The sequence below is a fragment of the Vulpes lagopus genome, chromosome 4, assembly GCF_018345385.1.
Source record: "Vulpes lagopus strain Blue_001 chromosome 4, ASM1834538v1, whole genome shotgun sequence".
NCBI classification, from domain to species: Eukaryota; Metazoa; Chordata; class Mammalia; order Carnivora; family Canidae; genus Vulpes; species Vulpes lagopus.
Genome location: NC_054827.1, coordinates 124,365,833 through 124,510,011, shown reverse-complemented (window position 1 = coordinate 124,510,011; position 144,179 = coordinate 124,365,833). Strand labels below are relative to the sequence as shown.

General features: G+C 42.4%; 1 protein-coding gene across 2 annotated transcripts; it reads right to left on the bottom strand.

Annotated features, from left to right (window-relative positions):
- Positions 1 to 41,054: 41,054 nt before the first annotated feature.
- Positions 41,055 to 106,215, bottom strand: TAPT1 (transmembrane anterior posterior transformation 1). Of its 2 annotated transcripts, XM_041752237.1 has the most exons (14): positions 105,926 to 106,215; positions 94,100 to 94,230; positions 80,088 to 80,206; positions 69,431 to 69,593; positions 66,878 to 67,013; positions 65,515 to 65,612; positions 65,268 to 65,337; positions 63,956 to 64,036; positions 55,366 to 55,475; positions 52,582 to 52,641; positions 52,123 to 52,191; positions 49,188 to 49,264; positions 45,658 to 45,818; positions 41,055 to 43,133 (listed from the first exon to the last, which is right to left on the bottom strand). In XM_041752237.1, the coding sequence occupies exons 1-14, from the start codon at positions 106,113 to 106,115 to the stop codon at positions 42,916 to 42,918; spliced, it is 1,683 nt and encodes a 560-aa protein (XP_041608171.1). In that variant the 5' UTR covers positions 106,116 to 106,215; the 3' UTR covers positions 41,055 to 42,915. The 2 variants fall into 2 exon arrangements, with proteins under 2 accessions (XP_041608171.1, XP_041608172.1); XM_041752238.1 differs by lacking the exon at positions 94,100 to 94,230 and having other exon boundaries at positions 105,926 to 106,201.
- Between the last annotated feature and the right edge of the window lie 37,964 nt (positions 106,216 to 144,179).

The following is a 144,179-nucleotide window of genomic DNA, read 5'->3' as shown; positions in this document are numbered from 1 at the left end:
AGGAACCCGTTGTCTCACAAGGAGGACAGAGACCTGCTGTGTCCTAATTACTCCAGACTGTGAACACTGCTTTAATTGCAATATAAAGAGCGAGCTCTGGGTACAAAGGGAAAGGAATACTCATTCATGCTACCTGGTGTGATTTTACAACAAGCTCCGAGAGCCTTGAGCTAGTTCTTGAAGGGTGAACAGTTCTGGCCTGAAGGAGGAACCAGGTTTTGGAAAGCAGAGAACCGGGAAAGACCATGGTGAGTCACCAAAGCAGGAGCAAAGGCAGGGCTGGGGAAACGTGTGTGGTGTGGAGGGGGGCGCCCTGCGAGGCTGGGTCTCCTCAGGGCAGATGGTCAGGGATTGGGCAGACAGGGGTGGACCCCATGGCAAACAGCCTCGGTGGAAAGGACGGCGTTATCAGAATTGCTTCTGCCATGTTCCCGCCCCTTGAAGTGGCCCCATACTCCCTAAAACCAAGTCTTGGAACTCTAGTAGAATCTCAGCAGACATTTATCGCTTTTAGTCATTGACTCAGCAAGGATATATTGAGTATTGACTATGTGCCAAGCCCTGCCTGAGGCCCTTGGGAGTCAATGGGGAGCAAATACACAGTTCTTGCCTTCGGGGGGTTTCCATTCTATCAGGGCAAAGGGGCAGTAATCAGATAAACCAATACACGCCTTGTAGAATATGATTTTAGGCATGTAGTGCTGTGAAGTAAGAGAAGGTGTAGGGAGAGACAGGAGTTGCTGTTTTCCATGGGGTGGTCGGGAACGTGTCTCTGAGGTGATATGTGAGCAGAGACCCAAGTGAGGATCTGTGGGAAGAGGGTTTCTGGGAGAAGTTATAGCACGTTCAAAGGCCCGGATGTGGAGCTCCTTCATGTGCTAATGGAACAGTAAGGAGCTTGGGTGAGTCCAGTGCAGTGCTAGAAAATGGGGCCAGAGATCCCTGGGTGGCGCAGCAGTTTAGCGCCTGCCTTTGGCCCAGGGCGCGGTCCTAGAGACCCGGGATCGAATCCCACGTCGGGCTCCCAGTGCATGGAGCCTGCTTCTCCCTCTGCCTGTCTCTCTGCCTCTCTCTCTCTTGTCTCTGCCTCTCTCTCTCTCTCTGTCTATCATAAATAAATAAATCTTAAAAAAAAAAAAAAAAGAAAAGAAAATGGGGCCAGAGAGGCTTGAAGACATGGACGAAGGTTTCTAAGCGCAGACTCTAACTCACCCCGGATCTGCTCTGACCCTCTGAGCTTGGTCCTCCTGGAATTTGAAGCCTTGAATTTGAAGTTCTCTCGGCCCCTGCTGGCTCCCTCCGCCCTACCAGGAACCCCGGATCGACCCAGACGTGGCCATTGCACATAGCCCTGGACACCCATCTTGGGAAGGGAAATCCATGGAAAAGGGTGCCTCCCCCACCGGGGTCCTCATCAAATTCTCACCTTGGTTATCTGGGGTTGGCAGCAGGGGAGAGGTTGTCCACCACGGGAGGGCCATGTTAGTCTCGCCTCTGAGACTCGCCTCTCCTTCCAGGGTCTCCCTGCTGTCATCATACCCCTGATGTCCAAGGCCCGGCCCATTCTCCATGCTCTCTTACCAGCCCCAAACACAGAATTTACCTTCACTTTGTCCCGCCGCAGCTGAGACTGGGCTGGACTCTTTAGCAAGATTTTATGAGGAGTCTTGGGAGTACCCAAGAGACATGAACAGAATAACTGACAATGGCCACCAACGTGGCTGCTTCCAGAACCCTCAAGGCCACCCACGCTGTCCCCTGCCTGGCTCGGCCCCTTCCTGGGCAACCGCCGCCACCCTCCAGCACAGGCACCTCTCCTTCCTACCCCCAGGGTCCAAGTCCCCACAGAGGGCCCCCCAGAGAAGAAGGTGGCAGCTCCTCACCAGTTTAAGGCCCGCCTTCCAAGCTACTTCCTATCCCAGCATCCCTCTCTTCCCACCTGACTGACAACGAGAATGTCCACTCTCACCTGGGAGACCCTGCCCGCCACCTCCAGGACCTTGCAGCCCCCCAGCTTAGCCACATTGGAGCACTGTCCCTTCAGTGTCATTCAAGGTCTCAGAAACTCCTGCAGGAGGGTTCCTCACAGCCCTACCTGGCACACCTGGACTCTGTCCATCCCTGAGCTGCTTGGGGCAGGAAGTCCCACCTGGTCATCTCTGCCCACCAGCCCAGCATGGGGGGAGCCAGGGAGCCTGGCAGGGCTACCTCCTTTCCCCACACTCCACCTGTGAGGCTCAGCCCTCCATGAGCAGAATCTGGGTCTTTGGCCCAAGGGTTGTGGCGTGTTCCCTGGGAAGGTCCTGAAGACCTGTTAGTCTCAGGGTGGGGACATGGCTCCTTTCACCTATGTTCCATGGTAGGAAACTACCCAGTAAGAGTCCTACAAGATTTCTACTGCTCAAGCAAGATGAGGACAATAGACATGTCCCTGAGAGTAAGGTGCCCCCTGCCTCCATAGAGGAAGCAGTCCTCATTCCCGATAACCTGTCATCTCATCATCATGGCCACCCTGTTACAGGCTGAACTGTGTCTCCCCTAAAACCCATGGTGCCCTTGCCTGTAGTACCTCACACTGTGACCTTATGTGGAGATGAGCTCCTTGCAGAGGCGCTCTTAGTTGAGATGGGGTCTTTAGAATGATCCTAATCCAGCATGACTTGTGCTCTTACAGATCTTTCGAGGACATTTGGACACACAGACAGACAGGCACCAAGGGAAGACCGCATGAAGAGCCATAGAGAGAAGGCAGCCATGTCCAAGTCAAGGAGAGAAGCCTGGGACGATGCCTTTCCTCATCGCCCTCAGGCAAAACCAACCCTGACAATTACCTCGATTTTGAACTTCTAGCCTCTGGAACTATGAAGCAATAAATTTCTGTTGTCTGAGCCACGCAGTCTGTACACTTTGTCACAGCAGCTCCAGAAAACGAATCCACATCCCCACAAGGGCAGTTATCATCTCTTTTTTATGGAATGGGAGCATGAGGCTCAGAGAGGTGGCACGTCCCCCTCGAGGGGCCTCCCATCCAGTAAGAGGCAGAGATTTCGGCTGCCAAGCCTTTCCCATGGCACCGAGCTGCTTTCCTCGGGGTGGGGAGTGCAGGAGCTCTGGGGTTTCCCCACACCCAGAACAAGCTGCACCCTCATGCTGTGCGCACAGAAGGCTCTGTCTGTAATTACGATCACTCGCTGCCCTTCCGCGGTTAGGTAAGCAATGGTGACAGTGATCTCCCTGGGTGCCCAGGTGGGAGGGGCAGTTCTCATTCTCTCTCTCTCTCTGAAGCAATCTGATTCCTGGCAGCCAAAAGGAAGAAAGGCCCAGCAGCACATTTCCTTGTTTTAAACCAGGGAGCTTAGCCTTGGGAAAGTAAATAAGGTGGATGCAGGAAATTTTTGAAAGTGAAAATGTGTGGCTCTGGGCGGCCACCCCTTGCCCACACTGGCATCATCACATTGAGGCTCTGAGTTAACTGAGCCCCTCCATGGGATCTCCTGGCCTACAACCATTCACCCATCCTAGCCTGTCCACACCCGGGGAGGCACAGAATGCTCTTAAGGACATCAAGGCTCCAGGGAGCAGAGGCAGAGCCCAAAGCCACCAGCTAGTAAGTGACGGAGCTGAGAGTCAAGCTTGTGCTGTCTCTCCACAGAATTCATCAGGAGACCATAACCGGGCACTTAACTCTTTGTACGAGGGAAGAAGGGAAGAATGGAAACACAGCCAGCCCTTCTAGACTGTCTGGAGTTGGCTCCTCTGAGCCCTCTCTCTGTAGGGGCCGCCTCAGTAACTCAGTTTCCCAGTTGTTGCCAAAATCAGGAATCAGGATGGTCTGGCCACTGAGGCCCCAAGACCACAAAGCAAGCTCAGAGTGACCACCACGCCTGGCCGGTTTTCATGGAACCATCTCCTGAGAGGAAGCTGAGCAGAGAGAAAAGTCTAGATTGCTTGGGGGCCACTAATTTCTCCTACCCCATTTCTATCTTGTTAGTCCTGTGAAACGGACTTTCCAGTTTTGTGCTTGGGGAGACTCAGGGGGTCAGAGTCATAGGACAGAGGGTGCTTATGGGGGAAAGGGATTTACCTCGAATGACGACATCACAGGTAAAGAACAAGGATTAGGTCCAGAACAGGGGCCACCATTCAATCAGCCAGCACACTCCCCTACACCGCTGGGCCACGGGCGGCCGCACAGGACCAGCACGGAGGATCCTGTGGGAAGGAGAAGGTTGTCATCTCGAGAAGACCCTCAAGGCTCCAGGGGGCCTGACAAATGCCTCCTTCTTAACAGAGGGCAGAGGGACCCACAACGGGGGGTGGGGCCGGCCTTTCCCCAAGGGATCCTGAAAAGCTTCAGGAAGAGGACTTCTCTCTGTTTTTTTTTTTTTTTTTTAAAGATTTTTATTTTATTTATTCATGAGAGACACACAGAGAGAGTCAGAGACAGAAGCAGAGGGAGAAGCAGGCTCCCTGTGGGGAGCCTGATGTGGGACTTGATCCCAGGACCCCGGGATCATGCCCTGAGCCAAAGGCAGACACTCATCCACTGAGCCACCCGGGGGTCCCAGGAAAAGGAATTTTTAAAAAATTTTTATTTATTTATGATAGTCACAGAGAGAGAGAGAGGCAGAGACATAGGCAGAGGGAGAAGCAGGCTCTATGCACCAGGAGCCCGACGTGGGATTCGATCCTGGGTCTCCAGGATCGCGCCCTGGGCCAAAGGCAGGCACTAAACCGCTGCGCCACCCAGGGATCCCCAGGAAAAGGAATTTTTAATGGAATGTCCTGCCTTGAGGGGGAGAGGAAGGAGGATCATTCTAGCAGATCCAACTACTGGACAGGAATGAGCTACCTACAGGTACGATCCCACTCTCCTTTTCTTTACTTTTTTTAATTAAGGCTAAATTCACATAGCATAAAATCAACCATTTTCAAGTGTACCATTCACTGGCATTTAGTACACCCACAGTGCTGTGCAGGTACCAGGCCTATCTGGTTCCAAAACATCCTCAGCACCCTCAAAACAGAGCACGGTTCTCCCAAAGCAGTAGTCGCCCATCCCCACCTCCCAGCCCCTGGCAACCAGCAGTCTGCATCTGTCTCTGTGCATCAACCTATCCTGGATCCTTCCTATACGTGGGGTTGCACAAGTGCCTGCAGAGCATCAGGTTGAGACGGATTGAACTGTGGTTTTCGTTTTGATGTATTTTAACCCTCGTTGAGACTTCTGTGTATGTGATAAAGTCGCGATTTCATGGTGGAAAATGGACAAAAGCCCAGCACAGAAACTTAAAATCTCTCCTTGTTGCATCCCTCACAGTCACTGCACTAACATCTCTGAGAAAAACCTTCTATTTTGCCCCCAGGCAAATGTGAACAAGCGGCTAGGCCACTTCCCCAGTTGTGCGCCTTGCACTGGACTCTTAACCTGTCTCATTTCCTCGCTGGCAAAATGCAGATGTGACAGCACCCACTCCACGGGTTTGTCAAGAGGAGAAATGAGTGAATAATGCACGTGAAGCAGTGAAAACAGGGAGAGCCACGGAATGAATGCTCATCTACGCATTATGATTTCCCCAACTTAGCGGTGTGGTGTTACCATATCTGTGAAGAAGAAACCGAGGGTCAGGGAGCCCAAGTAACTTGCCAAAAGGACAGCGAAGGGATGCCTGGGTGGCTCAATGGTTGAGCGTCTGCTTTCGGCTCAGCTCATGATCCCCGGGTCCTGGGATCGAGCTCTGCATTGGGCTCCTTGCTCAGCAGAGAGCCTGGTTCTCCCTCTGTCCCTCATCCTACTTGTGCTCTCTCTCACTCTCTCTCTGTCAAATCAATCAATCAATCAATCAATCAATCAATCTTAGAAGAACAATAGGACAGAGAAAGTAAATTTCTTTTCGAGAGCCAACAGGTGCTAGTCATTATCATTACTTCATGTCACAGAGAAGGAAACTGAGGCCCTGAGGGGCTAAGGTCACACAAGGTCACACAGCTAGTGAGGAACAGGCCTCATTTCCGGCTTTGTGTGTTGCTCCAGCGGCCCAGGGCCTCCTCCCCTGTACCCCAGGCCCCTACTCTGGGGTTTAGAATCACGTGATGGGGCCACTCACCTCCGGGTGGTTCCAAGCATCTAATTCTGCCTTCCTGGCTCCCCAGGGCCGCGGTTTGCTTCCCGCCTGGCTGGTCGCCCTGCTCATCTGGGGGTGACCGGAGACACCCATGCTGTTTCTGAAGAGCAGGGTGGCGGGAGCAGACTTTCAGTCCCGGGCTTCGGTCGCCAGAGCCGCTCAGGTCCTGCTGGGAGATGGCACCGGGCCCTCGGGTGATGCCTTGCTGGGAAACGCTACCTGCCACCAGCTCAGTGCCGGGCACCCGGCCTGCCCTGACACGCACCAGTGCATGGAAGGTTCCTGACTTCCCCTGGAGAAGGGGAATCCCTCCCACAGAAGAGGAAAACCTCAGGCCTGATAAAGCAAGGAAGAGGTCTCAGGCTTGTCCAGCAACAGCACCAGCTCACAGGGGCAGGTCCTTGATCTTGTTACCAAAGCAATCAGAGGGGCCATGGAGCTTTCTCTGAGATTCCACAGGAGGATGGCAAGGCTGCAGCCTTTTCCCAGGATGCTAATTAAAAATACAAGCCGACCAATACAGCATCGTCAATAATTCAACTTGGCGGAGCACAGGGACCAAGGTTCACACCGCTGCTCAAATCCCTCCAGGGCGCACTTGCTCCTGTGGTTCTCACTTGTCATGTACTGGTCCCGGCAGCCCATGGCACAGGGGCACAGCCACAGACTGAGCTCCACTTTGGGGTGCTGCCCGGGAAACCTGGAGCTTGCCAAATGGGAATGGAGCGCGGGAGCAGGATGCCCTTCCCTCCATGACATTCCCAAGCATCCTCCAGTTTGGGGCCTTCTGGTGTCTGAGTCCCCAGAGTGTCTACAGTTGAACCCTTATGACACCGGCCACCCGACGTCACTACCTCTTCCTAGTAGAGTTCCAGGAGCCTGGCTGGCATTGCAGGAGGGCTGCAGGCCCCGCTCCCCACCTCAGCTGTACCTGATTGGCTGCCATCACCTTGCCCTGGGATCCTAGGAGGTCAGGGAGGGAGGTGCCACAGCACCACGTTGGTTCTGGTCTGCGTTCTCCACTGCCACTATTCCGGGCCAAGTGTTCCCCTGAGCACCTCATAAGTGACACAACATGTCGCTCTCTCTAAGTGACATGCTGTGTCACTCTCCCCTGCACTCGCAAGGTGAACAATCTCATGCTCCTCACCTCACAGACCAACCGCGGTTCACAGAGGCTACATGAGCTGCCCAAGGTCAACAGGGTTGGTGGTTGGGGGGCCAGAGCCCATCACACTTGATTCACATGCTCAGCACACCCCTTCCTGCCTCTTCCTCATCTGGACCAGACAAAGACCCAATCCTTGTGTCTTGGCATTCAATGGTAAGTGTGTTAGCTCGCCATTTTTTCTAAGAACTGAATTGTGCATGGTGATGAGAGACATCAGCCTCCCATTCAAAATAGTTTGATGTCACACTGGACAAATGGCATGACTCTGGGCAGTCCCGGTGGCTCAGCGGTTTGGCGCCCGCCTTCAGCCCAGGGTGGGATCCTGGAGACCTGGGATCGAGTCCCACGTCAGGCTCCCTGCATGGAGCCTGTTTCTCCCTCTGTCTTTGCTTCTGCCTCTCTCTGTGTCTCTAATAAATAAATAAAATCTTTAAAAAAAATGGCATGACTCCTTCCTCCTCAGACGTGTGTCTGATTCTCCTTTCTTTCTTCTGCTTACTATGCATCTCCCCTTGCTTTCAAACCGTATATTTGAATCTCTATTTTGATGTATATTTTACCTTGTTCACTAGTATTCCTCATCTTCAAAATATACACTCACGGCGCTTTGTCAAGTGTGAGTGATCTGTTTATTGACTTGTAAGTACAAGGCTAAATGCAGCACAACAAGAAGCTTTCTGGAAAGGTGTGGGGTAGGGGGCATGGTAGGTAGACTCTTGAGTTCTGCGCATGTGAAAAACAGAATCTATAAAACTGGGAAATAGTCCCTCGGCCTTGGCTGCTGGATAAAGCCTTCATTTCTTCCTGTATGCAGAATTTTTATGACGTCACTAAAGTTTTATTTTAAAACCTTCTGTGTTCACAATCTTATTTCTGCAACTCTGTGTGCAGAAGGAATCATTGACTACTGAGTGAGTCAACCTGCCCGCCCAGCATCCACATCTTAGTTTACGTGTTCACTCTTCATCACATCTGTTGTCATATCACGTGAGATATACTTGGTGCATTTTGTGGATGAATTTACATGCTCCACTGGCATTCCTGAATTTAGAAATTCCAAATGCCTTGGACCCTATCCCTTGAGAATGTTGGGCACCCACTAGGTGATGAGATGGCTGGACGTATGGAACTCCTATGGCGTGCTGCCCTGATAAGCAAACACTGTGGGTGTAATGGGTATGGCCTAGACACTGGCGAAGGCTTGGGATGTCCACACCAGACAGACATAGGGGGCATATGATGCTTCTGGCAGCCTCTGTCCACCTAACCTCTTCCAATGGCCTTTCAGAGCTAATGATTCAGTTGACACACCTTGAAAAGTCTTCATCATTCTTGACCCATAGGTGAGGCCCCCAAGACATGGAGAAGCTTCCAGAACTTTGACTTTACTTTGATTGAAAGATCAGAGTGACAAAGCAACACAATTTCTCCATGCTTCAGACTTCATTCCCTATTATTCATGTGGCACACCCTCCTGGTTATATTCCACAACTGTCCCTGCAAGCTTCCATTGCTGACGAAGCTCTGACCAGGTCTGTTATTCACTCTCCTATGTGCTCAGAGGAGCTGGTCCCTCTGGGGCCACAGGTAATGAAGGTAGTCAAGTGTAAGCTGGTGCGGTCATTCCATTCCCCATGACCATGATCACTTAGGTACTGGCATGGGATGCAGCCCTAGTTTCTGATGTGAAAAGAGAGGTCTTTTGGGGATTTGGGAAAAGGGTTTACTCCCTGATGAAAAGGGTATGTGAGGAAAAATCACCCTTCCTGTTCTTGGACATGATTCTATTAATATATGCTATTGGAGGCTCAGATCACCATCTTATGGCCAGTGAAGCAAGCTTCAGTGTAGGAAGCACCCAGGCCCTTGACCAAGCAAAATTAAACAACCTGTTTAAGATTTCCAAACTTTAGGGTGCACTCAAGGAGTTCGTTATAATATAGGAATTCTGGTTCAATGGGGCTAGAGTGAGACCCATGATTTTGCATTTCTAACTCCCAGTGACGCTGATGCTGGTCCAGGAACCACACTTTAAGTCATCCTGGCTCAAGCTGATTTTAACTGCTTGCTCGACTTCTTGAGCATCCTATCTGATAAGTGCTTTGAGAAGGCACATGACAATGGCTATTTTGCTTCATAACTTACAAACCCATGAGGCAGTAGTAGTTCCTTCAATCTTCACTACACGCCTAGAGGCAGCTGATTTTACAGAAGAGGAAACTGAAGTTTAGAAACCTAGCATTTGCCAGAACCTCTGTATTTGCGAGTGAGAGAAAGCTGGCTCCAATGGAGTTTCAGCACAAAGGGAAAGTTGTTGACTCAAGGATGTAGACAGAATAGGGGAAAACCCAGGCACCACTGAATCTACTGGCTCCAGTTATGTTGAGGGCTTCTTTCATTTTATTCCTGACTGCTGGCCAGCTTCCTTCAGGTAGCAGAAAATCCGAGCAGTCGTTACCCAGGGCTCCTATCGCATGACACTGGATTAGGACTCCAGAGCAGAGTGTTTCTTTCTCCTAGTGGCCATGTATAACCCCCTGAACCACTTGAAGAGGGTAAGAAGGGAAACCACTAGGACCACTGGGGAGAGGCAATCCCAGCTGGGCTTAAGATGATGTGGCTCCCATCAGGTGGGAGGAGTAGAGTTTGTAAAAAGCAGTCGGATGTGTTTAGATTCAGATACCATTGTAAAATGTCCACTTAAACATGTTTAAAAATCAGAAAAATTTGCTTTATTAGAATACTTGTAGATTTGGTCCTAAAAATGTGATCCCTGTAATTATAGCTCTTATTTGACTCTACAGATCATGAATGCTAATTATTACCTCCTCCATTAGATTATATAGACCCTAATGGCCAGAAACATTTCATTCATTTATTTCCTCAATAAATGTTCCTTAGCCCTGCTGTATGGCTCAGAGAATGTCACTGATAATGTTGAGTCTGCTCTAGTTTGGAGATGGCATCTGGACACATTGGCTCCCTGTGGATTGGGCATCCTGGGGTGGGGGGAGGGGGAGCTTCATGGCAGAAAGATCCATTTCATCACACTCTCCAGAAATAGAAATTTGTTTGATCACAATTTTGCTAAACACACACACACACACACACACACACACACACACACACACACACACACCAGTTAAGATTGAGCTTGACTACGTTTACCAGAAAACCCAACATAGGGTTTAAACAAATAGTAAGAAGAAGGAGGGCAGGCGAGAGAGGATGCTGAGAAGGCCACCAGCAGCACCTACCATAATCTATATTTGTAATAAGATGCTCTGAGATTGTACTTAGTATTTTTGAAACTTCAATACATAGAAGTAGGGACAAACCACGATTTTTACCGAAAGTTGAAGTCTTCTCATTGTTCTAGGGCAGACTTTATCTTTTGACAAAGACTGCACATTGATTTTGCAAAGGCCCCATAATAAATCTCCTGTCATCCAACAGAAAAGTCCAGAACCTTCTGAAGTGAAGAAATTCTGTGCATGTTGAGGCAGACCACTGGTTGCAAAGTGACATAGGTAGATGTGTCCATTGAAAGCAGAGTTGTAATTTTTTTTTTTTTGAGATTACATTTGATTCTTCCCTTTGGGCTTAAGACTGAAAATCCCTGGATCTAACAGGGAGAAATGGCAAAGGCTGTCATCTTGTTTCAGAGACCAAGTTGGCAAGAGGTCGGATACCTCAAGGGGCTTGGCTTCTGGATCTAGGGAGCCATATTTTGTATCCTGTTTAACTGTTTCCTTTCTGATTTATTACTCTTCCAGAATGTTACCTATAGAAATAATTTATTACCTAACCAAACCTGGTCTTAGCTGTCTTCTAGAGATTAGGGAGGAAGTGGCCATGCCCCGGAAAGCAACAGTTATATAGTGATAAGAGGATATCTCCAGGGAAGGAGTAAGATGTGGAGAGCTTGTTGTTGAAGTGACAAGTAGCATATAGGATAGATTTGGAAACATGCTTTCTCTCTCTGGGACCCCTGGGAGGGAACCTATTAAAATCCTGTACTTCCTTCGAAGTGGATGATTTGGGGAATGACTCTACCCTGGCTATTTAAGGGAAGAGTTTCTTCTCATAGGTTGAACAGCTTGGGAATTCCTGGCTAAATATCAAGGGTTTATAAAAGTTTGACTTTGGTCTCAGTGTTTATGAGACATAATTATATATGCTTGTTCACATATATTATTAGATTTGGCCCTGCCATTTGGGAGGCTAAACAGCCAAGTGTCTACCTCTGTCATATCTGGCGTCTCTGAGCTGATTTAAAGATTTATTTTATCCTTCTATGCCAAGAAAAGGCTGAGATTTGTTTGCATGCAGTGAAAATGGAGATGTGCCGGATACTCAGGTGTGATTTTATTCTCTTGAAAGCAAATTATATTGGTCCATTACCATATTTCTAGATCCAAAATCTGAGAACAAATTTTTTCTCAAAGGATAAAGTAAGGCAGTAAGTACACCCTGAAATGTAGGAAATAAAAAATGCAAGAAAGGGTAATAACCTTAAGAGAACTTCTGCAAATATTCATGAAGCATCTTCTTTCTTTGGTTCTAATGTGTATGCCTTTATTTAGTTTCTTTTCTTATCATATTGCACTAGGTGGAACTTCTGGTATGATGTTGAATAGGGTTGGTGAGGAAAGACTTCTTTGTCTTGTTTCCAGTCTTCTAGTCTTAGCCTTGTTTCCAGTTACTTCCAGTCTCAGTATCTCACCATCAAGTATGATATTAGGGTTTTTGTTTTTGTTTTTTGGTTTTTTTTTTTTTTGATATTTCCCTATTGCATTAAAGAAGTTCCCTTCTATTCCCAGATTTTTAAGAGTTCTTATCATGACATTTATGGTTTTTTTCATTCTGTTAAAAATTACATTGATTGATTTATGAATGTTAAATCAGACTTGCATTCCTGATTCCTGAATTATACTGGGTTGTAATGTATTATCCTTTTTATATATTGTTGGGTTCTATTTGCCATTATCTGGTTAAGGATTTTTGCATCCATATTGGTGAAACATAATTGGTCAACAGTTTTATTTATTGTGTTTTATCTGCTGTTGGTACTAGAGTATCTTATTCTCTTAAAATGAGTAGAAAAGTGTTCTCTCTGCTATTTCCTGAAAAAAAAAAAAAGGTACAGAACTAGTATTATTTTTTCTACAAATGTTTGACAGAACTCACCAGTGAAAGTCTAGTGTTTCCTTTTTCTGTAAGAGCTTTATTTATTTATTTATTTTTGTAAGAGCTTTAAATATCAGTTCGATTTTTAAAATAGATATAAGGCTATGAAGTTTATCTGTTTCCTGATGTGAGTTTTGATATCTGTCTTTCAAGGAATTGGTCTATTTCATCTAAGTTATCAAATTTGTGAGGAAGTATCATCTTTGAGTGGCCAAAGCTTTAGTTTGTGAGATTGCTTCTGTGAAATTACATAAGTATCATAAACCAAATTCTCAAGTCAAGTAGGTGAAGAGATGATAAATCTTTATCTTAATTGCTACTCTCCGAGTTTGATAATAATTTGCAACATCACCAACAGCCTTACTTATCCTGATAGAGCTGACTTAATATATCTTCCTATCTCAATAGTGCAAAGTGAGCATCTACTTGGTATAAGTAGTGTTCAGGATAGTGATTTAGGAACTAAATAGCAGCTGGGGATCATAATACATAGTTTCTACATTACCATTTCAAGCTTTAAAACTGGCTACTAAGTTGTTTTAATAACAAAAATGTAAAATTAATATATTTTGGATAAAATACCAGATTTTTTTTTATTGCCTGACTTTATTCTACTATTATTGTAATATTTAGCTTTTGTCTTAACGTTAACCAAAGGCTGATTTTACCACTGGCCAATATAGAATTTGGCCAAATGGATAATCAATGTGCCTCCAAAATGTACACACTCGAACACACATACACACACATACACACATAACCTTCTTTATCCTTTCATTATCTCACCAGGCTGTAGTTATGATCCCAGTGACAATAATCTCTATGGTTTACAAATAGTTCTTTTATTTACATGTACGTTCTGGGCCTTTCCCATCTCAAAGTGTATATTAACTGGGTCAGAATGAATCTCAGATATTAGCTTCCAAACTATTTTCAGATCCCCAGTATTCCTTTCTGTACCCTAAGTCTTGAATCTGACCCTTTTTGGCAAAATCCCACTTCTCTTTTTAATTACAAGAATCCCCCAGCACTTTTGACAGCTGTGTAAACTCATCCACGGAAAGACAAGGAAATCACAACTGGAGTTTGCCTGCAATATCCAGGCCTTATTCACATCTGTATCATTTAGGCCTTAGGATTCAGCTTTCTCACATATGACTAAACCATTAATTGACAGTGGTTTAAACAAGATAGATATTTATCTCTTTCTTATGTAAATAGAATCTAGAGGGGGACTTCTCAGAGGACAGAACTACCAGGGACAACAGAAGAGGCAGAGGGTATACTCTCTTCCTTGCAATGAATCTTCTTGAAAGTTCCACATAAGATTTTTATTTGTATTACTGCTATAGAGATGCTTGTTGTCCACAAACATTAACTTCCTTAGAAATAGAACATCCCCATCTTTAGCTGGGTTCACAACTATATGAAATAAAAACTGCCTCTTGCAGTTCAGACATCTAGTCAATGGAAAGGAGACAGAACGTCATGTTTAGCATCTAGAAAGTATCCTTAAAGATGGGGGCAGGGGCATGCCCTTCTTCCCCTCTCCCTCTCCTGCCAACTGGAATGCAGTGATGTTTGCTTGAGCTCAGATGACATTTTGGACCTAGAGGTAGAAGCTATATTTCAGATGTGGAACAAGACAGAGGAGCCTAGGTCCTTGACCATCATGGAATGGCTCTACCAGACTTGTTTTGTATCCATGCAGACTGTTTTCTTCTGAAAGAGCCATAAGCTTCTATCTTGATTTAGTCACTGTTGTTTTGACTATTATTACAGCAGCTGGACAAATATCACAACATACACAGATGGCTATCAGGTCCTGGACAGTGCATCGAAACTGGAAGATTGGCAGGTTGGAATTGGAGAGCCATGCCCTATTTGGGGCACTTAGCAGGAGCACTTTGTATCACTCAGGAGCTTTCGCTAACTTAGCATATCTTTCCACCCCACCCAGCTACCCAGAGGTTCTGATACACCCTCCCATCCTATTGGAACTCTGTCACTGATGGACACACTTAGATATGATAACAATGTGGAGGCAGGAAAGAATGTGAGACCAGCTGGGCTGGAAGGCTGATGGTGATACGGGCAGAATCAGGAGGATGAGGGGGGCAGGTGGATGTGGTCTGAGCTGACGACATCCACGTGGTGAGGCCCACAGCCAGCAGAGCAGAGTCTTGGAGAACTCTGCAGGGAGTTCTGTTTGAAGGCATGAGAGGAAACTGGTCGATCTAGAGTGGAGGGCAGACTCAAGGGAGAACTCAGCCTGGAATAATCCAGGGTTGAAGGACTGAGAGGAAGTAAAGCAGACATAGTCAATGGAAGAGACAAAGACGCAGCAGCCTGAGAAAAGGCAAACCAGGGCCATGTAGGATGACCAAGGTCCAGGCAGGAGCATGTCTGGAGGGAAGGAGAAATGGAGTCGAAGTACCGAGAACTCAGGCAGGTGGGACTGGCAGCAGCAGGGAAGGGAGTAGGTCTGCTGTTTAAAAGGCTCTTGGTGCCCACAGAGGGTGTTGCTCAGGGGTTATTACAAGTGGAACAGGTGGTGGTTTCACTAAGTATAAGTCAAAACAAATACTAAAAAAAAAAAAAAAAAAAATAAGAGGCAGCTGTGAAAATAACTTTGATGGATTGGACCATTTGCTAGTAAAACAAAGGTTATCACCAGCCCTTACATTTGCATGATGCTCTGCGCATTCTGGGCAGGACAGGCTACACAATTTGCAGGGCCTGCTGCAAAATCAAAATGCAGGGCCCTGTTTGAAAATGATTAAGAATTTCGAGCTGGTGACAGCAGAGCACGGAAACAAGTGCGAGGCGCTGTGCTGCAGCACAGATTGCACACCCATGAAGTCGGCCAGCTTCCAAGCAGTTTTCTTCTCTAATTTCAGAGAATTTTCGAGATGCTCTGACCCATCCAAGTCATTTCGAGTGGATGGCTTTTTTGGCTGCTCAACATTAGACTCTCCATCCTATCTAAGGGATTCCTCATTATAAGGGTCCAGCTGGGAGGCATGGCCCCTCCACCCTGAAAACCCTCTTCCGACCCCCGGGACACCAGGGAACAAGCCTGTGATCCAGGCTCAGCTAATCAAATGCTTCCTCCCAGGATTTCAAGGTTTTTTGTTTTGTTTTGTTTTGTATCACTCATAAGCATGCAGGTTCCTTAGAAACACTTCCCTGTGGTGGTCAGAATCAGGAGGTTGGAGCAGAGGTGAGGGTCCAGAAGGAGTAGCAGTGAGTGTCCCATCCCATCATTCCTTGGGAGCTGCTCTTGCATTCTCTATCATTGACCCCTCCTTCATGTTGTTCCTTCTCCAATGTGTAAGTTCTGGAGGGTCTCCAAGACCACCCTCAAGTTCAGCAAAGCTGTCATACTCACCTTTATGCTTTTCTACTGTGAAAGCTCACAGGTTAAAGTCAGAGGAGCAGAGAGAAGGTTCCAGGAGAATTCCAGGAGCAAGCTTCCTGTTGTCATCTCCCAGTGGAGTTATGAGCAGCCCTTACCTCTCCAGCAACCACGTGTGACAATACTGCGCTCTGAGTATTGACAACCAAGGACACTCACCCAAGCCTTGGCATCCAGAGTTTTTATGGTTGTTGGCCATGTAGACGCAGCTGACAGCCCTGCCCACAAGACTGACTTTCATATCCGGCCCCTCTGGAGGATGAGCTGATACTGTATGGCCCAAGGCCCCACCAGGGTTCAAGCGGTTGGTTACTGTAGACTATCTGGTGCGGCTCACGAGCCCTCGGGTAAATAAAGAGCCTGTGATCAAAGCAGAACATTCCAAGGGCTTAGTGGTTATCTCCCAGAAGCTAGAGGCAAAGGCTACACCTTTCTCTGGGCAAAGGTTAATTACCGCACACCAAGCCTCCCTGAGCTTTCCCATCCATTTCTCTGGGTGCCCCCAAGCCCTCTCTTGGGAATCCCTGAAGTGTCCAGCTGCCTGGGTCCTTTTGATGCCTCCTGAGGTAAGCATAGCCGATGCTGTCATCTCTATTTCCCAAGTGAGTCAGACCAGGCCCAGACTGATCAAGGAACATCCCCAAGGTCACACAGGTCATTCCAAGGCACCCATGGTCATCCCATGACCTAGCCCCGCATCCTTGTGGCTTCACCCAGTGGCCAGGGGCAGGAATAACTGCAATGGGAAGCAGCTTCCAGGAAGAATCAGTCATTGGAAAGGCCAGGAGATGAAGGCCCCTGAAATTCAGCACAAATATTTGAGGTTGTAGATTTTTTAAAACCCAGATGAGCCTGCTGAAATGAACCAAGTCTTGGCCAGCCATCGGTGTTCTCAGGAGAGTACAGAGGCAGTGTGTGGATACATTTCTGTAGATCTTTACAAGTTTCCAAAAAATAGTCTCCTTTTTTTCTCTGTTGGGGAAGTTCGCCAGTCATCCTAGGAGACATGGCAATACCAGGGGGCATCCTGCCTATATCCACCGAAGTGGCTTCCCTAAATCACTCGTCCACGACCCTGACCTAGAGGCACAAGTCCTTTGTGAAGCACAAGATTTGTCTCCTATCCAGGGGACAATTCGCCCCCAGCCCTACCGCCAGCTGGTTCCATCTGCAGCTGGGGAGCCCTGGGAGAGAGATGATCACTAAGGTAACCGTAAGGCCCCGAGGGTGGGCAGATGCAGATACACAGCAGCTGCTACTACTGGGCACACTGCCTGTGCCCTGCTCTGGAGGGATTCCCGTGGGCCCCCTGCCAGCTGAGGCCTCAGACCCAGGGCCTGCCAGGTTGCCTGGAGAGAGCTGCTTGCAGGGCATCTTCATGGTGTCTGCAGTGCGCCTGTTGGATCATAGAAAACCCAGGGACCTCGGAGACCATCTCTTCCAACTGGGGAGACTGTGGCCACGACAGGGAACTGACATTTAGCAGCAGAGCTGAGACTCACATTCAGTGCTCCAGACGCCTACCCCTTCTTTAGAGGTGACCACTCGAGGCAGTGGGCTCTCCAGGATCTCAAAGAAAGGGACGGGATACTCTTGCAGTGGATGGAGATGCATGCATGCATTTACTTCCCCAGCAAACATTTACTGAATGTCCACTGTGTTAGTTTCCCAGGGCTACCATCACAAATTACCACAAACTCGGTGTCTTAAAGTAATGGAAATTTATTCTTGTATAGTTCTGGAGGCAAGAAGTCCAAAATCAAGGTGGTGAGAGGGCTGTGCTCCTTCTCAAGAATTTTAGGGGAGAATCCTTCCCTGCCTCTTGCAGGTTCTGCTGGCGCCAGGTGTCCTTGGCTTGTGGTTTCATGTCTCTGAACTGCCTCCGTCCTGATGAGGCCTTCTCCTCCTGCGTCTCCTCCCCTTCTTTTGTAAGCCGCTTGCCATGGTTCCCAAGCCCATCCTAATAGGCCAGGATCATCTCATCCTGAGATTCTTTGCTTAATTATACCTGCAAAGACTTTTTCCCCAAATAAAGTCACACACATAGGTTTTGGAGGACATATCTTTGTGTGTGTGTGTGAAGGGATTGGGGGCTGGGGGTGTGCACGATTCAACCCACTATACCTACCACGTGACAGACTCTGGTCTAAACCCTGGAGGCAAAAAGAAGGGCACTTGATGGGATGAACACTGGGTGTTATACTATAGGTTGGAATTGAATTTAAATAAAAATAAATGCTGGATGCCCCGGGAAGAGTGGCAGGCAGGGCCCAGCTTCACGAAGTTTGTGAAGGGGAGAGGGGGAGAGGTAAACAAACTACGATTTCATGTAATTTCGGGTGGAGAGCAGCTCTGAAGTGCACTTGGGAAGGCCAAGGGGGCAGAGATTATCCGGGTTGGGGTGTGTTCTCTTCGGAGTAAAGCGGTCGGAGGTGCCCAGTGGTGGGAGGCACCCGCAGGAGAGGGGCTGGTGGGCGCACGTCACTGGCACGTGCACAGATCCCCCCACGTGTCCAAGTCCAGGGACCTGGGAGGATAGGCACGTGGACAGAGTGAAACCGTGGCTGCTTGTCTTTTGCAGAGCGAGCACCGGGGGAGTGCAACTGTTCTGGAAGCCTCGTGGCTGCAAATGTCTGCACAGTAGCAAGGAAAGAAAAGAGCCTTAGGACGATTGGTGCGGGAATCTGGGCTTTGAAGATGGCCAGTTACTGGGCACTGGGAACCAGGCACCGCAGCCGCCTTCAGAGATGCTAACTGAGACCTACCTGAGCACCCCGGCCCCCGGCCCCTGGGAAGCAGGGGGTTCGCGCAGGTTCCGCCAGGAGGTGGCAGCCGCAGCCCCACAGGATTGCCCACATCTGCAAAAACCCGGTAGCCTGGTTCTCCTCGCTCCTCCTGGGGAGCAGCTCAGAGACTGACCAAGGGCGATCTTAGAAAGCAAATTCACAGATGTGGGGAATGTTGTGATGTTTCTCCTCCTCCCAGAGGGCAGAGGCAGACAGGGGAGCGCCTCGCCCCCAAGGGGAAGGGGAGCAGAGGAGAAATCCTGGCAAAGTAAGGGGTGCAGGCAGCCAGGCTGGCATCTTGGGAGGTGGCCCGAGTGTCTCCGGAGCTGCTGGAGGGCAGGCGGGGCGGGGGCACCGCAGGAGCAGAGCGCAGTGCGTGGCCAGCGACAAGCGGCACAGCCTTTCCGGAGCTGTCCCACTATACCCACTATACCCACTATACCCACCACGTGACAGGCTCTGGTCTCGACGCAGGAGCACGAGGGAGGGCAGCCATGGGAGCATCTTGCATCCCCAGGGGCTGGTGAGGCCAGGATCGTGGGAGTCTTCTTGTGGCCAAGGGGATGCCAAGGAAGGAACCAGACCGGAGCCACCCTGGAGAAAACCCTGCCGGAGAGGGCAGCTTGCTGAGCCGGGGGACCTCCACGGTGAGCCCTCGGGCAGGAGGTAAAGAGATGACAAGGAGTTATGAGGAGTCAGACAGGGAATATATCTCCCTTGCCAGGGGGCCCAGGTGGTGGCAGGTTGGGGGGGCAGTGAGCGGGTGGGATATCTCTGAAGCCACAAAAGCACTCCCTAAAAAGGAGAAGAGAAAGAGGGCCATTATGGGTTGAACTGTGTCCTTCCAGTAGAGAGGTTGAAGTCCTAACCCCCCAGGACTGGTGAATGTGAACTTATTGGGAAATGAGGTTGTGGCTAATGTAATAAGGTGAGATCATACTAGGATAGGGTGGGCTCTTAGTCCACTGTGACTGCTGTCCTTACAGGAAGAGGGAGATCTGGGCATAGGCACAGGGAGGAGCAGGGCATATGAATACAGAGGCAGGGACTGGAGCGATGTGGCCACAAGCCAAGGGATGCTGGAGCCACCAGAAGCTGGAAGAAGCAAGGGGAACCTAGAGATTTTAGAGGGGGTGTGGCTTTGCCCTAACCTTGATTTTGGAGCTTTACCCTCCAGAACTGTGAGGAAAATACATTTCTGTTGATTCAAGCCACCTAGATTGTGGTAATTTGCTGTGGAGATCTAGGGAATTAACATAAGGACCTACCATTGGGCATCCTCCCCCACAGGTGCCAGTGGCCAGATATTCTAACAGGAGTCCAACCGGACTGGCTTGTCTCCACAGCTCCTGCTCCCCTGCCCACCCTTCTCTCCCTAGTTCCAGAGAAGCTTAAGAGCAAGGCATTGGGGAAGAGGAAAGGAAAAGATGAGCTGAGGGACACCCCAGGCCCCATTCCTGCTGCTCTTCTGCCTGAGTGGAGGGAAGAGGTGGCTGCTTTGAATGGGTTGTGAGATGAAAAAAAGAGAAAGAAAGTTCTGGTTTAGGTTGGACTGGAATCTTTTTACTACTTGAAAATGACCAGAACGAGTTGTAGGATCCACATTTAATGTACAAAGTTGCTTCAAGGAGCTAAGACTGAGAGAGAATCCACGGAAAACACACATGTAAAAGAAATATCTGACAGGGGCACCTGGGGGCTCAGTGGTTGAGAGTCTGCCTTGGGCTCAGGTCATGATCCTGGGGTCCTGGGATTGAACCCCTTGTCGGGCTTCCCGTTCATCAGGGAGTCTACTTCTCCCTCTGCCCCTCCCCACGCTCATGCACTCTCTCTCTCAAGTGCATAAATAAAATCTTTCTAAAAAAGAACAAAAGAAATATCTCACAGGCCCTAAGCCTGGTGGGAGCTAGAGCACCGTTCTAGGAGACAGGGGTGGGATGCAGGGTGGGTGGCAGCCAGAAGTCACCTTGGATTCCCAGCATTCCTTGGGTTTTTCTGTAAATGGAAGGAACCCTCAGTTCAGCTTCACAGAAGTCTCAGATTCCTCTTCTCCAAGGATTGAAACCTAACCTGGAGCCCAGGTCACTGCAGGGAAATGGTCCAGACTTGAAGGGACAGCCAGACTCTTGCTCCAGCCACAGCTTCCCCTGGAGGCTGGCCAACCAAGGTCACATACTGGCCAGGGCCACATTGGAGGGGAGCGCTTTCAGCGGGGAGAGCTCTGGGGCGGTAGGTACCTCCTGACACAAACGCCACAGTAAACAGAGCAAGCCTTCCTGCGAGGGCTTGGGTGTTGGGGGCAGATGGTGTGCGGCTTTCTTCCTGGCCAGCTGCGCAGTCTGGGGTACGTGGCTTTACCGTGAGGATTAACTGCAGGAAGCAAAAACCCCCTAGTGGTTTCTAGGCAAAAAAAGAGACAGTACAGGGAAGTAGGTGCTTACAAAATCACCCAAACTTTGTTGAGGAATGAGGGGCTCTAGACCGAGTCTCCAGACTATTTAAAGAATAGCTGGGATTCACTTCAATCAGGTATGGCCAGACATACAGGCATGGAAGGGACTATCACAAAGAAAGGAATGTGCTGTCGTCACGGAGCCCTAGAAACAGGAGCCGCAGCCCTGGGAAGTCCTGGGTCTGCACAGAGGTAGAGGGAGCTAGGGGAAATGTGGGCAGGAGTCATTCTCCTACTTTCCAGGGAAGGAATGTGCTGCTGGACAGACAGGCCTGGGATTGGCTGGTGTGAGTAACATCAGCAGACTCTGGGGCGTACAGAGGTGCTTGCCCTTGTCACCTGTACCTGGCTCTTGGCTGGATAGTGGCTGAGAGGTGAGAGACAATGGAGGAGGTGGTTGGGGTATGGGTTCTGGGTTCTGGGCTCTGGATTGGTTCGCTTGCAGAGGAAAGGTTTTTTTTTTTTACAGCCCAGCCATTTGCCTTCTCTAGGAATTAGCTAGCCTTGGGAGGAGCAGTCCTCCAGGGCCAAGATATCAAAGCATCAAAAATATAGAATAAAATGATTCAATTAATAGAGGAGGCATTTCTTTTTTTTTCTTCAAAGATTTTATTTATTTATTCATGAGAGACACAGAAAGGCAGAGAGAGGCAGAGAGAGAAGCGGGCTCCTCGCAGGGAGCCCGATGTGGGACTTGATCCCAGATTCTGGGATCACGTCCTGAGCTGAAGGCAGACACTCAACTGCTTAGCCAGCCAGGTGGCCCCGAGGAGGCATTTCTTTATTGTTGTGAAACTGACCAATTGGATGAGGAACGGCCTCTGCAACCTTCTGGAAGGCAAGGACACAGAGGGCCACTGGAAGCCTCTTGATCGCAAGAGAGTTAAGATAATCTAAGTAAACTGCTAGCGAGGTGAAGTCATTTAAACTCCCTTCAGTTCATGAAGCCCCACCTGTCCTAGTATTGTGTTGGCTTCTGTAACTTTGGCTACATAGACAATCATCAAATCATTAAGTTTGCCCTTAAAAAGGACCAGGGTCCCTGTCATCTGATTTTCCGTCTATACAATACTCCCCGGAGCACAGTTCTGATCACAGAATGAACTGGCCACACTAGATGCACCAGGGGAAATTGAAACACCCCGTATTTCAGACAAGGGAGTTGTTCTGATCTTCATCTCTCCAGGAGGGCTTGAGCCTTGCTGGGGGTTATGTTGTCTATAAAGGACCAAGTAAAACGTCAGTGGCATTTCTGGCATCTTCCTGATGCATCCTAAGGAGCTCCTCCCTACGTGGAGTGTTATCTACTGCCCAGCAGGTGACACACAGGGTGAGGTGAGACCCAAGCCAGGTTGATAAGGAGGCGGACCCCAACCCCAGCCAGGGAGGGCCACCCCAAGTTCTTCTCTTGGAGTTGGGAAGACAAAACAATTATGGAGTGGGACGAGCTAAGGACAGCAGACCACAGAGCCACCCACATCCTCCACAGGCCAGCGTTGGCTCTTTCAACTGCTTACCTCACCAATGTCCCCAGCTACAACTGCATTTCTACACACTTTCAATCGTGATAATCCCACCCAGGGTTTTTTTTTTTTCTTTTTCTTTTCTTTATGGTTTGTTTTAATAACACATTCCTCACAGTTACAAAAGTGATCCACACTCATTGTAAAACAGAGAAATGTACGTTGTATACTAATATTGATCCACCCTGCCCACTAAAACACTATAATAAAAGATAGTTAATGGTAGGTGTGGTAAGGCCATGGAGACATTGCTGGTGGTTAGTACAGCTGCTTTGCAAAACAGTTTCTAGAAAGGTTAAATGTGCCGTCATCGTATGACCCAACAATCCCACTCCTAGGGATATACCTGGTAAAGGGATATAAAACTCTGTTATACTACTCTGTCCACACAGAGTTTATACACGGGTGTTCTTAGCAGAATTAGTCATAATAGCCAAAATGTGGAAGGACCTCAAATGTCCATCGATTGATGAAGAGACAAAACCATGATCTATCCATAAAATGGACATTAATCAGCAATAATAGGAAACGAAGTACTGAGACACGTCACAACACGAATGGAGCTTGAAAATACTATGTGAAGTTATGTAGGTCCGCTTTTATGAAATGCACAGAAGAAGGAAATCTACAGATAGAAAGTAGATTAGTGCTCGCCCAAGGCTGGGGTGGATGGGATGGGAAGTGAGTACTAAGGGGTGTGGGGTTTCTTTGGGGGTTAAAAGAATGTTCTAAAATTGATTGTTGTAATGTCTGTATAACTATAAATATGCTAGGAATCATTGAGGTGTGCCCTTTAAATGTGCAAATTGTATGGTATATGAATTGTATCTCAATAAAACTGTTATAAAACAAACCATGTAAACTTATGTCCACACAAAACCCTGCACATGGATGTTTATAGCAGATTTATTTATTTATTTGTTTATTTATTTAAATATTTTACTTACTTATTCATGAGAGACACAGAGAGAGAGGCAGAGACGTAGGCAGAGGGAGAAGCAGGCTTTCTGTGGGGAGCCCAGGGCAGGACTCGATCCCAAGACCCCGGGATCACACTCCAAGCTGAAGGCAGACACTTAACCACTGAGCCACCCAGGCATCCCATGTAGCAGCTTTATTTATAATTGCCAAAACATGGAAGGAGCCAAGATGTCCTTCAGGAGCTGAATGGGTAAACTGTGGTATGTCCAGACAATGGAATATTATTCTGCACTAACAAGAAAGGAGCTATCAGGCCATGAAAAGACATGGAGGAAACTTAAATGCATATGGCCAAGTGAAAGAAGCCAATCTGAGAAGGCCACATACCGTATGATTCTAACTAAACGACCTTCTGGAAAACACAAAATGATGAAGACAGTAAAAAGATCAGTGGTTGTCAGGGATTGGAGGGAAGTGGGAAGGAGAGATGAACAGAGTGAGCACAGAGGATTTTTAGGGCAATGAATCTATTCTGTATGATATTATAATGGTGGACACATATCATTATATATTTCTCCAAACCCATAGAATGTACAACACTAAGAGTGAACCCTCATATATCATGGACTCTGGGTGATAATGATGTGTCAGCGTGGGATCATTGATTGTGACAAATGTACCACTCTGTGGAGAATGTTGTTATTGGGGGAGGAGGACGTGGGGGCCAAGGGATATACGGGAACTCTGTACTTGCCACACAATTTGCATGTGAATCTAAAACTCATCCTGAAAAATAAGGCCTAGGAGGCACCAGGGTAGCTCAGTCAGATGAGAGTCCAACTTGATTTTGGCTCAGGTCATGATTTCAGGGTCCTTGGATCCAGCCCCACTCAGCGCAGTCTGCTTGTCCTTCTACTCTGCTCCTCCCCTCACTTGCGTGCTCTTGCCACCTCAGTGGCAAGTTTTACACTAGTTTCATGTTATAGCATTTTAGCCTGGTTTTCTTCATCTAACAATATACAGTAAACTTTTTTCCATGTCAAAGAAGATTTTATTACATTATATGGCATGTACATGGAAATCCATTGTGTAGATGAGCTACAATTTATTTAAACACTCCACATTCTCTTAATTTGTGCTAGTATAAATAACACTGTGATAAACACTGCATGTTCTTAGAAGAAATTCTTTTTTTTTTTAAGGTTTTATTTATTTATTTATTTATTCATAGAGACACAGAGAGAGAATGAGAGGCAGAGACACAGGCAAAGGGAGAAGCAGGCCCCATGCAGGAAGCCTGACATGGGACTCTTTGATCCAGGGTCTCCAGGATCACGCCCTGGGCTGCAGGCGGCGCTAAACTGCTCTGCCACCAGGGCTGTCCCAAGAAATTCTTAATGACAATGAAATAGTGAATATTTGTTGAATGCTTCATAAGTGACTGTGTTGAGTGCTTCACAAATATCTGGATTAATGAACTCTCAGAGAACCTTAAGAAGCAGGTACTATAACTAATCCCATTTTATAGATAAAGTAACTGGTATTTGGAGATAGTAAATGCCTTGCCTGTGGAGAAACAGCTAGTAAGTGGTCGAGGCTCTACACTTAGATTTATCTGATTCTATAACTTGAATAGTTAATCATTTCTGATGCCTAAACATACCAGTTAGTTTCTGTATCTTTTAATTCTTATGATACCTTTTGTTAAATAGCCCTCACGAAAATTAATGCTAATCGTCCCCACCAAAAATGCAGGAAAGTGTCATGACCCTCATCCACACTGATGTTATGGTTCTTCATAGTCTGCAAGCTAAAAATGGCCTCATGTTATTGTCTCACTTTGTAATTTTTAAGTTACTTGAGAGAATGCATACTTTTATATTTATTGGCTGTATGTGTTTATTTTCTCAAGAATCAATTTTTCATGTGCCTTTTTTCTCTTTCAATGGGCATTTCTTATTGATTTACTTAGCAATATCCTAGCTGCCATATACTTTTCAAATATTTTTCACACTTCATGCTTTTTTGTGGTTATTATAACTTGACAATTTCCATTATTTCTTCATTGACTTTTAGGCTTTGACTTTGAAAGCGTTCCCTTACTAACTCCTCCAGGCACAACTACGGAGGCAGTAGTTACACAGCCCAGAAAGCTGACACAGGCAGTCAGCCAGTGAGCCACCTCCTGAAATGCTTTAAAACCAATCTTTGCTCTTACTTTCTGATCAAATCCACAGTAAATATACATAGTCTTGGCTCTCTGTCACAAAAGGTCAGGAGACATGTCAGATGTAGAAGGCCAGTTGAAATTTGGTGTAAGATACAGAACAAATCATAGTAATGTTCTCCTTATACATTTGCTAATTGGTTAAAAAAATTTTATCAAAGTTTTTCACAAACTACAAAATTCACTATTTAGAAGCGTAAAATTCAGTGGCGTTTTATTACAGTTCCAAGGTTGTACAACCATCCCCACTATCTAATTTCAGAAACTTGGGGGCACCTGGGTGGCCCAGTAGTTGAGCGTCTCCTTTGGCTCAGGTCGTGATCCCGGGGTCCTGGGATGAGTCCCCCATCGGGCTCCCTGCAAGGAGCCTGCTTCTCCCTCTGTCTGTGTCTCTGCCTCTCATGAATAAATAAATAAAATCTTTAAAAAGATTTTTCAGAAACTTTTCATCCCTCCAGAAAGGAACTCTATACCCATTAGCAGCCATTGCCTGTCCCCTCAAAGTCCAGCCCTGACAAACACTAATTGATTTTCTATCTCTCTGGATTAGCCCATTCTGGACACCTCCTAGAAATGGAGCCGTACATTGGGTCTGACTTCTTTCCCTTAGCATCATGTTTTGCAAAGCTCATCCATCCACGCCGTGGCACACATCAGGGCTTCATTCCTTTCTGAAGCGGGATAACATTCCATCATACGGAACCTTGCCTATCCATTTACTGTGGACGGACACCTGGTTGTTTCCAAATTTTGGCTCTGTTGAATAATGCTGATATGAAAATCCATGTCCAAGCTTTTTATGCAGATCTATGTTTTCATTTCTCTTGGGTAGATGGCAGGAGAGATGCTGCATCATTTGGTAGCTCTGTGGTTAATGCTTTGGGGGAACCGCTAGGCTGTTTTCCCAGCGCCTGTGCTACTTTTCATTCCCACCAGCAATGTGCGAGAGGTCCGATGTTCCCCACATCTCTGCTGGCACTTGTTAATTTTTAAGGTGTATTTATTTATTTTTATTATGGCCAGCCTCATGGGAGAGACTTTTATACTGGGTGGACTCTGAGTCTAAAGTTTAAATAAAGACAAGCCTTTTGGAGCACCTGGGTGGCTCAGTCTGTTAGTGACTCTGGATTGCAGCTCAGGTCTTGATCTCAGATTTGTGAGTTTAAGCCCTGTGCTGGGCTCCAGAACCAGTGTGGAGCCCTAAAAAAAAAAAAAAAAAAAAAAAAACGAACAAAAAAACCCCCCCAAGCCTTTTGAGTGGGTCTTCAAGGGAACCAGAGGTCAGGTCAAAGATTGACAAGTCTTTGGGAATGATGTTTTGGAAGAATTTCAGTTCCCTTCTGTTCCATCCCGTACTGGAATGTGGACTTATTTTTCAAAGGCTACTGCTGAGCTGGAGAGTGGAGGATGAGACCAGAGCAAGTTAAAAACCAGAAATTATATTTTTATGCAAAATTCTCAGATTTTTAAAAAACACCCTTTGATGGTTCTAACTGAAAACACTTTTGGGTCAAAATCATCTGTGGGCCCCCATTAAAATCTTGGGCATCAGAAGAGGTGCAATAGGATGGTGCAGTAGAATGGGTTTTTCATTGTTTTAAAGCTGTAGAAAATTTTTGTCAGATAGAGTTCCATGTACCAAGGGACTTATGTAAAATATTTTACAATGCAAAGGCATAGGCACCTGCCCATCAGAACAGTCTCAGGTCTTAGCTGTGCCAGGTGCTGCCCTTTGAGTGGCTGGATTGTGGGGAGATGGCAGGATGTCCAGGAGGGGGTTCCTCCAGGAGCAACCCCCGGAGGACAGCTGCCACAGATTCACGGATAAAAGTGGAGCTTCTCTTGTTAAGTGGTGGTGGGAAAGGAGAAATTGCCTGCTGAGCCCTGCGGGGCCGCAGACCCTCCAGCTCAACATGCTGTGCCCTGATTCCCCTGACACCACCCTCTATACCCACCCCCCATCCCTGGGCCTCCTCTGGGCCCCAAACTCCCTGTGACCCCATCCTCTGTGGTCTAGACTCTCTGACCCTCTCCTTCCTGGATCCCCCTTTTCCAGGATATCATGCACCACCCCTACCTCCTACCCTGGGGGGCCCCAGAGCTGTAGAGAGTTTAAAATGTCCCAATAAAGAATTGAGGCCAGCTGCCAGGCCTCCCTTGGTTTGATCTTTTGGGTGTGTACCTCTCACTCTGCAGAGGGTGGGAAGCAGAAACTAGGGTGGCCTGCGGCATGGGGACGTGGCTCTAACACAAGGGTGGGGGCTCTCTGGGGTCTCCTCAATCCCAGCAAGGGTGGCTGCCCTTTCCTGGGGACCTGCAGGTGTGGTACTCCCACTGCTCCTCCAGGAAGGTCATGAGGCCCATGGGGCTGTTGGGGCTGCAGTGGGAACCTTCATTGCTGCAACCCCACCACTGCCATGCCTCCTGCAGGAGTGCTTCTGGGGGAGGAGTGTCTCCCTGGAGGGCCCACGATCTGTCTCCAGTCTCTCTTCGCAGTGCTCCAGCCGCACAGTGATTCTACCCTCCCTGTGCACAAGATGCTGTCTTCCCCTGTTGTGTAGCCTGGCTTTGCTGAGTGCCCAGGTCTCCTGGATGGGTCCCTCTGAACCAGGTTCAGTCTCTGCTGGACAGAACTGGCTGACTTCCACGGTCCTGCCCCAGAAGGAAGCACCCCAGTCAATGCGAGCAGTGATTTTTCTTGGAAACAACCACGTCTCATCTCCCACAAGGAAGGCATATTCATCTGCTGAGTGTCTTGGACTCTGAGCCCTGAGAAACAAAAGCCTTGGCATTATTGAGGTTTTTACTCAGGAACCTCTGACTCCTGTCTGAGCCGGGTTTATACTGGGAGTCTCATCAGCTGACAATAGGCTCCTGGACTGTCTTACATGATTGGCACTGGTCCTGGTGGGATTGTTCTCTGCTGCCATTCTTCATTCGGCTTCAAGAGCAAGGGCTTTGATGTCAGCAAACTGGGTTCGATTGTCATTTCCACAGCTGCTGAGCAGTCTTAGGGGCTTGCCTGGCCTCTCTGGACCACAGACTCCTCAATCATGAAGGAGGAGGATCATAAGACTGCCTTCTTTGCTGGGAGGGTCAAGACAGGGCATGGCAAGTACCCAGCCTTCTCACCGGCTTGAGTAGGCCATCAACAAAAGTGGGTTTTATCTTCTGCACCCTTGATTGAACAAAGTCCATGCCACCTGGAGAGGCCCATAGGAGGGTACGAGGCCCTGACCCTCCCTGCCCTGCCAGCCCTGTGTGCGCGTGGACAGCCCCACGATCCAACTGGCAGACAGGCCCCAGCGCTGCAGGAAGGCTGCAGATGGAGCAGAGTGGCATCATGGCTCCCAGGGGGGTCTGAAGGCACACTGCCTGGGTTTGAATCCCCCTTCTGCCCCTTACCTAAGTGCTCCTTTGCACTTGCTGCTTTTCTGGTTAGTACTGTGCTAACTACTGTAGGTTAGCTCCTACAGTACTTTAGTAGAGCCCAGATGTGGTAAGAAGCACCCAGAAACACAAACTAGTACTACCCATCGTGGCCCCTTGAGGCTGTCCTGAACATCTCACGAGACAACAGCATGTGGGCTCTCGGGGAGTTGTAAATGGCTATTTAAAATTAAAAGCTTGTCATTTGATCAAAACAACAGAGATGGAAAATGACCTCCTCCAGGATGGAACCCAGGGTTTGGGAGGCTGCCTTTGCAAGTCTAGACAGAGTTCGTGAGTGCCTGGAGAGACGATTCTAACTCCCAGTTGGGATCCTATTTCCACACTGAGATACAGCCTCAGCTTTTCAAATCGGGTCAACGGCTTGCTAGGGGGGATGATCTTGGTGCCTAATTAAATAGTTGGAAGTAAAAGGACTTTTGCAAAGTGGAGGGGAGACTACATCACTCTCAGGTCATCTATGTTAAAGTGACAGCTAATTAATGCCATTTTAATTAGGACATGACAGCAATTTAATTTGCAGTGACAGTAGGGTGCTCTCTTCAGGGTGTGGTGGGACACACCCAAAGCTGTGGGTCAGAGACCTGCGCTTGGGTGCCTCTCATCTTCATCGCCAGCTATGTGTGTCACCCAGAGCACATCACCCAGTCTTTCCAGGGCTTGTTTTCCTTCACTGAAAGATGAGTATTCTTAAACCTACTTCAACCATTAAACCCGGTAATTGATGAGAACACAGTCTGGAAAGTATTAGGTCTAATCACATAGTGATCATTTTGCCCAGCTACCCAGGCTCTGGGAGCTCAGCTTTACCAGAGAGGGGAAATTTTTGTCTCTGTGTTCCTTAACCCTTTCCTGACCACCATTTTCCAACAAGGACTCAAAATAGCACATAGAAACACAGAGAGTACAGTATCATTCCAATAAATGCCCCAGCGAGTTTCAGGAGGCTGTTTCATACAGGCAACGCAATGCCGTAACAGTAATTTTGGGGGGGCCTCTTCTTCCCGCTTGATATGTTGAATGAATGAATGAACAAATGGAAGATAATCTGTTGAGATTAGCTTCAGGAAGATTCCTTTGCAGACCACTGCAGTAAAGTGAGTATCACAATAAAGCACGTCAAATTATTATTTTTTGGTTCCCAATGCATATAAAAGTTATATTTACACCATGCTGTGGTCTATTAAGGGTGCAATTGCATTATGCCTAAAAAAATTTGTATACCTTAATTAAAAAATATTTTATTGCTAAAAAGTGCTATCATCTGAGCTTTTCAGGCAGTCATAATCACATCATCATAACAAATATAATAAATAATAATGAAAACATTTGAAATATTGTAAGGATTACCAAAATGTGACGCAGAGACAAAGCGAACAGATGCTGTTAGAAGATGGTGCTGAGAGGATTGCTTGAGGCAGGGTTGCCACACACCTTCAATTAGTAACAAAAAAAAAAAAAAAAAAAAAGAGTACCACAGTATCTGCGAAGTCCAGTAAAGCAAAGTGCAATAAGGTAAGGTATGTCTGTTCCAATTTTTGCAGGTTTGCAGGTCTGTGATAACCGATTGGATAATCTCTGCCATACAAGCGTTAGCCAGTCACAAAGACATCATGGGAATGGGATCCCTTCTGTCCACCATCATCGGCTGTCACCTTTATGACAAAGAAGCTGACATTCCAATTGACAGGAGCCAGGACTTTCACTGAAATAAGCGTCAGGATGTGGCGTGATCAAAGACCTGGTGAGACACGACTCCAACAGAATGGAGAAGAATCTCTGGTAAAGACGAAGACGCTTTATTTCTGAACACAAAGAAAACCCTGTTTGTGTGAGGCAATTCTGCATCCAGTCTAGCTAGACAGCGTGGGATCATTTCATACCCAATTGCTGTGTCATCGCCTGTTGGGGCGACAGTGGTGGAGGGCAGTGCTGAGTGCAGTGTCCCAAAGGCTGGTCCACTTCGTCAGAGGCTCCGTGCACCATGGTTCAAGACGCTGGGGGCCCATCGCAGATGACTCCTGCTCTGCATGACACAGTTGTCCAAAGCCATTTAGGAAACATCCAGATGATGAGTTTAAAGAGAACCTCGAGGGAGCACTTAATGGCTGTACACATGAAAAGACATTAGGAAAATGTAGTCCATGTGAGAAAAAGTTTCCAAGTGCACCTGGGGAGTAGCCCTGAGTGGGGTCAGCCTGTTGTTGAAGAAGTGAATCCTGGGAAGAAAGGCTGCTAGGCACCTGAGCACCCCAGCCCAGGGATAACCTCCTCTGTTAAGGCCTGAATGTGTCTCCCACAAATTCAGATGTTAAAATCCTACCCCCCACCCAAGTTGGGGCCTTTGGGAGGAAATTAGGTTATGAAGGTGGAACCTTCATGAATGGGAATAGTGCCTGGATTAGTGCCTAGATTCAATGTTCTCCAGAAAGAGAGCCAATAGGAGATACATAGTTACCCACAAGAGGAGATCTACTAGGGGATTTGGCCCACATGGTAATGGAGAGCCGGAAGCCCCACAGTCTGGTCTGCAAGCTGGAGCACCAGGAGAGCTGAGCGTGTAAAGCTGCCTGAGTCTGTGGCCGGAAGATGGAGGAGCTTGCTGGTTTTAAGCCCTGGGGGCTGAAGACCCAAGAACCAAGAGTTCCAGGCTTGAAGGGTAAGAGAACACAGACATCAAAACTTCTGGACAGAGAGAAGTCGTGCTTCCTTCACCTTTTTGTTCCATGTGGGTTCTGCTTGGACTAGGTGATGCCCATCCACCCGTCTACTCAGCCCACCGAATCAAACACTGTCTTCCAGGAACACTCACAGATAAATCCAGAAATAATGCTCTCCCAGCTACCTGAGTCCCCGAGCCCAGTCAAGTGGCCATGAGAAATGAACCGTCACAGTTCCCTCATCAGCAGAGGCAGCAGAGAGCTTGCGCTCTCTCTCTCTGCTCCACCAGGCCAGGAGACAGGAAGCGGCGTGTGAAAGCCAGGAAGGGGGTGCTCAGCAGATACCAGATGTGCCAACCGTCCAGCCTCCTGCACTCCACGCGGTGCTATGCTCGTTACAGCAGCCCACAGTAAGACAGTAAGGTGCTCCCTGAAGAGGCTCTCCTGGAGCCTGGCAGCCAAGGTCCTCCTTGGCAACCAGCTTTCCCAGCCAACTTCCTTCCACACGTCCCGGAGCCCAGCTGACGTGGTGCCCGGCTCACACTCACTTGTCCTGCCCCTGACTTCACTCACTGGGGCTCTCTCAGTCTGCACCTGCCTACACCAGGCCCACCCTTGAAGGTCTGACGGTGACTCTTATGTGTCTGCCTGTTATCTACCTCCCTTGTATTCTCTGCTAACGAACCCCTAACTTTGTTTGGGGCCAGTATGTACAGACAGCCGATGATGCTGGGTCTAAGCCACTATTTTTCAAACTATGGGACACAATCCATCACAAGATTATGGAAACAACTTAGTATGGTATGATCAGCATTTAAAAAATATAAACAGAAAATATTTGCAAAAATCAGAGTAAAGGTAGGCACTGTTTGGTAATAGTTTACTTTTTCAGACATATATGTGTGTGTCCATTGGAGTTTGATGTAAAATATACTTCCTATTATGGGTCTCTATCCAAAATGTTGAAAAACACTGGTCTAGGGCAATCAGGAAGCTCCCAGGTCCCCATCCTCCTTCCCTACTTCAAGCTAACACTGAAAAAGAAAAATTAAAGATACGAGTATGCATGCCACTAAAATGAAAAATATCTAATAAATATATAGAAACATTTAATCACAGGCTTAAAAGTAGGTATCCTTTTTAAAACACTTGTAAAGTTGGCAAGGATTAGGACAGTCATCGAGCCCAGGGCTGGTGAGACCATTCCTATACTATGTGCCCCTGGAAGGTAATTTTGTGATAACACATCAGAAGTGATTTGGAGCCTTTGCCCAAGTAGTTCCAGTTCTAGGAATTTATCCTGAAGAAATAATCAGACAAATGTGCAACAAAAAAGGAATTGGTTAAAGAAATTATGATATGGCCATATATGGAATTCTATGCAGGCATTCAAAATATTTTAAATTGTTGCATGGAAGCACTCCCACCAGATGTAAAGGAAATGAAGCAAGCTACAAATCAGCATGTAAAGTGTACTTGAAATATATTTACGTGTGGAATCCTATATCTGTGTGCATCTTTGCAGAAACGGTTTGAAAGAACATGCACCAAGTTAAATGGTAAATTATAGGTAGCCCTCTCTTCACCTCTTCTTTTTCTTAATAATAGCCTTCTGACATTCCAATAGTGAATGTACATTACTTGAGGATTAAAACTAATAAAAAGCTTTTTAAAATGAGTGGTATTTGCCATTGCTGGAGCCAGGAAGGAGATGCTCTCCTCACTCCGTAGCAGGGGCCTGTAGTGCCGGGCACATTAGGACCATGTGGTTCACAAGTTCATGCCTGGTGCGTGGTGGGTGGTGGGGGAAAGGGGGAGTAAAGGGGAAGGGGGTCTTCCTCAGTGGTCCAGGCACTGCATCCAAGTGCCTGGAAAATCAGGGCTCTGATTTCCTGGTTGACACGTGGACATCTCAATCGCTGTTGCATCCACCTTGCAGGGGTGAATGAGAAGCTAAGGAGAGAAAACTTGAAAAGTACCAGCCATCACACAAATCCACATTGTTATGTTTCATCATGATTCATCAGTAGGGAGAAACAAGGTGACTTTCTTTCTTTCTTTCTTTCTTTCTTTCTTTCTTTCTTTCTTTCTTTCTTTCTTTCTTTCTTCTTTCTTTCTATTTTTTTATTTTATTTTATTTTTATTTTTAAATTTATTTGAAAGGGGAAGAAAGAGCATGAGGTGGGGTTGGGGTGGGCAGAGGGAGATGGAGAAGCAGATTTCCCACCAAGCAGGGAGTCCCCAGTGGGGCTTGATCCCGGGACCCTGAGATGATGACCTGAGCCCAAATCAAGTCAGGTGCTTAACCAACTGAGCCGCCCAGGCCTTATTTTTTAAGACAAGTTTTAGGTTCACATCAAAATTGTGTGGGAAGTACAGAGTTTCCATATATTCCCTGGCATCTTTTTAAAAAGACTGGATTAGGAATTCTAGAATGTATACGCTCCTGAAGGGAGAATCACCTGCAATTATTTTTAACAAGTATGTTCTCATTTTGTTTTAGGTATGTCTGCATAAGAATGTAAACGCTGGGAAATTGCTATAATATCAAGGTTAACCAGATAAAATGAAATACAAAAAAAAATGCTACGTATCTTGTAGGACTTGATTTATTTTTTTAAGCCTTTATTTATTTGACAGAGAGAGAGAGAGCAAGAGAGCACAAGCAGAGGGCAGGGCGGAAGCAGGCTCCCCACGGAGCAGGGAGGCCGACACAGGGCTTGACCCCAGGACCTTGAGATCATGACCTGAGCTGAAGGCAGACACTTAACCTCCTGAGCCACCCAGGCGCCCCAGAGAAGAGGTGGTGTTCAATAAGCAGAACCGGAACAATCCATTCATAATTGAAATTCTAAAACAGCACTCAGCAACGCCAGTCTAGGGAGGATTAGAGTCACTCAGGAGTCTGGGACACGTGAACCAGAGGAGGTCAGAAGGAATCGAAGAGTGGTTATGCATACTTTTGTTGGAGAACTGCTCGACGTAAGAGGCAGATCTCGGGTGTTGGGCAGAGCTGTCGCGCAGGGCTGCGAGGTCCGAGCTCCGCGGATTGGGGAAGGGCCAAGGTTTCTGCCGTCGCGGGGATGCGGCTTTGCATCTCGGCTCTGCTCCTCTCTAGCCGGGCGGCTGGAGGAGAGCGCGCCCTCCCTCTGGCTTCCACATCTGTAAAATGGGGACTCTGCAGGGCCATAGTGCAGAGTAAAGGGGGTATGAACCAAAAGGGCCTCATATGACGGTTTGTCGTGGATCCAGTCTAGGAAGTACTGCTTTCTCTCTTTCTTTCTTTCTTTCTTTCTTTCTTTCTTTTTTTTTAAGATTTTATTTATCTATTCATGAGGGGGGTTGCAGAGACACAGGCAGAGGAAGAAGTGGGCCCCACGCAGGGAGCCTGATGCGGGACTCGATCTCGGAACCCCAGGATCACGCCCTTGGACCAGAGGCGGGCGCTAAACCACTGAGCCCCCCAGGCGTCCCATAGGTACTGCTTTTTAAGTCACTACTATTACTATTATGGTTATTTCATGTCCCAGCTAGACGACGACATCTCAGGGGTGCAGGAGAAAGCAGCTTGGCCCTGGGGGACAGGCCGGGTGCCCTGTGAGACCCCTTCCAGGCAGAGACGCCGCGGCCTGGCCGTGGGCCACCTCTGCGCACGCGGTGTTTGAGGGCCGCAGGAACAGTGGCCACGTCCATTATACTCACAGGGAAAGTCATGTTCTTTCCTGCCGTTTCCATGCAAGGCGGCCAGGATCTGCAGCCGCCTGGCTTTCCTGCACCTGCCAGCGGCTTCGCGGCTTCTCCCGGCCCAGGGCCAAGGCCGGAGAGCTGAGCCCCGCCGCCCAGCCGGGGGCCTGTGCGCCCTCCACCCCGGCACCCCGGCACCCCGGCTCCGGGGCGGCCTCTGCGCGGCCGAAGGCAGGAGCAGCTGCGTGGACGGACGAGGCATGGAGTCCAGGCGGAGTCCTCTGTGCCGCGTCTGTCCCTCCAGGGAGGCTCCGAGGTTCCTGCAGACGCGCTGCCGCTTCGCCCCCCGCAGGTGAAGGCCGCGAGGTGCCCGGGCCGGCGGCTGTGGCCCTGCCCGGCGTGAGCCAGGCCTGCCCGAACGGCGCCCTCGCCGGGCTCCCCGGTCCCCCTCCACAGTCAGGCAGAGAGCAGCAGCCGCACCCCTACCCGGCCCTTGGGCCAGCAACGGGCAAGGCGCAATCACTGCCGCTGGGCCTGGATGGCCCCGGCCCAGCCCGCGTCCTCCGGCTCTGCCTGACGCCCTGCAGCTGCAGCTTTGAGCCGCTGCTCCTGCCGGCCTGCGTGAGGCTCCTTCTGCCTCAGGCCGCCTCTCTCGCCGACTTTCTGGTGTGGACCATCCAATTTCAGGAAAGCATCCTGCCCGTTTCTCATCGCCCTGTTTTCTCTAGAGTATCCATTACCTTCTGCAAACACTCCGCTGTTCTCCTGCTTATTATCTGCTTTCCCCACAGGGATACTGGAATATAAGCTTCCAAAGAGAAGGACCCTGCTTGCCCTGCCTGCTATGTCCGAGCCCCTCGAGGAGTAGGGGCGCTCCCGAGAGCCAGTCTGCCACAGAAAGTCTGGAGCTCCGTTGCACCACGTAGTGGACTGTGCGTCTTTTCTTCCTCAGCTTTGGTGATTAAAGTGCTGGAGTCTCATGTGATATCTTGACCCTGTGCTTTATGATGTCTGCACGACTCATCTGGAAGATTCTAGTGCCAGGGAATGGGGGGCAGAACCTTGAGGGTGTAATAGGCAGAAGAATGCCAAGTGAGGTTTGAGAAAGATCTAGAAGCCCCTGCTTCTAATCCCGCTCTTATCTGGCTGCCTGGCCTTAAGCAACTGACATCAGTAAAATATAGATTTTATATAAACTGCAGGTATATATGCTAAAGACCAAAATTCTGTTTTAATCTCTCCAATCTTTACCTTGGGAAATGCAGATGGTGGTATTTGGGGTTCCATAATTCTGAGATCTAGATCCTAGAGAGTGATGGCTCTAGGCCTTGGTTCTCAAACTTAAGGAGCTTGTGAATCACCAGGAGAGCTGTAAAAACAGATTGTTGGGCTGCAGCGTTTCTGTTCAGCAGGTCTGGGTGAGGGCAACATAATCTGCATTTCTAACATGTCCCCAGGTGATGGGATGCTGCTGGTGGGGAAGCACACTTCGAAGACCACTAATCTTGGCTGTGAGGCCTCGGGCAATGAGGGTCAACAACTTAGATTTGCACAGTGCTATACCATTTACAGTTCCAGCGACAGATGCACTTTTTTGGGAGGGGGAGGGGTGGAGGGAGAGAGAGAGAATCTTAAACAGGCTCCATGCCCAGCGCAGAGCCCCACATGGGGCTCAATCTCAAAACCCTGAGACCATGACCTGAGCCAAAATCAAGAGTCGGACGTTTAACCGACTGAGCAACCCAAGAACCCTGTCAGATGCACTCTTATTCCTCCCAACAACCCTGAGAAATGAGTATTATCAAGCCTGATCCACAGATTAGCAGCTTTGCAGTGTCACAGCAAGCCCCCATCTCCAGCCCCACACAGCCAGCTAGCCCTCCCTGAACTTCTCAAAGGGGTAAACGTCTTAGACACCCAACATCTGAAAAGTCACCATGCCCTACATCTGGGAAGTCCCACTCCTCTGGTGGGAATGGCCATGGTCTTGGGTCTCCTGGTCTCTTTCTCTCAAGAGCAGCACAGAGCACAGGCTTCTGAGTTACAGAAGAGATTTAGCTTTCTGCTCTGATATGTGCTGACAAGTTACCTAACACTTGATAGTTTACAAGTAGCCTTTTTATTTTTTTTCCCCTTTATCCTCTCATTTGATAGTTCCAATGATCCAATTTAAGATTCCATGTAAGCTCCCTCCATTGCCTGTAGGATCGAGTCCAAGATTCTTGTTAAGGCGTTCAAAGCTCTCCAGATACAGCCTCTGTCTCCTCCACCCTCCCCCTGGAGTGAAGCTCTTCCTTCTCGTATTCTCAGCATGATGGTTGGCACTCGGCAGGCATTCAGACATGTGAGGTCACGTGAGGTCACACGGTGCTTTCTTCCTTTGTGTCTGGCCCGCCCTTCCTTTCTTTCTTATCCATTTAATTCCTACTCTTTTCCAGGCAGTCCAAGTGCACTTTTCCCAAAATGGCCCCCATGTTTATTCATCCAGTAAGCATATATTGGCCACCTGCATGTGCCAGGAACTGTACCAGATAGATGCTGGGACCCCATCTGCGCCAGATGTTGTGCTGCAACCGGTACCGTTTATGGCAGCACGTAGCTCACAGGACTGTAACTGCCAAGCCAGTTCAACCAACAGTCTGCCCACTAGGCCTTAGATAAGCTCTGTGAGCAAAGCAGGGCTTATTCACTTCAGTGCTTTCCATAGGGACTGCATAATTAATATTTGCTAAATCAAGCCCTACAAGGGGTGCCTGGGTGGCCCAGTGTGTTAAGTGTCAGCTCAGATCATGATCTCAAGGTCCTGGGATTGAGCCCCATGTTGGGCTCCCTGCTTCGTGGGGAGCCCACTTCTTCCTCTCCCTCTCTTGTGCTCACTTGCTCTGTCAAATAAAATCTTTAAAAAAAATCAAGCCATGCAAGATATGTTATGCATTTTTTAAAATTTCACTTTATCTGGTTAGCCTGATTTAGCAATTTCCCAGTGTTTACATTCTTATGCAGACATACCTAAAATGAAATGAGAATATGCTTATTAAAAATAATTGCAGGTGATTTACCCTTCAGGAGCATATATATTCTGTAATTTCCGATCCAATCTTTTATAAAAGGTGCCACCTGTACCCCAAAACCCCCTCCCTGCACCGCCCTTAACTTCCTCACCTGCCACAAAGAAAGTTGAAAGCAAAATTTGTGAGGATACTCAGCTTTTTCATTAAATATCAAACAACTTCCAATTCAGCTCTACTACACCATGCCAAAGTGTGCCTTTTACTAACTTGCCAATATGTGTTATCTTTTCTTATTGAAATTTAGAACAAGCAAGAGCTATTGAACATGAGCTGTTCTGTTAGCCAACTTTTCAGATCATTGAAACTCTCTTAGAATGCCAATTTCCTTAACAACTTCCTCCTCCATTGTAGACATGTCTCAATCAGATTAAACATGACCTAACCCATCCTAGATGTCTCAGGCACTCACCAATGCCACATATCATACTGATATGACACTAACTATAACACTAACACAGGGATATTTTGAGCAATCACTTGCTCAGAATCATTTGCCTCAATCTGGCCCCAGATGACTATATTTTTGCTGCTCTTTTGATGTATTAACTTCTTTGCTTCCACTTCTTTGTGCTCTTTGATTATACCCATGATCCACTCTTTCTGCACACAATTTCCTGAGCGATAAGGGGAAAGGAGCATCTGGTCAGCAGAGAACACGAACAAACATGACTTTGCCATTTATGAGCAAATTTAAGGTTCAGTTCAAGATGGCCAAGGGTGCTGGGAATCTGACCTCCAAATGAGTGGGACATAATCATCTTTATTTTTTCCTTACGAAGAGTACATATGAGAATGGAGTGTTTTCACGAGTATGTTTTAGACGTCAAACACCTCATTTATCTAAAGATCTCTAAGTAGACCCTTCCAGATTTCTTAGTGTATCAATTTGGGCTGTAATATAGACCCTCTAGATTTAGTAGCTTTGATACAAAGGTGTTTATTCCTCTCTCATGTATAGTCTAAGCTGAGTGTCCCTCATCGAGAGGCGACTCTGCTCCAGAGAGGCATTCAAGGACGCAGGATCCGCACCCCTGTGGCTCTGCCATCCTGTGGGCACAGCATTTACCTGCATGGTTGGGGCAAAGTCACACCTTCTTTGGGTTCCAGTTGGTGGGAAGGGAAGAGAGGGTGGAAGGGGATCCATAATGACATATATCCTTCTGACTTCCATCCCTTGGTAGAAATGTCACTAGCCCAGAAGGAAGAGCAAGGACTCAGAGATGTAGCTCTGAACTGCCAAGGCAGCTTATGTGCTTGGCTGCAACTCTGTGTACAGAACAGAACAGAGTTTGGTGGACAACTGGCACTCTGTAGTGTAAAAAAAAAAAAAAATCCTATTTCTATTTTATAGAAGTACTGTGAAACTGCTACATAATTCTTTTATTTTACAAAAATACAACAGGAAGGGACGCCTGGGTGGCTCAGCAGTTGAGCGTCTGCCTTCAGCTCAGGGCTTGATCCTAGGGTCCTGGGATTGAGTCCCACATTGCGCTCCCTACACGGAGCCTGCTTCTCCCTCTGCCTGTGTCTCTGCCTGTGTGTCTCTCATGAATAAATACATAAAATCTTAAAAAAAAAAAAAACAGGAAAAAAAGTAAGATTTCTATAAAATGTTAAAGAACCATATTTGTTTCAGACCAGGTTTTATGGTCATTAGGCAATGTGTCTGGAGGGGATATTTCACTGACTTGCTTACTATTGGTCTTTCCAGAGGGGCTGGAGCTTGGTTCATTGCTGATTCCAGCATCTAGAAAAGCCCCAGACACATAAAGTGATTCATAAATCCCTGTTGGAGTAATAGATATAAATCTGAAACATATCAAATGTAGTGATTTTAAATTATTTTGTGAATCTATACCCTCCTCTGCTAGTTATCAGGAGTGGCAGAAATGTTTTGGGGATCTAACTACAACACGTTTCTTCCATGTATACATATAAGGAATGTACAGTCTGAATGCTGGCCAAGGTACAGAAGTACAAAGTACAAAGAAAATTTGGATAAACTCCTGAATGACCCTTGGGGTTTATACTGTTTAAATGATAAAGCAAATTAGAGTCTGACCTAAGTTGTGCCTTAATTTAAAAAAACAAAGTACTGTCTTGAACTTGACTCTCAGATGTGAAAAACACACTGTGTGACATTCAAAACACCTGTACATCCACTGGCTGATAGATATATGAAATGGTCTATGATCAAGTACTAGCCTTTTCCGCCCCAGGACAAAAATCCAACATTTTGCTACCATTAAGACTAAGAGAAGAAGTCATATTAAACAGTCTTCTCACTTGTAAATTAGAAGTAAAATTCTTATAACAGAGTGGGTATTTACTCCAGCAAATATAACAGTAAACATTATTAAAATAAATTCAGTGACCTTTTTAAAAAAGATTACAAAATTGAATTTATTGAGTTTCACACAAGATGCACTTATAAAATTAGTACTGAATGCCATTTTAACAGAAGAAATGAACATCATTCCGAACTCCCAATAGGTTCCGCAAAGGAAATGAAATCTTCTGAAAATGACAGCACAATAACAACAGGATAATTCAAGCTGAATTGAAAGATAAACCCAAATCATATTCTTGCTCTGATCAGGGCTACGTTTGGCAAAGTTTTCCCCAAACTAGTCCATTCCCGTGGATTCCGTTCCTTTTGGTGGCAAAGAGATGGATAGAAGAATAATTCTATGATGGGGCTTCATTGAAACATACACAAAACACAAATCTTTTCATTTTTAACTTAAAATACTTCCTGGTTTCACAAAAGCATTTAGGTAAGATTTCCTTTTACCCTAAGTGAACATTATCTTCAGATTTCTTTAGTTAGTGCAAAACGTTAATATTTACTTCTGTATTTCTATGGAGACCAAAGAAGCCAAAACATTAAAGCGTGCTTTGTATTTCACCCATGAAAGAGATGAAGCCCCTAAAATTTACCTTTTGCATGTCATATACCCAAAGTATCAGCACAAGAGCCGAACTTCAACATGGAAACATCAAAGGAAATGACGGTTAACAGTAACATCTGCACATTTTGAAATGAGACACTGTAAAATTTTTATAAAAGTGCAGAAAGGTTTCTCAAGATAAAACTGTGGTGGGAAATGACTTGTCCTATGATGCAGGCCACAAACTAGTAATTAAGCAGAACAAATCTCAAAACCCAAAAGCACCTTTTCGTTCCTGTTCCCAGCGTCCATACACACATCTCCACACACACACCCCAGAGACACGGCCGCCTGCCCCCAGCTTGGGAACACCCCTGGACGCTCCTGTCAGCAGGGCTCACGCCTTTTGCAAGCCCAAGCAAGACGCTGCCCAAATCGTTCAGAATATTTAAAGCTGTCACTTTAAAAACTCTGTTAAGGTTGACACCTATGGATTTTGTACACCAACAAGTTCTTCAGCCCCTTCAACACATCCTTTGAACTGCAACAATTTATGAAGCAATTAGTTTTAAAGCGAAACCCGTTAACTATACATTAAAAGTTAACACTGCTCTTCTTCAGTATAAAAGTGCCTTTTGTAAGGGTATTTCTATTTTATCCGTTGCAATTGAACAATACACGGCTCACATTTTGCTTTAAAGAGTAAACTGAAAAATTACGAAACATTTTCTCTGTGATGCATAACCACCTTAATTAAAGGAATATTTTTTAAATAAACAAACCAGCTTAGGGTTTTTTTTCCCTATAAAATGCTACTATTCATCATGAATTATTTTAGGTAGCCTTTTATTCTGATTAATTCAGACACATCTTCAAGGATTATTCTGGTGGTAAGAACATTTATCTTGACTTAAGTTTAATTACCATTTTTCTTTTTAATGCTTTGGCAGATGAAGTACAGTTTGAAAACTGTTTGTGGAAACAGTATGGAAAGGTAATGTGGTAAAAGCTTCACAGTTTTCCAGGTACATCCTTGTACTGAGAGGCCTCGATGTTCCGGAAGCGCAGACGGACGAGCAGGGTGGTGCTGACGCTGCATCGCGGGCCTGGAAGTGACTGCTCCCAGCCACGCACGAGGGGCTCCTCCTGCCCGGCAGGTCCCCAGAGTCCAGGCTGGAGGCTGCCGAGGTTCTGTGACCCAACCTGCAGCCAGATCCCATCACTGGAAGAAAGATACTAAGATTCGCTTTCCATTAATAATTTAAGTTTTTAAATAAATATTTAAGTGCCATTTTTCTGCACCTCCTGCCCGGGACCCGGCATCTTGGGCACGGGAGGCATGGAGTTCAGTCGATTCGGTTTCCACAGATTGTGAACCTGTCCACCTCTAACAAATCTTTCTTCGAGGATCTGTGCTTTAATTCAGAGCTCTCCTGCGTTATGTCCTTCTCATCGCCGTCTGGAGTCGTCAGAAACTGGTCAGAACTGCTCGCCACAAGGAACGGTACGACGCTTTCCTTGGGATGAACGGGCTGGCTGGTAACTGAAGCAGACAGGTTTTCTTCTGTGGAAAAGCAGATCCAGCTAATCAGAAAAGGATTTCCCCCCGACTTATAATAAGTTTACCAAAAGAGTGGGATGGAAAAAAGTGTCCATCATCCATCCTTTTAAGTAAAGCAAGTGACAACCAAAAAAGCACGTGGCATATAAGTGGCCATGGTTTATGATGAAACTCAGTGGCTATGCCATTTGTTTGTTCAATTAAAATTTCATAGAAGGGCTGTTATGTGAATTGTGTCACACGGATAACACTACTACCTGATTTTGGAAAGATCAGGACTCCCATTTAACAAACTCCCTCCTACACGGCCAAGTCCAAACATGTCTGTGGCTTGAAAAATTAGCCTTGGCTCCTATACTCTGGACGGCAGGGACAAGCAGACTGTAGGGCATCCGACCTCTTCTGTGTAGTTGCCTGAGCCTGAGCAAGACTTAGCCTTTCACCTCTGGGAAGTCCAAAAGAGAGGCAAAAACCAACCAACCAACAAAACCTGAATGTTTACTTTGGGTGCCGGGAATCCTGGAACCTGATCTGCGGGACAGCTGGGTTGGGGCCTGAACCGCACATTCTTCATCAGGGCAAAAATGACATCACGCCAAGTGCACATACTTAAAATGAATCATCTGATGGGTGCTGACACACGTACACATCTGCAGAAACCACCCCCACGAGTGACAATGAACGCGGAGTCTCTTTTCCTGCGCCCTCACCCCGCTGCTGTCCTTTGCTTCTTCTAGAACATAACCAACACAATGCTGTTCTGAGAGCCGGCTCTCCTTTCATCCTTGAATTGAAACTGAGCCACCTGACTTGCAAAACCTTCCTGATGGTATCTGGTCTGTGGTCTCCTACCCTCCAGAACACCCTACACAGATACTCAGACACTTGCCCAAAATGTACTTATTAGTATGTGGCTCTGGATCCAATGGCCCTGAATGAGACATGCACTTAAAGCTTTATCTCCCCGGCCCCTCATCAGACTGAAGGCTCCCCGACACCAGGACAAACACGTACTCACGTGTTAAAGTGTCCAAGGGGCCTAGCTAGACAGAACACACGTGGACCACTATCCATCACCCAGTTGAAACGAAGGCAACCCCATATTACTAAGAGTATTTACATGTTCTTTGTTATGAAAAAAACTATTTTCAAGTGGTCATACAAGACTTTTTACTCTTGGCTCTCTAGGAAGCATGCATGAGCGTGGCCCTCCCTTCAGTCTGGACTTGGCCCCTTCCCACAGCAAAAGTCACATCCAAAATACTGAGCTGCTACGTCCCTGGCTGCTTTTCAGGCCTCCAGATTCAGCTCATGCTGGTCTGTTCCTGAAGTGTCCTCTCCCCCATCTTCACCGGGACCCACTTCTTCTGTTCTTTGAGATTCAGTTCAGACATCACCACCTCCAGGAAGGGGCCCTCTCCTGTCCTCTCCAAGCCTGTCTACAACTCACTCTCCTGTCTGGATTATCCACTTTTGCTGTCTCCTCTGTCAGTCTGTGAGGCCCTGCAAGCACAATTTATTTACCTTTGTATCTCTAGCATCGAGTGTATCACCTGGCACACAGCAGCTCCACATATTTAAAATAAACCATTTAAATGAAAAGTCATGTGAACAGATAATCATGACAATAGGGAACTGCCATCTACTGACAAAAATTACATCAGTGTCCCACTTCTTCCTCCAAATCTTCCAGGCCAGCAGCTCTGGAATCATCCTTCACTTCTTGGTCTCATACTGTAAAACCTCATCAGCACACCCTGTGCTCTTCCAGGTCTCTCCGGAATCTGGCCAGCTCTCCTATTCACACCACTAAGCCCTGCTCTGAGCCAGGCAGCCTCCCCGCTAGCCCTTGCACCTCTGCGCTCATTCCTCTTGAGTCCCCTTTCCACAAAGCTGGAGAATGATCCTTTTAAAATGTCAGCTGGGTCATGTCTCTGCTCCAAACCCTGAAACAGATCCCCCCCACACACAGTGAAAGATAGTTCTCACAACAGGCAGCAGGGTGGCCTCTGATTCCTTCTCCAGTCCCTCTCCCATGGCACCTCTGCAGTCCCTCGACACACTCAGCAGGTTCCTCCCTCGGCCTTTGCATGTGCTGCTGGTGCTCCTCCTGGAAAGGTGCTGTCCCCTTGGCTGGGGGAGCTCCCGACTCCCAGTCACGCTCCCCTTTCCAGATCCATCTGGCCTTAGTCTTCTCTACAGTATGACTGCCCCCTCACTTTCTCCACCCACCCTCCAAGTCAGAATCAGCCTTTCTTCCCTGTTGCTATACTCCTGGGTCTGTCATGTAATAAGTGTTCAACAATCATCTCCTGGACAATGAATAAATGTAAAAGCTCAGAGCACCGCGTTATGTGTCTCTGCAAGGAGATCTAAAATATAAATGCTAAAGACAACTCAGCAAAGTGAAACCAAATCTTGAAAGCATTGCTAAACATCCACCAGTGATTTTTTTTATCAGGTAGAATTTAGATCATTAACTCTTTGTTAAATGATTCACACAAGTGATGGGAGGAACCAAACATACCTTGAGAGGGTTTACATTTGTTCTGTGATTTATTAGGTGGTTTGCCTGGTGCACTGGCTGGAGGCGGATTAAATAGCTTCTCTTCCATCTTGGCCTCCTTCACATACTGGCATGATTTTCCCAACAGCACGATGCTATTAAGTACTTTCAGGGATATCAACCTACAAGCAGAAACAACCATGGTTGGGATTCATCTCCATCAATGCAAACGCTGTCTCCCCTGCTTCTTATAAGAGGGCCTGGGGCCAGGGGAGGCACATGACCCGGGAGCTGGAGGCCCCCGTTTTCTGGAATGGGCAAGTGTCCCATGAGGCTTCTTTACCACAAGGGAAAACGCTTGATCGATTCATTAGTTCTCATGACGAGAAGAAATTGTACCATTTAGAAATTTTACCTGGTACTAAATCATTATTCTTTCACTGCAAAACAAATATCTTTAGTAAATGTAGGTGAACAAGACAGAACTTATAATTCCATCCTCCAGCACTGCTCACTGTGACATATGGTATACAATGTTTTGGTTGTTTTTGTGATGACTTTATACCGACTTTCCCACTGCCGGAAACGGGGTCTATTTTACAAAGCAGTAGGGGCTGGAGTTTGGGGCCAGGGCAGATTCTAGGCACCAAGTGTCTGGGTTCAAATCCTGACTCATCTCTTCGAACCTATGTGGACCTGAGTGCACTTCTTAACCAGCAATCCAGAGATGACTCCAGTTGGTGCTCAGAACAGTTCTTGGCACACAGAGATGTCAACCAATTTTGCTATTAAATGCTATTGTTGTTTTACATAACTACGTATTATTATGAATATTTTCCTTACCAGTTAATGTTCCTCAAGGACATTGTTATAACAAAGGCCCCCAAAGGCCTTAATTTCTGGATATTTGGGTTATTTCTAATATTTTGTTTCTATTTAAAAGTTTCTAATTCAGAAAACTTAGGCTAAATCTGTATTTCCTTAAGATAAATGCCTAGATAGCTATAGTTCCAGAAGTAGAATTCGTGGGAACCAAAATGTATATATTTTAAGGTATTTGATACAAATATGGCAAAAAAAATCCTGAAAAAATACTCTTTATGTTAGTATCTTCTCACAAAGGGAGGTCTTACAGGACAAAGTAGCAAGGACCTCACTGGCAGTGTTACAGTGAGTGCAGAGGCAGCTGCTGTCTTTATGGCTGAGATGAGATCTTGGCAATTACAGGAATCTGTGAGTCAGTAGGGGCGAGTCTGAGGAGGGGGTCAGGAAGAGGTCAAGCAAACAGGTCTCCTTCACTGTCCCCAGTTAAGAATGCAAACATCCAGGGAGGACCTCACCTGGATAACGGCCCAAGGATTTTCACGTGCAACCTCCTCCTCCAATTTACCCTCAGACCCAACTCTGCTTGCAACTCCTTACTCATACTTTGCGCCTTGCTTCCCCGACCTTGCACTGGGGATGGCTAATGGGATTTCAAATTTACTAAAGCCTGAACTCGATTCCAACGCAGCCTTGCAAAACAGAAAATTACACAAAATCACACCCGTGTGTGTTTCTTACAGGCTCCTCCATCATAATATGGCGATGCCACTACCCTAACTGCTTGGGACACAAACTCTGCAATCACACACTTGATTCCTCTGGTTCCCTTACACCTCACATCCAATCATTCACTGGCAAGTCCTGTCTGGCTCCCCTTTCAAAATATATACCAGATGACAAATTGTTAGCACTCCACTGCTACCACTTGAGTGGTGGCCATGGGCCTCTTTCCCAGGGAGGCCCATAGCCGCTTCCTGACTTGGCCCAAGGTCTGCTTCTCCTCCTGCTACACTCCAGCCTATCCTCCACACAGCCGCCAGAGTGGTCCTGGCCAAGAGCCAGCTGGATCTCGGCCTTTTCGGCTTGGAAGCCTCCAGGGTTCCTCCTCCCCTCAGCTGGAACCTGAGCCCTTCCCGGGGTTGCAGGGTCCTCTTTGTGACGCTCTGTCTGGACTGCTGGACTCCAGCCTCCCAGGCTCCCCACTGTTGCTCCTGTCAGGCCTGTCCTGGGTTGCCTCTACTGCACGTGCCATCCTCCCAGGCATCTGCGTGGCTCTCTCCCTCACTCCATCTGGTCTTCACCAAACACCAGCTCACCAGAGAGGCTCAGAGGCAGGCCCCTCTGTTGTTCGCCATCTCCTTCTACTACTCTATTTTTCTTCCTGAAGCTTACTGCCAACTGTCACTTTATGGAGATTTGCTTTTTTGGCTGTTGCCTATTTTTCCACTAGACTTGGAGGGCCACAAAGGCAGGGCCCCTGGTCCTGTACCCACGGGTGCTCACTGAGGAGGGCTGAACGTATGAGGCGGGCGGAGGCTGCCGGCCACAGTAGGTCTGCAGGGAAAGAGGCCCAACTGGGCCATGGGGAAAAAGCCCAGCACCAGGTACCAAGAGGCCCAACTGAGTTCTGACCTATCTGCACTCGAATGAGAGTCCTGGGCTGGGTGGGGTGAGAGAATAGAGACAGCTTCACTGACCAGGTGGTTTGGGTAAGATTCTCAAGAAGGGGACAGCTTGGGTACTACCCTGATATGAGGCTCAGAGAGAGAAATTAGTCGAGTGGAAAGGTCAGTGAGCAACTGTGCCTCTGTGGGCTACAGGGGGACCAGTGATGAGATGTCGGGGTGGGGAGGCACGAATTTTCAGTCATTTAGATTAAAGCATGTCCACTGTGGTGAATTACACACACAACTATAACTAAACAAAGGTTTTTCTAAGTTGCATATACATGCTTCACTTCCTAGTTTAACACACACACACACACACACACGCACACAAGAATACTTTGTTAAACAAAGATGGGAGCGATTACAGCAACAGCCCTTGATGAACCAAGAACGTGGGAGCACTGTGTGAGCATCTGTACCACAGAAGGAGGGTCTTAGGTTTTTAAGGTCAAAAACCAAGGTCAGTCTATGGTTCCTTGGGCTTTAGAATCTGTGAGTCAGTCCCCACAATATGAAGAAGGGGCAGGCTCTAGGAGAAATCAAGTCCTGGGCCCTCTGCCTCAACACAATTTCCTATGGGCCCAAACCAGAGACACCAATCAAGGTACTGATGACATGGCTTGGGACACTGCAGGGACAGAGGCCTGATGGCTATGGGGGACAGCCTAACTCTAGAACCTGAGCAGAACCTTGGTGAGGAGAACCCCATGGATCAACTCAGTTAAAGATGTTTTTAAACCCAGAAAAATGTCTGATTGTAATGGCAGATTTTACTGTGAAAGAAAAAGGAAAGCAACTGAAATCCTATGCAGCAAGAGCTTTAACTGATTCTACTAAAGATTAAAATCAACCCTAAGGTGCCACTTACACTGGTACCAAATAGCATACTTCACGGAGTCTCACCAAGTCGCAAACCCACCTGGAGGTACGTGCTGTGAGGGGAGCCCTGGGACAGTAAGAAGGGGTGCAGGCTGACTTGGATGCTACTAGCTTCCATTACATCTTGCATATATGCTTTATGGTATAACCAAAAATATATTCAGGAACTGTTAATCTTACCCAAAATAGAAGAGTACGACACAGGCATAAGACAGAATTCCTTGCACTTTGATTGAGCTTGTTACGACTCTGATGAGCTAGCCAGAAACAAACAAAAACAACAAAAACACACAACCACAGAGTTATTAGTTAATATTTAAATAAAAACTTCTCCATGCTGATTTCAACACTCTGGGCACACTCCTGTGGGCTTTGTCTAAATCCAAGTAGTTCTAGATTTGTCAATTCATATGAGAATATTTGGCTGCACGTGAAAACCTCTGTGGTGGATGTGGATCTGTGTAGGCAAATCTAGGATGCCTATGGCTAATGCCCTGTTCAGCTGTCACTGACACTGAGGTCAGGCACTCTATCTGGGTTCGTGAATGACATGTGTAGTTGTACCTCACAGAGAGTCAAGACAGCTGATTTTGAAAATGAAAAATCACTCTGGAAAATACAAATAGATTCATCTTGCTGCATCTGTCCCGACCAGAGCTAGCATCATGTGGTGGGCACTTCCCTTATTCTTGCTTTTTTTTTTTTTGGTCTTTCCTTGACTCTTTTTAGGAACCCACAGTGACTAATGGGGAAGAGGGAAAAGGGAGCCTTAAGAGCTTTGTACTGTTTTAAAAAACAAATATTACAAAATTCATTATTTAAAAGATGAAAATTTTCAGTCTCTTTGGTATAGTCATGGTTAAACACATTTTCTTACTTATCTCACAGAAATGTAGGAGGAACAGCACTGTCCTTGGAAGTGTGCTGAATAAATCTGGTGGGGCCTGTCACCGGAAAATATTTATACATCGGGTTCAGCTTAATAATGTATCCACACATCAGGGTCCAGGGGCTGCTACACAGAAATGCAAAGTCTGGGAAAATAAGGGGACTTAGCCTTATCCAGCAAGGTTAGGTTATCATCAAGTGGAACTCTACTGAAGGGTCTTAAATAAATACCGTAAGATACGTTTTAAACAACATTTTACAAATGCTTTTAGTGAAAGAATAACTAGGTGGAGAGAGAACTACTGTCTCGTGTTCAACAAAGGTCCCTATGAGAGGACTGACGTGGAAGTCCTCGTCTCTGTCACATGCTGTACTGAGGAGATAACCTGCTGGACAAATGTTTGTGATGGATATTAACGTGGACCTAGGATTTTACTGATTAATATGAAGGCAAGCCAGCTGCAGCATTCAAGGCTTAAATGATTTCACTTTTATCTAATATATTATTAGGGAATTTTAAAATACATATGTCCAAAGTGTAATTTCCACGAGACCTTAATGCATCATTTACTTTTCCTGGATATGAATTCATTTTAGGACATAAGGTAACATTTAGAGAGAAACACTGCCACTCATGGGCATTAAAGAGGCCTTGGACTATTCCTCAAGACTCCTAGATGGCTGCCAAAGTTCAAGGTTACTTGGAGCTCTGAGAGAAGAATGCTACAGGAGGAAACCTACTGGATCACTGTCTAACTGCAAGATCCCCTCTGAAAATGCAAGAGGTGCTCCAGAAGCATTTCGTTAACCAATTACCAGTTAAGCTTAAATCTTTTGGTAGAACAGCCATAAAAAATCATTTCAGAAATAAAACAAAGGCTGGAGAAAATTTTAAAAATACTAAATTAAAAAAAATCCATACTAATTATGAATAGAGTTTTCTGGCAAACAAATTACTAGATAGTCAATTATTTGGCAAAGCAGAGCCATATTTAAATCTAATCATTAACTAAACTTTTAAAAATAAAAAATCAGTCAGGCAACCTAGGTGTATCCTTACATTCTATGTATCACATTTCCAGTTGTAGGAAACAAATGTAGAAATATTTAACATTTTATCAATCTCTTTAAAATAATTTACTCTTTAAAGTATTGTTTTCCCAAAACTTCTGGAAGCTCCTTTTCCCAAACAAAAGAAAGCCGTATTATTATGTAACAAGTTACTATAGAAAATATTTAGGATGTGGTTGTCTGGAGAGTCACAATGAAATTTACATAATATTAAATCTATTAATCTTCCGGTCTCTAATAAAGGTCAGGCAGCTGGTCTATGATACAGCTGGCATCACTTACAATTTCTTTATACATCTCTTAGTTGACTTCATGACACTTTGCATCTACAGGAGAACTCTAGATGTCCACTGGCAAAAAGATGGCTGCATTTGTTTTGATGTGAGACTAGGTAGCCAACGAGGAACATAATCAAATACAGGTGCAACCAGCAAATCTTAATTAACATTATTACAGCCCATTGTGGCTAGTAACTTTTTACAAGGCTGTTCCAAGCAATTCATTAAAATATTCAAAGTATATATATATTTTTTCTGAGCATAGCAGTAAAAATTTTCACTGTGAAAACTTTGGAAAAATTGTAAAAAGTAGTAACTATAATGGACAGAGACCATGTCTTCATTGGAGCACACCAAAATTTATTTAACCCATTTCATTTCTTTCCAAATTTTTACTATTATAAATGCCCCTGCAATGCATAATATTGCCTATAATTCATCATGTGCTTTTTATAACTATTTTCTTGGGATGAATTCCTAGAACTAGAATTACTACATCAAAGCATAATACTGTCAAACTGCCTTCTAGAAATGTTGGATTGACTTCTTATACTTCCACTAATACATGCTGACATGATCACACCAATGCCCACCAGTAGGCATTTCTGTTCAAAAAGAAAAATCTTTGCTAAATGAATAAGCAAAAATAAGTACTCTCGTTGCTAGGAAAGCCATTACATAAAATGTTTGTTAAAATTACTTATCTATTAACAGCTCAAAATCCAAATGAATAATGACATAACTTAAAATTTCCTTCCAAATTATTTACCTTTAGTTTTTAAAGTCTTTCTGAAATAAACTTCTTGATAATACATTTAATACTCTATCATGACAGCTATCTCATAGTAAAAAAGGAAAAAAAAAAAGTATGAACTTACTAGAACAGCTAGTGGGAGAGGAATGAACCCCATCCTCCGTGCCACAGAGTCACTGTAATCAGTATATGCCTGCACAGAACAAGGAGAGAAGGATTTATGGCATTTAAAAAGTCTGCTTCCACTTATCACCAGCAAACATTCTCAATAGGTGGGGCTATGCATGAAAAGAAAACCTGGCAACTATTATGTAATTGAGTAAAAAGACGTGGAAATCTACATGTTCTTAAGAAGTCTTAAATACAAAGTTGTATAACTGTTACAATGCTACAGAAATCATATCTTATTTTAGTATTAAGTACTATCATTATTTTACTAAATTGTAAACAGTGTTGAGGACAGAGAAGTAGGAAGTTGAAGTTTATGGAAGAAGTTTATGGAACTTTCCCTTAACCAATATTCCATGCTAAATCAAACCACTGTTCAGGAGATTTCAGACTATGTCTTCGACACAATGCTCACATTTTTCTGTCGACTGCTAACAAGGTCAAAAGCAAGGCTGGCTCGATACTCACTGTAGACCTAAAGACAAACAAGAGTGAAATATTAAGAGATACAGTGCAAATATATAATGTGCAAAGATTTAATGGACTTTCTAGATGAAAACGTTTAATAATTAACCAGGAAAAAGGTGCTGCTAACCAAGCACACACCTGGGTAGTGTGCCTCTGTTTCCCTACATTAAGGGTAAGACAGCCTCAGCTCCAACTTTTAGGTTCACAAGCCTTTTACAGACTTCTCTTCAAAGAGATAGTCAATGGTTATGATCCTGAGAGTTTAGAATTTGGGGAAGAGTGGCTATTTTAAGTAGTATAATACATATAAAACAATTTTGAAATTTTAAATGCATAGTTTAAAAAATTATTAGTTTATATAAAGATAATGACACCTCATTTATAAAATGGATGCTAAGGAGGATGCCAAATTGAGTTCTAGAACCTAAAGCTGCGAAGGCCCTATAAACTGTCATTTCACTACAAATTGCACTAAGTCCTTGAGGTACGTTTATTTTTTTATTTTTTTAAAGATTTTATTTATTTATTTATTTATGAGAGACACAGAGAGAGAGAGAAAGAGAGGCAGAGACACAGGCAGAGGGAGAAGGTTCCATGCAGGGAGCCTGATGTGGGACTTGATCCTAGGTCTCTAGGATCACACCCTGGGCTGAAGGCAGCGCTAAATTGCTGAGCCACCCGGGCTGCCCTTGAGGTAAGTTTATTAATTTTGACTTCAGATGCTGAGAAAATGACCCCATGAAAAGGAACCATTTTGCACTGAGGAAACCAGAGAGGAAAACGGTGAAATTACTTGATTGCTGCTTTATAAAAGAATGCAAAACCTTACTGTATTTAAGTACATTAAGGGGCAGCCCTGGTGGCTCAGCGGTTTAGCACTGCCTTCGGCCCAGGGTGTGACCCTGGAGACCTGGGATCAAGTCCCAATCAGGCTCCCTGCATGGAGCCTGCTTCTCCCTCTGCCTGTGTCTCTGCCTCTCTTTCTCTATGTATATTCCATGAATAAATAAATAAAATCTTGGAAAAAAGAAAAAAAAGGAAATACAAAAAAAAAGTATATTAAGGCATTCCGAAGCTCTTAATCAAATCATATTGTAGCAGTTGCAACCACATTAGATTTTAAATCTATGCCTTTTTTTTTAAAGATTTTATTTATTCATGAGAGACACAGAGAAAGAGAGAGAGAGAGGGAGAGGCAGAGAAACAGGCAGAGGAGAAGCAGGCTACTTGCAGGGAGCCTGATGCGGGACTCGATCCTGAGTCTCCAAGACCACGCCCTGGGCCAAAGGCAGGCACTTAACCAGAGCCACCCAGGGATCCCCGATCTATGCTTTTTGAATAGTACCATGGTAAGACAAAGTACAACCCAAATAAAATCTAGGAAACTGTCAAAATGAATATTCATTTTGGGGCTGAGGTAGGAATGTGGAAGGCACTCAGAACACCATGCTTTGTGGAGGATGAGCCTACAGCACGTATCTGTGGAAACTCCACAGAACAACTGGCTGAAACATAAAGCAAATCTGAATGCTTTCACCAAAAAATATAAAGTTTCTGTCTTGTAGGACTTTTCAGAAATCTATAATCATAGAAAAAAATCAATTTTTAAATATAAAATACTTTTAAAAAACATAGCCAGAGATAAAAGTTTTGATAGTCTGTGCTTAAATAGAAACAATGTGATTTTTAAAAGTTTAAGTAAATAGATTATGACAGTATTAACAGTTTATAATGATTCTGAGTTATTGACACTCTGCTCTGACCTAAACTATTGGCCAATTTATACTGCTACCCAAAAGTATGAACCAGAACTGTTCAATATTGAAATAGCATACTTTTGTAGTACAATAATTTAAAATTTAAATTTAAATAATTTAGAAATTTAAAGTAATATATTCTAACTTCAAAATAGTACTCTTAAGAAATAGAGTAAATCTAGGCTTATTTTACATCTTTATAATAATAAGCAGAAGTCAACATTATTTTAGAAAATATCCTTCGTAATTATTTTTAAAATTTGAATTTAAGTTAGTTAACACATAGTGTAGTACTGGTTTCAGTAGAAATTCAGTGATTTATCCCTTACATATAACACCCAGTGCTCATCCCAACAAGTGCCCTCTTTAAAACCCATTACTCATTTATCCCAGCCTCTGCTCACCTCCCCTCCAGCAGCCCTTCATTTATTCCCTATAGTTAAGAGTCTCTTATGGTTTACTTCCCTCTTGGTTTTTACCTTATTTTATTTTTCCTTTCCTCCTCCTATGTTCATCTGTTCTGTTTCTTAAATTCCAAATGAGTGAAATCATATGGTATTTGTCTTTCTCTGACTTATCTCACTTAGAATAATATGCTCTAGTTCTATTCATGTCATTCAAATGGCAAGATTTCATTCTTTTTGATGGCAGAGTAATATTCCCACGTGTACACACAAGAGCACACACACGCGCACCCCCCTATCTTCTTTATCCATTCAAATGTCAATAGACATTTGCATTTTTTTCTAATTTGGCTATTACTGATGCTGCTGCTAAAAATATAGGGGTGCATGTGCCCCTTCGAATCAGTATTTCTGTATCCTTTGGATAAATACCTAATAGTGCAATTGCTGGGTCGTAGGGTAGTTCTATTTTTAAGTTTTTGAGGAACCTCCATACTGTTTTCCAAAGTGGCTGTACCAATTTGCAAAGAAGCCAACATTAAACACTGAATTGCTTATTAAAATACATACATCTGCAGTAATGTCATTGAACTTGGTGATAAAGGCGTGTTTTACAATATCCACAGCAATTTCTGATGCAATCACCATACAGACATCTGGAAACAACACCCAGAGGTGATCTACAAAGTATAGGGAAAAAGAAACAATTAAATCTCTTAATATGAATAGAATATCATATACTATAATATCATAGACTGCCATAGAAATCTGAAATCTCATGGAGGAGGGGCAAGATGGCGGAAGAGTAGGGTCCCCAAATCACCTGTCCCCACCAAATTACCTCGATAACCTTCAAATCATCCTGAAAATCTACGAATTCGCCCTGAGATTTAAAGAGAGAACAGCCGGAATGCTACAGTGAGAAGAGTTCGCGCTTCTATCAAGGTAGGAAGACGGGGAAAAAGAAATAAAGAAACAAAAGGCCTCCAAGGGGGAGGGGCCGCGAGGAGCTGGGCTAAGGCCGGGGCGAGTGTCCCCAGGACAAGCAAGCACCTTCCCGGAGAAGCAGGAGCTGCACCAATCTTCCTGGAGGAAAGGCGCCCGCAGGGAGTTCGAGCAGGACCCCAGGAGGGTGGGGATGCCCTCGGGCTCCCTGGGACACTAACAGACACCTGCGCCCCCCCGGGAGAGTGCGCCAGAGTGCGCCGGGAGAGTGCGCCGAGCTCCCTGAAGGGCTGCAGCGCAAAGGCATTGACCCGGGAGCAGCTCGGAGGGGCTTGAGCGGCGGCTCCGTGGAGAGGTGGCTGCACAGCCAGAGCACGAATCCAACAGCGCAGGCCCCGGAGCACAGGGCGCCTGGGACACAGCCCAGGATCTGGCCTCCCCCGGGGACAGGCAGAGGCCGGGAGGGCACAGGACCACAAGGACGCTCCTGCCCCAAGCTGAGCAGATCAGCGGACCCGCCTCGGAGCCTCCAGGCCCTGCAGACGGAGAGCCCCGGAGTAACTGCGGGGGCTGAATCCAGGTTTCCAGAGCAGCCACTGGGGTTGTTCCTCCAGGGGCCTCACGGGGTAAACAACCCCCACTGAGCCCTGCACCAGGCAGGGGGCAGAGCAGCTCCCCCAAGTGCTAACACCTGAAAATCAGCACAACAGGCCCCTCCCCCAGAAGACCAGCTAGACGGACCAATTCCAGGGGAAGTCAAGGGACTTAAAGTATACAGAATCAGAAGATACTCCCTCGTGTTTTCTTTTTGTTTTTTTTTTTCTTTTTGATTTCTGTTTGCTTCCCCCACCTCCCCCTTTTTTTCCCTTTCTTTTTTCTTCCTTTTTTCTTTTTCTCTTTTCTTTCCTTCTTTCTCTCCTCTCTTTTTCTCCTTTTCCCAATACAACTTGTTTTTCACCACTCTGCACTGAGCAAAATGACTAGAAGGAAAACCTCACCTCAAAAGAAAGAATCAGAAACAGTCCTCTCTCCCACAGAGTTACAAAATCTGGATTACAATTCAATGTCAGAGAGCCAATTCAGAAGCACTATTATACAGCTACTGGTGGCTCTAGAAAAAAGCATAAAGGACTCAAAAGACTTCATGACTGCAGAATTCAGATCTAATCAGCCAGACATTAAAAAATCAATTGAATGAGATGCAATCCAAACTAGAAGTCCTAAGGACGAGGGTTAACGAGGTGGAAGAACGAGTGAGTGACATAGAAGACACGTTGATGGCAAAGAGGGAAACTGAGGAAAAAAGAGACAAACAATTAAAAGACCATGAAGATAGATTAAGGGAAATAAACGACAGCCTGAGGAAGAAAAACCTATGTTTAATTGGGGTTCCCGAGGGGGCCGAAAGGGACAGAGGTCCAGAATATGTATTTGAACAAATCCTAGCTGAAAACTTTCCTAATCTGGGAAGGGAAACAGGCATTCAGATCCAGGAAATAGAGAGATCCCCCCCTAAAATCAATAAAAACCGTTCAACATCTCGACACTTAATAGTGAAGCTTGCAAATTCCAAAGATAAAGAGAAGATCCTTAAAGCAGCAAGAGACAAGAAATCCCTGACTTTTATGGGGAGGAGTATTAGGGTAACAGCAGACCTCTCCACAGAGACCTGGCAGGCCAGAAAGGGCTGGCAGGATATATTCAGGGTCCTAAATGAGAAGAACATGCAACCAAGAATACTTTATCCAGCAAGGCTCTCATTCAAAATGGAAGGAGAGATATAGAGCTTCCAAGACAGGCAGGAACTAAAAGAATATGTGACCTCCAAACCAGCTCTGCAAGAAATTTTAAGGGGGACTCTTAAAATTCCCCTTTAAGGATTTCAGACTGGATAAAAAAGCAGGACCCATCTATTTGCTGTCTACAAGAGACTCATTTTAGACAGAAGGAGAAGTACAGCCTGAAAACAAAAGGTTGAAGAACCATTTACCATTCAAATGTCCTCAAAAGAAAGCAGGGGTATCCATCCTTATATCAGATAAACTAAAATTTACCCCGAAGACTGTAGTGAGAGATGAAGAGGGACACTATATCATACTTAAAGGATCTATCCAAAAAGAGGACTTAACAATCCTCAATATATATTCCCCGAATGTGGGAGCTGCCAAATATTTAAATCAATTAATAATCAAAGTGAAGAAATACTTAGATAATAATACACTTATACTTGGTGACTTCAATCTAGCTCTTTCTATACTCGATAGGTCTTCTAAGCACAACATCTCCAAAGAAATGAGAGCTTTAAATGATACACCGGACCAGATGGATTTCACAGATATCTACAGAACTTTACATCCAAACTCAACTGAATACACATTCTTCTCAAGTGCACATGGAACTTTCTCTAGAATAGACCACATACAGGGTCACAAATCGGGTCTGAACCAATACCAAAAGATTGGGATCGTCCCCTGCATATTCTCAGACTAGAATGCCTTGAAATTAGAACTAAATCACAACAAGAAGTTTGGAAGGACCTCAAACACATGGAGGTTAAGGACCATCCTGCTAAAAGATGAAAGGGTCAACCAGGAAATTAAGGAAGAATTAAAAAGATTCATGGAAACTAATGAGAATGAAAATACAACCGTTCAAAATCTTTGGGATGCAGCAAAAGTAGTCCTAAAGGAGAAATACAGTGCAATACAAGCATCCATTCAAAAACGGAAAGAACTCAAATACAAAAGCTAACCTTACACATAAAGGAGCTAGAGAAAAAACAGCAAATAGATCCTACACCCAGCAGAAGAAGAGAGTTAATTCAGATTCGAGCAGAACTCAACGAAATCGAGACCAGAAGAACTGTGGAACAGATCAACAAAACCAGGAGTTGATTCTTTGAAAGAATTAATAAGATAAACCATTAGCCAGCCTTATTAAAAAGGAGAGAGAGAATTAATTAATGACTCAAATTAATAAAATTAAATAATGGCTAATTGGCTATTTATTAGCCAGCCTTATTAAAAAGAAGAGAATTAATTAATAACACAAATTAATAAAATCATGAATGAGAAAGGAGAGATCACTACCAACACCAAGGAAATACAAACGATTTTAAAAACATACTATGAACAGCTATAGGCCAATAAATTAGGCAATCTAGAAGAAATGGACGCATTCCTGGAAAGCCACAAACTACCAAAACTGGAACAGGAAGAAATAGAAAACCTGAACAGGCCAATAACCAGGGAGGATATTGAAGCAGTCATCAAAAACCTCCCAAGACACAAAAGTCCAGGGCCAGATGGCTTCCCAGGGGAATTCTATCAAACGTTTAAAGAAGAAACCATACCTATTCTACTAAAGCTGTTTGGAAAGATAGAAAGAGATGGAGTACTTCCAAATTCGTTCTATGAGGCCAGCATCACCTTAATTCCAAAACCAGACAAAGACCCCACCAAAAAGGAGAATTACAGACCAATATCCCTGATGAACATGGATGCAAAAATTCTCAACAAGATACTAGCCAATAGGATCCAACAGTACATTAAGAAAATTATTCACCATGACCAAGTAGGATTTATCCCCAGGACACAAGGCTGGTTCAACACTCGTAAAACAATCAATGTGATTCATCATATCAGCAAGAGAAAAACCAAGAACCATATGATCCTCTCATTAGATGCAGAGAAAGCATTTGACAAAATACAGCATCCATTCCTGATCAAAACTCTTTGGAGTGTAGGGATAGAGGGAACATTCCTCAACATCTTAAAAACCATCTACGAAAAGCCCACAGCAAATATCATTCTCAATGGGGAAGCACTGGGAGCCTTTCTCCTAAGATCAGGAACAAGACAGGGATGTCCACTCTCACCACTGCTATTCAACATAGTACTGGAAGTCCTAGCCTCAGCAATCAGACAACAAAAAGACATTAAAGGCATTCAAATTGGCAAAGAATAAGTCAGACTCTCCCTCTTCGCCGATGACATGATACTCCACATAGAAAACTCAAAAGCCTCCACCCCAAGATTGCTAGAACTCATACAGCAATTTGGTAGCATGGCAGGATACAAAATCAATGCCCAGAAATCAATGGCATTTCTATACACTAACAGTGATACTGAAGAAAGAGAAATTAAGGAGTCAATCCCATTTACAATTGCACCCAAAAGCATAAGATACCTAGGAATAAACCTAAACAAAGAGGTAAAGGATCTATACCCTAAAAACTATAGAACACTTCTGAAAGAAATTGAGGAAGACACAAAGAGATGGAAAAATATTCCATGCTCATGGATTGGCAGAATTAATATTGTGAAAATGTCAATGTTACCCAGGGCAATTTACATGTTTAATGCAATCCCTATCAAAATACCATGGATGGACTTTCTTCAGAGAGTTAGAACAAATTATTTTAAGATTTATGTGGAATCAGAGAAGACCCCGAATAGCCAGGGGAATTTTAAAAAAGAAAACCGTATCTGGGGGCATCACAATGCCAGATTTCAGGTTGTACTACAAAGCTGTGGTCATCAAGACAGTGTGCTACTGGCACAAAAACAGACACACAGATCAATGGAACAGAATAGAGAACCCAGAAGTAGACCCTGAACTTTATGGTCAACTAATATTCGATAAAGGAAGAAAGACTATCCATTGGAAGAAAGACAGTCTCTTCAATAAATGGTGCTGGGAAAATTGGACATCCACATGCAGAAGAATGAAACTGGACCACTCTGTTGCACCATACACAAAGATAAAATCAAAGTGGATGAAAGATCTAAATGTGAGACAAGATTCCATCAAAATCCTAGAGGAGAACACAGGCAACACCCTTTTTGAACTCAGCCACAGTAACTTCTTGCAAGATACATCCACGAAGGCAAAAGAAACAAAAGCAAAAATGGAATTATTGGGACTTCATCAAGATAAGAAGCTTTTGCACAGCAAAGGATACAGTCAACAAAACTAAAAGACAACCTACAGAATGGGAGAAGATATTTGCAACTGACGTATCAGATAAAGGGCTAGTTTCCTAGATCTATAAAGAACTTATTAAACTCAACAAACCAAAGAAACAAACAATCCAATCATGAAATGGGCAAAAGACATGAAATCTCACAGAGGAAGACATAGACATGGCCAACATGCACATGAGAAAATGCTCTGCATCTCTTGCCATCAGGGAAATACAAATCAAAACCACAATGAGATACCACCTCACACCAGAAAATTAACAAGGGGAAAATTAACAAGGCAGGAAACCACAAATGTTGGAGAGGATGCGGAGAAAAGGGAACCCTCTTACACTGTTGGTGGGAATGTGAACTGGTGCAGCCACTCTGGAAAACTGTGTGGAGGTTCCTCAAAGAGTTAAAAATAGACCTGCCCTATGACCCAGCAATTGCACTGTTGGGGATTTACCCCAAAGATACAGATGCAATGAAACGCCAGGACACCTGCACCCCGATGTTTCTAGCAGCAATGTCCACAATAGCCAAACTGTGGAAGCCTCAGTGTCCATCGAAAGATGAATGGATAAAGAAGATGTGGCTTATGTATACAATGGAATATTACTCAGCCATTAGAAATGACAAATACCCACCATTTGCTTCAACGTGGATGGAACTGGAGGGTATTATGCTGAGTGAAGTAAGTCAATCGGAGAAGGACAAACAGTGTATGTTCTCATTCATTTAGGGAATATAAATAATATTGAAAGGGAATATAAGGAAGGGAGAAGAATGTGTGGGAAATATCAGAAAGGGAGACAGAACATAAAGACTCCTAACTCTGGGAAATGAACTAAGGGTGGTGGGAGGGGAGGAGGGCAGGGGGTGGGGGTGAATGGGTGACGGGCACTGAGGGGAGCACTTGACGGGATGAGCACTGGGTGTTATTCTGTATGTTGGTAAATTGAACACCAATAAAAAATAAATTTATTATAAAAAAAAAAAGAAATCTGAAATCTCCACAGGGTTAAGCTATAATGTTGTCAATAAATGATAACAGACAAAACTAGCATTCAATTAATTATATAAAGAGCTATATTTTATCAAGTTAAATGATAATTCATTTAATAGGTATTTATTCTATACTTCTTTGTGTCAGACCCTTGAGGGGCAGGACAGAGGTGAAGAGTCCCCGACTTCCTTCATGGAGCCAACACACTGGTAGGATGGCTAATTAAGCAGGTTTATTATAAAATCCTTTAATTCTATAGCTGCCTAATGTGACAGTAAATAGCTAGTAGCGACATGTACTGAAGTCAACTGAACAATGTCTTCCCAAACTCTTTGATCAGTATGACTTAAAGATACTAATCATTTATTTCACTGTCACACAGACACAATTTGTCAAATTTGCTCACCTTTAGATTTATTAAAATTTGGTATCAAGCACCTGACAAAAAAGATTGTGAAGAAAGATATAAGGGTGGGACAGAGAGAGAAAAGGATAGAAATGTTGACAAAGACCTAGGCAATTTGGGATCTGGACACTGGATGAGGTGGACACAATATAGTTCAGGCTACCCATGCTGACAGGTTTAGTGGGTCTGGCATCCTGTTGAGCTTTGGGAATCAGGAAACTTCTTTCAATGTCAAACTGCAACTAACTGGCTCCATCACCTTGGGCAGGTTTCTTAATGACCTACGCTCCAGTTTCCTCATCTACAAAATAAAAAGTCTCTATACTTAAAAAAAAAAAAAAAGTCTCTATACTTGACCATTATGAGAATTAAATAAGGAGGGAAAGTGCAGAACAATGTGCCTGGCACACAAAGTAGCTAGTATTATTTTTATGTTGCTCATGATCTTGGAAGCTTATAGGAAGCTTCCATAAATGGTATTTTGGTTTTTAAGAAAAGAAATGAAAAGAAGCTAAAGAGTGAAAGAATGATGAGTTCACCAACATTGTTCCTTTTATCACACTCTCTGCCATAACAGTAATAAAAAAGACCTAAGGTAATTAGCTGAAAATCACAGTACAAGTGAGAATAGGATTTCAAATACCGAGCAGTCAGCAGGCTTAAATTACTGTCCTTTGGTGCAATTGCCCTGCTTCAGGATTGCTGATCCCATGTGAGTCCTGCTGAGACCAGCCACACATGCCCACTATCCAGCCTCTTGTAGACACCATGTTAGGTGCCTTAGTTATAAACCAAGAATCCAGGTGCATAGAAAATCCCAGTGTGTGTAGGGGAGGGCTTTGCTGTCACAAGTGAGGCAGACTTTGGATCTATTCAAACAGGAACTCAAGTCACTGGAAAATATATCATTTGGTCTTATGCTTTCTACAAGAATATAACTTGTGGAAATATATTTCCAAGATCATATATCTCATTTACTGTTTCTGGATTTTCACAGGTATCTGAAAAGTAGCAATGAATCAAAATAAGTGAACAAGAAGTTATTAAAAGCCTAGAATGTGCATGGCATGGCATTGAGGGTAATTAATAAAATGCAAAGTATAATCACAATCCATAAGAACTAAGCTGTATAAAAATATCAGACATAAAAAACTCTCACTTAAGACATGATCATTTCCCACCAACCTCACTTCAGCATTTCCAGACTGTGTTGTAATGACCTATTTCCACTATGAGCCTGGGTGTCCCACACAAACCCTGGTACTCTCTATGTATACCACAGTACCTGGCTTTATGTAAATGTCTGCTAAGTGAGTGGATGATGAAAATTCATAGAATCTCAACAACTTCCTGTCAGTCTTGATTTAAAATGTGTAAGTAATCAAATTTACTGCCTTACATTATATTTTTAAAAATTTTATCTGTATTCAAAATGCTAATTAAGAGGCAGTGAGTAAAAGACAAATGTTAAGAAAGAGCAAAAAGTTATTCTGGTGAACCGTGAAAATGAGAAATTGCTGACTATATTTAGATAACCCTAGCACACTACAGTTAAATAAACAAAGAGGCCACAGTACTTAGCAGCGTCCACTCACCCACTGAATACACAGCTCTAGAGATGCTGTGAGGTTTACAGGAAACGAAGGGACAAAGACTACTTCCACACTCAGCAGAACATACTCAAATCCTTTTGTTGGAACAGGTGTTTCCAACACCCAAGTAGCAGAAGAGCTCAAGTTTTTGAAGTTCTCTCCAATATTCACTCTATTCCATGTAAAAGAATGATTTGTGGTTCAAGAGTAAAATTAGAAGGCACTGTATCTGTTAAAAGGTACATACCTGGATTCCAAGAAAACTGCTCCATGTTTCTTAAACATACTATTAGCAAAAGCACATAATTTGTGAATCGTTCCTTAATATCTGAAAAAAAAAATTGAATACATACTGTACTGTATATAAGTAACAATAATATAGTGCATGTGTAACTTTCTTTTAGTCAGAACACGATGACAGTATAATTACACATGAATGTCTGCAAAATAAATACACTATATATAGGCTGGTGTTACACTGGTAAGGCATTTACATCTTTCACTGACATAATTCAAGTATGGAAATTCCAGTTTTGTATGTGGTTGAAAGTATCGGTGGTTTTTTCTGTTTTAATAGCTGTAGTGTTCCACAGTATGACTACACCACCATTTGTTTATCTGCTTTCTTCCTGACAAACATTGGATTGTTTCTAGTTTTTGGCTACTATGAATAAGGCTGCCACATGTGTTGTATAAGTCTTTTGTGAACATGTATTCTCCCTGCTAAGTTACAGGATAGGCAAACATTTAACTGTATAAGAAACTGCCAGAAGGTTTTCCAGGGCAATTGTAATATTTTCCACTTACACCTCAAAGCACGACAACACCAGTCACTTCGCACCCCTGCTAACATTTATTGGTGGTAGACTACCGAAGAAGCCATCCTGGCGGGTGTGCAGCGATAGCTCATTAGGGTACTTCCACCTCCATTTCCCACCACAGTACAAATATCAACATGGTGAGAGATAACTTATGTCTTCATATTCTTAGGAAATAGTCCTGACTTTGTGAACTCCTTTCCAGGGATACCCTTCCAGGGTCCCATATGCTGTATTTTGAGAACCAAGACACTATGCTGCTTTGATTTTTGTACCTATGAAAGATAATATTTCTAGGGATAGATGTTGTGCTTTCACCTTAGGATAAGGAGGCAGTAAGCCATAACTGAAAAAGCTGAGCACAGAGAGACAATCTGAGGTTTACAGCCATAATTCTGCTCTTGGCATCTGTGTGGGTGACCTGGGGATGTCAAATTACTTTCTCTGTGTGTTAGTTTCCACATCTATAACATGAAATATCATTTGCTACAAAGAAATTTCTGGATTAATAAGCTCTGAAAGTATGGGATGGTGCTATGCAAATGCTCATTATATTTTATCTTAAATGTCTTGAAATTACAATAACCAAGATAGTAAGAAAACCTGGTAAAGATGTTGAGGGAGTGAAAGAAAGCAAAGCTAAGTCAAAGCAGCAGCCCAGAGGAAATGTGACAGAGAGTTTCAGAATGAGTGGCAAAATAATACTGCATAAAGCTTCATGTAGAAGCTAAGTGTACATACCGCTATTTGACATTTGAAAAAGATTATTCTTTTCAAACTTCTTGAAAACACTTCCTTTAATTTCAACAAACTGAAACAGTAAACAAAAAGATCACTATTATTATGAACAGTTTAAAAATGGACATGCTACATGTAAAACTTTCTGGAGAGTAAATAACATTTGAAAAAATAATTTCATTCCATCCAGAATATTGCCATTAAAGTGTTCATACAGCCTCAAAAGTGTAAAATTAAATCTCATACTTACATTATTAGACATCATGATAGTAAGCAGTGACTTGTTGTGTGAATTAAAAGCCACGTTGAGAGTTGTTGCTTGAACCATGATGAGAATTGCATGCAAAACTAGCAGTGAGTGATGTCAAGGAAAAAGCTTGTCTGTTTTCATGTTAATTAGTAGATAAAACTATACAATTTTGAAAGTAAATGGGGGGGGGATGATTATGATCTCTAAATCCAGTCTTGCATTAGAGCTTTATTATCTTATTAGCTATAGTTGATACTAATTTGACAGGTAAAATGTATGGGATCCACATAAACAAAGCAGAAATGAGCCTCTGGGCATCCATTCACTTAGACTGTGAGTCCTGGAAGATGGCAGTCTTGTTCTTTTTGAACTTCTGGCATTTGGCACAAGGCCTGGGAAACAGGTCCTTGAAAAAGTTTGTTAAATAAGTGGAACAAATTTTCGTTAATATTGAAAAAAGATACTTAACTTGCATTCTAAAATAGAAAAGAACACTAAGTAAAAGTCTGGAAGGAATTGGCTTCTATAGTTCTGTAGGGGATGAGAAATGTAAGAGTAAGAAATGTCTGATAATTGAGATTCTTCTTTACAATGTCATTTTTGAAGACACCCACAAGTTGCAGAATTATATTCATATTACACATGGAATATTTTATTTAAATGAGAATAGCAACTGTTTTACTCCACATACTTGGAACTTTTACACTTATAGAAATCTTCCCACTTAGTCCCTTAACTTTCCAAATAATAACCTCATTTTTTTCATGTACCACTCTTTCAGAGACAGTATACATATAGGACTTAAATATAGCTATGCATGTGCACGGGCCAATATATGTGTGGGTATATACACACACACATACACGCACACAGTTTATACAGTAAAGCTTTAATTCTTCAAAAGAAAAGCTTTAAGGAGGGGTATAGGGAGCAGAGGAGATAAAACTTCTAAAATTCCTCCCCAATCAATCTCAAATTTTACCTCTGGATGAACCGTATACATTTTACGCCCTAGGTTTTAACAAAAAATTCATAGGCTTAAAGATAAATTACAAACAATTCCAGTATAGGTATGAAAGTTGAATATAGATCTCTATAAAGTATGTCTAAATATGAACCTTGCATTCTCAAGTCCTTCCATAAAATCAGTCACACCGAGACTAGAATTGTTTTCTATCAGTTAAATGGAGCAAACATACATGAGGCTCTTTAATTTACAATTACTTTAAAAGACATTTCATGTTAATCTTCAGGACACATACGTGCGTGCACACACACCCCTTTAAATCTGAGAAATAGTTAGCCAAATAAAATAATGTAGAATACGCACTGACTCGAAATTTCCAGTAAGTCTAAAGGATACAGACATAGAGAACAGCCATGAAAAAGTGAGGGATCACTCCAATATGGGCTCTTTTTCTTTCTTTAGGCTCTGTTGCTGTCCAATAGAGAGCATCTAATATATCTTGTCCAAAAGATGAAAACAGACGATCTGCTACCTAAGGAGAAAAATTATTGGAAAGGTGTTTCCTTTTTAATTTTTTTTCTGAAAAGTGTTTCTTAATATTCCACTTAAATATGTTACTAAACCTCAGATTTACTCAAATACTGGAGCTCTGACTTTTTAAATCCCACTAGAAGGCAAGCTACAAAAGAGCAGGGATCTCTTTATTCTCTGACACAGTGAGTGCTGAAAATCTTGTATTAATTTGAATTAGACTTTGTCTAATTAGCTATATATTTACAAGGAGAGTCTATATAAGTGGCAAAAATAAAAAGGGAGAGGGCACATCAAAATCGTAGTTCCTCTGGTTTTGATTTTTAAAATTCAGACTCAGAATCTGAACTTAAATCCTTTAGGACAAATACATCATTTGACCCACTGTATTTGTACCTAATATTTGTAGACAATGGTAGCTGTAATTTGTTTGGATTAATCACAGAGTATGTAATACGCAGATTTACTTCCTAAAGACATTTTCAGGTAGCAATCTCTATGGAGTTATGATGAATAAAAATAAGCACATAAGCAAGAAAGGAGGGCATATATCATTCAGGCTTCAGCTGGAATGGTTGCATCCACACCCAGACCATCAATCTCTGGCTCCCACGGTCTCTAATCCATCCCCTGTTCCTTTTCATCATGGTATTTATCATTTCTGAATACCTCCTGATTCATGGTCTCTTTTCCACCTGCAGAATATAAGCTCCATAAGATCAGGCTCTGCTTGCCTCTGATCTTCAGGGTCTAAGACAGAGCTTGGCATACAATAATGGTCAATTAAATATTTGCCAAATGCAGGTATAATAGCTACCTGCTGTTTAGGGAACACTCAACACATGTCTGGCATCGTGCTAAACCCTGTCTATGCGCTGCCTCATTGAATGCTCCTAATTCCCCTAGCACCTGAGGTTCATGAGATGAGATAAGAATTACAGACACTCAGCAACCAGAAGCTGTGTCCAGGGCACCGAGGCTGGGAAGGGGAAGAAGTAGGGTTCAGTCAGAGATGGTTTATCTCTAGATGAGAGCCGGGACTCTTGTCTACTATGCTGAAAGCACATTATCACGTATAGTTTGCAAAGTGAATACGCCATTCTGATCAGCAGTTCATGGACCCTTTCCACCTAAGGCCTGTCCTCTAGTAACAGTGTTGAGGCCACCCTGTAGAGGGCTATGTAAATTAGGGGGCACACTCATTATGTGTGAGGGTAGGAAGAAGCCCTCATCACCTGCAATCCCCCAAGAGGGAAGGCAGTGAGGGAGACTAGTAGGCCACTGGCGGCAGGAAGAGCCACTCACAAAGCAGACGGAACAAGATAAGCCCAAGCTTTTCTCTCTGTGACAGGGATGGGAGGGCAGGATGACTACTCTGCCTCACAAACTTCATCCACACCATCTGTATCCAGTACAGATGGTACTTGGTGTGGCTGAGCAAGAGCATATGCAATGAATCTAGAATCAGGAAGCTGGGCTGTGGTTTTAAATCATGTTGGTCAATGAATTTAGGAGTAACCATGATGGCCAGAGTTCCATGGCTTCTGTGAAGAGATGGAAAAACCTCATCCAATGGAGTCTCAGAGCAGAAAAGCCAGGAGCACCCACACCTCTCCAACTGTCCACTAGTTAGGAAAAATCCTTTCCCAGTTAATTTAAAAGATAAGTACACCTTACTTGTATTCCTAAAAAGTACAGGAAAATGCACTTGAGTCTCAAAAGTTTTATTATATAACCTAGGGTAACTTACTATTTTAAGAACTGATCAAAATTCTACTTTGTTTTATAGCAAAACATGTTTTTTTGCTTTGTGTAGCTGCTTGATTTACTTTTTGCATGTAAGTAGATTTTCACATGACTGCCCTCAAGTGAAATATACTGTATTAAAAGTATTATGTAGAGAAATTTGCAAACTTTTGTTTCCCTGCTGTATGTAAAAATTACAAAGCACTTTAAGTGTAAATCTATTATAGCAAATACATATATAATCCTAATATTTTTTCATAATGCTTCAAGTTTTAGTAAGATGTATACATGGGTTTCCAATGAATGTTTAAACAAATTTCCCTACCATCTGACAATTTACATTCTCAAGGGGGTACCGACTAAAAAGTCTCTAGGTAGCAGGTACCCTTCTCTCCCATGTGAGGACATGTCATATCCTAGGAACCAAGGACCAGCACTGCACACCATCTGGTGAGGATGAGATTCTCCAGCCTCAGCCCAGAACTACTTAATCAGAATCTGCATTTTAACAAGGTCTCCGGTGACTGTATAAACATCAAGGCCAGGAGTCCCAATACTAGAGTTGGTAGATGAGAATTCTGTATCAGAGGGCTCCAAGTCCGCACATTCATCAAGCCTGTGCAGCTTCAGAGGCTAGGCTAACCATGTGGGTACAAGAGGGCCCTCACTCACCTCGAGCATATTGTAGATGATGTAGAGCTTGATGACTGACTGTCCCCTTATCAGGTGATACATCATGGAGTAGTCAACATAGTGCATCATAAAATAGCAGATTACCAAAATGACACCCTTCAGGATGTCACACACCTGAGCAGGCTGAAGCAAACGTCTGTCCCTGAAATACATAAGGCATAATAAAAACATGAATTTTACCTTACATGCTCTTGGAATTATCTTTATTGGACATACACTGGCATACAGAGATGATAATGAGAGTTAAGACGCTCTTTTAAGAACTAACAAGTTATGCTGACTACTCAATCGTGTGAAGTTTTCTACCCAAATACAAAAAAATAAAGATGTTAAACCACTATTAGAGGTGAGCCCTCTTAACAAGTGAACGCAGAGGGTGGGTGTCTGCTGATAACATGCTTTGGAGCCATGGATTTCCACGATTTTGTCCTAAGCCTTTCACCTTATCTTGAAGCACTACAGCCTGCTGGATCAGCCCTTTCCACACACTGGAAGAGCTCTGCACTTTTTATTTACCAGCAGAGCAGGTTTCTTCATATCACTTCACAAGTTCTAATTCTACGATGGCGTCATGGTCCGGTGTGTGGATGCACCATAATTGATGCAACACTGCTGGCAGATGGCCAGTCTTCTGCAGCTACAAATGTGCATGTCATGCCTCATATTTGAAAATATATCTGTAGGATGAATTCCTACAATTGGAGGGTATGTTCCTTCAACAGAAGCAGCGAACTGCCCTCTCTTGTGGCTGTGCCCGTGTTCACATCCACTAGCAGCTCGCAAGGAAGGCTGCAGCACACATGCAGCAATCTAGGATTCCACCAACTGTTGGATCTCTGCCAATCCCACTGTTGAAAAACAGCATCTACTGTAGTTTTAGTTAATTTTTCCCATGAGGAAAACGGCATTTCTCTATATATTTCTTTATATTTTCTGTGAATTCTTCCCTATTCTTTTTGGCTTTACAGGAATTGAAAATGCTTTTTCCTAATTACTAGCAGCAGAATAATTGCTTACTTCAGAGAGATTCAAGGCAATCCACTCCAAAATATGCCAACATGACATCTTATTTTGAATTTAAGTTATTTAAGAAACAGCTGGTGCAAGGAGGACACTCTGACCTCCTCGGATCCCTTGAAAGTGGGAGATAAATTCTCCAGTGAATGGACCCTCCCTGCCCCTGGGCACAGAAGGTATCCTTATCACCAGAGATAAGAAATTCAGGGCTGAGAAGGTTGTAGAAACAACCCTTGTTACTTTTACATAATCTGCTATCCCAAGCCCAGACTTCTTCATCTTGTTAATGCTTCACAAATTTATTGCTTCTTTGTCTTAAAGGTATATAAAAGCAAACTGCCTGGTCACTTCTTTCAGTTGCATATTTTTTATGAGTTCCTGTATGTACAAAATTTTTCTCCTGTTAATCTGTTTTATGACCATTTAATTATTGAACCATCAACAGCATTATTTTACAAATGAGGCTTGAAATAGTAGCTCTGTGAGCAGGTGATACAGAACCTCATCCTTGTTTTCTACAATGCACACCCCACACATGGTTTTCAGTCAGATATGAATTTGATCTGGTCACAGAAAGAATATGAGATACTGCAAAAGTCCTGAAAAGAGGTAAATTCTGTGAGAACTAAGTCCACAAAGGTTTATTAGTAGGTGGGAAGACACTGGGCTGAACCAGTGAGGCTAAATGGGGAGATAAGTCAGAATTTGTCTGTGTCAGATCGTATGTCTTGAGACCAGCACTATAAGCTGATAAACCAAGTGAAATTATTCTTAGCAGCTGAAGTTTTGGGCAAAATTGCTTCAAGGACAAAGCCAATCAATCCCTATCACTATCTCCCTATTTCCCTGACTCTTTTCTTCTCCTCTCCTAAGTGGGCTCTGGCCTGTTCTCCTCATAGAATCAGAGAAGATCTCTTCACCTCCCATCTCCCAAACATGCAGCCCAGAACACAGATATCTCTGCCAAGCATCATCAAGGAATTCCCTGCTTCCAACCCCATGAGATTAAAAACAGAAGAGGTATTATAGTTGTCGAGAGTGGGAACTAAGCATGTCTTTCATTCAAGCAATGCAAAGAGGAGATATTTTGAACACTCCTGGGCTCCTGGCCCATGTGTGACCATCTCCTCTGGGCCAGCCAGGGAATGAATAGGCATCGGTAGAGAGTACGGTGCCCACTTCTTCTTCTAAAGTGTAGGAGAGGCTCAGCATATACTGAATACCACAAATCACTGAGAGTCATGGGCTTTTGTATTTGGGAATTATAGGTCATGCTTTATGAATTAAAGAAAATGATAGATACCATAAGTAGGGTAGTATTAATTAATTTGCATTAATTACCAAGGTGACTTTGATAACTAATTAAAGAAACTATACTTAGAGCTTTTCATACTAGATTGGCATCTACTTAAGTGATCTCGGCCAAAGTAATTTTATTTAAGAGAAAAAGAGCATATATATACACACACACACACACACACACGTATATGTGTATATACACACATATATATATCTCCAATCCTATGTCTTTAATGTCTTTATAAACATTTACAACAAAGGACCAATGTATTAGTGTATCTATAAAGGAATGTTGTATTAATTACAAGTGATTGTTGCAAATTAGAGGCACCAAACATTAGAAATATATATCCCAAGATAGCACAACATGACACATTTTGAACTAAGATGATAAAAATTTAAAATCAAGCATAAACAACTTTAATTTAGCTTTATCTTGCCTAGGATCAAACCAGCTTGTAAAACCATAGAAGGTTGTACAAATACCTTATGCTACAATTCAGTTACCACGTGGCAGGCATCGTTCTAGGCACCAGGAATACATTCATTTCAGTTTTCACTATAATCCAGCAAGGGCAAGGTACTATTGTGACTATCTCAGTTTTACAGATGAGGCACAAAGCACAGTCAGGAATGTGCCCACAGCCGGATAGTTAATTAAGAGTGGAGGAGGAGGGATATGAACCTTGGCAGTCTAGCTCCAGAAGGCATGTTCTTTACTACCATCTCTCATTCTAGACCTTTCTTTAAAAGAACTTTTAAATCAACAACTCAGTACCCTTTCACTTTCAGCATAATTTAATACAATATAACTTAACACTATACTGACAGCTTATCTGGAAAAATTTTGTGCTAAAAAGCAAACACACCCATCATTTTTGTTCTTTATTTCTAAAAAAGACAGGACCATATTTCACTGGATCTACTGCTTCCTGTGTGTTCCCTACTCTGGTGAAAATCTATTGCTAACGTCCTAAGTGGTTGCTCCAAAGACTCTGATATTCAAAATTAAGGAGCATTATTCAAATAAAGAATAAAAGTCGAAGAATTCCTAAGAAACAGTTTTGTTTTCATATAAAAGTCCTCATTAATAAGAAGGAAAGCTACAAAAATAAAAATTATTTCTAAGATGCCACCTTAAAAGACATCTGTATGTATCACAGCACCTCTGAGTATGGAAAGACCTGACCTCAAAATAAGTTCACAGGATTAAAGAACTTGAACCAGTACCAGTATTTGTTTCCTTTTCTGTCAGGATATTTTTAGATGACTATCTGGTAAGCATTTCCAACTCCGTAAGAAGCTTATCCACAGCATCGCCAATCAACTTGGAATTGGCTTTCAAACAATACTTTCAGGTTCAAGTTCTTTCTTATAAAGATCCTTTAAACCATAGTTACTAGCAATTCACTTCGCAAATGCTGAAAATCTCACATAAACACATAAATAAATGGAGCAAGCCATTGGACAAAGTGAAAAACCCACTAATCTAATTCACAGGTTAGGCTGTAAGTTACTGCAAGAGAAGTTAACTTTAAACAAGATATTCAACAGAACTTAAAATATTTTTTAAAATTTTCATGTTAAGCCACTCATACAGAAACCACATTTTCTCATTTCTAAGTTTCATCTTTTACTCATTCAAATACTTCCACTGGATATGTGCCATTGTCAATTAAAGCACTGCCGTTCTTTCTAAGGGCTCGTGGATTCGTGGGAACAGAACAATGCAATGGAAAAGGTGATCTACATAGGCTTCTTCCTCCTGCTCAGTAGCAGAAGGTAACACATGAAGATTAAGGCAAAAACTAGCAGCATATAGAAAGATCAGGAAAAAAGAAAAGGCAACACAAATGAGCAAGAAAAATGGCATAATCCCTGCCTAGCTGATTTTCAAATTGGTGTAGGTATGTGTCAAGCTATCGGCATGAGATATTTCATTATAAAACACATAGACTGATTCATTCTTTTTCTTTCTTTCTTTCTTTCTTTCTTTCTTTCTTTCTTTCTTTCTCTCTTTCTCTTTTAACATTTTCAGCCATTTGTAGTATACCTGTAAGAGTGTAAAATAAAGTAATATATTCAATATGGTTCCCATTTTTAAAAGAGAAGTTCCTTTATAATTTTGAAGTAAATTCAAATAAAGTATTGAGATTAAGATATTTTCCTTAATTAGAAAACAGTATTTTAAATCTTATGTTTTCCTGCCATACAATAGAAAAATAATTACTAAGTGTTAAAACCGAATGATTAAAATCTTTCCTTCGGCTTTAAAATAATTTCAAACTATACTAGGAAAAAACCCAACCAGTTTAATAAAGCTATGGAGTAATGCAAAATAAAAATTACTTATATGGAAGGAAGCTCAGTCGACTGCTGTGGCATTGGGTTAAAAGTACTTGCTATCAAGGTCTAGGGCAACAAGTGTAATTAAATATCATTTGATGGAGTGATTTTCCTACGTTAGGTGAGATCATGGTCAAATACTGCAAAAATGTGGACAGCGCTTTAGGACCAAGCAAGGATAGAGACCATGTTTTTCCTCAGGCATCTGTCCTCAAGTGGTTATGTCTGCCTATGCTGTTTTTGTTGTTTCCATTATAATTAATATCTGTTTGCACTGATGTCAATTTGGCCAAGAGTAGAGAAGGAAAAATCAGGGTTTACTCACCACAAGGAGTCCCTGTGACACCACATTCCATTCTATAAAGGAAGTGAAAGTGCTCCTCCCTTCGGTCTGATTCACGAGAGAGAAAGAAAGAGAGAAGGTTGTAATGTTGCTACGCTACTTAGAGTGCCATGGTGAGGAAACAGGGGACAACAAAACCTGATTTATGAAGACTCTCTAATAAAACAAATATATTGCTCTCTACGTATCAGCCACGCAGATCAACCCTGGTAAGAGGAAATCACAAACATACTTGTTTCCCCAGAGAAAGCCATCAAGAGCTCTACCTTCATGTGCTACAGGGTGATATTAAACCAGTTAGGGCACAATGGAGTCTTATGTTTTAGAAGAGGAAAAGTGTGTGTGTGTGTGTGTGTGTGTGTGTGTGTGTGGTAAATTTTGGGTAAATTATCTTGAAGAAGGTAAGGCATACAGAGGAAATCCAATAGGTTAAGAAACTCTCAAGCATTTGAAATTCATCAGGAGATCAAAGTCTTCTAAATTCATAGGAGATAAAAGCCTATGGGGTAAACTCTCAGAGGAAAAAGACACTATTGCCTCTTAAACACAAAAAAGTCCGTGAAGCCTCAAGTAAGAGTTCTCTTGCCTAAAACCAAAGTGTGATCAGGAAATTTGCTTGCACAGATTTTATTTGCTCTGATAGTACAAGAAAAACACTCTACACTCTGGCATTTATTACCTAAGCCTACTCTACACTTATTACTGACTAAAATGTTTTAGGAAAGTTTTCAAAAATAACTCAGTCCTTTGCACCAGATAGCACCATTTTTCTCTATAATCTCTCTCACCATTCTTCAAATTTTATGGAGAATTCTAAAACACAAAATTAAGTCACAAGTTTGAGCAGGAAAGAGGATTCACAGAAATGCCAGGTAAGTCACAAACACCTCCACAATTGGTTATTCGTTTATTCTACAGTAAATTTGGAAAAATGAGGTCTGATAACCTCTTTAGCATAATCCAGAGCACTCTACTTTTCTAAAAAATGAAATATTTTCATTCTTCCAAAAAACATAGGTACCTCATATAATAAACCAAAATTTAATTCTGATTTCCTTGTCATCATTAAAAAATTATTCTAATTCAAGAAGTTTCTCAAATGTCTTTCTAAAATGATACTACCCTATATATGGAAGAGGCAAGACACACAAGGATCCACTTTTAAACAATCTGGATAAATCTATTTATTTTAGTCTCCACCAAAATATCTGGGAGAGAAGACTTTTCAAGACTGTCAATTCATTAGCAAAAAGTATCCAAATAAGTATTCCTGAGATCACTAAGCTTTTTATGGAAGCAGTATATCCTTTGTAGGCAACACAAACACACCTACCAAGTCAAAATAATTACTCTGCCAACTTCTCAAATGAACAATATTTTAAAAGGATCAAAAGCTGGCAAAATGCCTGCCAGTGGAGCAATCACAATGAAGGCTGGGTTTTCTTACAAGCATGCTGAAGTGCACTGGTCCTTAGCTGTAGTGAAAGGCAGCATCCTTGTGTACTTACGTGTCAAAAAGTGGCAAAAACCCAAACCCAAAACAAAAACCATGGCCAGTTTACAGAATATTTAGAAACAGGCCCAAAGAATGAATTTTAAAGTAGAAAATCTGAGAGACTGTCAGTTTTCCAAAGCCTCTGACAAATACTGTACCAGATACAACTTGCACACAGAGGCGGCAAGCTCAGTAATCACAAATACAGAAAGAAGGCAACAACCTAACACAATCATTGCTGTGATATTCCAACAGACAAGACTAGAGATGGAAAAGTCACTGTTTGCATGTCAGCATCTTGATTACTCTGACGAATATCCTTGCCCCTCCTTTGGGGGAACAATTAAAAAGAACTAAGAGTAGGAAGATGGCGACTTTCTCCTAGAAAAAAGACATAATAAGAATGTAAGGATAAGGGAACAGTTAGGAAAAAAAAAAACACAATCCACTTCTTTATTGGTCTTTTTAATTTCTTTCTATCCCTTTGGAAAAATAAAAGTCAGACTGAAGGAAAGAGCACTTTTTTGCTTGCTGAAAAAGATGGAACACAACACAGCTACGGGTGAGACAACCTTTACTGAAAGTAGAGAATGTTGAAAGAAAAGGTGTAAGGCAGAATTTGGCTACTTCTAAATAATAATTTTGTTCAAATAAATGTATTTTTATAGTCCTAAAATATTGAAAAGGTCTTAGATATAATATTAATAATAGCTTTGTTAATATAATTTTTCTCATCATAGTTCAAGTTTTAAACATTTCAAATTTTGTGCTTTTAAAAATAATGCTCAAAGACACTACTTTCTAAATTGCTCCAAGAAAAAATAAATTACAACATATGCTACTGTAAGCACAAATCCCTCAGTTTTGATAGAGCAACTTAACATACTAAGACCTAAGACAGTAGGGCCGCCGCATTCTCACGTTCTGTGTAATCTGGCCTATGCTCGCACAGAATACTCAAAGTCACAGAAGTTCTGTCATGTAATCTTAACTGCATTTAACATTTTATGTGCACACATCATATATTTATTAGTGACAGCACAAAACAATTTTTTTTCAGTTGGTCTAAGTTGCAGAAATAGCAAGAATGGTTTGGCTTGTGTAGGACAGGGGAACAGTCTTGCATATGAGGTGACACACTGCCCTCTGGTGTCATTTTAGTTCTAGAATCTTGACAATGAAACATTTTGTTTTGAAAAGTACTCAAATTAATTTAGACTGAAAGTATTTTAAAGTAATATACAAAAGCAGCCATCTCTACTTTATATCTAAAAAAAAAGAAAAAAGAAAAAAAAGAAAAGAAAATCTTAAAATACCTAGAGAAGTTTGGCTCCCAGGATCATCGGCCACTCAGAAAAACAAACAAAACGGAGGAGAGGGCTGAAGATCTGCCAGTTCTCTCTGCAACACGTCTTTTAGTTTTCAGAACACTGAAAGACTTCCCTCATGCTATCTGGGTACTCTGCTTCCCCCAAATGACAAGGAACACTAGAAATGACACAGTTCTAGATGCCTGTGCAGTAAGATGGGTCTTCAAAAAGAACCTAAAAATAACAAGGGCTTTGGGCACACTGACAAATCGCCACAGTCACCCACTCAATGAGCAGCCACTTATGTCTGTGTGCTAACACACCCAAGGAGGGACCCACTCTAGGAGGAAGAGTTTTTAGGATATATTTCCCTATAATGTTTAATCTCATCAAGCCAACAGCCATATGGAACATACCCTATGTCTTTGAAAGCCATTCACTTAGAAATGGCTGGAGCACAAACTTGCCTCACATTGATCAAAGAATAACTAAAAAGTTAATTTAGTTCATAATACAAACATGAACAGTTCTACATGGCCTTAGTTATTTTATGTCAGGTAGCTTCACCTGGCTCTACCCAAATTTCTTTTTTTTTCTTTTTTTTTTTTTTTATTTATGATAGTCACAGAGAGAGAGAGAGAGAAGCAGAGACACAGGCAGAGGGAGAAGCAGGCTCCATGCACCGGGAGCCCGATGTGGGATTCGATCCCGGGTCTTCAGGATCGCGCCCTGGGTCAAAGGCAGGCGCCAAACCGCTGCGCCACCCAGGGATCCCTCTACCCAAATTTCTATGTGTCTATCCATGCTATGTAGTCCACATGAAGATTTATATTTAGTAATGTTCTATTAGAAATTTTTTTCTGGTCTTCTGAAAACTAAAATAACCCTAATTTTATTTGGTCTCCCAATAGTAAAAAAAGAAAAAAATATATACAAGATTAGGCTTTGCTAATGTTAAAGTACCATGCTACAAATGTCTTTTTTTTTTTTTTTTTAAGGATTTTATTTATTCATGAGAGACACAGAGAAAGGCAAGAGACACAGGCAGACGGAGAAGCAGGCTCTATGCAGGGAGCCTGACGTGGGACTCGATTCTGGGTCTCCAGGATCACGCCCAGAGCCAAAGGTGGTGCTAAACCACCAAGCCACCCGGGCTGCCCACAAATGTCTTTTTTTTTTTTTTTTTTAAGTTTGCTACTAAGAATAAAGCATTAAAAATTCTCCCAAAGGTATAAAGAATGTACTTGAATTAAAGCTAATGATTAGATTCCTAAGAAGAGTCTTCCACTTGACTAACATGTAATTAATAAAATATGTAACATAATTCTCTCATTCGGATAGGTTACAGCATGTCTGGTATCACATATAACAGTGATGTGATCTTAATTCTTGTCATTGTTTTACTCCTTGTAATCTGGCAAATAATTTTTCTCTTTTCACAATATGATCTTCATGACTAATGAATTCTTCCAGTTATTACTGGAAGGATTTCTTCCTTATGAAATTGGTTAAGGTTTATTTCTAAATGGACTTTATGTGTTATTCAGTGCTTCCTAAGTATGAAGTGTATACCCATTTACTATTTTAAAAGAAAACTTTCCAAGAGTTTAGTCATTAAAAAAAAAAAATCAACGCATAATTCTGAATATTGACTATTAATTTGTACCTCAGTTTCCATGGTTAAGTTATTACTCTAATTACATTAATTATATTTTTATATGCCATAGAATGGTCGCCTACTTTACAGTTAAATGAAGTTTAATATTATTGTCCACTTCAGCATTTTAAAATTTTTTCATAATGAAATGTGTCTAAAGAAGTGATCCATGTGAGAAATGTCACTTGGGCAACTATGCTAAGAACTGCATAATATTCTAGAGAATGACTCCATAGAATGGAGACATGTTGACATATCAGTACAAAAAAAGAAAACTGTAAACCCCAAACTTCTAACCTAAAGACCAATAAAGCATTAAGATTCATGTAAGCTTAATATTTTTGTCTTCCTGTTCCTAGTTTTGGTAGAGACGGAAGGAAGGAAACTAATATTTGTTCTGGTCTACTGTGAACCAAGGCACCATGCTGGGTATTCTTTTTACACTTCCCATCTTTGTGGTAGAAGATGCCGGACTCTCAACATCCCCTTTTTCTGTGATGTGGAAACAGGCCTAGAGAATAGAGAAGTTAGGCAGCTGCCCACACCTGACCAGCTAACCAATGTGAGCCTTCCCACGAGGACAATGGTCTTCAAGAGTTTTCTGCTCTCACAAATCGTGGAGAGTTGCATCGGGAACCAGTAACTAAGGCTCCCCAGGTCACTAAGACAATGATTCTTAAATGAGAGGAAGAGTCCTTAGGAGATTCTGATAACTCCAGGCCCAGAACCCCGTTTTCATTATACAGATGATGCCTCAGAGGTCAATGGACTTTAAGAACATGAAGGTACTGGGTGAGCAGCACAGTGGCCACCAGGTCCTTGGTTCTCAATCCCCAAGCCTCCCCACTCTTCTGTGTGGTCATCTGCATTATTAATATTATTGTACTGGCGAAAGCAAAGTCTTGGTTCAAAACCATTTGGAAAAAAAGAATGCGCAAGGAAAAAGTACAAATATTATAAAAACACATTATATAATATTCATTAAAAAGACAAAGAGCATTAGTTCATGCATTAAGGGCCAAAGAATGAATGGAACTATGTGAATGATCCCTATTCTGCAAAATCTATCCAACGGATTACTGACTTTAACGACTACATGTAGTAAAATACTTTTTACGAGTAGCAAAAATAATGTGAACATTTGAAACAGCTCACGATCTTAAACTTACCTTAAGCCATAGCAAGGCAAAGTGAAGAGCCTGAAGAGTGCTAGGAAGACTCTTAGAGGAAGCAACGTGAACACATACAGAAATGCATCCAGGCACAGAAAGATTCCAAAAACCATGAGCTGGATTTTAAAAGGAGAGAAGAAAACAAAAAACAAAACGTAAAAGAAATATTCTCTGAATAACTGCAGATGAAAATTTCAAAAGCGGAATTTCTAAACTGCTGGAGATTCGCTTCTCACAACTTAGCTCAGCTGAGTAACAAGTCAGTAGCTGTACTTTTGTACATGTGTCAATTTAATGGAAAATCCTTTTCAAAGCACAAGTCTGTAGTTCTTCTCCCAGAGCTTTTGGTTTACCACCTAGAAAAGTCAATTACTCAAAATGTAATCTCCCTCAGACCATGGCTATGAAACACTGGATGTGGACTTCCTCAAACTTTAAAGATATTATAGAAAATCTTTCAGATAGAATCTTTAACTCTAGTCTTCATGATTTCTCAGACTCCTACTTATCAGAGTGCTTCCTGGATGGGAAAGACTAGGACATACATTGAGTTAAAATACTGTCTTTATATCACAAATGTGTAAAAGTAATTACTAATTTTAACAGAATTTCACGTGTGCTCAAACCGGCTGTATTTAGAAGGCATTATTATTTTTTTATATATGTTTTTTTATTGGAGTTTGATTTGCCAACATACAGTATAACGCCCAATGCTCAACCCGCCAAGTGGCCCCCTCAGTGCCCGTCACCCAATCACCCCATCCCCCCACCCACCTCCCCTTCCACTACCCTTTGTTCATTTCCCAGAGTTAGGAGTCTCTCATGTTTGGTCACCCTCTCTGATTATTCCCACTCATTTTCTCTCCCTTCTCCTATGAAAGAAGGCATTATTCTTCATCGAGGGGTAGCTGCTGATGTTTGCACCTCTTCCCCTATCTTGTGCCCTTGTCCCATCCTTCCTATTTTTCTGTAATGCAATACATTTGTCCTGTTAAATACAGGACCATATTTCACAGGAGGGTGGAGTCTTTTGACGGCTTGAAGTGGCCACGCCCAGGCCACACTCTGCGATTGCAGGAGTAGTGACTTTCCGTATGTCTGTTACACAAACATGCTATACCATCTATATATACCCTCACACACAACAGTCCATGTAACTTCAGGCAGTGAATTGTCCTATATGGATATATTGCGCAGTTAAAATCCACAATGTTATTGGCAGAATTATGTCCTCCCAAAATTCATGTTGAAATCCTAGCCACCAGGGACCTCAGAATGTGACCATGTGTGGATATAGGTTCTTGAAAGAGCTAATTAAGTTAAAATGAAGTCATTATAGTGAGTCCTAATCCAATGTGACTGGTGTCCTTATTAGATGAGGAAATCTGGACATAAACACGGATGGGGGAAGATGATAGAAAGATGCGGGGAGAAGACACCATCTATAAGCCAACAAGAGAGGCCTCAGAAGAAATCAACCCTGTTGACATCTGATCTCCATTTCCAGCCTCCAGAACTGTGAGAAAATTAAGTTTCTGTGGTTTAAGCCACCTGGTCTAAGGTACTTTGTGACAGCAACCCTAGCAAATCTTTAAAAGAAAGGACGCATTTTATTAACTTTTTGCAAGAATGTCTTAAAAGAATATATATACATATATGGGCCAGATTTCTTGATCAGTACGTAGAGACCCTAAAAGTTTTATTTATTTATTTTTTTAATAATTTAGACTCGCTATGAACACCAACAAAAGTACCAAGTCTTGTACTGCATGCCAACCACTTTCCAGTCTTCCCTCCACGGCAGCTGGTCAGCCAGGCATCCTGTGTGTCGCCAGCACAGCCACGGTCCTCCATCTGTTTGTTTTCCATACAGAGGAGTGTTGGAGAAGACAGCATGGTCCACATAAAGCTGGTGGCCTGTAGTTATTACTCTCCCATCACCAGGAAGCCTTTCTCTGTTTCCTGGTGGACTGCAGGTTCTACTCCAAAGGCAAAAACTACTAGAAGCCTGCACAACCCAGAAGGTATCTCGGTGTGTGTGCAACAGGAGATAGCATACTAGGAAGGAGACTGAGTGGTTGTCTTTCTTGTGACCTTACACTGAATGAGCACATTACTCATTCATCCAACAGCTACTAGGCTGCGAATATGTGCCAAGTAACACGCTCAGCCCAGCAGGCACAAAGCCAGGCAGGACACCAGGATGGGGTTTCCACCCTCACTAAGCTTATTCACATTTTAGCACTGAGACTGCTGCTGCAATAGAACTAAGTCTACAAGGTACAAGGGTGCCCTGGAGAAAGAATGGCCAAACCAATTTGGGGAGATTAAGAAAAAGCTCCAGAGGAGGCCCTTAAAGACATCGGAGAAAATGAGGAATATTGCCACAAGGAGAGGGCAGATTGACAGAAGACGGGCTGGGGGGACGGAAGGGGGAAGACATTTCCAGAGGGGGAGGCAGAGCAAGAGCAGAGAGGAGGAAAGAAATTGTGAAGAGTAAAACCTACTCTTGAAGAAAGCAGTAGAGCCACCTTTCTTTGGCTTAGAGGAATTTGTATTTGCATCATTCATGATGAACAATAACAGAAGTCTACTGGGCCTTTCTCTTCACATTTTAAACCAGCCCTGCAAAACTAAGTGGGCAAGCAATAATCATCTTACACAGTATGGTAAACGTGGACTGCCTGAAGCTGGCAAGGTAATAGACTGCAACATAGAAGTGGAAGGAAATCAAGTGGCTGTGGTCTGGGAAATGTCAGCTGGTTGGAGAGAAAGCACTCATGTAGTGAGAACACAGGATGCACAAGAAGAGCAACAGAAATGGCTTTCAGGGTTTGGAAATGTGGGAACATGGACTCATTTACTGCCTGCTACTCGGATGATGCGCTTTCTCATAAGGCACCAGCTCTTGTAAATTCCTTACAAATGAAAACGAGAAAATTTCCTAAAAAAGTAAACAAGATATAACCATAAAAACATTCATTCTTGAAGGAGGTAAGGAAGCCATGCCAGGTGCAGGATGTGCCCCAAAGGACACTGCATGGAAATCTCTCTGTTAATTCACACCCCTAACCCCAGCCCCCAGAGTTTGGACGGTCCAGGCAGCAGTGTTTTCTAGGCAAAGTGGTAAGAGTCTGCTACTTACTACTCCCAACAGCTTTTTTTTTTTTTTTTTTTTTTCCAACAGCTCTTTGAGGTAGTTATTACCAACCCTACTTGACACTTGAGGAAACCACAGCTCTGGAAGCTGAATGCCTGCCCAAGGCTGGGGGTCAGAGTAAAGGAACTGGCGTTGGAGCCTGAGTTGGCCTGACCCAAGACCCTACATACTCTCTCTGAAGCAGTTTGAACACAGGAAAAGATCCTTATTTTTATTAGGCATGGGGGTTAACATCATTTTCTTTGTGCTAACTCTTGCTAATTTGCCTAGTGTCATAAGAAATGCAAATAGACATTTAATGATTCGAACTTATAAAAGGCAAATTTCATATATTTAGACTTACTGCTAACTTTAAAATGTTACTAAGAATTAAAAGCTTTGAGTATATATTATCATGAGAATAATATGTACTTTCACACTTTCAATTACTTTGCATAGGATCTTGATAAAATAGGCAATTCCTATCCCCTTTTTATTTGGACCAAATAACCAAAAGGTATTCAAGCAGTCTTAAGCAATGTCTAATGAAAATACCTCAGAATTATCCAAAGTGTGGCTAGAATGGAATCGGTGTCACATGCCACTCTCTGTTGCCCTTCTGAGAAACACAAAAATCTGCTGTCTCTAAATGCCACTTAGAGTTTCAAAATGAATACGAGGTCATGAATAACATTAATGAGGCATAATGCTTTTGGAATGTGCCTCTTTACAGCACAGGTGAAAATCTGTCCTAATAGGTAGCAATCATCCGTTGTGCTCAATACCGCCACTCCAGATCTGCTGCGCTCTACATCCTGTAGGATGTAGATCTCACTTTATACCTATCTCACGGCTATAGGGCAGACCTTTTAATGAATATGTCATCTCTAAACTGGCCACTACATAATATGGCAAAGAACCAAAAGAACCAAAGCATGATGAAAATATTTCAAAAAGACATCATATACTGGAGTTTAGGGCTTTTGCTTTTCCATTCTATGCATTTTCCCAGGGATGGAAGACACGATCTATCTATATACATAGTTTTACGTGAAACCTTCCCTGGACTAACACTGAGTTATTCCTCCTTCTCTCTTAATCAAACAAATATTGTACAGCTCTCATGTGGCAGAGACTGCGATAGCTAGATAAAATATATGACCGCTATTTTAAGAAGGTCAAAGTCTTAAAAAAGAAAAAAACAAAGTTAAAGTCAGGGCACCTGGGTGACTCAGTGGTTGAGCATCTGCCATTGGCTCAGGTCAGGATCCCAGGGTCCTGGCATTGAGTCCTGCATCAGGCTCCCCGCAGGGAGCCTGCTTCTCCCTCTGTCTCTCTCTGCCTCCCTGTTTCCTTGTCTCTTTATGAATAAATAAATAAAATCTTTTAAAGAAAAGTTAAAGTCTTGTTAAGGAGCAAACTGCCCAAAGAAAAGGATTCAAACTCTAACCATGATCCACTGTGAGAAAAATCACTCTAATTCACTACACACACACATTTACATACATTCAAAACCCCCCGAAAAAAATTTCACCAAAATAAGGTTAATTTTTACTCCATGGAATAAAGGTTGATATCTTCTACTTCTCTTTTTATAAAGCAATTCTGGTCTCACTAAATTCACAACCCACAAAAGAGTGGTAGTAACTCACTGTCTGAAAAACAGGTCCCCAGAGAGGCAGGCTGGTTGGAACTCAGTTCCCTTCACCGGCAGACACAGGGGCAGCGAAGACAGTTCCAAGTGGCTACTCAGCTTTGCAGAGAGTTTTGGAGTTAAGAACACACTGAGAAGTTCTTTGTACAAAAATCAATGAAAAGCACCAAAACGCAAATTGCGGATATTAAAATTGGGAATATTTCTCTTAAAAATTTATTCTCAAAGTAGGGACTTATTAAAATTTACAGGGGCAAATAATTCTTTCAGAATAATCTGCTTAATTAATGAGATAGCTCTTGCTAATCTTCAGAATGAAAGAACCCTAAGTAGGAATATCAAAAGGGCAGAAATGTAAGCTGGCCTGTCTCATAGGAGCTCTCCTGTCAAGGGACTTCAGAAGCCTTCTCCAGGCACCGTGCAGAGCAGCCGGGCATGTGCCCATTCCACAGTCCATCTTCCCCTCTACACTGAGAGGCAAGAAGCACCCTCCCACCCCTGCTCTGCAGTGAGACTAAGGAGTTTGCCTGATTTCCAAACAGCAGAGGCAGGGCCAGACTTCAGTATGCACAAGACACAACTCTGAAAATGGAAGCACTGTTTCTATTATGATACCTGTTTCTCATCCTTCCAGCCTCAACCTTGCTACTGGATTTGGCCTTCTACATGGTTTTTGTTTTTTTTTTAAGATTTAACATAGCTTTTGACATCTGAACTTCAATGTAAAGAAAACTAAAATGGCACTGATTCTGTGACAGTGGTTAACAAAACTTCACAGGCTGGTGAAAATTTCCACAAGTGGCTCTTCCCACATTCATTTTGAACCTGCTACTACTGCTCTTCATTTGAAAAATACTCACCTCAAAAGAAATAAATAAAAATGCCAACCTCTCTTCATGGAGAATGGAGGTTTCTTAACCTTTTTGAAATCTGTCCCCTTTTGACAAAAATCTCCTGCCTTTCTCTTGAAATTTCAAAATAAGTAAAATTTTAGGCCTAAAATTAAATAGCATAATTCTGGAATACACCTCTCTGAATTATGCAAACCAACTTCTGGCAATTCTGAATACCATCTCCTCCACCACAACCCCAAACAGCACCTACACTGGTAGAGGGTGGCTGGCCTGGAGTGTTAGCTGGAAAGGAGGAAAGCAGGAAGCAGTGTTTCCCTTTTCCCTGGTCTCACAATTTATAAAGCTCTGAGTCTCCTCCCAAAAGAGCAGAGACCATATTTGGCTCAATTCTATACACTGAGGGATCAAAGGTCATTAGGAAGGACATCTTCCCCAGGGAATTTATAATCTAGTGAGCTAGACATGAGCATATAGTAAGTGCTGGTGAATGATGTGCTCTGGAAATGCTGGAGAAGAAATAAGGTCTGGGCAGGGTGGAAGAAGTGGAGGGGTGGCACTGGGATATGCGTACCCAGCGGAGGAGGAACAGAGTTATAGCAAGTATCCCCCACAGAGGAGACAAGATAGGAACTAGGTTTTGGCACGCATGCCCAGGCGTAACGCGAGTGGGAGAATGCAATCATTATAGAAGAGAAGTAGAAACTATCTTCAGTAATTACTAAGGAACTTTATCCTGTGTTTCAGGAGTTCTCAACAAATCCACATGCAGAGATTTATCATTAGGAGAATGGATTATCATTCTTAAGAGATTAAGTTGTTTAAAAAGTCTACATATGACTGACTTTGAAAGCAACTGCTCTTCAAGGTCATCCCTACAATAATTTTTATTCACTTGAATTCAAAAATTCATACTCCCAGGAAGTCTGCACTCTAGGAGAAGGCAAACAATGGGATTATCGTGACCCAGGGACCTTTATAAGAAGCACATTGCATATACATATGTAATGGCTGAAAACAAAGCAATATTGATGAAAGCCTTCACAATAATCACAATCTACACTTGACATATATTTTAACACAAAGAATATATTTCTTAAGAGGTAAAGAAATAGAGAATTTTAATTTGTAAAAAGATTTTATACACACACACACACACACAGAAGGGTCCTGGATTTTCCTGTTTCTTTTAAAGCAATGTTGAATATTGATATACTCTGAGTACTTGACCCACATTAATTTCTTGAATCCTCCCAACAACCCTTGAAGCAGAGACCCTTACTTGGCATCTGCAAAGAACAAACAGTGCTGTAACTCATGGCGCTGGGTGTGTCCTTCAAATCCTACGGCACATCTGAGAGTCTCCCTAAGGAACAAAGGTGTTAGCTGCTGCTGCCCGCCACGATCACAACATCTTCCCATTTCTCGGCTCAAATCTACTTTTTAAGGGAGTGACTGGCACACTACAGCAGGCTGAGTAAGCAGAGAGGATAGTGAAGGAGAACAATCGTCCGAATGAGAGATCACAATGGCCTGATATAGCACAATGGAAAGAGAGAGGAAGAGGGAGATTTAAAATTGTTTCCAAAGCTAATATGACAGGAATAAATTACCGATTCAAAAAGATAAACATAGGCCCACAGTTAACTATATCAGTAAATGGAGTAGAGCCTGAAGTCTCTGGCTGGTTGCTGTAGAGCTTCAAATGGGTCCTATATGCCCCACATATAGTAGGGCCTCCATCATGCTATGAGGCCCTGGATGTCGGGTGGCTCCTGTATCACCTCCAAGCTCCACTTCTGGAGGGGGCTGCTGGTGCTGCTGCCAAACTGACCCTGTCCTCCAAGAGAGTTAAGAAAGGTTAAGACTGTTGCAGAGGCATGAAGAAGCTGCTGCCACCACCACTCCAAGCATGGGGCAACAAGCCTCAGAGAGAATGGGAGGAATGCCAGCCTAAGCTGCCCCGATGCTGGATTCTGAGAAATGTGGATCCCCATTGCTTTCCTGCTTCTGAGCAGCCTTGTGGTGGGATATCTACATGAGGGTATGTCACAGATAAGAGCTGCAACATGAGAAGAATTTAGGGGGATGATTCCCCAAACACACTTCCTTGAAATTAGCAACTGAGCAGGATGCCCAAGAAATCGCTGCCATACACGTGGGTCTTGGTAAGTATTCAATACAGTTTCACCATGAGTCCCAGGACTGTTTTCCTGAAATAAGGGTGAAACGATGGCTGTGACTACATTTTGTTAACACACACTCACATGAGAAACAATGAAAAGGCTTTCTGTGATATTTTAAGTTCATTGTTTTGAAAACAATTTGCTGAATTATTTTTTCCAAATGTTACATCCTCTACCCCCACCCTGGACTCAAAAAGCAGAAGTTCCTCCCCTACATTAAGTAGTTTCCCTTTCTGTGAAGCTTTTTGTTTGCTCCTGTTCCCTCTGCTCCTTGAATGCAAGCTCATTCAGTCACGGACCATCAGCTTTCTCAAGATGCCCAAGTCCAACCCCCTAATCTATGACAAAGAAAGTCAAAGCCTTAGGTTCAACACCTTGATCAAGCCATTTGTCTATCACCTGCAGACCTGAGAAGAAAAGTTAACATTTCTAAATCTTGACTTTCAATTTTCCCATGTCACAGTAATCTTTGTCCCTTTCAATAACAGCAATAGTCTATGGAGAAAAATAACAATATTCTGTACCCATAGCAACGTTTACACCTTCAACATTTAAAGCTTGGGGAAATTTACTAGATTCTTAAAGGTAACTGAGCAGCTCCATTAAAGGCTAAGCAATTGGGTTCCATCTTTGAAAAAATGTATTAAACTATGATAACAATGGAAAAAATTCCCAAAAAGCATAGAATTACAAGGTAAAGAAAAGTCAAAAGCATATTTATGTTTTAGTTCTACCTTTTATAATAAACATTTACATAAATATGTGAAAGTAATGGAAAAGCTTCGTAATAATCACAACCTACACCTGACATGTATTTAACACATATATTTCTTAAGAGATAAAATAAATAAATTTATTTTAATTTGAAGAAATATTAGGCACATGGAAAGATCTTGAGCTCTTCTCTTACTGCTAATCCATGTTGAATATTGCTGTACGAACTTTTCAGAGGCAGAGCTCTGAGGGGTGGCTAACCCAATCACCATTCTCAGTCTGCCTCTCCCTTCATTGGAAAAGTATCACATCCACTGTCCTTAGTCTCCCAGGCAGTGGAGGATGGCTGTGGAACTCACTCCCACCAATAAGACACACAGAAGGAAGTGCACCGGGGCACTTCTGGGAAAGCTTTAAATTCTTTATAAAAGGGACATTCGAATGATGGCACTGTCTGTCTCCTCTTCTCTTGGGTGATAATGCAGAGGTATTGCCTGAGGTGGCAGCTGTCATCCTTCTATTAAAAGGCAGCAAGCAAGAGGACCAAAAGCCAATTTGCCAATGATGCCAAAATGGAAACATTAAAAGGAGTCCAAGTCCAGGCTGGCTTCATTAATCAGCTGGAGCAAAAGAGATCTCCTTCCTCTGACTAGTCAAAAAAAATTGCAAACTTGTTTAAGCCACTGTTAGGTAGTCTGTGACCTACATAGGAAAAAGCATTCCTAAGAAATCCTCCCATAGCTAGTCTCCACTGCTTGGTGTGACCACTCACAGTTACCTGGATCCGGCCTCTCCTCTCAGGGTACCTGTCCTTTCTTGTCCCAACAATTTCCCACCTCTGGATCTTCCTAGCACACCCACCCACAATGCCAAGCCCTAAAACACAGGTGCAAAATCAACCTCCCTTTCTCGTTACCTGGCAATGTATTACCTTGCCAGTCTGGGGCTGAGCTCTGTACATGCACGCTGTCAAAGTGCCTAGAATACAGACAGTACTCAAAATAGCCTGAGCAAAATCAATAAATAAGTGAACGAGTGACCTGTATCTCTCTAAATTAGCATTTAAATATATTAGGGAATTTGAAAGAATACTTTGGTGAGCATTTCTTGTTTCCTATAATTTGGGATTCACACAGGTGAATTCACAGACAGCCTCTGTCAAGAGTTAATTTTGTATGTGGTACAGGATACACTGTTCCCACAGGGTCCATATGCAGCACAAACACCAAGAGGACCGCCAGGTCTGGGAAGATGGAGAACATGTATCCCATGAGGCAGTGGGTGACACTGAATGCTAACTCATTTCTAGTGCCTGGGACAGTGCCTGGCTCCTAATCCTTATGTCGTAACTGCTATTCATTTTATGAACACAGAAATAGCTGCCAGGGGTAGGATAAGCGGCCAATCAATGGGGGCTACGGAGCAGTGAGCACTTACTCACCAGGAAGTTCCTAAGAAACTGGTGATCCTGCCCCGATTTCACAAGGCTTCTAGTTAAAGTGTTGGTTGTCTGACCTAACCATCAGCTCCAAGTTCTGTGCCTGCTGAGAACAGACTCTAGAAGGCCTGACAGAAAACGTCAGGGTGACAGGGTGTGCTATCTCTTTTGACCATCAGCTAAATCCTTCATGAAAGAGACATGTTTTACTCGAAGACAGCCTAATTACAAAGACAGAGGGAAGAAAACAGTTTTACCCCAAAGCTTCTTTCTGCCTGTGGTCAGCAATCAGAGAAGGCAGAGAGTCAGAAAATCATGTCCCTTACTGGGCTAGAAAAGTCAAATTTAGCAGCAAGTTAAACAGGAAGGTTAGATTCTAACATGAGATCAAATGGGACATGGGGGAGACATGGAAACCAGACTCCTCCTGGTCACCTCCTGCTGTGCAGGGAGCCCTCCAGATGACAGCCACCCCTCCTGCAAGGAGACAAAAAACCTTCCCCTGGAATGCAACCTGGAGACAAGAAACCTTCCCAAATTTTTCTTGTTCTCCTAGGGCAGGGCATTCCTCAAGTTGCTGAGGTGAGGACTATGATATATTTTAAAACATCGATATAGGGCTCACCCCACAATTAATATACAGATGAGAAAACTGAGGCAAATGGACAGAAGTAAATGACTCAAGGTCCTGCAGCTGATAAACAGTGGAATGGAGATGCAAATCCAGGCAGGCTGGCTTTAGAGCTCATGCCCTTGACCACTGCACTATCCTGTCTCTCAGTTTAGAATGCAGAGAAGTACAGTTCAGTATTCTCTGCTGTACAAAGAAAACACCAGAGCCCCCAAACGGATCACACACGGTGAGCAACAGACCTAGGACAAGAACCCAAGGGGTGTGTAGTTGCAGGCCAAAAGAGATTTGTGCAGAAAAAAAAGAAATGCTGCCTAAAGCCAACACAACACTCCAAAATTTCATCCCCTTTCATTAGAATGAGAAATTCAAATATGAAAAAAGTGCCAGCCACTAGAAATACTATTTTGAGTGTATAAACAATTTACGTGTTTTGAATGTCAAGTATAATGTGTTTTTCCACTGAGAAGATTACACAAAAATTCTGGAATTTTTTTTACATTAGTAAACAAGTTCAATAAGATATACTGAATTGACGACTCTCTTAATTTGAAAGTATAAACATTAACTACATGTTTTATGGCATGTGCCACCCTTGTAGAAGCATTAATTGTCAAATTTTTCCTCCTGAAAAGGCTACATGAAAATATCACAGCATTTACCGAAAAACAAGAAAAAAAGATGAATAAGGTGTTGTTATATATATTAGAAATATTCTATACTCTTTATCAGGGAAAGGTATTATATATTATGTATTACCAATTAGACAATAAATTTACCAATGTGAATGTCTAGACAGCTCCTCAACTCTTGTAATAAAAGCCTGGTGAAACCCTACTCCTAACATCAAGGCCTGGGAGACACTAGAGAGAACCTACCCCGTTATAAGGTATTTATGCCAGTGATTCAACTGAAACTGAACTCTGGTTTTTTTTTTTTTTTTTTTTTTAAGATTTTATTTATTCATTCATTCATGAGAGACACACAGCGAGAGAGAGAGACACAGGCAGAGAGGGAGAAGCAGGCTTCTCACAGGGAGCCTGATGCAGGACTCGATCCCTAGACCCGGGATCACACCCTGAGCCAAAGGCAGGGATCACACCCTGAGCCCAACCACTGAGCCACCCAGGTGTCCCTGAACTCTGCTTTCCTCTACATTTCACTTACTCTGAGAAGTTAAGAAGAAATTGCTCTAAATTGAAAAATGTGACACCTTTTGTACATTTTAAGCAATAAAGCTTCTGGAGTGTTGTTCTAAGAAACTAAACCAAATGTTCCTAAATAGGCCTAAAGCCAAAGCCTCGTAATAGGAAACAGGATTAGAAAATTATTACAATTGTGCATGAGCAGTGTTAATTCAACTTTTCTGACATTACACTTCTTATATACACACAAATAAAACCAAAGTTTCATGACAAGATACTTACCTTCCTACAGGCAATGCCATTCTGATTAACTTTTCTTTAAAAAAAAGAATTCCTAACTGATTGTAACCTACCTCATGGGTTACTCATCCCATCAGTGGTCCCTTAATGCACCATGGTTTGAAATACACTCTGGTTTATAGTGAAGGCTTATCAAGACCTGTGTGCAGTTCCCCCAGAAGACAAGACTCACAATGACACACAGGAAATGCTCGCAAGTTTCTGTGAGGGATCTATCAAGAAACTGCTTGGCATGTCAGTGCTGCCCGAGAGAAGAGAAGAGGATGTGTGTACCAACCCTGACTCTGATGAGCTCACCATCACAAGGACATAGCCGCTGCTCATCATTTCTGCCACATGAGGGGTAATAAAAGGGGCCAGACACACGCTTCTTGCTTTGAAGCAATCCCCTGGGTGCGTCCGTAGTTTGGCTGTGGATTGCAGGCAAATTTCTGTGTTTTCCCCAGATAAAAAGGGGAATCCACAACTATCCAGACAGGGGACAGCAGGTGGATAAAACCTGACTGTGGCTGGCACTGCCCTGTACAAGGACCTAGGCCCCAACCTCCCTCCAATTCCCTCTGCAGTATATCCTCATGCTTCCCAGTCTTGGCTTATCATTGGAAGGAAAGTGAGCTCTGAAAATAATGTGTTCAAGAAAGAAAGACATAAGAACTAATTTTATTATTATTGTTGTTATTATTATTGGCAAGCCAAAGAAACATTACCCCCCACCCCTGGCCAAAATCTTAAATAAATTCCAGGCACTGCCGCACTAAGGCAGCAGGTGCAGAGAGTGCCCCACACTTCTCCATCTCCCCTACCACGCACCGACTCTTTCATGGAACCCGAGACTCCCTAGAAAAGCAGCCATGTAATCATACCCTAAGCACAGTTAATGATCCTGACCAGAGGCAAGAACCGTCTCATTTTCATGACTGTTCTCCCTCCAGCCTGCTCTTGCTCCCACCCCTCCCTACCTTAACAAAGAACTCCCCAAAAGTTCAGCATGCAACCTGCCACCAAGAGCCCATGTGAAGCAATACTTCTCAAAGTGTCACTGGACAGCTGACTCCTTTCCCTCTACCATACCGATGCACTGACTGTCAGAAGTAAAAGACCAGCAGCCAAAATAGCTGGGTCCTCAATCCTCACTGTCCACTGCTCCTCCAGTTCTAGAACACTCTGACTGAGCTAACCAGCAAAATTCCTCTGACAGCCACTCCAACAGAAAGTGTGATTCTAAGGAAGCAAATTATTACAAGTTTTATGTGACTATAGAAGTATGAAACTGTGTTCTAGTACAGCCAAAACTGAATTATTTCTTAATTCTTCCTTTCTAGTAAGAAATCTTGGAATTGCTTAGACTTACCAGCTGCAGGAATGCAAAGGGAAAAGAGCGGCCTCCCTGTCATATCTGAGTGTCATATCTTAAGACACAACCAAGGGAATACAGCTTGCACAGATTCAGTGGCTATGCTTGTGGCTACACTCACCCTGGGATGTGAGGTTTTCTATGACAAAGATGCAATGAATCGTCTTTTTCTTTGAACAGACTGTCATTAATGTTTTTAAATACAAGGGCTTTCTGGGAAACTGAAACCTTCAAAAGGGCTGACAATTCAGTAATTTGTCATACTGAGAAAAAAATACTGCTCTTAGCCCAAGAGAACTGATGAGAATTAAGGGGGTAGGTAGAGATTAACTCCTTGGAAAAAGTGACTTGGATGGGACACAAGTGGGAATATGGTAAGTTTAATACATAGCAAAGTTAAGAAACACATTAAAAATACAAGGTTAAAGCCTCTTCCTGTATGGGAATTCCTATTCCCAATATATTTAGTTACCTATAATCATATTACTTTCAATATTTTAAAAACTCAACTCGAGGTGTTCACAATTTATTTTTGTATAATTAACATGTCGACATAACTTTCAAAATGATGTCTGGTAAGAGAAAAAAAAATAGTACCTTTTCCAATTCTCTTGGTATTCGCATACAAGTGTATACTCTTTCTCTTCTTTCTGTATACTTGGCCTCATTATGTTCAAGGAAGTACCCTCTTGTTAGTTCAGCACTGAGGAACCTCAACAATGAAAGCTCTACAGGAAAAGAAAATGACACAAAACAAAAAGAACAGTATTTATCAAGAAACTTACATGCTAGCTGGGGCCATAGATAATACATATATAACACAAGAAGAGAATAAAACAAAGCAAACTATAATTCTGTGCCCAGAACTGAAGAGCTACACACAAATGATCAGCAAAAATTATTGACAAAATTGCTACTCTGTGTGGTATAAAGAGAAAATGCCATAGGAATATAAAAGGAATGATTACTATGAGCCAGAACAGTTAGAAAAGGGTCTGCAAGAGCCCAGTCCTGGGTCTTATAAGTGATATAGGACCTGGACTGAAAGACAGAAGAGTAGAGATCAAGTATATGTAATATGAATATTATATGCTGATAGATACATATACACATATCCATACATCTACACCTATGAATGATTCTATATGCTAAGAGGGAGCCAAGTCACCTACACAGGCATTGCTCAGGTCCAAAAACCATCCTGGGTGAACTCACTGATACCAGTGCAACTTCTTCCTCTTCAATCTCAGAGAGCCTGCAAAACTATCTAAAAAATGCCAGTCCCCTAGGTGAAGGCTTACCAACAAAATAATCATACTAAGTCATACAAAGTAGAACCTCAACAAGATCTGAAAGACTTCCCTTTCCTTGGATTTATCCACCAGCTCTCTCTGTTCCTCCAGAACAAATTCACCCAGAATCATTCCATCTCAAATGAAAGTAAGGCCAAAGGAGGCTGAGTACTTTCCCCTTGGCTCTAACTGGAGTCTCTGAGATAAGAATCTAAGGTTGCATGCACTTGCCTGACAACCCATCACCTCACTGACTTTTCTGGACCCCTAACTCACATTACCTTACTATTCTTACTACCCATGAGGCCAAGCCCTCTTCCAGAAGTCAGGACACCAAAAGTTTCCATCTGTCCTCTTTGCTCTGAGCTGGCCCTTGTAGTCCTTTTACCAAATGCAGTGTTGGTGTTCCCTCCAAAAAAAATGACAAAGAGGGAAGGTGGATTTCATTTATAAGGACTGACTCAGGGAATTGCATCTTATGTGGGTGCTAGGATTTAAAGTCTGTAGATATACAGAAGAGTCTGTGGTCAAAAACACCCTTGAGAAGCCCTCAGGAAGACCCAGACGGAGACTTACTACCTCCCAGTGGGCCTAAGACAGCTTACTTCCTCCAGCACTGAACAGATGGCTAGTTCTCTGAGTACCAGGTCAAATGGCTTGTTCGTGTACCGAGGTCACAGTACAGAGAAAATACACACATGCGTGCACACATTTCTTTAAATTCCAGATTCATCATCTCTCTGGAGGGTTGGTGATACCACGAGAGAGATCTGGGGATTGAAACAGACGGAGAGAAGAGCAGACTTCCACCCACTCCTGCCGTGCACAGGGCAGGCCAAATCGTCAAATGCACTGCCAGCATCATGCTTTTGGGACGTTTACAGTTGAAGCCATGGACGCCAGAGGTGAACTGTATCATTCACATATTAATAGATGTTCAGATTAGAAGGCCTTGGTATCACCAAATCCATGCCGAGTAAAATTTTTGATCGGGAACTTTCTAATATACTGTAGGCTGGCTAGATATAGAATGTGATCTGCTGTTTGAAGCGGAGAAAAAGAGCCTTTTGAGCTGCAAAGAAAAACAGCCAAACCAGTGAAAGATAAAAATTATACTCTTGGGGCACCTGGGTGGCTGAGACCAAACCGCACATCATTGGGCTCCCTGCTCAGCGGGGAGTCTGCTTCTCCTTCTCTCCCCCTCTGCCTGTCCCCTTCCTTGTGCTGTGTCTTTCTCAAATAAAAATTTAAATATATATATGCATATATATTCAGTTTTCCAATTAGAAAGCAAAGGATGTTCTGCTTAGCTGATATGTATCAATAAATGTCATAAATACTAATCCTTTCATGTAAAAACAGGCCTCTCCAAAGGCAGGAGAGATTGTACTTGCACTACCTTTCGCTGATACCAGTGAGCCCCAAAGGTCATGTCATCATTATTCCTGTCCCCTCTCCTGCCACCCTCCACTACAAGCGCTCCTCTCTCAAATGGCCCAACTTTTTGGAACTGGGTGTCTTGGGTGGCTTCTCCCCTCCACCTGACTGTAAGCGTTTGCAGGTTCAGTGTTCCCGTCACTGTGTCCTAACAAAGCACCAGTAACAGTAAAATGTCAGCCATTCTTTACGGCTGTATTCCCTGGAGTGTCTTCTTCTTTTCTCTTTTTCCTATATATATATTCTCCTTGGACAATCTAAGGTTAAAGCCATCATCTGAATCCTAAAGTCACTGTATCTGACCCCAGGAACCTGTACCTGTATTCCCAGCTGCCTTTGGGCCACTCTACCTGGAGCTCCCCCACAGCCCCACCTTTAAACCTGCAAATGGAGCTCAAGATCTTGCCCTTCAATCCACCCTTTCCTGCAGCCCTGGCTTTAGCTCGTGCACTGCCAGTGACACAGTGTATGTCAGAAACTCGATGCTACTGGCCCTCTCTCCTCACTAAGTCCCATTGATTCATTCTCTGGCACATTGATTAACTTAGCCCTCCCTCCCCCGTCTCTGTCACCTGAGTTTGGTCCTTTTCATCTCCCTACAGTTCCCACCTAAGCTTCCTGACTGATGCCCTCCTTCCATCTCTTCTCCCATCAGTCCTGGCCCTGCCAGGCAGCCAGAGCCACATGCTCACAGGCCAGCAGCAGCCCCCCTTCAGTGCTGCCACCTGTGGGCCAGGCCCTCCAACTCAGCAGTGGGGACACTGGATCCTTTACAACTTGGCCCCCTGCTAGGTTTTCAGTTGTGCCTCACACCTGCCTCCGCTGAGTCTCTTAGGTCAGAGTTCTCTAGTTACACTACTTCTCATGTCTTGCAAACAGGGCAGTCAGTTCACAAGGTCTGTTGTCCCAAGAATTCACTTCCAGTTTCCCACAGGTGAAAACGCACAGGCGCTTGCTCTGGGAAGCCATCCAGGTCTTCCAAACGGAATGCAGCCTTTCTCCACTGGCTTGGCACAGCGTCTATCCTCCCCTGTGCTTCCCTCCACCCATACCATACTAGGTTTTGGGGCTGGTTTTGTCCTTTACTTGGCATAGTTGGGGTACAGCACGTCACAGGTGTTCAACAAATACTTGCTGAAAGACTATGAGAGGAGAAGGAGGGAGAAAAAAAAAACACAAGGAGGAGTGTGGCAGAGAGAGAACAAAAACAGAATCAGAAATCAGAAGTGGCAAAAGCAGAGAACACCAGATTCTTGAGAAAACAGCCTGTGACTGAGACAGAATTTTCTGAGACGGGAGAGTGAGAGGGGAAAGAATGACAAGCTCTGGCACCTCACTGGATGCAGCAGCCACTGAAGATAAGGAGTGTCTATGTCGTGTATAAGTGTGTCTAAGTGAATGTAAAGTAACCTAACACGTATCTGAACCTCTGCCCTAAAAGGACAGGGTGCCATGGTGGCAGGCACAGCCATGGAGTGCCCTGGGGTATGGGACAAGGATGCTTGCATTATTCACAGTAAGGGAAGGGAGGGAAGCTGGCCAGCCTGCTAGTATGTCAGCTGTGTAAGGAAATACAGAAACAGGTTATTACAGAATTTTACATTTAAAACAGCAAATTAAATCAAAAGAGACAGCTCTACCTTATGTACTTAGAAAATTATCCTCCACAGTGGCGTCTTCCCTGATGACGCAGTTGACCGAGTTTTACCATAATAAGAGTTTTGTTATGATCCACAAGAAAAGCAGGGATTAGCGATCAGAAGGGGCTTCTGGCATCCTCTCTATCACTCATGAGTCCTGTGACCCTGCTCAAGTCATAAAGTTCAATTTCACAGAACAGAAAACTAAGGCTTGGAGCAGTTTTAGAACCTGCCTGCCATCCACACAGGATGGCCAAAGGTCTGAGAGGATTTGATGAAAGCACATGACAAGTGCAGAGCATGACACAAGGTCTTGAACTCTTTACTAGTAATTTCACAGGACCTGACATATTACCCAATTCTGGTCTGGTGGTTCCCTAATGTTTACTGGTGCTGCTTCTGCAATTCTGTTTTCATGGATAAAAGGTATGTTGCAAATGAGTATATTTAACAAACTAACCTAGTAACTAACTTTCTATAAACAAGTCACACAGCATATACCTACAAAAGTGTCTTAACTATATTATAAATTGAAGTGACATGTCAGGATTCTACTTCTAGAAATTCAAGAATCTTAGTCATAAACACCAATTTAAATTCCACAATGGAATAATTTAAAGTATGTACTTAAAAAAATCAAAATGATAAAAACATGTTTTTACTGCACAGCTCTCATAACTATGAGGCATATTCTTCTGTTACATCCAGTTTGCAGATGAAGAAACCAAGGGATAGGGAGGTTAAGGAGGTCTCCAGGGTCATAAAGCAAGAAAGTGGTCAAGCCAGAATTCAAAATCAGGCATTCTATTCTCAAAGCATGTGCTTTTTGGCACAAGATTATTATTTTTTTTAATTTAAATTCAATTTAGTTAACATATATGTATTTTTAGTTTCTGGGGTAGAATTTAGTGATTCATCAGTTGTATATAACACCCTATACTCATTACATCAAGTGCCCTCCTTAATGCCTATCACCAGTTACCCCATCTCCCATCTCCTCCCCTCCAGCAACCCTCAGTTTGTTTCCTAGAGTTAAGAGTCTCTTATGGTTTGCCTCTCCCTCTGTTTTCATCTTATTTTTCCTTTCCTTCCCCTATGTTCATCTGTTTTGTTTCTTAAATTCTACATATGAGTGAAATCATATGGTATTTCTCTTCCTCTGACTTATTTCTCTTAGAATAATACCCTCTAGTTCCATCCACATTGTTGCAAATGGCAAAATTTCATTCTTTTTTATTGCTGAGCAATACACACACACACACACACACACACACACACACACACACACCACATCTTCTTTATCCATTCATCTGTTGATGGAAATCTGGGCTCTTTCCATACTTTGGGTAATGTGGACATTGCTGCTATGAACATGGGGTGCAGGTGGTACTAGATTATTTTGCCTATCATTGTCTTAAGTAATTTTTGTAGACAGGCCACTGTGTACTTTCTAGAAAACTGGGACCACCACTCCCGTACTCTTCTTTCTCTGTGTTTCATATACAGCACCCTGGGTTTACTTCTATGAAGTTACACTGTTAACTAGTTGGCTCCCTTACCAGCTCATGAGCTGTCTGAAAGCAGGCACCATGAATCCTGATCTTCCCAATGTCCAGCCCCCAGTGAGTTCTGAGTCTGGGGGAAGTGCCTGCATACAATTAACACCATTACTGATGGGCTAGGGAATGGTTTGTAAAGATACATTAAAGCAATACTGACAAAAGAACCAAGCTTCATGGGGTGAACTATTTTGGAAGCTTCATCTTACCTTCTTCTCTCCCACTCCCGGAAAACTTGTCCTGCTTAAGGGATTAGGATCCTCCCACTTTATGCCAAGAGGCAGTTTACAAAGGTCTAGCACCCAGTATTTCATAAAATTCTCACAACAATTCTGAGCGCTAAGGAGAGCAGATAATGTGTTTATGTTTTACAAATGAAAAAAACTGAGGATCCTGGAGGTTAAGACACTTGTCTAAAGTCACTGAAAGGCTGAGATGTAAATTGGGAATAGGATCTGGATCTCTGACCAGGATGTCAGAGTGCTTTCTCCTCTATGCCATAATTAGCATCCATCTATGGACAATCACACAAGAGAAGATAACCTAGCCCTAACCTGGCTTCAACCAGCCAGAAAGAGCCCTTTGATCTTTATCAAAAGAGAAGGGGCTTACTTTTCCCTGCAGCCTGAGCTAGTAAGTTAGCCTTGCTGCTCGGTCGGCTGCACCCACCTTCCCTAGCCATAGAAATACTTTGTAGGATGCTACTTAATCTTCTGCTCCGAAGTGGTTCAGCTTTTGTTCTTGTTATTTCAAACACTGTTCTCTAGCATTCTACAGATTTGCCTGAACTCACTTGTCCTGTGATACTGGGTATAGCTGCCTAGCTAATTATCTAAGAAGACTGTTATTCCTTCAACTTGCAGGTACCACCCCTCAAGAATCCTGCTAAGTCCACCATAACTTCCTCCATACTGTGGTGCCATGTTATTCCTTCTCAGCAAAAGTCACTCTCATTTGTTATGCCAAACATCTGTTTTTATATTTTAAGAAGTTATTTTCCAAAATAAAAATAACCCAAATGTTTATTTTCCAAACACTGACTTAACTTTTTAGATTCAACCAATTTTAGTTCATTTATCTAGCTCTCACAAAGAAGAAACGTCAGCACGTCTTTTTAAAATATTTATTTATAATATAAACAAGTGCTTCTACATTAGAAGAACTAAGCTTTGCCACCCAATCATAAGTCCAAATCAGTTCCTCCAGAGTATTTTTAATCAACATTCATCTTTTACTGCAGAAATGCTCTGTGTTCTGGTATCTTAAATTGAGCAAAGGCATAGTATAAGTTGCTTCTTCCTCATCCCTAAAAGAAGATTATGTTTAATTATCTTCTGGGATAGTTCATTTTAGAAATAAGAACCCAGGAAACAGAAGTATTAATTAAACATAATGCATAATCATAAATATATTTAAATGGTAAGTAATATGTCTAAATATATTTTCCTTAAAATAGCACTGACCATCAAAAAACTGGAAAGTAATACTGGTTGTTAAGAAAATATTATAGGGCATCCCTGGTGGCGCAGCAGTATGGCGCCACCTGTAGCCCAGGGCGTGATCCTGGAGACCTGGGATCGAGTCCCACATCGGGCTGGCTCCCTGCATTGAGCCTGCTTCTCCCTCTGCCTGTGTCTCTGTCTCTCTCTCTGTGTTGTTCATGAATAAATAAATAAAATCTTTAAAAAAAAATTTTTTTAAAGGAAATATTATAAAACATGCAAATCTCCATAGTGTTAAATAATGTAAAATAGTAATAAACTTTACTAAGGTTATATGAAAATGTTACACGTAAGTTTGTTACACAAACACAGAGGTATGCCCTTGTACAAGGCGAATTCAAAATCAATACATCAGTGATTCTGTCTTCCTAAGTTAAATAAAAGTAAAGGTACCCTTCAAGTTTTTAAGATCTGAAACTGCTCACAAATAGTCTCATTTAGGGAAGAAAAGAATAGGTAGGATATTCATAAACTTATACATTTATATGGAAAAAGGGACACAAACAGCAGCGACTTTTTCAAAGGTCACAAGGTCACAGGGCTAAGGACTAAAAATGGGATCAGAATGTCACTAATTTGACAGTCAATGCTCAGTCTTTCCAAAGACCTGATTCATGCAAGCATTCCTCAAACTGGGCCACAAATGAGCAGCCAGGGCTGAATTGTGAAGGGTAAACTAGGATGGAGTTACACATTTTAAAAAGCCAGGATACTGGGATCCCTGGGTGGTGCAGCGGTTTGGCGCCTGCCCTTGGCCCAGGGCGCGATCCTGGAGACCCGGGATCGAATCCCACATCGGCCTCCCTGTGCATGGAGCCTGCTTCTCCCTCTGCCTGTGTCTCTGCCTCTCTCTCTCTCTGTGACTATCATAAATAAATAAAATTAAAAAAAAAAAAAAAGCCAGGATACTGAACTGACCAAAATGAATAACTTTTCATTGCTCAATTTACACGTACTAGTTTAATAAAGTGAGAGTTTTAAAAAAGCAGAGCAACAGTGTGTCAGAGAGAAGCTAATTTTACTTAACCTATCTCAGGGTTGTGGTTACTCCAAGTAACTTCCCAGTTTTACAGTTATCATTACTTCCCTTTGTGAGAAATGGACTAGAATACAATTTCAGAATAACAACCTTTAATATCCATCCTTAGAATAAGTTTGGGGTCACGGGGATAACCATGTAACACGTTCTATGGAGGAGAAGGATCAATAAATGAAATGGTATTTTAGTTAAAATAAATTAATTGTAATAAGAATTTAAATTTTCAATTTACAAATAATAGGGCATAGAGAATTTGACCAGTTAAAACCTTTGTCCCATGTGAAGTCTTTTGTGGGAACTGTGAAAAGGAGCTCAGTTGGGCTTTTTGGGGTTTAGGCTTTCTTCCCGCCTCTGCTCATTCCCTCATGGAGGTAAAGCAAGAGGACTAAAATGGGTAAAGAAAGAGAAAAGCAGCAAAAGAGACGGAAAACAAGCATTAAGCTCTAGATGTGGAGAGTCACCATTGAAACAAAAGGAAAAACATGGGCCCCACAGCACTATTGAAGTGAGATGGGATACTATCCACCCTAACCTTACTTTAAGCTCTTCTGTTTTACAAGCAACACCTCACCCTATGCATATTCTTACACCTGCATCATATAGGTATTGTTTCATCCTCACCAGTAGGTACAACGCTTAATTTACACCAATTCTGCCACTGTTAAGTCTCCATGGGCACTAGAGCCAACTCAGGTACTTCAGATACTGAACTATTTAGTAGTGGAGCCATGAAACAGAGCCAAAAGAATTAGGCAAGCAGTCTAAGCAAACACACAGTCTAAAAGCAACTTGACAACCAAACCAAGCCAAGAATAGATTGCCTAATTCTTAGTCCAAAGTTGACTTGCTGGGCCTAGGTTCCTGAATGGGAACATGGTAATACAGAAATTCTCCCCCTTAGGACTTTTACAGATGAGTAAGTTGAGGAATAATACAAAACTATGGTAATAGGTACTTATTATCTGAGCTTATGTCAAAAAAGGATAATAGAAGTTGGCAGTACTTTTAAGAGTAGGGACAAAAGAAAAAAGAGATGAATCTGTAGCTTTGCATTATACCGAGTCCAAGAACAGTGCCACATAAGGGCAATGGTGGAACAAATGTTCTGAGAGAGAAAGAGAATAGGTATGGTGAGTAGAATATCCATTTCCCACTATATTAAGTGATAAGCCCTAGCTAGCATCAGAGAAATTTCAATCCACTGCCAGGCTACCTGTAAGTCAAAGACAGAGTTCAGAGAATCAATGATTCAGAGTTTGAAATGAGAAACAAAATGAAAGCTTATGCCTGATGCAGACGCGTGTATATGTAACAATGTAATGCAACATGTATATGTAACTGCCCATACACAAATAGATATCAAGTATATTTTCTAAACATAAAAATGGACAAAGATAGATCTAAAGCAAAGATTTAACCTCAAGTACTATGTCTTGAATTATTTTACTTAGGGAGGGTGTTGATAAGCATCTAGTCTGTATGTTCATTCACGAAATCCTACGTTGTTGGGAAAGGCCAACAAACATTTAAAAGACTCTTAAATTCCTTGGGAGATTTAACAAAGAGACTTTTGGAGCTAACTGATGGTTAGGCCACTGGGACACTAAGATTATGACTTTCAAAGGGAAAAACAAAGGTTGCCCTAAATTGGAGAGGAGGACTAGAGTATCAGAGGCAGTGCGAGAATAAAAAGAGTAGACAAGTATGTGTGGTGAAGATGGTAGCTATACTTGTGAGCACAGAAAAACCTACAGGGATGTTGAATCACTCTGCTGTACACCTGAAACTAATGCAACATTGTGTGTCAACTATACTAAAAAAAAAAAAAAAAAAGAAAAAAATTAATGGACAAGTAACACCTTAGGTATAAGGACAGAGGCTTGCAAGACATTTGATTCAGGGAGAAATGCTTCCCACATGACACTAGGTGGTGCACTCCCAAAGGCCCTCTGACCAGGACAGCCCCTAGGGAACAGTTTTCTCAACTCTGCACTAGAGAGGAGGGAAAGGTTACATACAGAGCAGTAGAAAGGGGCGATGCCAAAACAGCAAGGTGAAGCCAAGCCGCTTAGCCTAGGTGTTTAAGAACGGCTGAAAGAATTCTAATCTCCTGGGTGTGCCTGCAACCAATGCGGCATCAGAGTCGATGCTAGCAGGGGCAAGAGCTGTGTGACTAGCAGAGCAGAGACAGACACTTGGGGGAAAGAATTAGAGGCCTCCATGGAAATAACACTGGCTTATAACCCCCAGCCGAAATAGTCCTGGGATTCTTAGACCTAAGTCTTGATCTTGGACAGTTGCCACTGTCATCCCTCCTCAAACAAAACTGATGGAATTAGGGAAACCATGAGGGCTATCCCAACAACTAGCGCTGGAAGTGTCTCCCAGATAAAGACTTTCTGCAATTATGGGTTAAAAGTCCAATTTTCAACAATGTTAACTATACCACGCTCGGAAATTCATGTTGATGAAGAATGCGAGTGTGAAGTCTCAGGAAGCCCCTGGTACCAGGTATTCAGACCCGGCTTGGGAAGGGCCAGGGAAGGGCTGTTAGGGGTTACTCCAAAAGTCTAACATCTGTGCTCATCAAAAGACTCTTGACAACTTCATTTTCTATGCATGCAAACAACAAAAATGGCTTTTGTAATATTGGCTTTCCTGAAAACCCAGAAATATGTTAAAGACGTTGTTGTGAAACCTGGCCACTCTTGTTTCCATTTGCATCAGAGAGTCTTTAAGATTGAAGTCTAAGTCAGTAAACAAACAGCTGAGAGATTTAATACTCTTACTTAGTTCCTGCCCGTTGAGAAAGTAAATACTCTTGAAAGCAAGTATTTAACGGACAACTAAACCAAACAGAATTGAGAATTTTTTTTATGTGGTTAATAGGAAAAGATGGAACAAGGCGGTCTGTACTATTTCAAAGACCCAGACCTCTTCAAAATCTAACCTGCGCCTAGTTCTGAAAACTGGCAAATTAAACAAGGATCTCACCTGATCAACCTTCTGGGATCTGAGCGCTCCTATATTTTCAATACCCAAGTACAATCAATGATGCAGTCAGCTTCGGGACTTAACATTCATTTGCAGGAACTGATGGCAATAAGGGCTAATGGAGCCTCGACTGCCCACCAGAAGCAAAAAAAAAATTTTTTTTTTCCTGGAAGAAATTTAATGGCTCAGCGGCTGTTTTAAAACTTAGAGTCATGTAAAAAACGTAAATGTTGTGATCACTCTACTCAACGAAACATGTATCTCAGAATCCCATTTTAAGCCTAACACGCAACTATAACATGAAATACAAATGCAACCTAAACTAAAAAACAAACAAAGCAAACAAACAACAAAAAAAATCAGAATCCCACTGCTTACAAAATAATATTCTAACAACATGCTTAAAAGGGGTCGTCGAGAAAAGGATTTACAAAGGCGTCTTTTCCCTATACGGCCAACTTTTTTTTTTTTTTTTTAAAGAGGCTTAAGTTTCGGTTTAGGAAAAGTTCACAGGTAAGTAACGATTTGAAGAGAGCTTACGGTATTTCCGTTCTGGGCAAAAGTACTGAAGTTCGCGGTCATCACCGCGCCGCCAGCTGCCGGCTGGGAGCACGTATTTGCAGGGCGAGGTAACAGGTTTCTACGGCTCAAGTTCCCTTAAGATACACAACGAGAGAGTCACCTTGGCACGGAAGCGGGAACGGAGCAGCCGGGAGCGTCTCGCTTCGGGGCTCCGGGGCTCCGGGGCGGCGGGCGCCAGCGTGGGCGCGCCCCGGGGTCTCCCTGCAGAGCCGCGTCCGAGCCGGCGGTGCCGCGCGCCGCCCCCGCCCGACGGGCTGTCAGCGGCCGCCGACCCCGCGCCCCGGGCCGCCCCGGGGGCAGCTGCGGCCGCGGCGCTGCCCCCCGCCGCCCGCGGCGCGGCCTAGCGCCTCCGCCCGCCCGCCCGCCCGCCCGCCTCACCTGCGCGGCTGCGGCGCCGCTCCCGCCGCCGGTCGCTCTCGTAGAAGCCCAGCGTCTCCGTGAGCTGGGGCGCCGGCGAGGGCCCGTGGCCGCCGCCGCCGCCGCCTCCCGGCTGCTCCGCCTCGCCGCGGCCGTCCGCGCCGCCACCGCCGCCTTCTCCCGGGGCGGCCGCATCGCCGACGCCCGCCATGTTCCGAGCACAACAAACTGTCGCCGCCGCCTCCCTCCAGCCTCCCGCCCGGCCTCCGCCTCCGGCCGGCCCCCTCCCGGCCTCGCCCCGCCCCTCGCCGGAGCCCGGGCCGCCGCCGCCGCCGCCGCCGCCGCCATCCGCGGCTCGCCGGCCGGCGCGCGCTATTGGCGTCAGCGGCGCGTGGGAGGCCGCCGCCGCCGCCGCCGCCGCCACGGCCGCCGCCATCTTCTTCCGGCCCTCGGCGTGGCGCGCGGGGGCTTCCCGCGGCGCGGCGGGCTCGGCCGCCCGGGACCCCGCGCTCGGCTCCATGTCGCCGGGCCGCGCGGCCGGGGAGAGCGGCCGCCTCCGGGGCTCGGGTCGGAGGCTCGGCGGCGGCGGCGGCGGCGGGGCGGCGGAGGGGCCCCGGGGCGGCGCTCGCTGCGGCCGCTGCCCGCCGTCTGCGAGGTGCGCGGCCGCCCGCGCGGGGCCCTTTCTGCAGCCCGGGTGCCCGGAGTGCGCCGGCGCCGCCCGCCCCGTCCTGGCACCCCCCGCCAGCCCCGGCTCCTCCGGCGGCCGCCGTTGGGGCTCCATCTCTTCTGCATATTTATGGTCGCCCGTCACATTTCCCTAGCCTCTGGGCTCCCGTTGACTGTCCGAAACCCTCGGCAGGGCGGGGCGGGGGGGGCGCGGGGACGCTGCCCTGCAGGGGGGGGGCCCGGGGGGAAGCCCGAGGAGCGGGTGTCGTGCGCCGCCAGCGCCCGCGGGCGCCCTGGACCTTTCCTCGGGGTTAGGGCTGGGGTCCGGCTCCATCGCCTGGGCGGCCGCTTTCCCTGCACCGGCCTGAGACCGCGCGCCCGCCGCAGGGATGGTGCCGGCGAGGATGCTCCAGGGGAGGGCCCGGGGGGGGGGGGGGGCTCTGCACCTGCCCCCCACGTGGTTGCCGCGTGCTTTGCTTAGGACGACCGTGGCCGGCCGATCTGCCAACTTCAGAACCTTCCTGCGCCTGTTGCCCTTTTGATTATTAGCAAGCGTGAAGTTGTAGTTCTTCCCCCAGCAGTGAGCTCTCTGCAGTCGTCCTAGACCCAAAGCGGACAGCCAGATGTAAACGGGTAGGAATAGAGCAAAGCTGGGCTCCTGTTGATGCTTCAGAGAACCTTGAGGGTTCCGGGGCCACTGGTTAGTGACCTAAGGAGTTCGCGAGTTTGCAGACCCAGCAGATTTAAGGGCGGGTAGGTGGGGGCGGTGTGCCCAGAGCAGCCACCTGCCAGTGTGACGGCAAGGGAGAGCCCTAATGGGGGACCAGGATGGACGGGAAAGGCCCCGAAGCCGGGACCTGACCCCCACCCGCCCTGGAAAAAAGGGGAACCAAGCTCTGGAACGTCCTTGGGCTCCTTCATAAAACAGAAGAGTTCACAGGAGTACAGTTCTGAACCTTAGGGTGACCCTCCTCCCTGTGATGTTGCTGCGTTACACTTGGTCAAAACCGAGCCTTAATCAAAAACAAGTGCTCAGGACAAATCTTCACAATCATTTTGGAAATCAAAGGCCCTGAAAGCTTTACGGCGTTTAAGATACAGCTCGAATTCTATGATCTTTCATAGTTTAACACCATCCTCATTCCGTGGTTTACCGATGTCCAGAAGGAAGTAGACTGTTGTTTCTTGTTTATGTCGGTTCCTATTTACTGCCTCACCATATTTATTGGCTTGTTGCCCCGGCCTTTTAACTCAACAGAAGCTGGAAGGAAAGGAATCTGAAATTCTGGTTCCTAAGGTAGCCGGTCGTAGGAATGGGTTTCTCTCATTTTCAAATATCAGGCCCGAGGAAAAGCACTGTTCAAAGGCTACCTATCCTTTTACATAACAAAGAGGAAGGGAACATCTGTGGGCAGTCTAGGTATGAGGGTGTCAAGATGGGAAGACAGGGACTTGGAGCTTCTCATCAGTTGGGTCTTTTCACTGGAGCTGTTCGATCTAATACTTTGTGAAACTGCACCATTTCAAACCCATTATGAACTCAACATTACTAAAAAGCATTTTGAAAACTATAAAGAAAGATTTTTTTTCATTTAACACTATTCTTCCTTTGGATAGGTTTTGATGGTTAGATAACAAATATCCCACTGTTAATACAAAAATTTATTTTCTTTGGGTTAATTCAACCTTCTGCAACTTAATTCAGAATCCAGGAAAGGGTGTTTTCATATGCGTCTTCTAAATCTTCAAAATACTAACTTACAAATAATCTCAAGTGAGAAATAGTTACACAGCACAGAAGAGCCAGTTCCCTGAAGAAAAAAAATAGCAGTTGAGATAATGTTTTATATATATATATATCTGTTGTAAAAAGAAAGATATAGGCCTAGATTTGTAATACCACCATTAGAAAACAGTAAGAATATTTTAAAAACATGACCACTCTCACTGTTCAAGAGACCTCAGATGACATTCTGAGTTAAGGTAGAAGGGAAAAACAGTTTGGATGACAATGAGCTACAGTAACTTAAACCAGCAAGCAGTGAGCTGGTGTGCTGTTTACATGTCACTGTCCTCCTAGCTGCTGATCAAAGAAATAACTTTATTCATGGGTAATACTTCTAATAGAGGAAAGTGAAGAACATGAATAAGAAGTTGGGGAGAGTCTTCCATGTAAACAAGAGAGGGGAAAAATTCAATAAGCTAAAAAACCTTTCTTAAATAAGAAAGGAATTTATATATTCAAAGCTACATTTTAATATACATGAATAATTGATATAAATTTAAGAGTATAAAATTGCACATATTTTCAATTGTGTATTCTTATACTTTCTGGTTGCAATATCTGTCATGTGCCTTTTGTATTTTTAAAATAGCAAGCACAAAATATCATTTTTTAAGAAGAATAGAAATTTAGTGAGTAGTATACACGATTTTATTCTATTTTTTAAAGATGTATGAGAGGGAGGAAGGGCAGAGGAAGAGGGAGGCAGAAACTCAAGCAGGCTCCCTACTGAGCATGGAGACAGAAGAAGGGGCAGGGGCTCAGTCCTACAACCCAGGAGATCATGACCTGAACAGAAACCAAGAGTTAGACCCTCAACTGACTGAGCCACTCAGGTGCCCCAATATACACAACTTAAAAAAAATACATTGCATAGCTCCATATTCTAATAAAGATTTAATAATTGTGATTTTGTGACTAAACAAAACAAATTGAACCCATTCTGCATGAACCATGGATTCAAGCTCCAGAAAACTGTCTTATGAAGTCTGTATACTGGTTCTCAGTGCCTTTCATTGGTAAATAGGGCAATACTCACCTATTTTATAGTAGGAGGTGAAAAAAAATACAATTTCCCCTTTTCTTTCTCTTTAGTGATACCTGTGACTGTTTCCTTTAAACTTAGTAGGTTTTACTTTTCAACTACAAAGCATTTTAGCTCAGTAGCTTTTTATGTATACGTGTCCATAAATATGTTTGAAATTAGTGCCAAATATCAAGTACTTTGATGATTTGCAAGGATCCTGAATCAAGAGAAAGCCTGTACTAACTCTCCAGTTAAAAGAGTCTTTTGACCTAAGGGTAACACATGTGACCTCTCTTTGCTTCACTTTTCCCGTTGTTGCATATTGGACTAGATTTCCCTCATGGCCACTTCCAAAATGTCAGGATAAAATCCTTGCAAACCCTTTTTTAGATTCTTGGGCTCTTGGGTTAAAAATAGCTCGATATGCCTATACTCTGAAGATTTGTAGAAAAGTATGAAATCCTTAATTACAGAATGACTTTGTAATGTGGTCTAAAATCTGAATGCAGGGAATTAAAATACGGTAACTTTACTCTTAACACATCAGAGACTTTTAGTCTTTAACATAACTTTATGATCTGTGCATTAGTTCTGCATGCCATTATGAGAACCAACCAATAGGCTCTCACTGACCTTTCCAGTCTTCACTACAGGCCTCAGGGTAGAAACCCACTTTAAACAAGTTTCCCATATTGTACCCGTGCATACCTAAGTCTAAGAACACTGGTTTAAGGTGGCACTTAACGGCAACTGAAACGGTATTTGAGATGATTACTGTTGGACAGTTAATTTCGGTAGAATAAATTCAACCACTGGACAGATACAGTTTAAATTAATTTTGTATTTCTCAGCCAAAAATTTATTTCAGTAGTACATGACTTTTTCCAAGCCATAAATGCCGTGTGTTGAATTTGCAAACTGTCTTGCTGAATTTAATTCATCATTTTGTCTTCAAAGAGAAAAGTTAAGAGTTGATATTTTTTAAAAATCAGAACAGCTATACAACTGATATTCTAAAGGAATAAAATAGAGCGCTGGACCCAGAGCAAGGCTTGCAGCAAATTTATCTGAATTTATTGATTCTCTGAGTTTGAGTACTAGTATTTCCTATCTTTCAGCAGTCATTTTTGGACTGCTACTCATTAAGTTTTATACTGTCTGGGCTTTATTCCATGCATTTCTAAAGGACACCAATGTAGTTTGTTTCCAGAAGATGGAGCACAAATTGAATAATGTACTTTTGATTCTAATGTACCTGTTACAATTTAACTAAAACAGTCATGAGCAAAATCTTATTTCTAAAAGCATTTATGCAGCAGGAGAATATAGAAAAAAACATTTGAAATAGACTCTATTGAAAAGGTTATTTTGTTAAAAGGGATGTTTTATAAAAAAAAAAAAAAAAAAAAATTCTGTTCTGAAGACCTAAAGGTAGTTGTGTTTATGTCCTAAGAGTGTATGAACACAAACCCATATTACATTGGCTAATAGGACCTTAGGACCTTTTCGTGATCAGACAAAAGGTTTAGATTTTAAATTTCTGGAAAATTCCAAAATACCGATGAAAAGGGACCATGGTGATGACTTAGCAAGCTTTCCATTCCAGATTTCTCTTTTTGTAGAGAAAGAACATTGTTCATTTTTCATTATACCCATTAAAAAAAGCAGACATGTCATGTTTATAATGGTTTTAATCGTTTAGTCAGTTAATTAAAAAGAATCTATTTGCAGAATGAACTCAGACATTCCAAAAAATTTTTTTGATAACCGTTAAAATTCTTCTTTATAACTCCAGCTAACAAAGCCTTTATTTTTAGAATTCACCCAGTAAAGGTGATTTTATTTATCATTGAGTTCCTATTGGATTTTGCCTTTCGGAATTTTTATTGTCCTGTTTTCATTGTTCCTTGGTGATGAGTTATTTATTGCTTCTTTTGGCCACTTATCAAATAGTTGTTGGTAATCAGAAGATTTTACAAGATATTTAGGATAAATTTTTACATTTTTCTAGTGTTTCTGGTTGAATTCTCATGGATCAAGATAAGAGTAATTTGTTCTCTTCCTTGCATGTCAAGTTTTTTGGGGCTGCGATCACGCACTCCTTCTCATTCTGCTCATTCATCATTGTTTCCATCCTAATATTTTTTTCTATTCCTTTCTCCTTCCTCTTTCTAAGATAGTTAAAAGTAAATGGACTTTCTGGGTCTCATAAGCATTTATTTTTAAAATTTTATCTCTTCTTATGCAAAGCTAAATTTCTATTTTGTCTTTGTGACCAAAATGTCTTATAAATGCAGAGTAGATTTTCAGAGTCTCAAAACTCTTCTCCCTTAAGAGTTTCTGCCTTCCAGATTTTAGAAATGTGTTTATCGGAGTTCAAGGCCTTGGATTTTCAGATTGCTCTTTTATATGCCTCTACTATAATAACCTTTTCAATATTCTAGTTTTTGTTTCAATATTCTAGTTTTTGTTTATGTGCAAACTCCTTCTGTTGTTTCTGACATTTTCTAATTTAGTATCAATTTCAAACAATGAACAGCTTTTACTCTTTATCTTCCCTATGGATGCTATAGCTTAGGCCCTATGGATGCTATAGCTTAGGTGCACAGTTTTGTGAAGGGGAACAGTAATGCAGCTAATTTTTCAAAATAGCAATAAAAAGAAAACATATATTGTGGCTTTAGCACATTATTTTCTTGGGATAGCGCTGTCCTCCTAATTATGCTTTGTCTAAGCTGGTACTAACATTAATTCACATTCCCCTGAGCATATGCACACTAATGACAGATATATGGTGCAGTTAAAAATTGGCATGCATAATTCATACATAAATATTTGATTGCTGAGAAAAGTGAGGCTAAATCAGGCACTGGTCATTATTTATCATCTCTTTATTTTCACTCTGATCCTTCATCCATATACTTAGAAATGTCATCACACCAATTGTATAAATACAAATTCATTTCTAGTACTTTGAATTATTTTTAAATATTCAATTTTAATGTTCATTATGCTGGAATTTATGATCTGACATGTTAGATATCCTTTTTCTAAACTATTAAGTTTCATGCAATTTGATTTTAGTTTTACAAGCTTTATATGCTCTTTCATAGTTTCTAGTTAATCTTAACAAAGATAATAAAATCAGTCTCCTATTAAATAATTAAAGGTACAAAAATAAATTAATGCCATTGATTTTAGGCAACTTAATGTCCACTCTAAATCCTCTGCTAATATTTTAATCATGTTTTGCAGAGAAAGCCTAATTGGTGTGATCTCTTCACTGGTGTTTTATAGACAGTGTTCTGTTTTATGGAAAGTGTAAGTAGCTTCTCTCTTGAAAGCTAATACTTTTTTTCATATTAAGGGTATATATTTTTAAAATAAGATATCAACAAAGATTTTTCTTCTGAGTCTATCATTTTTTAAACCAAGTATTTATTCATAGGCAGTGTCTGTTAATCCTTCAGGGACCCATAGAAACACACAGGTGTATTCACCCATGCAAACATTAGTTTCTAGCTAACGGATGGTTTTCTCAAAATAATCAGTTTTTTTGTGTGTGTGTCTGCACCAAAGTAGGTAAAATTTTTGTCTGGGACTAGACCCTAGAATTTAGTCTCAACTGATGGCATTAGACTAGCAAAGTTTTTCAGTAGAGAGACAGAGGAATAAAATGGAGAAAGCTGTCAACTTGGAGTTGAGAGGCCTGCGTTAGGATTCTGGGCTGCTGCTGACTAGCAGGAAACCTGAGATGAGATCCAGGTCTTAGTTTCTTGATCCATATAGCAGACAGTGGGTTAGATTGCCTCAAAGTTTCCTTTCAGTTCTAAGATGATGAGATTTTAGGTACCTTGTTATTTTAGGCTGAAGTTAAATGTGGACTTGGCATAAATTTGTCATGTTTTTATTCCGATGAACTCCAGAACCCTGTTCTAAATTGCAGTCTTTAAAAGAAAAAAAAATTAAAAATAAATAAATAAATTGCGGTCTTTACCCAAAATTGCTTACCTTTAATTAACATACTTTATTACTGCTTATTCAACAAATATTTGTTGAATGTTTTTGTATGTGCCAGGTACTGTGCAAAGCCTTAGAGTAGTAAAGATAAGTGAGAGGTGTTTTCTCTCCACAAGTAACAATATTGCGGTGTATTAAGGACCACAGTAGACAAATGAATGAAGTGCTATGGTAGTTAAGAGAAGAGACTGGGTAATTCTGCTTTGGGAAGAACCAGGACAGCTTAGAAAGTTTCTTTGAATGGGTTTTGGGAGATGTGTTTGCCTGGTAGGAAATGGGACTGAGGGAGGTAACAAAAGGGCCTCACAGACAGATGGAGGAGCATATACAGAGTGAAGACGTGGGAGGATTCGTAGTGTTTGAATGGAAACTCCGGATTTATTCAGTTTTCAGGGCTAAATAAAAGGGAACAAATGGGGGGGGGGAGGGTTGAATAGAAGAATGAACAGGAATGGTTGAGGTGAAATGAGGAATTAGGAGATTAAAAGGTTGATATCAGTACCTCTGGGCCTTCTTCACAAGTTGAAGAATAACTCAAAAAAAGTTTTTTTTTGCATGATGTATAGCGAGATTTGCTTGCACTACTGCTCATAATTGTTGAGTAGAACAATTAGAACATTAGACCATGTCTATTGGGCATTTACTGTGTATTAAGTCTTATTCACAATGTCCAACTCCAATATCTAGTTAAGAAGTAGTATCAACATCATTTTTTTCTGAAAATTGATCTTAGTCGTAACATTTGCAGAACATTTTTAAAAAGATTTTATTCATTTATTTATTTGAGAAAGAAAGAGCAAATGAGCAGGGGTGGGTAGGGGCAGAAAGAGAGGGAAAGAAAGATTCTCAAGCAGACTCCCCCCTGAGCAGGGGCCCTCACGAGGCTCAATCTCATGATCCTGAGATCAGAACTTGAACCAAAACCAAGAATCAGATGCTTAACTGACTGAGCTATCCAGGTGCCCCACAGAACAAATATTTTTTTAAAAATTTGTTTTGAACAAACATTTTTTAAAAATGTGTTTGGGAAAGGAATCTATTTTGGTTTTGTGGGGGGGGGGGTTGCATAGGGAATTGCAGATACACTGTAATGATAAACATCATATTCTTTACATATAGAACATCACATTTCACCTCAAAATTCCAGATTAAGTCATTTCAGTGTATTGAAGGGATAAGATGGGATGATGGCTTCTCATAAACTTTAAGCTGTAGATTGTTTGAATAATTATAAATGGCAGAAAGAACGTACTATTGATTAAATCTTATGTCTGAGTCTCATCCCTCTCCCCGCACAATTATGGGTTGGAGGAAGAACTATATGTCAACTTGGAATCAGACTCTGTTTTGAGCCATTTAATTTAGACACTTATTATTTTAATGTAAGCGCTTTTACTTTGGCAGGCAGCATACAATTTTAATTAGCACTTGGAACACAGCAGAATAGGTTGATGAGGTACACGACATGGAGAAATACGTTCATAATGGCCTGCCCGAGGACTCTGGCAGGAGAGACGCTTGCAGCATCATACTCAATGCTTCTGAGAAATCATCTCTTAAACTCTAATACATTTAATCATTTTAGTGTTTTGAAATGTTGAAATATTGGCATTAGTAGCTTTGTCATCTATACTACATGCAGAAAGAATATTAATCTTTTAAGCTTATTCAATGTAGCAACCGATGTCTAAAAAAACTGAACTCATTCTCTACATCTGCCCAGAATTCACTTTCTAGCTTTGCCAGTCAAGCTCCTACTTATCCTTTAAACCCTAGTTCTAATACCCCCTCAACGTCTTTCCTAACCCTCCCTTTCGCCTTTGGTCATTCTTTTTCTTTATGTACCCATAGTCCATACATCTAAAATCCACTCTGTTCCAGTGATTTTTTTTTTAATGCGTTATTCTCCCCTGTTGACTCTCAATACCATGTTTGTAGGAACTGTGTCTTCATATCTGTATTTTGGTTGCATACAATTAAAAAGCACTGCATTGTGGAATAGAATATGTACTTCATAGCTAAACTTGTGGGTGAAGTCTTGACTGTTTCTTACTTGCTGTAGAACTTGGACAAGTTATTTAACTTCTTTGAGCTTCTTTAAATAAAGGTAGTAATGCCTGCTGTGCAGGATTGTTGTGCAGATTAAATTGTGATGGATGGATTAAATCCATCCATCAGTTCAGCAGATACACAGAGAGGCCCTATTACATGTCAGTCTCTGTACTTGGTAACTAAGAATATAATGATGAATAAGGCATGATCCTGCCCTGAGAACTTTATAATTCAGTGGGAGAGACAGACAAGAAAACAGACAATTGCAATTTAATTCTTGAAAGATGAATAGAAATTCACTAGCAAAGGGATTCTAGGGGTTGGGGTGAAGGTAGCAGGATCCGAGGTGGAAGAGAAAGCATATGCCTTTGAGCCAGAGAGAAGCTGGCAAGTCAAGACACAGAGAGAAGCTTAATATAGTAGCAGCTGTGAGGCTAGAGATGTACATGCCATGAGGAGCCTTGCAAGCTAGGCACAGGGCAGAGGGAACCTATAAAGAACCTACGATCAGATTTGCCTTTCCGAAAGACCTCCCTCCTTGGCAGTGTGTGGAGTGCTTTGAGGTCATTCAGGAAATTAGTATGGCCAGTTAAGAGGCTCTTGCCTGGCTGTGATGATGGCATCCACAGCAGGAATTAGAGTGGAAATGGGGAGATAGAATATATTGAGAGATCTGTAGGAGCCAGAAAAGGCAGGATGTGGTCAGATGTGTTAGGAGAAAGGTGGTAAGAAAGGGAGAGGAGTCAGGGAGAGGAAACAAGAGGAGTGATGTGGAGTGTATGAGGAAGGCAAAGTGAGTCCAGTTTGGAAACTGGGGTTTGAAGTACCCATGGGGAGTGTGGGACATTTTGGCTTCATCATTTTGAGCTCGTATATGTTTTTGACCCTGCCTGGTTTTTATTCTTGAGCATAAACATTTTTGTTAGGATGATATCAACAACTGATGAATTTTGTGGCAAAGATTTATTCCAGGATGCATTCCATTAAGGCAATTTAGTTCCTTGGTCCATTTTCTATATAGCATATTTAAACTGTTTCCACTTTGATTTTTATTTTACCAATATTATTTCCATCAGGATATAATCTTTCTTATGTACAATTTACAAGGAAGTTTATTTTTAAACTTTTTCATTATCTTTGTGAAATTTGTACCAATTATAGCTTTTCCATGGTAAATTTTCTTTTATTTCTACTATTTTTACCATGTCAGATTTTACACATGTAAGCTTTTATCAAATCTTTTTAATTTTTCATTAATTTGTGAGCAATAATTTTTACCATTTACTGATTTTGCTCTTCTCAGCTGTAGTTTATGTTTTTTTTTAATCAAGCCTAAAATTATCCTGAAGTAAATTTTGCAATTTTTAAGTTTACCAATGATATGTGATTCTCAAGTAAGCTTTTCATCTATAACAAATTTTGCTGTGTATCATTTGGGCCCATGTCAGTTTCATTTGGTTCTTAAGATCAAGTTGCCTCAAAGTGACAGAATCAAAATGGCATACTTCAGTCCATGGATGGCCAAGGAGAGATGTCTAGGAAATAGGAGATACCCATACAGCTATGGTGATGTGGAGAGAAATCCAGAATCAAATATAAACTTGAGAGTCATTTTTAACCGGGTGTTGAAATAAAGGGAATAGGTGACATCTCACAAGAAGGGTGCAGAGCATGAGAGAAGAGCACCCAGGAAATCTTGGAGGAACATGAACATTTGGGAAAGAAATGGCCAGATGGGAAGTCCATGAAGGAGAGGCAAGAGATAGGAAGAAGCCCTCAGGAGGCATGGCCATGGAAGTCAAGTCAAGGAACAGGAGTAGTAGATAATGGATGCTGCAGAGGGCATGTTGGGTACATACTGAAACATGTCCTTTGAATGTAGCATCAGCAACACCATCACTGTCCTCAGTGAGAACCACCTCATGAGTAGAGAAAGAAATACCCAGCTGGATGTACTCATAGAGGACTGAGAAGGAGGTGAAGAAGAGGAGACAATTGCATAGCCAACATTGACTGTAAGAAGGGAAGTTTGTTTGCTTATACGGTGACTGGCACTGATTGTTGCAGGGAGAAGATGAACATACACAAGAATGGAAATGGGATCCCCAAAGAGCACATTAGGCCTGTCATGCTTTCTGGGGATAGGATCTGACATCAGGCTTGCTGCCTAAAGCTCCATATCCACTGAGTCATCAGCTGTCATGTGCCCCCACAAGATGTAGCCATCATAAATCTGCCTATCCAATTGGACTTCTACTTCTGGTGTCCTAATTAATCCTGATTCCCAGCTGGGAGCTCTACCCTGAACTATTAACTATTTGCTTGCCACTTAGAGTCCTCAGTCAAGAGGATCTTAAGTATTGTCCCTAAATCCACAATACTATCATCTGCCCTGACCTTTGGATATTACTACTTTTGAGAATATCCTACTGCTGTATATTGCCCATAACATCAGATATACTGTGATATCCTTGCTCTACAGTTGTGAGGTGTTTTTTTGTTTCTTCGTTTTTGTTTTTTTTTTAACCACATCTACTTAGATCTGTCGCTCACATGGCAGATAAAACTGAAAGACAACTCTCTACAATGCCCCCCTCCCCCGCCCATTCCCTGCTCCTTCCATTTGTCTGCACATGTTATTGCAAAACTTGGGCCACCTCCTAAATCATGGGGCTGTAGCCAATGCACACACCACCTGTCTATCCATTGAGTTCCCACCTCGCCATCCATACACCTCTTCACTTCTCATTTGTTAGGCACTTAATAGCACCAGGCACTGTGGTAAGCAGTGGGGTTCAGATATGAAGAGATGGTGTCCCAGCACTCTCAGAGCTCACATTCTCGCAGGTGAGCTTGTCATTGTTGCAATACTGTGTGAAAGGTGGGCAAGATAAAGAACTAGTTCATCTAGGTAAGCAGGGACTAGTAGAGTGCCTTAATATTTTTTTTTTTGGTAGAATCTATAACAATCTTACGAAGTCAGTTGGACATATAAAATATGCATTTCTTGTCCTAATGCAATTGTTTCACCTGCCGATTCACACAGCTCCAAAGGTTAAATTTGTTTTTGAAGGTGGATGGTTTCCAAACCTGTGATTACCGTAAAAGAAAACTTGTCTCCTTATGTAGCAACCACGATCAGCTACTGAATTTCCAGGACATTAAAGAAAAGGCATTCTCTGTGAATCTTTTTATATTTTTAGCTAGTACCTCTTCCACCCTGTCCCCATTCTCCTGTTCTGGCCCCTTTTTTCTATTGTTGTTTGCTTTCAGGACAAAGTGCAGGACAATTTTGTTGGCTGTTCTTGAGTCAAATGTATTTGACCTCTGTGGAATTTAGTTCTGGGGACATGAATTAAATAAAGGTGGACTGAGCGGTCATGATCTGCATCCCTCCCTGACAAGTTCTCCAAGCTCTTGACTTTGCTTGCTTTGCTGTTTCCTGATCATGCTGACATGCCGCTGCCTCTGGGTCTCAGCACTGGCACCCTGAGTGTGGATGGGATAGCCGGGGTCTGGGGGAACCCCAGGAAAGCCAGAGATACCCTGCTTTTGTTTCTGTGCACCAAGCTGCTATTCCTGTGGGGGTGTAAGCATCTCTAATTAGGTGGAGAAAGAATCAGAGGTTTGGGGTATATATTTTGTCTCCCAAATTGAAGTGTGTAATAAACACTCCAGTAAAATGATCTGTAAACCAATTTAATACTAACTTTACATTCACATTATGGCAGAGTGTTGGAAAAAGAAAACAGGGGAAACCCTTCATCAGTCCCAGGGCTCTCGCTCTCTCTCTCTCTCTCTCTCTGATGTATGTCACAGTTCCTGGATCATGTCCCCTACCAAAGTATGTGTGGGGGCCCACTTAATCTTTGTTCACTGCCCCTGATGGTCTGTCTGTATGGCCCTTCACCCATAATGGGTCTGGCTCTGTTTCCTTGTCTTGCCTGGAACACAGGACTCAGGCTGGGCTGCCCCTGATGCCCTCTGCCCAGAGGGTCTCAGCCATATAACCATTCCTGGCATGTCTTCCCCTCCCTGCCTGTAACGATAGATGGCTCTTCTCCTTCTCAGAAACCCAGATGTCATTTCCCCCTTCCTCACCCTTGCCTAGGCCTGGGGGTGGGGAGGGGTGGGGCAGCAAACGTTAGCCAGACAGCCTCTTATCTCCTACTCCTCCACTTCTGCTCTGGTGCCAGTGAGCGCACAGCTGCCTCCTGCTCCAGTTGGGGCGGGGACGAGGAGAGAGGGAGGAACACACCCACCAGTGGAGGAAAAAGACACAAATCAGCATCCTGCCACACAAGCAAAACTGCTAAATAGCCTCCTGTAAATATTTCGAATAAAATATTTTTAACTTAAGCCAAAAAGTATGGGTGAACAACAAAGATTTCAGGCGACACTGGGGGAGGAGATTTTGCAAACTGAGGGAGAGTTGCTTGGGGGAGGTGATGTCTCTACCATTCCTCCGTTCCTGTTCTCTTGTTCCTTCCCTCTTGGCCATTCTCATTCTGAGCCATACTGTGTCTCTTTCTCTATCCATTCCCTATCTCTTCCCTGCCATTGTCCTTCACTCTCATCAGACACCCATGAAGGAAAAGCCAGTTAGTTGTACACAGGGCCCTCTAGCTTCCATGCTTATGCCCTCCACCCTGTTTGCCTCAGCTGTCTACAGGGAATTAGTTTTGTTTCTGGTTTATTCTTCCAGGATTTCTTTTTGCAAGTATAAGAATATATATATGAAAGGTGGCGTATGACTTAGCAGTTTGTGAATTAATTTTGTTTCTGGTTTATTCTTCCAGGATTTCTTTTTGCAAGTACAAGAATATATATATGAAAGGTGGCGTATGACTTAGCAGTTTGTGAATTAATTTTGTTTCTGGTTTATTCTTCCGGGATTTCTTTTTGCAAGTACAGGAATATATATATGAAAGGTGGCATATGACTTAGCAGTTTGTACCTTGCAATTGCATGAAATAATTCATCTTTGTATCCACAGATAGGTACATAGGAAACTTCCTCATGTCTTCAAGGCTGACTATACAGAATCGTGGGAACGTGTCATAGTTTATAAGTCTTCTATTAATAAACATTTGGATTCTTTCTAACCTGCTATTATAAATAATGGCACAATGAATAGTCTTCTGTCACTGACTTTGTTTTAATAAAAACTAATAGGAGTGCAGGCAGGAGGGCACGGTGGAGAGGGTGAGAGAGAGAGAGAAAGAGACAGAGATGCTTGACACTCAACTGACTGAGTCACCCAGGTTCCCCTCCTTTTGGTTTTTTTTGAGGACTTCATTACATAGGCACAATTGATGAAACCATTGGCCATTAGTGACTGACTCAACCTTTAGCCCCTCTCCCCTCCCTCGGGGGGGTGGGAGTGGGACTGGAAGTTCCAGCCCTCTAATGATGTGGTTGGTTCCCCTCCCAACCAACCCCCCATCCTTAGGTACTTTCCAAAAGACACCTAATTCACACATAAAAAGCACCTTTAACATTTTTATCACTTAGGAAATTACAACGGTTTTAGGAACTCTGTGCCAGGAGCCAGGATGAAGACCAAACACATATATCTTCTGAAATCACGATATTGTCCACTTCTCAAGGAAGTGGGCACTTCCTTGAGAAGACACTTCACAGAGCAGAGGCCAGAGCAGGTGTGGTGATGCCCAGTTGCGGAAGATGGAGGGGATATCTTACTGCACCGGGAGGAAGCAGAGACTGGGAGTGTGTCACATGTTTCCCAACAGTTCACCAGGATGTCTCCCAAGCTCTGCAAATGTAGCAACACCTTCACTCCTGAAGCTGTTGCACCCTTTCTTATGAATTCCTATTCCCTTCCTTGGTTCACTGGAACTAGAGACCTTGGTTATTTGGACTTATCTCTTTGCCTCACCTGTATTACCCCTGCAGACATCCTTTGTTTTGTCTCCCAACTATCCTAGCTACTATTGTCCTGGAGAGTCCTTCCACGTATCTTGCCTGGATGATTTCAGCAGAGTGGGGGAAGAAAGGGCTGTGGACTCTGGAGTCAGACTCCCTGGGTTTCCTTCAGGGCTCTGTACTTACTAGCTTTGACCCCCTGGCAACTTACTTAACTTCTTATGCTTCAGTTTTCTCCTGTCACTTGAGATGCACAATAGCATTTGTGACCCTCAGTCACAGCCAGGATTAAGTGAAATCAAATATGGAAAATGCTTGGAAGAATGCCTAGCACTTCACAAATACACAATAAACCCTAGAGACATTCCAAAGCCTCCTAACTGGTTTCACTACCTTCTCATTTCTCTATGTCTCTGTCTCTGTCTCTCAATTTCTCTATTCCCCCACATGCTGGGCAGATTGTTCTCTATAATACATATGAACAAGGCACCTCCCACTGAACACTTTTCCTGATGCTTTGGGTCTCCTCAAGCTGATGCCAGGCTATCTGCCCAGTGTTATCTCCTGCCGTGTCTCTGTAGCACTCTGGGCTCACTGGGTCCTAGCATTGCCATCTGCGGTGCTATCTCTGTCCCTTGGGAGACTTTTTCCCTGGGATTTCCTTCTTTCTTCTTTCCTCCTTGGTCATCTACCTCCCATCCTTCCAGGCACAGATCAGATGTCATATATTCTATATAAACTTTCCTGACCTCCCCCTCCTCATCACCAAGTAATGTTGGTTGTTTCATTTTCTGTAGTCCCATGGCAATTTGTACATCCCTCCAACTTAACCTAGCTTCTGCCGCAGTGGGAACATGTACACCATGCCACCTGTGTCCTACGGAGGGAGATGTCATCGCATCCTGCATATCTTGGCTTCCACAGAATTCTCTATATACCTGTTAACAAAAAAGAGACAACAGACCCCTAATGGAGTTATTTGTACTAGGCCTAATGTCAGCAAATCAAGACTCAACACCTACCCTAATTGCAATTTCAGCTTCTCCCAGGAATGTGATCCTTACCCAGTCAACCTGGAATTACCTGGTTAGCCTTAGTGAGGTGATCTGCACAATAGACCCCCCTCCCCCAAAGGTAACCTGCCCGAAATAGTCCAGTCTATTCAAACTTGCTTTTCTACCTCCTTCTGCCTGTAAAGGTCTTCTATTTTGTACATTTCCTCGGAGCTCCTTTTCACTTGCTAGATGGGATGCCGCATTGATTCATGAATTGCTGAATAAAGCCAATTTGATCTTCAAATTTATTCAGTTGCATTTCATTTTTTAACATGCCTTCCCTCACAGCATCACACATTCCCATTTACGGCCCTTGTTATGGCCCCTTAAAGAATTGAGGGAAGGGTTCTTCAGTTTATGGGTGAAAGTGCTTGAGAAAGAAAATGAGAAAAATGAGTTGCGGGAAGGGCAGATTTTTCAAGAGTTGAATTGTCTGGTTCCTGTGCTTTGTTTTTGCTTCAAGAGCTTTCAGAAACATTTTAAATAATACGATTGTCAAACTCTGGGAGCTCCCTGAACCCAGGCCTTGCTGTCCTTTCTTTTAGTGTTCATTTCCTTTTCTGGGAGGCAATTAAGAGAGGACAGAATAAAGTCCTGTAAAACCACAAAACAGATATAATATTGTCCTATCGCCCTGTATAGAAAAGAGGGCGACATACCCTGCAGTTGTCCACTTTGATGCTGCTTGTTTTAGCAAAGAGCGCTGAATTCAGACCTAAATCATTGCTTTTCTATATTGGGTCATTATTCTCCTTCAAGAGGAAACCTAAACCCAACTGTATCAGGTTGGGTTGCCTAGAAGCAGAGCCTGAGACAGGGATTGCTCTGACTGTGATGTATTGAGGAAGTGCTCTCAGGAAAGAGGAGTGAGAGTAGACATGGACATCCCAACATGGATATGGTCTCATCAGGGACTAACTTGGGACTGATTCCCTGGAGAGCTCTGGAGCATGAATTGCACAACAGAGCTGGTCCCCTTTTGAGACGAGTGTTGTGGTTTTCTAAACTCATGTCAGTGACTCATCACCCCTAGTCTTCTCTGAAAGAGGAATGGTAGAAACTTAATCTCCTGAATAAAGTAATTCCCCGTGGTTGAGCACTGATAGCATCCGTGACACCAACAATCTTGGGGCAGAGGAGTGGGGACAGAGAATAGCTCAGAGGATTCATTAAGCACCAGAAAGACCTCACTGGGGTACTTTGGAGAGAGTGACACAGGGATGGGGAAAGTGTGTGCATATTGTGTCTGTACACGCATGCCTGTGTCAGGGGAGGGTGGTCACAGAGTTTCCCAAGGTATATGGTATTGGGGTCCAGACAGTGTTATCAGGATCTTTAAGGAATGATGACCTCAGAAGACACAAGGACTTGGCTGAAAACAAGTAGAAGTTATTTGTTTTTGATAATCCAGGGACTATTTAAAAGGCCATACCTATTCTATGTTCGTATATTGATCTAGCAGTGATTGACTATGGCTGCATGTTATGCTTTCTACCTAATTTAATTGTTTTATTTGGAATTTCCACCCTGGTTTTATAAAGTTTAGCCCATATAAATTAGGCTATTCCAAAAGGGAAGTGGGAAGTTACTAAAGGAAGCTCTGAATCAAGCTCTGCCTTCTGTATAAGTGAGACAAAAATGGAGTGTTGGGTTAGAAAGTTTTTATTATTTGAAAAAGAAAAAAAGAGAACTATAATGTAAAGAAAGACACAAAGTTTTAATAATCTCTCCCAGTAATCTCAAGCTACACAAGGGAGACTCCTTGTATAACTTGGGTGGCTCCAGATGCAACTCTTTGCTCCTCCCAGAGGTTCTAGAGCTCCTTAAGTAAGTTCCTTTTAAGAATAAATGACCCCAGAAAGCTGGAGAACTTGAAGACATGTATGTGGCCAATTTTGTATTTTTATGTATTTAAGGGTTTTAGAAGAGCACAGCTTGTTAGTTGACTGGATATCTGGGTCCTGCAGATATTTGTACTGCCTTCAGAGGGTCCAGTATTATGTTTCTACTATCTGGTGTTCTCCTATCTGGTCTTCAGTGGAAAGTCCTATCTCTGCAGTCATCATTTTCTAGATGCCTGAGTAAGATCTTCCAAGAGTAGGGTTATACATAGTGGAAGGCTTGCATGGGCCAAACTTAAACACTTTTCCCCCTAAAAAGTCTTTAGGTCTTAAGAACTAGATATATTTTTATGCACACATGTATGGTTGAAGTCTATAGATTCATAAGCTGTTTCAACAGCTCCTTAAAATGGTCTCTGATAAATCTGTAACTGTTAGCTTCTCTCCTACTTTCAGATTTTAGAAATCTGGCACAGAAGAAATAATAAAACAGTTAATTCAGAGGGTTCATTCATTTGGCTCTGGTTAAAGTTATAGAACTCTCTAATCTTAGCGCTATTGACTCCAGGAAATGATCTGTTAGACCACCTATAAAACAGCAATAGTATTATTTAAAAGTATTAGCAGGAAAGTGATTTTTAAAGCAGAGATATAATTATTTAATATATATGTGTGCACTTATACCTATAGAGTTGAATTTTATATAAATCCAATTATATATGTGTGATACGGTGCCTGGTGTGGTAGAATGTTTTATTGAAAAGTGAACATTGAAAGTCATATTGGAGCTGCATCCTTCATCCAAATATAAGAATTGAGGCATGTCTTGACTTTGGAAAATGGTATGCAATAAACTTAAAAAAAAAAATCTGTTGCAAAAGACTTCTCAGTTTACAGAAGTTTAGCAAGAGGGTGGTTGTATCTGCATAGGATTCTAAAAGCCTCCTGAAAGGGAAGAAAGGAAGTCAACAATCCATTCAACCAAATGCTAAAATTAGGAAAACCTGCCACAGTGATCATCCTCACCAAGGTGACAAAAGAGAACACTAAATTTCCCCAGAGGGAAATGCATCACAAGAGAAAGTGGAGGTCTGGCAGTGACATGATCTCCACACAATAACCCATAGTCAGGGGGAAGAGCTCTATCTGGCTTATTATGAAACTGAATTCGGAAGATCCACAGGTAGGATCAAGGAAACCAATAATCTTGAATGCCGTGACAAAGTTTAAGCATTCTATGTTACTCTAAGGGCCACCAAAGAGTTTTTAAGCAAGGCAATGGCTTGGTTTTTGTAGTAGAGAGCTCATTTCAGTGACCAATGAGAAGGACATATTTAAGAAAAGCAAGAATAGAATCTGAGAGGCTGTTGACATGGTTCAAAGGAAAAGAAGAGGGCCTGGATGAGCTAGTGATAAAATGAAAAGATTCAAATAGGAGGAGGTAAAGCTGTCATGACTTGGTAATTGATTGGCTCAGAGGGAGCAGTGCTTAATTTGTTTGCTATTTGTGCACTTTATTACTATTAGAAAAAGCAGGGATTGGAATAAATGGCAAATTATTCTCTTCCTGATCATTTGTTTCAGTTTTTGGTCTCTAAAAAGAAAATTATGAAGATGGGGCTTTGATTAGTTCCACTTACTTTCATTATGACTGCGGTTATCATTTCCAGTTTATTGAATGGAGTCATTGTTTTAATTTGCATAAGTGGCATTTATGCAAAAATCCAATTACATTAAAAGCTAGATATCAATTGATGTAGGAGAACAATTATCTAGATATGGCCATGACATTCAAGGGAACAAATGTCTAACTCGAGAGTTTGCCAACATTTCCATTGAGTTAATGCTGGCTGCCAAAGACTGATGGGTGGAAAACATAAAGAAAAATATGGATGATCTTAGCCAAATGGTACTTCTACAGATTAGAAGGTCAAAGGGGATATCTTTTTTATCTTTTTTTTTTTAAACAAAATGTTTAAAATTAGAAAACCAACAAGTCTTTTGTTATAAAACAAGAACAATAACCTAAAACAACAAAATGGTGTATACTGTAAAAATTAAAAAACAAAAACATCTTTCACCACAACCTCCTACTGTCTAGGACCTGGGTAGGTAACTACTGTTAATAGATAGGTGGGTATTCTTCCTATTAGTAAGTGTCCTTAAAGACATTCTGTAGACAAGAATATACAATGGGAAAGGACAATCTCTTTTAAAAATGGTGACAGCCACATGCAAAAGAATGAAATTAGACTACTGTCTTATACTACACACAAAAAATCAAAGTGGATTAAAGACATGAATGAAGACCTGAAACTATAAAACTCTTAAGAACACACCAGCAGTAAGCTCCTGGCCAGTCTTGGTGATGATTTTTTTGGCTCTGACTCCAAAAGCAAAGGTAACAAAAGCAAAAATCAACATCCAACTAAAAAGCTTCCACACAGCAAAAGAGATCATCAACAAAATGAAAAGATAACTTACTGAGTGGGAGAAAATATTTTCAAATATTATATATATGATAAAGGGTCAATATCCAAAATATATTTTTTAAAAAGCTCATAGAATTCAATAGCAAAAACCCAAAGAATTCAATTAAAAAATGGGCAGAAGATCTGAATAGATATTTTTTTCCAAAGAAGGCATACAGGTGACCAACAGGTACATGAAAAGAAGCTCAACATCACTTATCACGGAAATACTGATCAAAACCACAATGAGATACCACTTCACACCTGTGAAAATGGCTATTAAGAAGATAAGAGATAACAAGAGCTGATGAGATCATGGAGACAGGGAAACCTTGTGCACTGTTGGTGGGAATCTAAATTGGTACAGCCACTTACTTACGGAAAACAGTAAAGAGATTTCTCAAAGAATTAAAAGTAGACCTACCATATGATCCAGCAATTCCACTTTCAAGTATTTATCCAAAGAAAATGAAAATATTGGGCAGCCTGGGTGGCTCAGCGGTTTAGCGCTGCCTTCAGCCCAGGGCTTGATCCTGGAGACCCCGGATTGCGTCCCACGTCAGGCTCCCTGCATGGAACCTGCTTCTCCTCTGCCTGTGTCTCTGCCTTTCTCTCTCTCTCTCTGTCTCTCTCTCTCTCTGTATCTCATGAATAAATAAATAAAATCTTTAAAAAAAAAAGAAAATGAAAATGTTAATTTGAAAAGATATATACCCCTCATGTTCATATTAGCATTATTTATAAGCCAAGTTATGGAAACAACCTAAGTGTCCATCAATGGATGAATGGATAAAAAAGATGTGATGCACGTGCACACACACACACACACACACATACACACATTATTCAGCCCTAAAAAAAGAATGAAATCTTGTCATTTGCAACAATGTGGATGGCACTACAGGGTATTATGCTAAGTGAAATAAGTCAGGCTGAGAAAGACAAATACCATATGATCTCATTTATATGTGGAAATAAAAACAACAACAACAAAACCCCAACCTCATAGATACAGAAAACAGATTGGAGATTGCCAGAGGCTGGGTGTAGGGGGTGGGCAGAAATGGATGAAGGGGGTCAAAATTACAGATTTCCAGTTATAAAATAAATAAGTCCTGGGGATGAATGTACAGCATGGTGACTATAGTTAATAATACTGTATTACATGTTTGAAAGTTGCTAGAAGAGTAGGTCTTAAAAATCCTCATCACAAGAAAAAAATTTTTAGGTTAACTCTATCGAGTGGTGAATGTTAACTAGACTTATTATACTCATTTCATAATATATACAAAGATGGAATCATTATGTTGTAGAGCTGGCATTAATATAATGTTACAGGTCAGTTATACTTCAATTTAAAACATTAAATAAATAAAAATCGAACATTCAAATTGACCAAATAAGGGGAAAAAGCATATAGTCATTTCACTAGATTGAGAAAATCAATGGGCAAAAAACACCACCCACTCGGAATGAGCAAACAGGCAAAACAAAATAGGAAGAGAGATTCTGTTTTTGCAGACTCTAAGACAGCACATCCTTCATCAAGATAACCTTTGACCTATTTCCTTATCTGATAAAGTGTACTTGGTGATTCAGGTCCTAACTTGCCTGATGGCTGAATGCTAGAATTGCCGCTAGCAAGAGATACCATCACACTGGGACAGTTGACAGTGAGAATAAGAGAGACAGGACCGAAAGCCAGAAGAAAAGGGTCACATGAAGGTTGAGTACAAAAGGCAGATGCCAGGCACGAAAATAGGACCAGCTTGGGCACAGAGGCTTGGAAGTCCACTTTCTCTGCCTTCACCGTCACTGTACTCCTTGTCACTCCAACCTCTGCTTCTGAGTTTTACCTCCTGCCTTCTATTTATTCTCCTAAAGGTCACCAAGGGATCATTTGGTCACCATGTTTGATGACCTTTTCTCCATTTTCACCCTCCTTAACCTTGCTCAGTGCTGGACCCTGCCAACCAGAGGCCTTTATGAATCTTTCCCTTTCCTTGGCTACAGTGACAGGGTGCTCCTCCAGTTTTTAAATGTCCCTGACTTCCATCCTGATGCCTCCTCCTCTTCCAGTCCTTGAACTGTGGGCCTTACCTACAACTCTCTTCTTTTCCTTTTCCTTCCTCTGCACTGTCTACATCACGATATCTGAATCTGCATCTGTGGCTTCAAAGATCACCCCTATGAGGGACACTTTGAGATATGATTGATACAGATAGATATAAGAATATTGATCTGGCCCTCATTTTCCCTGGAGTTTTGATCTTCTGTTTTCTGCTACCTTCTAGACATGTGCCATTTATATCTCAAACGCAGCATCTCTAAAATGGAACTTTTCTTCTACTTATCTAACAACTCCCTTAGCATGGCCCAGAGGGATTTTATAATCTGTCTCTGCCTACTTTTCTATCTCATCTCCTGCCGCTCTCCCACAAGCCCCTTCTTTTCTGGTCCTACCCATAGAACTGCCATTGCACAGATGTGTCATGCTACCACACACCTCTATGCTGTTAACTATGTTCCCTCCACCTGAAACATCCTTCTCCCACATCCTGGATTTTTCTCCCCAGACAGCTCTCAAAACTTCTCTCAGGTATTATCTTCTTTAGAAAGACTTGCCGGACTTGTTGGATTCAGTGCCCCATTGCTGTCTCCCACAATATCCCCAGGAAGCTTATGCCACTACACTGTATTTGGTTTTTCCTTGCTTGTAAGTGGTGAAACCTATGCAGAGGAAGACTGTGTCTTTGTATCCATAAGGCCTAAAAAAGTGTTTCGCACATACTAAGTACTTAGTAAATACTGGGTAAATATCTGAACCACCTACCTGGCTTTTCTATTTTTGATGATGGTAAAGCCATCTCAAATTTATATCTCTAACCCTGACTCCTTCTTCTAACTCCAGAATCATATTTCCTTTTACATCTCCAGGTTTATCACAGACAACAGGCTCTAAGCAAAGCTCTTGTTTGCTTTTCCCACAATTCCCCTTCTGAGCTATTTATTCAACTGTTCAGGACACAAACCTTGGAAGCGTCCTTATTTTTTTTTCCACTCCACATCAAATCCAGTGAAGAGTCCTATAACCCTTATCTTATCGTAAACAGATTCTGGCTGTTTTTCATCTCTAACAATATCACATTAGTCCAAGTGACCATTATCTCTCGCCTGGACTCCTGCAAGTTCACACTTGCCCCTCTACAAATGATTCTGCACAATGGCCAAAGGTCCTTAGCCTGGCTTACAAAACCCTTTGGGATTTGGCCTTTGGCTCTCTCTCTCTCTCTAGACTCATTTCCTACTACCCGCACTTTGTGGTCTCTGCTTTGTGCACAGGCTTCCTTGCTGCTCCTCAAACATACCAGATGGATGCCTACTTTGAGGATTTTCCTTTACCGTTCTTGCTGCATCAAGTATTCTTCTTCCAGAACTTTGTGTGGATCTCCAACCCACTCCTGTCCAGTCTTTTCCCAGAAGTCACTTTCAGAAAAAGACTTCTCTGATAGCATTATCTATAAAAGTACCTGCCTGACCCTCTATCCTCTTACCCTGATTTTTCCCCTTTCCTCACTGAAATTTTATGTTTCTTTAAATATCTCTTGATTATTTCTTTTCCCTTCTATATAAGCTCCTTGAGGATAAGCTATTTGTCTATCAGGTTCCTTGGTATAGCCTGGCATCTGGAACAATTCCTGGCATTATTATAGGACTTCAGTAAATACTCAATGAATAAATTATTTACCCTAGTTCTTGGGGCTTTGGGTCGTCTTTAACTGCTCACTTGCCTTCCTTCTTATCTATAGTTACCAAGTCCTTTAGAATCTTCCTTGAGCTTATTCAATTAATATTTATTAATGATGCAAAGTGTCTGTCTTAGGGTGTGTCTATCATTGAGTTACTTATTTTTCACAGTTGCTGTATGACACAAGGTAATTAATGCAACAAGAACTTCGTAAACTCTAAAGCACTACACAAGCAATTGGCCTTCCAGTCACACTGTGATGATACTAATTAACGTTACTTCCACTTCCAACCTGTACAGGAATGTCTGACTGATCTTTCTGCTTCCAAACACTCCCCAGATAATATATTCTGAACCCTGCTGCCCACTTAATCTTCTGAAAGCATTGCTATAATTATGTTTCTCTCTTACTCAAAAACTTTGACTGCTTTCCAATTCCTGACCAAATAAAAGACAACTCTCTGGCTTGTAACCAAGGTCCTTTACAACCTGGCTCCAGATGGCCTCTTCACTTCACTTTCTGCCTTTAGTCCCCATCAAAGCTTTGGTTTCCAAGTCAGTCTAGAATACTCACTTTCCCTAGGCACCTCTGCCTTTCCTCTCATCTCCACTCACGCTTCCCCACACAGGAATACTGCCTGCAAAACTTCCCCCAAAAAATTCATACATGGAGGTCGCAGAGCAAATGAACATCGTGATGCTGTCCTCCTTGGGTTTTTCCAGTTCCAGGGGATCTTTCTCAACTCTTTGCATGTTCACAGCACTTAGCTCTTTCATTTACCTATTGAAGGTCGATTTTTATCCCTCCTCCTACTTTTCCTTAAAGGAGGAAGGAAGGAAAATGTGGAAGGAACACTTGTATCTTTCTCCTCTTTTACCACCCTGATTTGGAAGTCAAGGAGGGTCTGATCTCCACTAGTCCAAGCTTCTGTGATTGTTTGTCCCTTCCTTCAAAACAGACCATGTGATTCCCTCTCTGGGATCTGCCTGCCAACAGTAAGCATGCATTCGTGGCTCCTGCCTGCAGATGGTAGGGTTCTAAAGACAGGTTGTCATCTTGCTTTTTTTGAGTAAGGTGAGGGTGAAGGGAGTCTTGGGAAGCCTACATTTGCTACAGGAAAAACGACATTCTCCAATATAGCCTTTTTAAATATAAGGCATATATTTTGGTCTCCATGTATCTGACTTCTTAATTAGCTCTGAACTTTGAGAAGAAGGAGCAATTAATTATCACCCTCCCTTAAACTCAAACATCATCCAGATGACCCTTTTTATGAACTCCTATGTAGTACAGATAGTTATAATGTCTCATTCAGATTTGTAACCCAGTATCATAAGCATATGGAAAGGCAGTATTATATGCTGTTATTCTTCCTAAATCTCTTGCAACTTCAGATTCATGAGCCAGTATTTATTTGCATGGGAGTCATAATGAGGTAATAAATTTGATACTAAAAAAATGAAACTAAAGCATAAATCATGAGAAATGGATGTTTCCTGTTGGAATTTTGGCTGATGACCAAAGCTAGTTATAATGTATGACAAATTCCCTGCATTAAAAAGACTAACACTGGACACATTTCTGGAGAACTGACTTTGAGATGAACAAGCAGGTCCTATGACTATGAGCTCTATCGACCCATCTTCAACTATATAAGGAAAAGGTTGGGAAGATGCTTTAAATGGGATTCATACATGTAAGAGCATCATGGCCTTTCCCGGCTCTTCCCAACTCTGGGTGAAGGGAGAAGGGCTTGTTTCCTGAAGCCTATTTAGGATGGTCCTCAAAGCAAACCTACAAAGGGGGACTATCTTCCTGCAGGGAATCTTGACATCTCATCCCTGAGATTGGTGCTTTCTTCTTGTCTAAATAACTGTGAGTATGTGGGGGTGGCCAAAGCTACCTGAAATGGCAGAGAAGGACTGAGGGCAGCAGGGGGGCTGGTCAGGACTTCTAGAATTTGATAGAGCAAGCCCGTCCAAGTGACCCCACTGGAAGCCCTCAGACTTGAGTTGTCTTAGTACAATCATATCCAGAATGAGTGTGAAGGCAGTTGTGGGGGAAAAAATCACATTCACACCTGGAATGTTTGTCCAGGATTAGGGAGGGTACAAGGATTATATTACTCATCCTTGCAATGGCCCTAAGAAGTGAGACTTTCATACCTATTTTACAGATAAGAAAATTGAGGCATGAAGAAGTTATTTGCTCAAGACCATAGGATTAGCATTGTTTCTAACTGGTGTTTAAAGAGACAAATTCTTGTATATATTACTTTGGTTTTGATTTCATCTATTGACAATACCCACATTTATTACTCCCAGCTCTGTGCATGCTCTCTCTCTCTTTCTCCCTTGGACCCAAGTCTTGTATATCCAACTCCTACTAGATATCCCCACCTGGGTCTTTAATAGGCATTAGAAAGCTAATATATACGAAGTAAAAATTCTTGATTGTAACCTGTTCCTCTTTTACTCTTCCCTATCTCTGCTGCTTAATCCAGATTGTCCCTATCCAATACACCCAGTTCATGTAGGCCTCCAACCCATTGACTTCTTTCCATTTCTACTGCTACCTTCTCTGTCCATGGCACCATTACCTCTTTGCCTTTATTTTTCCCTCTTTAGTCCTCTCTCTGGTAGACATAAAATTCTTTTTTATTCCCCTCCATTGGTCTTGCATTTCTCTGAAAATAAAAGACAAACTTGGTACTATGAATCCTTGCAAGGCTTGCCTTCTCCTCCCCACCCCCAGTTCTCTCCACATTTCTCACTGGTCCTAAGCAGGACCAGCCTCCTTTCTGTTCCTCAAGAGCCGTAGCATTTACTTTTCTCTCTGCCTAGAATGCTCTTTTCCACCATTTTGCATGGTGACATGATTTTCATCCTTTAGATCTCTGCTCAAGGTCCATCTTTTCATTGCTACTTTTCGTTTCTTCATCTCTTCCCTTCTTGATTCTTTTTCGTAGCCCTTCATACAATTGATAAGTATTCTGTGTATTATTTTTTGAGTTGTTTTTGGATGCATTCATTTCCACTTCTTCCCCCAACTAGAACATAAGCTCCCCAAGAAAAGGAACTCACTTACTTTCTTGTGAATCACTGTATTCCCAGAATCAAGCACATTGCCTGATATATAACGGGCATTCAGCAAATACTTGCTAAATAAATGAATGAATATTTCAGTAGTGCTTGTTGTATGAAAGAATGGAGAGAGAACCAGGTGTCAGATGTGACATACTGGATATGGTGACTTTTTAACTTGAGGGGGTTGGAAAGTATACTGTGGGAAGTATGATAGTCATCATAACTTAGGGGGTTGCCTCTTTTAGAGAGGCATAAAGGCACTATCTATCACCCATAGTTATGGCAATGCTTTCTATTTTCTCGTTCTAAGCACTAGGTTAATGACTGGGGATAAAATGATATCGGCACAGGCCCTGTCCCAAAGCTTTGTGAAGCATTCTCCTCTGGACAGGAGAGAGGAAAAGTGGGTTGGGGGCAGTAAACTCAAATCAAAAGTAACAAATCTCCAGTAACCCCTCTGCTGTACAATATCTCTGGGAAGGTGAAGTCTCCATGTTTTTTTTATCTTAAATACAATGTATAATAAAGGCACAGAAAGAGTCTTTGAGGGATAGCAAAATGCCCGTCCTTTAGAGATAAGAATGACCAATGAGAAATTGGAGCAGAGTTTCATCTAGAGATCAGTTAGCTGTTCAATGCTAATTTTTCTGATGTGAAATGTATAAGTTGTCAATGCTAAAGCTGAAATTTAGAGCTTAATACACTTTTAGCCATTTAGAAATTACAATAGCACCGTTATGCAATACTTCTGCCAATATCAACTTGTAATGATGCAAAGGGACATTCAAGAATGGAGGACACAGTGTGGTTGGAAAGCCTTGATGAGCGTCCTTGCTCTGTTCCTACCAGCTCCTTAGCCTTGAGGATGTTACTTAATCTTTTCAGTGCCAATTGACTCATCCAGATATAGGGAATAAAAAAAGCACATATCTCATGACATTGTTGTAGATTAAATTAGCTAAACCATGTACAATGTTTAGCATAGTGCCTGCTATTTAGCATATGGAATAATATTAGCTAATATTAATATGATTGGGGAAGACATCAAAGTACCTACATCACAAGGTTGTCATGAGGAGTAAATGATGTTTGTGTGTATGTATGTATGAATATCTATCATGGTGCTTGGAACAGTAGGAATCAATCAAGAGTTGTTGAATAAACTAATGTATTGGAAAAGCTACAAAGTATAGATCACTGTAAAAATGCTTTTGCTTCTTATTTTATTATTTATTTTTCAACAAAAATAGATTTGTTAAAAGTCTTTGTATGAAAAAAAAAGGATGCTCAAAACTTTCCCTACCAACCAGGTGTGATATTTAGCACATTAACCAATCAGTAGGGCATGAATATTGACCAATAAGAAGAGATGCCAACAGTAGCTCCAAAGTAGGGTTCTGAGGACCTCCACTCTACTGAGGCATTATCCCTTTACTTAGAAATTATGGGAAGGCCTCAGAGCAGCCCCAAGCAGGGACCAGAGAAGGAGAAGAGGTGGTATGGGGAGGAGGGATTTGCACAGGGTAGCAAGTATTTTCCGGAAGGTACAAAGCAATTTTGCTATCTTAAAATCTAGGTTGACTGTTGCCTGTGATCTGGAGCAGCTCTGTCCCCAAACTAAACCCTCCATAAACTAGATTTGAAAGGAGAGAGAGATTATAGCCTGGGTATACTGTTCTCCTGTTCACTTCTCATCCTAACCAAGGGTTGTTTGCTTGAAAGTAATGTTGTCGGTGAACTGGGTCAAAGAGAAGACCCAGAGAGTTCCACATTAGAAGGGTGATAATATTACATCATAGATCTAAACAAGGCAGTCTGTTTTTGGAAATACGTGGGTGACTTGCCAATTGCATCAGCCTTAGCTGTTGCTGCTTTTGATAATACATTATTAGTCATCTTTTTTTTCCAACAGAATCCTCACCATTCTCTCCAGAATTGATGCTGAATTTCAAATCCACTTTAGTAAAAATATTTATAACTGGTAGGTTAGAGACCCTGCATTATTCGAATAAAAGCAACTTATTTAAAGATTGGAGGAAAAGTTGGGGAATAAACAAGTTCCTGGTAACTAATGATTTTTTTTTCTTTACAAATGCTATAAATGAATTGAGACTTAGCATGCTTCTATGTAACTCTTTTAAAATCTATATTGACATACTGAATATCATGAAAATTCAGGGGGCTGCTGGGGGTTTTGGAGTTTGGAAATTAATGAAGAGAAATGGAGGAGGGATCACAAATATTTATGTCCCTTTTCAGGTGAAAGAAGTTTATAAAGGATATATAAGTTGACTGACACAAATGGCTTTCAGAATCCACCTACTGCATAGCTTATGTGAAAGCACTTTTCATCAAACATATTAGTCAAGGTTTCCAGGGAAATAGAACCAATGAGATGTCTCTGCCTCTATCTCTGTCTCTATCTCTATCATCCACATCTCTCTAATCTTTAGATCTATCTTTAAATCTATTTATTTAACATACATCTATGATGAATGAAGAATTCATCACATCTATGAGCGAATGAAGAATTCGCTCATATAATTGTGGAAGCTAGTGAACCCCAACTCAGCTGGGGTAGGCCAGCAGTCTGGAGACCGAAGGAAGAGCTGCAGTTTGAATTCAAAGATAATCTGTTGCCAGAATTCCTTCTTTCATTGGTGAGGTCAGTCTTTTCTTTTAAGGCTTTCAACTGATTGGATGTGGCCCACTCACATTAAGGGGGGCATCTGCTTTACTCAGAGCCCTCTGATTTAAATGTTAATCTTTCTCCCCAAAAAGTCCCTCCTAGAAACACGGAGAATAATGTTTGACCAAATATCTGGTCACTGTGGCCCAGCCAGGTTAACACATAAAATTAATCATCACAAAAAGTAGTGTAAGGAAGTAGCAATTCCTGTTGTTAGTTATCTGCTTCCAAGGAAAAGCTGCCAAGGTGGCAACATGACTGCTAGCTGAGGAATAATTGCAGGTTGAGATGTTAAACTAGAAAGGAGAAAACTTAGGGACAAATTGTAACATAGATCATAACAGCTCGGTATTCTCACCAGCTGCAGATATATAATGTGTGTGTAAGGTACACATTTTCAAAATGCTCACATGCCTGCATGTGAAAGGGGGAGAGAAGAACCAGGACTCTTGGAGGAGATAAATTTTGCCTCAAGACCTGATTAGAACCATCAGGAGCCATGACTTCTGGCCACTGCTGGTCCTGGGCAGACCTGTAACTGCTGTCCTCTGGTGAGCTTGCTTCCAGTTCCTCACAGGGGCCCATTGTAAACTTTTCTCTTTTTCCTTGAGCCCCATCCAAGCCCTGCCCATGTTACCTCCTGCAGGCAGAGACGAAAGACCACTAATTCTGTAGCATCCCCTCCAAACACCTCTATACTCAGCACTTCTTCTTCCCTCTTTTCTATGAGTTGGTTTCCTGGATATTTCCCAAGGCAAGTTTCCCGATGCTTTCCACCTTCTCTAGATCATTTGGTGAAAATAAATATGTGATATCCTCTGCATTTACTATTGTATGGAAATTTGACTTCTTAGTCCCAGTGTCTGCTATGGTAAGCTTATGGCTGACAGGATTTTTATGTAAATCAGATGGGTATCTATGTATTTATGAAAAGCTACATTGTGTGTTCAGATTGGTGCAGCCATTAGGCGACAGAAAGAAAAGCAGATGAACAAAACTGAGAACAAAAGATTAAAATGTGAAGCACTGTAGATAGACCGAGAGTTCTTTGCTATTTGTATTAAATCCATATAGATCATATGTATTTTATATTTGTTACATATTTATATTTATTACACATATTTATAATTATATATATTTATTTATAAATATAAAATCTCTCATCTCTGTATATATACTGGTTCTGTTTCTCTGGCAGAGAGAAACAGTTATTACCCTAACTAATGCAGGTCATCTCTGGGTTACCTCTTAATCCTCTGAATTTTCAGCTCTTCTAGCAATTCTGTAATCAGTTCCCTATATTCAATTCCTTCTGTATGGAAGAGTGTGTTTTCTTCCTCGGCTGAGCCCTCACGGGTACAGCATATTTGAAAGAAGATTTTTGAAGGACATTGGTTAGACTATGCCAGTATTACCTTTAAAAATGATGGGTGTGGGGTGCCTGGGTGATGCAGTTAAGTGCCTGCCTTCAGCTCAGGGCGCATCTCAGGGTCCTGGGGCTGAGCTCCACATCCGGCTCCTTGCTCAGCAGGGAATCTGCTTCTCCCTCTGCTTCTGCCCTTCCCTCCTTGCTCGGGCTCTGTCTCTGTCTCAAATAAATTAAAAAAAAAAAAAACCTTTGAAAAAAATTGATGTGTGTAAATAATTCTTGAAGAAGATTTTACAATTTGTAAAATACTAATACAAATTCTATCATGTTACCATCTCTCCCTATTTTACCCCAGGGAGCTATATATTCATCGAAGTACTGCATTTCGTTGAAGACAGTGTTACTCAGAGAAGTTAAATAATTCAACCCATGTCATGTATCTGGGAGGTAGAGGAGTCGTAGTTTGAGTCCTGGTTCCTGACACCAAAATAGGTACAATTTCCAACACCCGTTGTGGCAATATGAATGGCCACAGAGTGTGGTATTTGAGAACACAGACCATCTGTGTGAATGTGGGCAAATTATTTACATTATCTGTGCCTAGTTTTCATACCTATAAAATAACAGAATCCACTTCATGAGTAGATTTTGAGGACTAGAGGAGATAATGTGTACTAGAAAAATCCTTGACAGTGGCACATAATAAGTCCACAAGAAAAGTTAGCTATTACAGCCTTAGCAATATTTGTAATTTGATACTACATATGATTTGCACTGAAAATTTGTTTGACAAAAGGTCACTGACCACTTTGTGTGCTCAGTGGCGTGGTGGCTGCCCACGAACAGCTGGTTACCAGTCTTTAACAAGATAAAATTTAGAAACTTTTATATCAACTTAATGTCATGTCAACATCCAACAACATAATCAGTGAGCTCATTTTATTTCAATTGTATTATTTGGAATTACAAAAGTATCAGTCTGTGGTAGATTGAGGGAAGAAAGTTTCTTCACCACAAGATAGTTTAGGAAGCACTGCTGCAGGGAAACTCCTCTTAAGGGAACCCCTGAGGTTCAAGCTACTAAAGTCAAAAGGAAAGGGAGGAGAGTGAAGAGCCAAGAATCACATGGGATGCATTTTGAGAGGCACTCAGAGGTTTTCAGTGGAGATAGGATGTCAGAAGATGCGTTCAATCTGAGGTTCAATTCCTTTCAGGTTTGAGGACTGGAACCCCCAAAATGGCTGGATGGGTAGCATAAATGAAACAAGAAGCCTGAACCTAAAAATAGTACATTCTGTTTTCTTTTGAAACATGCAGACATATTTTTCTTGGGTTTTTGTTTTTTTGTTTTTTCAAACTGTATGGACTTTCCTTTGACCATTTTCTCAATTTTTAAAAGAAGTGTTCGCATAGAAATTGTTCAATTTCCTTTAAACTCTATTCCTAAAAACTCTATTTCCTTTAAACTCTATTCTGAAAGAGTTTATGCTGAATAGTGAACGACAAACTGGCTCTCGGCCACACGCAGTAGATAGAATTCTGGTTTCTGCCTCATGTTACACGGCCTGGATAGCCTCTGGGACTGTAAATGTGACAGGTCATCCCTCTCACGATTAGGTTATGTCATACAGCACATCTGACTCTAAGAAAGGGAGAGGAACCTGGGCACCCTGAGCTAACTGGGTGAGCCCTTAAAGGGGCTGGGCTGCCTCTGGAGAGAGATGGGAGGCACGAGTGGGAGTTGGTAGGAAGGGAATCACAGGGTGAGAGATGCGATGGGAAATGAGAGTATCCCTCTCAGAACCAGGAAGGAAATGGGGAGCTCAGGCCCACAACCACAAAGAAATAAATTCTGTCACAACCATATGCTTGGAAGAGGATTCTAAGTTCCAGACGGGAATGCAGCCTGGCTGACACATTGATGCTGGCTTTGTAAGACCCTGTGCAGAAACTACAGTCATGCCAGGTCTGGAACTGTGAGACCCACAGAACTGTGAGCTCATACATGGGTGTTGTTTTAAGCTTCCAAGTTTGTGGTGATTTGTTACATGGGAATAGAAAACAAATATAACTAGAAAATAGATAACAGAGTCCAAAGAAATGAGAAAAAACTGAAGGGCTCTTGCTTGGTCAAAAAGGAGTAGCCACCATTTGATTCCAGCCTCAGGTTGTGTGTGAAAATATGGATTCGGTGTTGGCAGATCTTCTGTGTGCACCAGATAACCCAGGGATCTGGATTTTTATAGGGAAAAGCATGAATCTGAGTATGGGCAGTTCTTGAAACACACACACACACACACACACACACACACACACACACTCACACAGACATACTTCAGGCCAAGCAAAACACGTTCATGCCCTGAATTTGTAGAATGACAGTTTGCTAGATAAATCTTTCAGTTGTGTTGGTATGTTTCCCTAAAGTTTCAAGTTTCTTTTCTAGATCATTAATTGCCAAATAAAATTCAAGATCTGACTTTGAGAAAGGCTTTATTATAACTGGTTCTTGGTAATGGTTGAAAGCCTTCTTGGCTAGGAGATCAGTTTTCATTTCCTTTAGTTTAAACGTAAATGAAGAAAAGATGTCTCAGAGAATCCAACCCTTCTATCCATATTATATTTTAGTCTCAAGAATTAGTACTTAAAATAGAATGTGCGAATGTGTGGAGTAAAATAATGCCTCTAATAGATCCATGGTACTTTAAAGTTAAGCTGAAAATTACTCGAGTTCTTTATATTGTTTTAGAGTCCTTGTGAGGCTGACATTTGTTATTAAAATAGCTTTTTACTTCATTACTTTGTAATATCATTATTTGTTAGAACATGCTGCCCTCTAGTGAAATAGCAAAAGCACTGTGCTGGCGATTTCAGATTTTATGCTTTTTGAATCTGAATTTTGGTTAAGTATTAGGATTCTCCTAAATTATATAAAACTTTAGGCACCTGGGTGGCTCAGTGTTGAGCATCTGCCTTTGGCTCAGGTCATGATCCTGGGGTCTTGGGATAGAGTTGTGCGTCAAGCTCCCTGCAGCAAGCCTGCTTCTCCCTCTGTCTGTGTCTCTGCCTCCCTGTCTGTGTCTCTCATGAGTGAATAAATAAAATATTTTTTTTAAAAAAAAGCTATAGACTAAAAGCACTGATATAGGAAAGATTTCCTATAAATAGAGGGTCTATATAGTAGGCATTTTTAAGTCTTTTTTTTTTAACAGATAGAAAGTTACTTTGTTAGATTTTTGGAGAACTAAAATAAAACTCAAAAGCATGTTATATATTTTTAGATGTTTTATACTTACACATAGCTTGCTTTGTTTTGAAAATTGGCATGTTTCATTTGTTAGATATATGGAAGTTTCGAAAAAAGGGGAATTTCCTGGAAAAAAGTCATCATTAGTTTGAGTGTTTGTTGAAGTCCTGCTCCACCAGGCTCCACCGTAAAATTTTCTAATATCCATACCCTTACCATCATTCCTCTTTACCAACCTTCTTGTCTCAGTTATGGGGATTTGTTTGTTTACTCAGCAAAGTACTTAGGATTTGAAATTCCCAACACGAGCGGCAAGTTGCCTATTGCAATTAGATTCATAGCTAGAAATGACCTCAGATTTTTTAAAAAATGTATCTCCTTCACCTTATAGAATAAACATATATCCAAATGGGCTATGTGGTTTCCCCTGGTCACCAGGCTTCTTTACAGCTGAGCTGAGCTGAGCTGAAGTCTCTTGATGGCCATTGAGCATCCTAGACACTAGGGTGTGTTTCTTGTCCTGGAGAAGAGAGCTTGCTTAATAAGGCTGAGCTGAGATGAAAAAGAGATGCAGTGCAATAGCAGAAGCGACATGACCCTGATCAGAAGAGGGGACCTTAGCTCTGCAGCATCGGAATGGTCTGGGGCCAACAAAGGAGTGTTTATTGGCAACATCTTATCTACTCAACCTTGCAAGTCTCATTCTTATCTGTACCCAGGGCATGCAGGGAAAGGAGAGAATTTCCTGAAATTACGGGGAATGTATCTGCTATCCCTCACAAGTGAGGCTGGCCCAAGCAGAGGGATACTGAGCTCACGGACTGACAACTTGCTTGAATGGGGTTGAGCCCAAACCACCCTCCTTGATTGACTCCTGAAACACCCTTTTCCATAAAAGCCAAAATTTAAAAAAAAAAAAAAGTAGTTAAGAGCAATTTAATATTGGCCTACTTGTTACCAGTAATTATGAATTATTAATATATGATTCAGATATATTAATAATTGATAATAGCTTTTTCACAGCAGTAAAATCACTGTAAGAGATTTTTAAAAAGGTCATCAGAGGCCAATAAATTAAGCAATTCTCTAGGAAATGAAAATAGCTCTGAACTCATCTGCATCTACCAGCATCATTTTCAAAATATTTAGGCCAATATTGAAAGAATTTCAAGGAGAAAGATGAATATTCTTACTAATCATGAGAGAGTTTGACATATCTCTTTTTAGAATCTGATAAATAAGACAGACAGAATTTTTTTTTAAGGATTCAGGAGATTTGGATAATACGATAGAGTAGGCATAATAAAACCACCCTGATCCCATCAACTAAAGAATAAACATATACAAAGCCACAGAAAGTCTCAGCAAATAACTGAAACAAATACACTATTGACTATGTTGTTCTACTAAATGCAATCAAGTTGACAATCAATACTATAAACAATCCTCATAGTTTTAAAAATGAAAAAAAGTTAATAATGTGTAGCTCAAGAAAACAGATTATAATAAAAATTATAAAATATTTAGAGTTGAATAACAATAAAAACACTACAAATAGAGGATAATGGGGTTTAGTGACTCAAATAATTTAAATTTATAGACATAATACATTAGACAGAAGATGATAAAAAATTATAAATAAAGCTATTTAATTCAACAAGTCAGAAAAAGAATGGCAGACTAAACCCAAAGCAAGAGAGGAGGGCAGTACTAAAGATAAGAACAGAAAATAATTGGGGCACCTGGGTGGCTCAGTCAGTTGAGTGTCCAACTCTTAGTCTGGTTCAGGTTATGATCTCATGGGTTGATAGTTGAAGCCCTGCATTGGGCTCTATTCTAGATTGGGAGTCTGCTCCTCCTCCCACTTATGCACGTGCATGCTCTCTCTCTCTCTCTCTCTCGAATAAATAGATGAATCTTTAAGAAAAGCACAGAAAATAATTAAATTGAAACAAATTTTAATAGACTATCAATAAACTTTAATTAAAACAAATTGTTTCAAAAAAACTAACACAACAGACAAACTTCAGCAATATTAATTGATATTAACATCAATGGTAAATGATGATTGCTGTTAGGAGGGAAAAAGGAATCATAATGGCAGATGCAAAAGAGATTACACACACATACAAAAAGATTACAAGAGAATTCATGAGCAGCTTTATGTCAATAAAGTCCATTAAGCTTATAGAAAAACGAAGAGTACCAAAAATGAATCAAGAAGACATAGAAACTCTGAAGAGTCCTATTAATATTAAAGAAATTAAATCAGGTTTCAAAAATAAACACACACACACACGCTCCCTCACTCCCATAGATCGGACTGTTTTCATGACTCAGTCTGTCAGATCATGAAGGAAGTTTTATACTAGATTATGCAAACTGTTCCATTAACAGAGAAAGATACAAAGCTCTTAAGTTCATTTTATGAAGCCAATATCCTTTTGAAAACAAAACAAGGACAAAAAGAGAAATAAAAATATAGACCAATCTTATGTACTTAAAAAAATTTTTAATATCTATTTTTAAAATTTGAAACAAAATTTTAATACATGTAATTCAGCATTGTATATATGTGAACAAGACTTAGGAGTTAAGGAAGAAGAAAGTATCAAAAACTGGGAAATGAAAACTGATAATTTGTACTACCTTAAATTTAGCAACATTAACAAAGACATGACCACTAAGACTTTTTGTTTGTTTTCTTTACTTTCCCTTCTCCTCTTACTTTTTAAAGGAAACTTTCTATTCATAAACTTTATTGATTCTGAATTTATCTCAATCCATCACTTTATTATCACAGAGGATAAATCTCTCATTCATTCATGTAAGAAACCTACCTTTTTTTTCCCCTAAGTGCCAGACACTTTGCTAGCTCCAAATAGCTTCCTCTATCGTTTCTCTCTATTAAAACCTACCCAATTCTTTAAGGTTCTACTCAAATCCCAAATTCTGCCACTAATGAAGTGGATCGAAGTGAGTAAGACACGTTATTTTCCTCCTATGGATTTTCAAGTTGTTGGAGGGCAGGGAGACACAAATCAAAATTTTAAAACATTATAGTAAAAAAGGAAAGTAAAGAAATCCTATAAGAGAAACACAAACAAAACAAAAAACAAAAAACAACAAAAAAAGAGAAACACAAACAACTCTTGAGGGTTGAGAGAAATTTTAGTTTTTACTCTATACATTTCTATACTACTTTTATTTTTTATATTATTTTTAAAACCCAAACCTAAAAGCAGAGAGCAAGAAACCAAAGCAATCAAACCAAACTGTACTTTGGGAATTTGATGATTCAGAAAAGGGGTAGGTTTCCCTTTGGGGAAGGAGA

Coding starts and splice junctions, on each gene's coding strand:
- TAPT1 (XM_041752237.1), bottom strand. CDS start 106,115: ATGGCGGGCGTCGGCGATGCGGCCGCCCCGGGAGAAGGCGGCGGTGGC. Junction 65,338..65,514: donor CTATCATGATGTCTAATAAT/GTAAGTATGAGA, acceptor TTACTGTTTCAG/TTTGTTGAAATTAAAGGAAG. Junction 64,037..65,267: donor TTTTCAAATGTCAAATAGCG/GTATGTACACTT, acceptor TTTTTTTTTCAG/ATATTAAGGAACGATTCACA.